Here is a 143,880-nt window from a genome sequence, read left to right as displayed (position 1 = left end):
CAGCTCTGCGTACTCCTCCGCGTCCTGAAGGACAAAGGTTCAGCCATGAGCAGCGCGTGAGACAGTCCAACAAATCAGAAGAGACAACTGCAGAGTCATCAGGCTCCTTCAGGTTGGATTCCAGAGGGCTGAAGGTGAAGGTCTGCTTCAATGTTTTAAAACAACATGTTTTGGTTCTTCCTCTTTTCTTTTGGAAACACTGCTGTAAAATCCTCTTTTTCGCTCCTCACACACACAGAAATGCAGCTGTGACAAATGAGAACCTGCAAACCTGCTCATAAAACACATTAATGCTGATCATATAGGACTGGGGTGATCCATCAGAGCCAGGAGGTGGCTTCAGACCGAGACATGCGTGGACACGTGTGGCTCCGCTTCTCCCAACTTTGGCTAATGTAGTCCCATCAGCAGTGTCATTTGTCTCACACACACACACATACACACACACACCAGACTGTTAATGGTCCATTCATCACATACTGGAGCAGAAGCTTCCAAACTCTGGGACCCGGCTGAGTGGGGGCAGGGAATGAGGGATCACAAGAGCAGCCATATCTGGACAATCTATTTGGCACTGCTGCCGTGCGCACGTGGATCATATCGGTTCACAGTCTGATAGCGTTGTCTTCTCTTGTCCTCACACATCTGTGTTTTTGGGTCCCTTCCATCCCAGATATGTTCAAATGTCCCAGAAGCACTGCTGTTGTCACCTGACCAGCCAATGTGCAGCTCCAGGTGCTCCAGAAAAACCAGGAGGCCAGATGTTCCACCTGTATCTGTCAGCCTCGTCACTGTCTCTGATGAGGTCGGTGACGGAGGTGCCTTCAACAAGCTTCTGCACTTGGGCTGAAGGGTCACCTGCAGGGGTTGGTTTAGAGAGGACAAGAGCGGGGGGGAGAGGACACAACCCTGGGGTGCACCCATGCTGAGTGTGGTGCTCCACAGCCTCACCTGCTGCCTCTGGTCACTAAGGAAGTCTGTAATCTGCTGGTGGAGGTGGGCACAGTGAGCTGGGTCAGCTTCTGATGGAGGATGTCTGGAGCAATGGTTCCAGGATCCAGGTGTATGGCCCGACAAAGTGGAGTTGCTGGAGCTGCAGCCCCATGTGGTGGAGGAGCAGGATGATGGCTCTACTATGCTGTAAAGATCTTGTTAGCCACGGTGTGAGCATTAGCATTAGCTGGAAGCATGTTAGCCTCATGGTTGGGTAAAGGAAGTAGAATAAAAGGGATAAAAATACAGCGGAAAGATCAGATTAGTCTTTGTACATGAAGTTAAATCTCCACAGAGCTCCGATCCAAGATGTGTGTGGGGGGTGTTGCTCATTAGAGGCCTGCTGTAGCAATCATGGAGGGGGGGGGGGCACAGCCAGGCGCATCCTGCTGTATCGTAACTGCTGAGCATGGCTGCAGCTCCAGATGGTAGCATCATTACCAAAGTCAGATGCAAGTAGCTGGTGTAGCCACATGGTGAAAACATAAGGCCAGAACAAAGGCTATGTTGTAGATGTGGGCAGAACATCCCCTGGAACATTAACTGGGTGATTATCCAACTTAGAACCAAGAGAGTCCAGGCTGCATATGTCAGTGGGACGTGTGTGGCTTATGTCAGGTACAGGAAACCATTATCCTACTAATCCTGAGAGGAGACTCTGGATGGAACACATGTTCCAGAACTCACTGTAGCACCAAACCTGGTCTCTTTGATCCACCTGCTTTTATAATGTCATGGAATTTAAATGAGGACATCAGAAAGCATTAAAACATGAATATTAGCCTGTTAGCAATCTGGCTATAAGGGAGCAGTTAGTTAATGTGACGTTTCCACATCTGCTGCTAAAACCCTTAAACAGACACAGATGAAAGAAGGCAACCATCACTGATACATGCTCACGCTAACACCAGAGCTAAAGGGAGCCTCACCGCCAGGATGGAGAGCAAGTCCTGGATGCTCAGCTCGGGCCTCAGCCGTTCCTTAAACATGCGGATGGTTTGATGCTTCAGGTAGTAATAGGAGGAGATGCGGCCGTACGTGAGAGGCTGGATGGTGCGGTCGTCCTGGAAGGGCAGCAGAAACCCACCTCTGTCAAACCTCAGACACCGGCAGGAGAAATGCTGCACAGCAACACACCTCTTTAATCTCTATGCAGTAGGAGCACTCCAGGTCACGCAGACTTCTCTCCACAAGGGTGGACAGATATTTGTTCATGGACTCGTGGCTGATGTCCTCCAGGCTGTAGTAACTACACAACAGTCACACAGAAATGTCAGCGACATCAGCAGAGCGACATCGTTTGCAACATGAGTGGATGGACTTGACACAACGTGCAGAAGAGGAGAAACATCCATGAGGAGCTATCCCCAGGCCAGGAACCCTGGAGTTACAGGAGCACCTCAGTAAAGGACACCCTGACAAGGTGTAGAAGGAAGCTGCAGACTCTTGCTGTGCTTTAATATCTGGCTTATTGTAATAAATTAACATCTACTAACTGTCAGCATAGGGCTAAGGTCCTGATGAGGTCAGAGGGCATCTGAACCAGCAGTTTAACACTTCCCATTCTAAACCAGAATTTGAGCAAAGCTAATTAGCGCTACACTGCCTTAGCACGTCTTGGGAGGGAAACAGAAGAAGAAGAAGAACCAAAGTCAGGGTGGCATCAGCAGGGGCCGTCTGTAGGTCACATGACCTGAGAACAGGTCCTCCATGGCAACAGTTAACCTCCCACAGGTCAAACTCAGGTAGCCGACGTTGTATCGACATCCGGGAAGGCTCAGAGGGGCCCTGACACTCAGAGGTCAGGACCACCAGGATCTGTGGTGCTGGGTAACAGCTGCCACCTGAGCCGCAGCAGAACACAATCAAAGACAACCTTCATGACTCGGCGCCGGCGTCTGAGCTCGAAGGAAAGCAGAAGTTCCATGAAAGCCTGTAGAAACAGACGTCACAAAGCCTCTAGCTCCCACTGAGGCGGGAAACAACCGCACAACTGCACACGCTGGTGGAGGGGACAGAAACTAGGACCTTTCTCTGAGAGGGCGTTGGCATGTAAATGAAGGGATGAACGAACGAACGAACGAATGAATGGCTCCGTCTGTGATGAATATCACATGTGTGTCAAGAGTCCTGTTCCTCGGCAGCAGGCTGCATAATTCACACAAACGAGGGCCACAAATCACCCACTTCTCATAACGGGTCAGAACTGATGAGGCCTTCAGCACCAAGCAGGAAATCATTCAGGAGCTGCTGGAGAACAACGACGGCAAGGTGGAGACGTTCATAGTTCATGTCTACCATTGCTGTCATGGCTGGACATGCTAACGGTGGGTTTATCTCACCCTGGGGAGTTGGAGTTAGGGGGGAGTGTTTGTCTGTGTGTGTGTTTTCTAACCTGGGGTTCATCACCAGTCTCCTGAAGAAGTAGGTCCAGGTGATGTAGTCCATTGCATCCTGTTTGGATGTGATGGTTCCTGATGAGATCTCTGCGTTCAGATGGTCTGACAGAACACTGAGGAGGCTGAGGACACACAGGAAGCTCCATCCTTTACTTCCTCTTTTCTAGCACCACATAAAACCTCTCTGTCCTTCATGAGCTGTGTTTGCTGATAGTAAGTTGATATCTCCCCTCCTCTCTCCCACCTCCCCTCCCCTCCCCTCTCCCACCTCCCCTCCCCTCCTCCCCTCCCTCCTCTCCCCTCCTCTCCTCTCCCCTCCTCTCCCCTCCCCTCCTCTCCCCTCCCCTCCCCTCCTCTCCTCTCCCCTCCCCTCCCCTCCTCTCCCCTCCCCTCCCCCCTCCCCTCCTCTCCCCTCCCCTCCCCTCCCCTCCCCTCCCCTCCTCTCCTCTCCTCTCCCATCATCATGTTATTGGGTTCTAATCCTAGGTGTCTTCACAGGTCCCTCAACATCCCCCCAGTGCAGGGACTCCTACCTGGACTCAACAGGGAATGGTTCATACAGGAACTTCTTATAGAAGTCCTTCTTGATGTCCTGGACAAGGATGACCGCTTTGCCCTGGTCATCAAACTGAGGTCGACCCGCTCGACCCATCATCTGCAGAACATCTATGTGGGCAGAGCAGACCATCATAGTCAGTCACCACAGTACAGTCCGAACATGGAGACTGAACTAGACTCTGGGCACCTGTGATGGGGTAGTCCACGTAGCGCCTGGATTTACCATCATAGTATTCTGTCCCTTTGACCACCACCAAGTGAGCTGGGAAGTTCACTCCCCAGGCCAGAGTGCTGGTAGCGATCAGAACCTGTGAAAGACCAGTCCCATAGTGCTTTCTGACAGATCCCAGATCTTTACATGCTCTACAGCCATACGACCTCTACATTCAGGTACCTGGATCTTACAGTTGATGAACAGCTCCTCCACCGTCTTCCTGTCCCGCTCATGCAGGCCAGCGTGGTGCATTCCGATCCCGAAGGCCAGCGTCAGCTTCAGGTTGGAATCTCTCACAGTGGAGATGACATCCTCGATCTAGAGACCCACCAAAACACACAGAGGCCTTTGTTTTGACACTCTGTGGCATGAAAAAACTCATCAACACTCAGTTTGGTCGTGCCACATTTGGATCAGTTCCTTCATATCAGAGGCAGAAAAACCTCAGGGAGAACCTGGTTGTGTGCGGGTGGATTCCTGTAGGTCATGCTCATGACTCTCAGAGAAGGCTCAGGCTTTCTTCTTCATTTTAGATCTTTCAAACTGTGCTCGTCTCTAACAAAGAGTAATCCACAACATAACACAGGACAACAGCGCCCTCTACTGGAGACAAATGAAGATGGCAGGTGGTTTCTGTGGGGCCTGGAATGTTTGTGCTTTAGTCTTTTCATCACATCATCAGGAGCTGTGTGTGTTCACACCTCATTAAGAAACTCTTGATAACAGAGCAGCAATATTCAAAGGTGAGTCCTCAGGAGGAGGCGGAGCCACAAACTCAATCATCTGAGCATCAACACCTGAGGAAGACAGGTGGTCCTCATACCTGTCTCTCATCATGATGCAGCCACTGCTTTGGGTTGTCCTCTGTGGCCAAATAAGCAATCAGGTCTAAGGCTGTCAGCCGAGTCTGTCGTCGTGACGACACAAAGATCAGCACGGGCTTGGCCGGTGAATGGCTGCGGATCGCTGCAGGTCAATCCACAGAAGGTTTACAAGCCACAGTTTCCAGAAAACAGAGTTGCGTGATCGATTCAGTTCTGACAGTGTCCACCCACCCTGAAAGGTTGGCTTGTTCATGCTGGCCATGCGGGGGCAGTAGTGTTGGCCGGGGAAACCATGGATATGGACCTCCAGCGGAACGGGACGAACAGAAGGGCGGAAATTAAACAGCCCCACCTGTTGCACAGAGAGAATCCTCAAGGTGAGCAGCTGAGACCAGGAAGACCACCAGGCCCTAAGCACAAAGGACGTGTCACCTGTTTGATTCCCAACCAGTCGGCAAGGTCTCGAGCGTTGGCCAGCGCCGTGGACAGCCCCACCACTCTGACGGCCTTGGAGGTGTGGGAGGAGATAAAGTTGGTCCTGGACACAATCACCTCCAGCACTGGACCTCTGTCCTCACCTGGAGACACCAGGAGCGTCCAAAGTTAGGCTTTGCTTCTTTCACCAGACGGCCAAAGCCCCGCCTCCAGCTGTCCTACCGAGGAGGTGGATTTCATCGATGATGAGGATGGACACCTTCTGGACGTAACTGCGGTTCTGCCAGCTCCTGCTCACTCCATCCCACTTCTCCGGAGTGGTGACGATGAGGTCCGCCTGTGCTATGGCTCTCATGTCTGGAGTCACGTCACCAGTCAGCTCCACCACCCTGCAGACAGACACACGGACAGACGAGGTGGAGACGCCGCTTCACCTGTTTTTTTGCTCCTACCGCCTGCTGCTCTCTTACTTTTTTCCTAGTTTCTCCTCCATTCGGATCTTCCAGTCCTCTATCCTCTCTCTGACCAGTGCCTTCAGGGGGGCGATATAAACCACCTGGACACACAGATAAACGTTCTCACCTGCTCTGCTTCCCGTGTACTACCAGTTTGCTCTAGTTGTCAGTGACAAACCTTGGAGGTGGGATATATGTTGAACACCCGGAACATAGCTATCTCAGCTGCAATGGTTTTACCGGAGCCAGTGGGGGCCCCCAGAAGGACGTTTGTGTCAGTGTGGTAGAGCGTATGGAAGATCTGGGTCTGGATGGGATTAAAGTGAGTGAACTTGTACAGGCTCTCAAACTCATGGTTGCCCAGGGCAGTCACCGGCAACGGCTGCAGGTCCAGCAGCTCTGACAGGAGAAGAGGAACAGAAGATGAAGTGAGTTGTTGCCCCCCCCAAGGCTTCAGAGCAGCAAGATGGAAACCAGAAAAAGTTTATTCAAAAGTCAATGGCTTGAACTGTTTTTCTCCGGGTGAGGATGAGTCCAGGTCATCAGTCCATCAGAGGACTGACTGAATCCCTCTGAGGGACACTGTCTGAACAATCGGATATTTACATGTATGAACTGAGGAACCTTGAGAACCCCCACACACAGACAGCAGAACAGCACGGAGACCCTACACAAAGACCCTGAAGAAGGAAATTGTATCTAAAAAGGTGTAGGTTGTGAGGGCGGAGCTGAAACCATGACAGCAGAGTGATGGATGCGGCCTCTGTGGTGCCTGTCTTCACCTGTGTGTGGTGGGTGTCTCTCAGGCAGGATCAGGTTCTGGAAGTTAATGATGCAGACGGCCTCAGCTCCGAGCCAGCGGTCCGACACCACCTTGATGTAGTACTGTGAAGGCAGCGGCTCAAAGATGGGGATGGTGAAGACGACGTTCTGAGGTTCTCCTGTCACCACCTGGTGGGGGAACAAACATCAATCATCATGTCTTCTCTGGAGAGCATCGCTCTGACCGAGGAGTCCTAAAAGTGACACCTGTTTCTTCTGCAGCAGGAAGTACTCTGAGTGATAGATGTGGTCATTGAGCGGATCCTCCACCCACAGCCACCAGGGCTCACCCACAGACCCGTGGACCTGGACAAGCAGGAAACAGAGTTCTCAAATGTGATCAGCAACACTTAAAAATGCCTGAAGTGGTGGAGGTGGTTTCAGCAGGTTGATCATCTTGAAATGTGTTAAATCAACTAAGAGCGAGCTCAAACATCAGCCGGTCTGACCAGGTTCTCTGGTTCTAACAGCCCTGTCTCTGTTACTATTGCAGGCAGGAGCAGAACTCTCCAGATGTTGGACCAGTGAGCAGTACTGGAGCGGACAGTGACCTTTACCTGGTCATTCCAGCGGAAGTCTGGGGTGATGACCAGGCGGACGCGGAGGACGGTGCGTGTGATGGGCTGGATGCTGGCCTCCATGGTGATGGCAGGAATCTGGTGGACGCACTGTTTGACTGTCAAGCCCACACTCACGTGGTGCAGCATGTGTCCTGGAGACGAGATGGAGGATTTTAGCTAACCTCAGTTACAAGTCTGTCTCACGGTCTCTTCAACTTTAATCGCCCCAATATTCATTTTACCAATCTCATCCTTCTTCATCTCCTTCAGTTTGTCCACGCTGAGCTTCCTCTCCTCCAGGCGGTTCAGAATCACATGACTCAGGCTGGAGAACTGACGAAGAGGGTGGGCAAAGGCCCACAGCCGCTTATCGATGACCTTACAGAGCGTGAGCAGCCTGTAGGTCATGGTCGGCCACCGTTTCCTCAGAGCGATCTCGAACAGAGCCCTGACGATCCGAGCAGCGTTCTGTGGAGGGGAAGAGAGCTTCCTAAACCATGTTCAGACCAAGGGAAAACAACCTTCCAGGCTACGCTGGACACATTATATTCAACCACACCTGTGCCACATAAGACAGGTCTGAGATCAGTGAGAAGCTGTCCACCTCCCCCCGGCTGATGTAGGTCTGCAGCAGGATGTTGATCTTCCCGTAACTGTTCTCCACGCCGCCGGCCGCAGGCAATTTACAGTGGCAGCACAGCAGCTGGTCCAGCTCATCCAGCTCTTCATCTCGAACCTGTGTGGAGGCACAAAGATGCAGCAAACACACACAGCAACATTTCATCATTTCCCCTACATCCTGCTGCGTGTGTTTGTGGATACCTTCAGCTGCTCAAACTCTTCTGCTTTGGACACGGTGCTGAGGATGTCGGCCTCTGTTTGCTGAGAGTTGAGGTTCTCGTTGAACGTCTTCACACCATGAGGATAAAAGAGGGACAATGTGATGAAAAAGCAGAGGATCAGTGGTAGAACTTGGCTTGGTTGGACTTCTACCTCGATGGTGTTGTATCTTATGTAGAAGTGGCTGGCGGTCCTGCCCAGGTCAGTGGAAGCAAAGTACCCTGTACGCTCCTCGAACCGAATCATCCGGGCCTTGTCCAGCTTCCTGCCTGACTCCACCGCCAACTCTTTCCTGTAAAGCTCCAGTGTGGGATCCATCTACAAAAACACAGGCTCATTTTTCAACAGCACGGTTGAATCTCGCTAACCTCAGAGAAAAATGGTAAGAAACGGTAGGTCGTGTTAGGTAGGCATATAAGGTATCTAAAACCTGTATCACTAACCTGATAAACCTTGTGGTTGATACCGTAGGCCAGAGGATTGGCTCTCATGCGGACATACAGGTAGGTGTAACTGAGCCACTTCACCGCTTCCTCCACATTGGTGACGGAGCCCAAAGCCACCTGGACCCAGAAGAGAGACGTCAATGTTTGGGCTGTGTCGCCGTCTAGTGGAGACCTCTGCTAACTGCAGGTACGACGTTCTTAACTCCTCGATCTTGTGAATGCAACATCCCTCTAAATAAACACTGATTAAACAATTAAGATCCTGACACAGTCCATGTTTCTATTTTCCACCGGACTCCAACACCAAAAGCAACGCAGTCCACATCGGCTGGATACGGACCTCAGCATTGAGGTTGTCAGGCAGGCTGCCCAGGAACTGGCTCTCAATAGGGTTCTGCTGGGTGAGCAGGGTCAGGTAGTGGCTCAGTTTGTCATGGGTGGTGATGATGGTCCCCTCGCCACACTTGTCAAACTGAGGACGTCCCGCACGTCCAAAAATCTGCATGACATCCAGGATGCCCAAATCCACCAGGGTGCCGCGCTTGGCATCGTAGATCTCAGTGCCCTGTGGCGACAACGAGGAACGTGTTATCAAACGTTCCCCACAGGGAACACTTTCAACTTGCAGACATGACAGAGCTTCTGCACAGGTCAGAGTGGACGATGAACCAACAACAACCCAGGAAAGGTTAAAGGTCACCAAAAACGCAGGAGGTTTGATGATCACCAACAGATTATACAGCAGTCCAGCCTGTACTGGGAAGATCTACTCTAATATATTGTTAGAATCAGGTGGGGGTGCAGCAGATCACTCAGCACCTTGATGATGACGGCGTGGGCCGGCAGGTTGACTCCCCAGGCCAGGGTCGCAGTGCAGATCAGCACCTTGATGTGACCTCTGGAGAACATGCTCTCCGTGAGGTTACGGTCAGAGCGCAGCATGCCAGCGTGATGGATACCAAAACCTTCTGGGAAGATCTCCTTCATCTGTTTGTTCCTGGAGCGCTGGAGCTGAGAGAAGAAAGACACGTCACCATTGGACAGAATTACGGCATCGGGACGCTTCTGAAAAAAGAAGCTGCAAGAGACAAAATTCAACTCAACGTCACGATGCAAATCAATGAGAAATCAGTGAAATCAGACCAACTATGAGATTTGGGAAACATTTGAGAGAATAAAGTAGTAAAACTCTCTGTGGAGCAGAGCTAAAGGAGGGTTGAGCAGAGAAAGATGAATGAAGGGAGCCTTCATCCAGGCAAACTGAGGGATGAGAAGGTTCCCATCGAGTAATCCATTGACCGTTACCCTTCCCCCTCATCTATTGAAGGCCTTGTGCTGCTGCCACGCCGGCACAGTTCCATCCTGCCGTGATCATAAAAATGATGTATAAAGAGCAGCCCTCAGTCAGACACGTGAGCAAACTGGAGCTGCTGGAGTCCTCGGGCCTGGTAATTGAAATGCTACTCTGAAGCTTTGCTTTGAGGTGTCCCAGTGTGTTACGACCTCGCTGCTAGCATCTAATTTAAGGTGAGTTAGTGGCGGTGCTGCTGAGCCCCAGCTGGATCTGACGTGGCACTGACCTGAGCTCCTGATCAGGTCCCATTAGGACCAGCTGCTGGTGCTTTAAAGCTCATCCCAGTCAGACACCCGCTGCCACCTTCACTTACTCTGTGTGCTTGTTGTGAGGATGGATGGACGGATGGAGCAGCAGCAACACAGGAGCCCACACGGTCCAGTCAAAATGGGGCCAACATGGCTTAAATATGGAGGGATGACTGGGGAGAAAACAGCCTGCCAGAACTATAAAGTCTCAGCATCAAAGTGAGCTGGGAGTCACATCTGTCATCCAGCAGGCCTGGACAGGCTGTTTCAGCTAGGGGGGCAAACATCTACCGTTCTCCTCTTTATCTCTCAATTCTGATTAAGCTCCACCTAAAATTAGATCCAATAAACAAGAGCACCTTTTCCTCCGTCAGCTAAAAGTCTGAAAAATACCCTAAAGAGCTGGTTGAAACTTAGAGGACATGACTTCATGTCAGGCAGCCATGTTAGTGATGCGTTGCCACTCCTCAGACTTGTGTTCCCACAGCCTGGTCCTACTGTGGACTCCTGGGAGGCTTTACATGCCCAAACATCAGTGCGCTCACACTGGTGCATCTTGTGGGTCTGGGTGACAGTAAAAATTCAAATCTGAAGCCCAAAGATCTCTCAGAGGCCCTGGTGTAAGAGAACATCTGCACCGTCCGTCATTCAGAGGCGCACTGCGGTAATACACTCAGACCACCACAAGGTGTCTCTGTTCCTCCACACTGCAGTCATGAATTTCCTTCTCTTTGTTGTAGAAACAGATCTAAAAACAGATGGGGGTGGGGTTGGGGGGAAGGGGGGTAGAGGCTCGACATAGCTGGAGGAAATGAAAGTCAAACATGCTGTTGAACACAAAAGTCTCCAGGGAGAACTTTGGCTTCCCAACATATCTGTGTGTAACCAGACTTTTGATTATCACACTCACATTTTACCTCCTGCATTTGTTTATCAGTGTGACCCAGAGGAGGAAGGAAAAGAATGTGGTTGACAATAGGTCTGGTTAAAGATAATGCTGGTACTGGTACCCTCATGGGGTCACCATCAGCCCACAGAGCCTGGGCTGACTCCTGCACGTGCTGACCAACACACCATCTGCTCTCCCGTCACCTGCAGCACTGCCCCCCCCCCCAGGTCTGTGTGTTGAGGAAGAGGAGGACGATCACCTGGTGAGATGATCTACAGATCTGCTGCATCAACGTGAAGACCACCAATGAGATGGTGGTCCACACAGGCACCCCCTCTGTCCCCTGAAAATCAGAGGAGCTGCTGGGTTTACCTGGGTGTAAACCAAATCTGACCCAGGACCCTTCCTGTCTGGCCTGGTCAGGAAGGCGCGCCAGGGCCTCCCGTCCCACAGGAAGCCGTGGTCCAGCAGAGTCCTGAAGAGCTTCACTGACTGTGTCTATCATACTGTGAGCCGCTGCTCCTCAAAGACAAACATCAGGTTGAGCTGATGCAGATTCTTCTGGAAACTCCTGACAAGACAACGGGAAAACCGTCGGACCAACCTGCCGAGTGGCTGTTGGAAGCAGAAAAGGTTTCCTACCAGAAAAGACAAGAAAGGTGTCTGCTGTTTGGTTCACCTGCAGGTTTTAATCACAACTGGGGATGAAGAGCTACCGCGAGTGGAGCGAAAGCATCACAGTATGAATCTTGATTGACAGCTGCTGAACCCCCCCTGGGATCAGGCCAATTAAATAACATTAGGAGAGAAAAATATCAGGGAATCGCTTTGGACTTTTAAAGCTGCTTAAATCGAGGATAAATTAGATGACTGACCTGGCAGCTGCTTTATTTCACTGCATATGCATATCAGAGATTAAAAAACACCTATAAATATTAATGTGGGGCAATTTCCAGAGCACAAACACAGGGTGCATTATCTGTGTGTGGGCTTGAGTGGAGTCAGCCTGCTGCTTTTCCTGAGAAAAACACTCCGATAGTCTGACCCACTGGATACAAGAGGATGCAGAAATCCGTGCTCCATTAGCTGGGAATGCTCTAAGAATTCACGTGCGGGGCTACTAAAGCAACATTTGCTGGGCTGCATCACTCCCAGGCCTCCAGTGGAATCTGTCGTCTTTATTCTGGTTTTAGAAAACATGAAAAGTGATCTGATTTGTATACATATCCTATTTAAATAGAAAGAAGATTAGAGGCACCATCAATCTTCGCTGAGCTCCAGGGGAGGAAGGAAAAGGTTACTAAATTTATCACTCTGCCTTCTGCTGCACATTTGAATATGAGATGGAGTCGGCTGACCGTCCTCGGAGGGGGAATAAAGCTGCGCCACACACACTATTAATTACACACACACACACACTCCTATTCTGCTCCACCAGTTTACAGTTGTGAGACGGTGAATGAAAATTCTCCTTTGTGCTGTCACATTTGTTCTCTTTTCGTGTGCCAGTATCAAAGTGATGAAGTCTGAAACTGGAATGTTTCTGCGTTTAACTTGAAGATCTATTTTCCTGCAACAGCCTCACAAAAGGTGGATGGAGAACATTTAATGTTGGAGGGGGATTACATCTCTGATGGAGATTATGGAGTCGGAATGTTTAAAGGACTCTGGCTTTGACGTTGTGTGAGACTCAGAATGCTAATCTGGCGCACCTTATCAGACACACACGCTTGGTGGATGCACACTGTTTTGCAGGGATATGCTGGACCTCAGGAGGGAGGTGTGTGCAGGAAACCACAGTCTAACCCATCAACACAGACACCAAATGAATGAGTCAAGAAGAAGGGTAAGAGACAACAACCAGCGCCGGCGTGCGTAACCACAAACACGGGGAGCACCTACCTGTTTGTCACACTGGCCGTAGTCTGGACCTTGTTCTGGCTGAAAGAAAGAGGTTTCTCCGCGGTTCTTGGCCATCTCGATCAGCCCCATGGCCGTCCTGACGGTGGCGTTCCGGGCATGGACGAACACCATCACCTGAGAGCAGACAGAAGCGTGACATCCTTCCGTCTGTGTGACCTGTGTGTGACTGTCGCCGTGCGTTTGTGTAACCTCTGAGCAGAAACACACTCTTGCAACAGGAATGCTGCACACGGACCAACAGCAACCAGCTGTGTGTGCTCCAAACACAGCGGGTCCAAAGAGATTGTTGCAGCAAATAGTATTTGTTGAAGGTGTTTTATCAGCACCGCTGAGCTGTGAGCAAGCCCCGACGGCAGCAACCGCCGCCTCAGCTTATTAAACGTCTTTCGTCAGGAGGGTGGCCACAAAAATAATAAATAATGAAACAACATTCATCTATCAGATCTCAGGACTCGTGTGAAATTAATATGTGTCACAACCACTTCCTGACGACTTAATACTGAGAGAAAAATGCTCTCCGGCGGTTGGCATCCTCAACCATCCAGACCATAATATGTTCCAGCCCTCAGGGATGAAAGATTGACAGCAGCTCCAGGGAGCCTGCTTGATGTGTAACTCCTCAAAGGCCAAAGAAGGAATCATTAAGAGATTCTCTGAGATACAGAATAAGAGACAAGGAGGAGGCAGGAAAACAGTGTGAGGCATCATGGTGGGGGGGCAGAGGGAGGGACAGACAGACAGACAGACAGACAGGCAGGCAGGCAGACAGACAGACAGACAGGCAGGCAGGCAGGCAGACAGACAGACAGGCAGACAGACAGAGAGAGAGAGGGCCTGGCTGCTATTAACCACTTCGAGGGTGAAAGGCAGAAACAAGGTCCAGACCCAGATCATCCATCCATCCACTATAAAGGATGGATAAACTGAAGGGGTAGCTGCCATCAGGTGAATGGTGAGGTCCACCCAGGACCCAGACCCAGTACCCAGTACCCAGTACCCAGTACCCAGTACCCAGGACCCAGGACCCAGACCCAGGACCAGGACCAGGACCAGGACCAGGACCAGGACCAAGACCATCCACAGGCCAAGAGCTCAATATAGCATTGATCGGATAAATGATGAGACACAGAAGTTTATGTCAGGTTTTTATCTGGAAACAGCCGGAATAATAGCTGTCATTTATCTACAACATCCCATAACCTGCTTCAACATGTTGGAACAACTCACAGGAGCTTCCACATCACCTGCAAATGTTCGATCGGGTGTGAGAGGAATCCAGTGATTGAGTCAAGGCTGACCACACCTGAAGAGCTAGCTATGTCGAGTTCTAACTAGTCTTTACTACTCAACAATTGCAACGGATCCTTTATTTGCACCCGTCTGTGCTCACTACACCTGAGCCCCTCTGACCTTTCACACCTCACATCTGATCCATCCAAACATGCAAACTAAACTTGGTTGTGTTAATGCCGTCGGCTTCCAGGAGCAGTAATTACGGGGTAATTACTGGGTATCTGTAAGAATGTCTGAGGGTGCGCCCTCCACTTAATGTCAAATATGACTGTTGATGAAGTCTTACCTGATGTCCTGCTTTGACCTGCTCCAGGACCTTGTTGTAACAGACTTCATCCATGTCATGGAGCTGCTGGATCTGACCAGGAGGCAACAAAAGACTTGATGTGAAATACTTTAACAAACACTGCTGCGTAAGCTCTGGCCTTTAACAATTCCTCATCAGGGCACCTGGATTCTGCCCCAGGTTCTGAGCAGATGAGTTCTGTTGCTAATCCAGAGCCACAGACTAGGAGGCACGTTAAGGGATGTTACCTTGTTGGTGGATTTGATGCCAACAAACGTCTGTCCGAGGGGCACCGGCCTGAAGCGACTGTCAAAGAAGAAAAGGCCGATGTAGGGGTTGACATGTAGGAAGCTGGCCACATCCAGATAGTTGGGGAGGGTGGCCGAGAGTCCCAGGATGCGGATCATACTCTGGGTGGACTCCACCTTAATAACAACACAGTCACATTAATACCAAACTATGTCTCGGTGCAGGCACACAAACTGAAAGTGGTTGTTGTGGGAACTCCGCGGCAGCAGGCGTTTACAGCCTTACGGGATGGTGGGGGGGTACTCATGGTAGACATGGTTAACAACTGTCAAGAAAACCCGCCCAAAGAGGAGACTCAGGAGGTGATTGGGAGCTCTGCAGCTTTACAGCACAACTGATCTTCCTCACATCATTAAAACCTGGAGAAAATTCAATATATATCACTTATCAACGTGGGGGAGAGGAGAGGAAATTGGTGGTGGGTGGGGGTGTGGAGGTGGTCTGCACTATCTGTGCCTCCTGCTGGCTGTGACAGAGAAGATTGGTAAGGCCTTTAATGTGATGCAGTACCTGTCAAACCATCCCATCGAGATAAGACCTAGCCAATCCCTGCTAGCGCACTCGGACTAAACAGTAGCTGCATAGCTGTGAACCTCCTGACTGCTCTGCTACAGCCTCACACAGCATCCAGGGTTCACATGCTTTATACACCTCTGTAGGTCCATGAACAAGAGGACAAGAACCACATTTGGGCTGACTTTGATCATTACGGCGACGCTGGCAGCTGAATTTGGAATGTTGTATCAGAAATAATTACTAAAAATTCAATAGCAGATCTGCATTTGAGATTTAAGTTCTGTTTTCCAGCTGAAGTCACGACGCTCCTGCTACATCTGAGACTGACCATGGTCCATGGCCTCACACAGGCACTCAACATCAAAACCTTTGCTGATTTGTGGTATGAACGTTTACTCTGTTATTTTCATGTAAATATCTGTTCCAGGACAGAAATGCCATGGTCACATATAGCCATAAAAAGCCTTACGTGGTTATGCAACAAGATGAAACGTAGCAACAGAGTGACATGGGCGGCATTTGTAATAAAGGTTACGCTGACGTTAACTAGACTGCAGCACATCGCAGGCAGCAGGACACCTGTGTAGGAAAGTGCAGTCTAAAGCCAAAGTCCACCAAGCAAATCCTCAGTGTCGTGGCTCAGCTAAGGAACATTAGCATAAAAAGGGGACAAGCATCATTTAGTTTACAGGGATATCCATATTAATGTGTTTGCAGACATGAGCAGGAGCTCTGAACATATCAGGAGCTGCTGCCTTAATTCCTCCTGCACAATCAATTATAGCAGTCTGTCAGGTGTGGCAATAATTGGACACAGAGGTGGGGGTGGGGGAGGGTCTTCAGAGTGGGAACGTCTACAGGTTCCTCAGAAACACAAGCGTGGCACTGCTGTGCCATTTACATGTATGGAGGCTATAATTAGTGCCAAAAAAGAGGAGAGGTGGAAGTGGAGCACAATACCGAGGAGTGAGAAAATCTGGCATTAATGAGGGAGTTCTGGCATTAATGCAAAAAATGTTCTATAAATAATTCACGTCCTTTTCCACTCACTCGGTGTCCATTCTGGAGAAGGTCTGTTCAGATTATAGAGGCAGTCGTGTTGGCAGCAGCATTATCCCACAGGTACCTGTGTGAACAGTTCCTGGCCACAGGACAGAAACACTGGTCCTGGGACCTCCACCAGCATCACCAACTCTCCATTAGAAATGCTTTAAATCTACCAGGATGACCTCAGTTCAGCCAGCTCAAATCTTCCACATCCCAAGCTTCCTCTGTCACTTCAGGTGTGCCTCAGGGCTCCGTTCTGTTCCCCCCACTAAACCCTCACCTATCCTGTGTCCCCCAGCTCAGGACACCGCAGACACAACCCTCCTCTCCATCATACTGTTTCTACTCTGGAACCTGCTGATCTCTTCTACCTTGTTGGCATTTTCTGAGGATTTCTTCAGCACATGCTCAAAGATGGTACCTTTATATTCATCAACAAGTTCAACAGGTGGATTGTAGTCGTGACAACACAAGCCATCTCTTTGGCTTTAGTGACATCGAGCACAAGTTAGCAGCTGTGGTACGAGACCACAAATCCCTGGAGGGTTGAGCCAAGGTGGCTGTGGAGGGCCTGACAACTATGTGGATCTGCAGTGGTCAGCAGAGGCTTTTGGGCACTAGCTGCCTCCACAGAGGGCTGATGATGGACAGTCACTGTAGTAATTATCAACACCTCTTTCCAAACTGAAACGGGCCCAATAGGTTCCTGCAAGTACGTTCCCTATCGTGACAGAGGTAAGAGCCACAGATCTAAAGTTAGTGGGTGGTGGTAATCTCTTGTTGACGATGGGCCTCACTGTGGTTTCAGCAGCTGGTTTCCAGCTGCTCAGCATAGCTATGTTGCCTGGCCCCAGGGACCTGCCTCTCTGGCCTTCTTCAGGCCTCTTAGCAGATCTCCTCTGTTGAAGGTGGAGTCGCCAGGTTTCCCTTTCAGTTTACAGGTGGTTAAGTGATGTCAGGCAGTGTGGACATTGACAGCAGCCATGTTTCTGAGGCCGTGCCAAGCTGAGCAGAGGTTCCCCTGGGTGCCTCGCACCAGGAACCCATCATCTTCTATATCTACATCCTCAGTGTTTTGATGGTGACTCTGTTGCTTTATTAAGCTGAAGCTTTGACAGCAGAAGTAGCTTCTAAAGACGCCTCATTCATTTCTACATCTCTAATGTAATTGTGTAATTAGCCTACACAGAGGTTAGCTTTAATTCAGGGTGTTCTAACAGAGCAAGTTGCTTATTTTAAAAGAACAAATTCTTTTCACATTTAAATTTCATGCACAGTGGATGATTCAACTGGATGGTTCCATGAGCAGCCATACGTGTCCATGCAACAACATGGTTTCTCCATCTTGCTCACATCATCAGGCCATGCTTTCCTTCTGCACGCTCTTCCCCTGCATCATTCTGATCTAACTTCGTCTTGGTTTCTTCTGTCTAAACTATCCAATCCCAAAACATAGTGGCTGTTAAGGACTTTGCTCAAAAACTCATTGTGCTTTAGAGAAAAGAACCCACTGCGGGTTTGAACTCAGCCAACTTGTTTGTAGAATTACACTAATCCAGTAAATGTAGATTGCTCCAGACAGAACCTCTTGTGTCCCAGAGAGGTGAAGGACTCACCTGTCTAAGGGTCCTGGCCACCAGGCTCTCCAGTACTGGTCCACGGTCTTCATGGAGGAGGTGAACCTCATCCAAAATGAGGAGACGCACAATCTGAGACAAAGCCACATCGCCAACACTCTTTCGTGTCACAACATCCCACTTTTCTGGGGTGGTTACCAGCATCTACAAATCACAAACGAGAAAAAACAAAATGCTCAAATAAAGTAACTTCTGGCCGTACAGCCAAACAATGATGCAGAGAAACATGTAAATGCTGTTGAAACACACTCTGCATGCTGGACACTTTACAACCCTCTGGATTGGGGCCTCTGCCTAGGTCACTTTTAGACAGACTCTTTGTGCTTCTCAGGTTTTCCATTAGTGGTACAACTACCTGGAGATGCTCACAACCATCTCCAGGATTGGCGTTTCTTGTTAGACTTTGGGCTCTAACTTTAAATGCTGCAGCCTTCCAGAGAACTTTGCTGTCCATCTCCATCCCTGTAGGACCACACTGGACCATCTTCTGATGCTACCTCCAGCAGGATGCTGCACCACGTCACAAAGCTCAGATCATCTCGAACTGGTTCCTGGACCATGACAATGAGCGGGCTGTCCTCCAGTGGCCTCCACAGTCACCAGATCTCAGTCCAGTAGAGCAACTTTGGGATGTGGTGGAAGAGGAGATTCTCATCACAGATGTGCAGCAGCTGAGTGATGTTCTCGTGTTAATATGGACCCAAATCTCTGAGGAATGTTTCCAACCCCTTGTTGAAAGCACGCCAGGCAGTTCTGAAGGCAAAAGAGGGTCCAACAGAGATGTGCTGAGAGCCCTGAGGAAGGCCAGAGGCAGCTCACTGGAACCAGTGAGTGCAATCAACAACTTCTTGTTTCAAAATGTCCTCTCGGGTCTGATAACACACTGGCAGGAAAAGCACAGACAGACACAGCTAGAGACCAGACACCACCGATGTTGAGGTGGTCCTCGAGTGAAATGGAAAGGAGACACGTCATGCCACGTCGTGTGGACACGACTGGAAAAGCACCATAAGACCAGCAGTCTTATGCAGGACATAAGGTCCAGATGGAGAACATGAGAAGGTGTTGAGCTCTTTCTCAACCTCCCTCCGTCATCCTGTCCCGCCTAAAATCTGCCACAATTGGTCTAGTTCCAACTGGTTTGACAGCACATAGGCCAGACCTCCACCAGTTTGCCCACAGGGCAAACAGATCCACTTGGGATGCCGTGGTCATAGTTCTCCATTTGGCCCGAAGGGGCCAGGAACATCAGGGAAGCTACATCGGGATGTTGTTCATTGGTTTCGGTTCCTCCTTTAAAACAATAGTCTTGGACATTCTGGTCTCCCACCACCCATCTGCACTTGGAAAAAGGACTTCCTGTCCAACTGGCCCCAGCATGTGAATCTTGGCCCCCGTTTTGCCTACACCTGGGTACTTGGAACCCTCTGTCTCTAGGGCTGAGCCCACTACTTAAGTCCCTCCACACAGCTCACCTGGGGCTGACCTCAAGGGGGAAATAAGACCACCTCCAGAGCTAGTGATGGTACACCACGTTGTGATGGCATGGTTCTCCAGCTGCATTACTGTGGGCAGGAAGAGCCTGAAGACAGCACGGATGATCATCAGCCGCCCTCCCTGCCTGGCATCCAGACCAAATAGACTGTTAAAACATGTGGATATATATTGCACACGTATGCACGCACACAGCAATGCTTTTGTAATCTTTACATATCCCGCAGCTGCTTTCATGCCTTGGGACTTGTTATTAGGTGGTATCCTTTGTGTTTTTACCATGTTTGTGGGTTAAGAAGCAGCTGTTAAATCCCATTAAACTGTGTATAATGACAACAAATGATTTTCATTCTTCTAATTCCCAATCTTTTGGATCAGGCTTTCATTAAAGCCAGCCTAAACCCTGGGTTTTAGCTTGCGTTGACTTGCTAGTCTTTAAGCACTTTGCTCATTCAGCTCTCACTCAGCCCTGACCAGTGTCACATGATGCTGCCTCAAGCTACCTGGTATTGCCTCCATATCAGTTCCACACGCATCAAACACTGGCACATGTAACCAAGACAACAACTAATTATGGGATCCATCCTCAGAAATTCTATTCAACAGTGTCATACCTGTATCAGCAATCATCAGACACCTTGTCTGTATTTTAAAGAAAAATAGCTCTAGAATGGATAATTAATATTGTGTGAGCTGTTTGTAAGCCTGTCTGTGGGTGTGCAAATTCTTATTGAACTCTTTGGGTACCAACAGTTCATTAAATCCTCCCTAGTTTGCATTTAAATCAATCTCCCAGCCATTAGTGGCAGGAGCGCTCACAGAAAATAAAGCCTGTGCATCTAATTGGTGCAACTGGTTTAGGGAAATGGAGGTTCTGGCAAAAAGAGCACCGACCAAAGAGCTGTACAGGAGAGAAGCACTGCCTCAGTGTACAGTCTCATCAGCAGGGCTGGCTTTGCTAGCTCTCTCTCTCTAATATACAAACACATAGCATCCATCAATCATCATCAACATCCATCCATCCGTCCATCCATCCCTCCACCCATCCTTTCATCCCTCCACCACCCATCATCCCTCCATCCACCCATCCATCCATCCTCCACCATCCCTCCTCCACCATCCATCCTTCCACCATCCATCCATCCCTCCACCCATCCATTCATCCCTCCACCCATCCATCCCTCCACCACCCTCATCCCTCCACCATCCATCCCTCCACCATCCATCCCTCCACCCATCCATTCATCCCTCCACCACCCATCCATCCCTCCACCACCCATCCCTCCACCACCCCATCCATCCCTCCACCCATCCATCCATCCATCCCTCCATCAGTAATGAACATGAACATTCAGGTGGACGACCAGTGTCCATACTGGGAGCCTTAATTCATTAGCTCTAACACAATGTTTCCATACTTGCAACAGGACCTTAAACTGTCCAGCTCGACCTTCAAGAACCCTATTTATATAACAATAAGAAAGCAGGCAGGGCCCGTGCTGGAGCAGACTGTCCTTCGACTACCGCCTACAGACAGGAGGTGAGAAGTCCCTCAAAGACATCAGTGTTGTTAGGGAGGGACTGTGCTAAAAGTGAGAGACATAAGCTCAAGGCCAAAACACAGAAAGCCAGAGTTTATTTAAAGAATGAAGAGGAGGACAGAATACATTATAGTTAAACATGTAGATAATGCAAGGAGCAAGCTAAAATAAGAACTTAGCTAGTTTTTTTGTTTGTTTTGTTTACGTGTGACATCACCTCTGTGCATTGAATAAGACTTCCTTTCTGGACCACGAGGTCTGCACCATCCCAGGATTCTACCCACTTGTTCAACAGCATTCACACAACAGTGTTACTCTAAATCTGTTTCTATGGTAAACCACCACAGCCATGAAGAGAGGAGGATGTGGGAGGACGGATCCATGTGAGAGAAAAATGGAATGGTGACATTGGAGAGAGACACAGAGGAGACGTCCATATATGCAGTAGGAACAGTTCATAATGAGCAAGGCCTGGAGAAACAGGCCTCAGTACAGCTGTTTTCATGTGTTCAAACTGTTTAATGTTACATTAGTACAGCACGGTGATGCGTCTGCTACATTAACTAAGCTTGATTAGCTGAGCTACGGTCTCTACTGTTGGTTAAATACAAGAAGGGTCACAATTGGGTCGAGAGGGGCACTTGGGATGGGTTAGTGGTGGTTGGTGATACAGGCAGCATGGTGTAGCACTCCTGGACTCTGTGTGAGCCAGCCTGGGCAGACGAACAGCTGGAGAAGGAACAGTGTCAGTCTCTCAGTACTCTGGGTGGTGGAGAGAAAGGGATGAGCTCTTCAGCATGAAGACCACAGAAAAGAGGCAGAGAGGCTTTTTGTGTCAGCCAAGAGTCCTTTAGTTCTTGTCGGAGGGATCTTCCTCCAGTCTACCAATCACCTGAGAGGTCTGTCTGCAGATTTCCACAGGTGTTCAGGTCAGGAGACTGTGAGGACCACAGTGAAACCTTCAGCAGGGGCTTCTTCAGGTGGTCCAAGGTTGTTGTTGGGGTGGGTTTAGGAAACACCAAGCATTAGTACGGTAGAAGCCACTCTCTTTCACCTTCAGCTTTTTTCAACATTTTGGCCTCATGTTTGCTACCAGAATAGTAAAAAAATACCAGAAGTTCATTGAATCCATTCTTCCCTGTGAGATGTTCCCATTGGCTGTAGCACAACTCCAAAGCCTGATGGATCCAGCCCATGATTACCATCTGGACAGATGTTCTGTGCCGTTTGTTCTTCAAACAGGCCTTTGCTCATTTGCCCATTGACGTCTCTTTTCAACCTCGTCTGTTCACTGGACTTGTTTCCAAAGTCCCTCAGACTCGTCCAGATGTCTCTCCCAAACGTTCTGCTGATGAGTTCTGTTGTCAGCATGCAGGAGATGTTTTCCTCTGATCGACTCTTCCATGAAGTTCATGTTTGTGCAGCTGTAGCTCAGCAGTCAACAGTGCAGGCACATCTCGAGTCTGACAGCCTTTCTGGAGGTCTTCTCCAGTCAAAAGAGGTTCTTGATTCTGTTTCCCTCTCATAGATTCCTGGTCTTCCACACCTTGACCTTCACACTTCCTCGTTCTGTTCATTTCTACATGACTAACATTGTGAAACTGAGACGTGGGGACCGGACAACACTGTATCTTTGGCTTCTCCTGCTTTGTGAGCATCAACTGTTTCATGTTCACAGTTATAGACAGCTGCTCAGGAAGCCACAGCTGCTGGTCGAGGAGTCGGGTATTAACTAAAGTGCACCGTATGCACGCGCATGTCTGACTCGTGCCTGCCACCCCACTGGTCTGATGAGTGTACTACAATATTTTGTATGTACGCGCAAGCTGGTTTTCAATACGTTGTCGGCTGTTTGGCAACTATATTGTTACGGGTTCAGAAAATGTTGTGGCGTAAACGGGCTCTTACAGAGTTAAATTCTGCAGGCTTCTTTGGGGTGGTTGGACAACCAAACACAAAACACAGGATGTGAATAGATGAATCGTAAATGTTCTTGTTGTAAAACATACGTAGCAACATAAAACGCAGGATTCTGTATCTTGGTGCAGTCAACAATGACAAGGACTCCAAGAAAAGTGCACTTAGTCCACTCAGGGGTGCTAGAGAGCATGCAAGCACACGTGCTGCAGAGGGGACGTGAGTGTGTGTGGGTGTTGTGTGGGTGTGAGTGTGTGTGTGCGGGTGTGTACCTGTGTGCGCTGGATCTCTCCTTTGGTGAGCTGCATGTCTCCAGTGAGTTCTTTCACAGTAATGCCCAGTGGCTCCAGACGCTTACTGAAGTAATTAGTCATCTCGGCCGCCAAGGCCTTTCATAGGAGCCACATAAACTATCTATTTGGGGGGTGGGGGGGTGGGAGAGGGGGGAGACAGGACAGTGGGGACAGGAGAGACAATGTAGTGATAAATGAGCAAACAGACTCTGGATCATTTGTTCCCTGGCAACCAGTGCAAATTACAATTTATTTAAGAATGCAACGCTGCATTTTAATGGTGATATATGAAAAGTGCGCACTGTTGTCGTGCCTACGACAGGGAAACCTTGAGATGAATTGTTTGTCTAGACATGTAGGTTACCTCCCCATTCTCTTGGATTTGAATTACAACTTGTATGAACCTTAAAGATATCTGGAAACTATGATTTCTCCTTATCTGAACGATTGATGCAAGAAAAAAAACCAGAACAGTTTTAATGGAGTAAAACATACTCATTAACAGTTTTCTGAGAAATAGGTGGTAATATTATTAAGAGTGTGAAGGTCGAGAAGATGTTGCCAGTTAATGGCACGTGTTAGGAAACACTAATAGATACAGTGTTGGGCGCCTTAAGATCAACCCTGAGCTGTGGAGCTCATCAGCTGATGTTGGTGGAGTCCTGTTCAGTTAACTGTATTGTGGTCGTGCTGTTTATGACACCATCGCTGTAGCCACCTTGAACTCGTCCTTCTTGATGACGCCACCGGGCTGCAGGTGCTGCCGTATTTCATGAAGGACGGTCAACATGGCGATGTTGGTCTGCCAGCACCGGTCGAGCCACAAAATGAGGAGGTTTTCCGTTGGTGTTGTAGGCCCGTCTCAAACACGATGGACGGATCCTGTTCAGGCGCTTCAAGCCCTTTGAACACCAGCTGTCCGATCTGCACAGAGGAGAGGAAGGAAATGCTTTTAGACAGATGATTTAAACCACTAAAAGCTCATGTTCCCACTGTGCAGTCATCATTAAATCCAGCGGTTCTCAGACACCAAAGATTGGGCACAAGCTCACAAATGTTATGGAAGGGTGTTTAAAGATCAAGATCTGAAGGTCCAGTGGCCCAGAGCTCCATATGAGGACATGTGAAGATGCTGCTGGGCCCATGGACTTGTGTTGTATTTCCATGGATACCGTCATCCAGGCTCAGAAGAAACACTAGCTCCAATATCTGTAAATGCTGATGTTCATGCTGATGTTTCTCTGTGGCATCTCCTGCACGTCTGTCCCTCCCACGGAGACGGACCCTCATCTGTGGATCAGGTCTCTTCTTTTTCTTTAAAAGGGCTTTTGAAGTTTTTTTCCTGACCCGGTTTGGAAGGTCCAAGGCCAGAGGGGGTCACAGCTGTGCAGCTTCTAAAGCTCTCTGAGGCAACAGTGTTTGGGATTTTTGGGCTCTTGAATAAATCTGAATTAAATTTAAACTAGACAGGGGTTTGTAACCTTCGAGCAGTTACAGATAACATACCCACCATCGGTTTACAGATTGTGTTTGGAATAACAACTGATCACATCCTAATTCCCCCAGCTGACCTTCAATGGCCATGGATTGATCCTGATAAAGGTCAGGGTGACCATCAAGTCTGTCCCAAAAGCTGTCCAACCTGACGCATCTGTAGATCATCTGAAGGCTGCTGGCAGGATGGACGACTGAGGAGCAATAGTGAGCCGCCCTGATACAAACATTCAGCCTGGGCCAGGAGACCTTCCTTCATTTCACCAACACCACCTGGAGCAATGATAAGGAACTACTGGGACAGGATTCAGTCCAAAGTCTGTTTTAGGAGTTGGGAAGTGACTTGGTGAGGAGGAGATGGTTAAGGAGGAGATGGTTGAGGAGGAGATTGTGAGGGGGAGGATGGTTTGAGGAGGAGATGGTTAAAGAGGAGACAGTTGTGGAGGAGACGATTAAAGAGGAGATGGTTGAGGAGGAGATTTTGAGGGGGAGATGGTTGAGGAGGAGATGGTTAAAGAGGAGACAGTTGTGGAGGAGACGATTAAAGAGGAGATGGTTGAGGAGGAGATTGTTGAGGGGGAGATGGTTGAGGAGGAGATGGTTAAAGAGGAGACAGTTGTGGCCTTGATGGAGAAGGCAGTTTGAGCCAAGAAGGATTTGACCGTCTGGTTGCAGATTTTAAACTCTTGTTCTCTGTTCAGAGCAGATGAGGATGAGTTGTTGGAGGAGGTGGGGGCAGGCAGGAATATTATTGATACTTTTTGTACTGAGAAATGTTTTGGTACTTAAACAGACAAACAGAGAAGAAGCGGTGCGGGTTCAGGCTGTTGGAATCATCATCGGTGGGACGAACAGAAACAACAGGCTGAAAGCAGCTCAGTTACAGCAGAGGAAAACAAATCAGGAGAAACAACAAAGTCTCACTGAAAAATCAGATCAATTCTGCAGCGTTTAGCAACTGGCTAACGATCACATTAGCAGTTTATTTTCCAATGGAAATGATAATAATATACTGTAGTTCATCACAGTTTGAAGACATCCCCCCCCAAAACCTAGCAACATTGTCTTCTAAGGACATTTTGTGATTTCTATTTCATTAAGCAGCTGAACGTTCTGTGATTTTCACAATAAAGTTGGAATGCTGGACAAAGGTGGAATTAGGATCATTTTATGGTATTTTTCTCATGTATTTGTCTATCCTGTCTGCACAAATGTGTGTGTGTATTTGTTCAAAGGCAAAGCAGGTGGCCCACTGAGCTGCTGAGTCTGGGAAAGGTACAGTTTGGAATGGTACGCCTTGATCTAGCTCCTGAGGTTGTGGGGAGGGCTCCAGCCCTCCCTGATCCTCGTACCTCAGCAGTCCAGACACGACTGAAGGAGACGTGCAACAGGGTGCGGATGTGTTCTGCTCAGTGGAACCAGCATTGTTCAGGCCGGAGTTTTAATCAAATAAACCGGGACTCTTCTCACAACACTTGGAATGTCCTTGTGGTCGTCTCACCTTTTTTTCGCTGTGTGCTCATCACGATAGGCTCACACACCGTGTGACCACGACTAGGACTGCCTCCTTTACTGTTTTCACGTTGCTCAGAAACGTTTCTGTTATCATGTTCCTGAAATCCAAACCAGTTTCACTTTTACGCTATTCTTGGTGTGGTTGTGTTGCTGGCCGATGCATATGTGCTCTGAGGCAAATAAACACACAAAAGGAGGCGCCATCCAGCCAAGTGAGGAGTTCCATCTGTCAGTGACCGAACAACAATAAGCAGGCCGACGCTCGGAAAGTGAGCCGTCGGCAACAATGAAGGAGGAGGTAAAACTCATGTGTGGTGGCTTTAGCTGTCAGTCAAAGTGCTCACTACCTGCCATCGCTATTGGCAACAGAGCGCGGCTGATGGCCTTCAATCTCACACTACCTGTGATAAGTAGAGAAACGGCTGCCATCAAGGACAGCTTGCACACGCTGACACCAAACACGCCAACCCGGGCTGCTGCACAGCTGCCTCGGTGCTGGGAGGGATGCTCTAATACCACAAACGCATGAAGACGCTCCCTTTCCTTCCTCTGATATATTCCTTCCTTCTTATTTTCTCCATCATTTGCCCCTCTCGCTGCCTCGTGCCTCAATCCCAGTAAGACTGGTCGAGGATGCCTTAAGCTTAGACAGCACTATTATTTATTCAAGGATTCATTAGAGGTATGTCATCACTTCCTCCTCTGCTGGTTTCGCTCCGACACTCACAGAAAGAAATAATTAAGAGTGCATGTCAGGCAACGGGCTGCCGTTGGGAAGCGTGCCTGGCAGCCCGGTACCGAGGCAGAGGTTATTACTGGCATCACCGTGCAACTTTAACAGAGTCCACAGAGCAGGCAGGGCCACTGGTGAGGGACTGGCAGCTCACCAGTATCAACCCAGTTGTTTCATTGTCACCAGTGCTGCGTTTCCACTGTGGGACCTGGGGTCCGAGCCTGTCGAGCAGGAACTGTTACATGAATAGGCTCCGCTAACGCCTCTGTTTGGACAGAGGATCAACACCACTGACGAGAAAGACGCCTTTTTTTAAAATAAGTAAGCTGGTACCCTAGTCCAGCAATGGGGTCCCAGATGTTTCTGAGCTGTGTGGGACGATGAAACCACAGGTCAGAGCGAAATGAGGTTCACCCGGCGCTCTCCGATGGGCTCGGAGGAACCAGGGGAACATAAAGGTGAGCTCCAGAAAAAGCCCAAAACACCACAGACAATCAGGAGGAAGTGGATCAAACAGGAAGCACTGCAGGTGCTTTAACCGCACCGATGCTATTTGCGCTACCGACCAGACAGCAACGGGAGGGAATCTCGCCTCGGCTCGGCTACAAAGTTCCTGGAGACCGGAAAGAAAGTGGGAGAGTTCTGTGACTTCCAGCATTTTTGTTCAACTCACAGTTGAACTTGCGTTTGAACAGAGTAAACATTCTTGTTTCCTGCATGCAGACGATGAGCTGACCTGTTAGCCACCAGCGCTAACTCCGCCCACTGCTTTCCCATCGTTAGCTTACGGAGAAAAATGTCAATTCTAGTTGCAACATTTGATAAATGCAACTAATTTTAGATTTAAAACATGCTTCATGTGTTGCAGTTTAATGATGTGTGTATTTGAGGATCCCTGATGCATATGGGCGAAAGCAGGGTGCACCCCCGGGTGAGTGGCCAGCTCATTGTAGGGCCCTATGTCAGCCATGTGGGTTCGGCTCCTTGCTCAAGGGTACCTCGGCATTGCCACGAGAGTTTCGGGCGGCCGCTGGTTATGAAGACCTGCCCCACGTGGAAGAGGTAGTGTGCTTCTCCCCATCTACTGGGTCCTTCTTCTGGCGAGTCTACTGGACATCTATACATGAATATTCATTTTTGTTTGATGGACCAGTGAGCCTCAGCCAGTTTTGTGAAGCGTCTCCACTCACGTCTGTGTCTCAGCGGGTCACCACAACAATCATCTGAGCGGCTGGTCCTGATTTTGATTTATCGACCTCTGTAAAGCCAGCGTGCCGCGCTGCTAAAACATGCTAATTCATGCTAATGTATGCCTGCCACACTATTCCCCTTGAGGGTAAAGCATACATGGAAAAAGAAATCTGCCATCATTTAATGATCTTGCTAATCTTCAGAGCATTCTTCATTTTCTTCTTTAAAACCTCACTGGCTTCATTCTTATGTTAATGTATGCAGGAAGATCTTTCAATCGCATCCCAGCTGTGCCTAACAAAGCTGGTGTGGTGGCTGCCACGCCACATCTGTGGGGGGAGCTCCTGCTTCACCGACAGTACGCAGCTGTTAATGAAGAAGACTTGGCTCAACCAATGAGGGACTTCTGCACCTGCGGGCGGAGGGTCAGTAGTGCTACATCTGGTTCTGCATCACAGCTGGTTCTGTGTGACCTCAGTCCACCAGAAGCTACATTCATGGAGATACTCGCTTGTCTCTGACAGTGGTCAGAGGTTCTCTTCTAATGTCTGTGACCCTGCACATGTCCCACCTGCATCTACACTCATCTCACTACTCAGGTGAAACACATCATCACAGCCAGGGATATATAGTGACTGGAGGATGATGGATGGATGATGGATGGATGGATGATGGATGGATGGATGGATGGATGGATGGATGGATGGGATGGGTGGATAATGGATAGATGGGTGGATGATGGATAGATGGATGGATGGATGGATGGATAGATGGGTGGATAGGTGGATGGGTGGATGGAGGGTGGATGGATGGATGGATAGATGGGTGGATAGGTGGATGGCTGGATGGATGGATGGGTGGATGGATGGGTGGATGAAGGGTGGGTTTATATGATGGAGGATAGATGGGTGGATGATGGATAGGATAGATGGGTGGATGGGATGGATAGATGGATGGATGGATGGCTGAGGGTGGATGGATGGATGGATGGATGGGTGGATGGATGGATGGATGGATGGATGGTTAGTGTTAAAGCACAGGCGCTGAGCACCGGAGCCCCCTGGGTGTGCGTCCATATGGGCTCTGGGGGTCGGGGTGGACAGGGCGAATGTGTCCTATAGTCCCACCCCGACCCTTCAGAACCAGAGGAGGTAAAGATCCAACGAGGATGAACGTGCTTAGCAGGGAGAAATCCGATGCACATATTGCGTGCGGTGCTGGAACGTGTACACGGATCACAGGACTCCACACCAGTTGAGGATCATCACCTCATCTTCAGCCAGAGCTGAGTCAGATGGGAACTGACACTGGGCTCATTAACGCAGCACATACACAGCTAAAGGCCATGTGGGCAAACTGGGAGGACTGGGAGGATCCCACCCAGTCCACAAACCGCTTAGGATACACTAATTGGACAGTCCCTGCTGTCCATGACTGTGGCTCCGTCAGCAGGTGGAAGGGTGAATTTGAAGTGGTCAACGTGCACGTTGTCTGAGACAGCCGTAGTTTCTCTGCTCCACCTCGGATTTCTGTGCTATTTGTGTTTCTTCGTCACAATATAAGCTGCTAAACTAATTTAATTCCCTCTGTGAATTGGTAATGAGAAGCTAAGAGATATAATTGTGTCATTTTCATGCCATCCTTTTAATTACTTTCTGGTTCCATTTCATTCCATTGTGAATTGACAGCCTGATCTAACTTTTAATTGGCAGTTTTTGCAACCAGCTTATCAGCCTGCACAGTCAGAATGACCTCGTCCATAAACACACTCTCACGCGCAGGCTGCAACATTCCAGCCAATCCACACGCTCCCAAGTTCAACCCGGCTGCACGGAGGAGTTTGTCACGGTGACATGCAGATGCAGCGAAACAGGAGGACTATTTCATTTCCCAACAGAGCAGCAACAGCAGGAAGAAAGAGGGGGTGGGGGGGAGATAGCAGAGACTGAGGTAATCCATCACTTCATCCATAAGCACCTGCTGAAGGGCCACAGAGAGCCTCGTGAGCCCGAAAAGCCTCATCAAAACATTTCCTGTGGTCAACTTTATAGCGGTACTGATAAAGTTTAGAGCAAATGTGTTGTCCTCTTCCCCCGGCATGGTGCAGCACCACACCATGTCCACACTCTGCCTCCCCCAATGAAAATGAAAATACTGTGGTGGAGCCAGACCCTCAGGGGGCACCTTTCATCCAAATGACATTCCTGAGCTTCTCCACGTGTCCTTGTGGTCTTGATGTGGAGCACATCACTCGGTTTCACCTACCAAAGCTCGTCAGCACCTCCCACAAGTGTAGGAGGAGTTTTTCCTCTGCTCATCAGCTGAATTAATTGGATGACTTCAAAAACAACAACCCTGAAGTGGACCAGCTCTTCTAATGTCATTCCAGGATATTAGCTGAATGTGTCTGATTCACAACACACTGGAACATATTTATCCCAGTGAATTAGGGAGGCCTGTTACAACACAAGACGCTGATGCTCATTCATTAGTTAAAACGCACCATGATAAATTCCCCATGTTTGATGTTTCACACAGCTATTAAAGGCGCAGCCAGGCTCTCACAGCCCTCTCTGCCATTACAGGCTTTCAATAAATGACAATCGCCACTCAGCATAAGCGGGAGGGGTAGTGGAGAGACCGTCCAGGCTGCCTTTTTAATAGCACGTTAGACTTATTTATGCTTCGTGAACAAGCACTTTAAATGGAATGGGCCACTTTCTTTCCCAAGTTACACAGGATTATAATAGGTTAATGAAGACTCGCTGCATGATTGAGACGCACTGACACCCCTCAGCAGAAGGGTTTACCTATATGTCATAATACCGTGTACCCCATATGTACACGGGGATTCATGAAGGCTACCAATCACACAAACGAAGCTAACCATTCATTCAGGTATTTTGAAGAATGTTCCTTACTTAAGATGTCAAATCAAGCACAAAGCCAGCAGAGAAAGTCTTAGGGGGCTGCAACTCACATGGGTGAGAGGACTTAGTGGAGATTGCTTAAGGAACGGTGTGATAATGAGCCCTTAAAACAATGTAAAAATCAAACCCAAGAAGAAGAGAACCAGAGCAGATGCAATTAACCCATCAAGTTTTCAGGCCTTACAACACACACGGCAGAGGGATTATCATGATGTTCATTAGCATGAGTGACAGGAAGGTTAAGTGGGGGGAGCAGTTACAGTGGTCCCCTGAAGTGTGACTAAAAGTGTCTGAGGTTGGCGGCTCTGTTGCACCATCAACAAAAGGCCACACTCGCAGAGGAGGCGACCTCCACTAATACAATAAAGATGAATTGCAAACGTGTTGGCAGACAGGCTGGGACGAGAGAAGCGAGAGAGAGACTGTGTGTGTGTGAGAGTGTGTGTGTGCGAATGTGCTATTCCTCATCCTCCTGCCAAACGATTCCCTACAGCATGGAGGAAGCTCTGGTGCCTCCAGCCGGGCCCAGGGGAGGCTTGCTAGAGCTGCCAGAGGCCAGAGCAGACATCAGTCTGAGTGCGACGGCGTCAGTCAAGGTGTCGGACAGACTGACGGGTCATTGTGTCAGCTGACAGCAGGCGGAGAGCTACAGCACCTCCATTAAGAAGGAGCATCACTCACAGGCCATTATAGCTGCAGGCCTCTTTTCAGGGAGGACAGCAGGGACAACTCCAACATGGACCTGCTGCTCAACGGACACGGAGGCAAATCCACCAGCTTCACAATGTCTGACGGTCGACATGGCAACCCGCAGCTTTGAGAGAATGTTGTGCCCTTATGCTGTTTAGGAATCTGGACTAAAACCTTTGTCTGGGCGTCTCAATGTGTGACACGTGCAGATCTTAGATGTCTACGGACGTCATTTATTCCGATTAACATTAGTGGAAACGCAACATTTTGTAGTTGTCTTGCTGATGTTTAGAAGCCTATAAAGCAAAAGATGATGTTACTGTTAACGTTCCGTTGCCGTCCCAACATCCCAAAGCTGTAATCTGGTTGAGACACAGGGGTGTGAGTGCAGCACAGACAGAGAAGGAGTTCCCACCTCGTCTAGTTCCGAGATGTAGACGGGATTTTTCTTCAAAGCCAACGGGCATGGGCTGACTGGGCGGGATCTCCACCTCCTCACACAGTTTAGTGTTCTCTCTGCGGATTCCCTCGGGCAGCAGCATCTGAATGTCACACACACACACACACACACACACACACAGACGCCTCAGCAGTGAACTCCCGGCACACCGGTGGACCATGTTCCACACCACAGAACACAGCCTCTTTTCCCAGTGACTTAAACAGTGCTGATGACCTTCTATTAGAACCTCAACTTTACTACCAGCCTTAATCTGCAGAGTTATTTGAGTTAATGAGAACACTTGTAGACAGGCTACTCACTCGGGCTCCTCCGACAATGCAGCCATCTTCCTCGCCTCAGCATAGCTGTCATAAACGTTGGGATAGCAAGGACGTTGGTACCCCCCGTCTCTGGTCAGGATGGGTCGCGCCGTGCAGTCAGCAGGGCCTGCTCGCTGTGCCAGGACAAGAGTCAACAGTCAAAGGTGAAGACGATCCAGGAAGACAGAAAAACACAGTATGTAAGGGATTCCACTCCGATTCTTTCCCCTCTGAATTTGGCCATCCTCGTCTTCATCACTTCTTTTCCATGTAAATTACAGGTAGAGAAAACGCCTCCGCACAGGGAAGGAGGTGCTGTGCTAGTGAGGGCTTCGTTTTTAATTTGGGAAAGGTCTCAACAGGCTGTCATGAAAATGCAAAAGCTTGTCTTTTCAGGGCAGGGTGAGATGGCCAGACAGACGAGTGAGGAAGAAGAGATGAAGGGAAAGTTTGGGAGAACAACATACCGCAGGGCTCTCATCTCTCTGGGGTCAAAGGCCATGACGGGCCTCTGAGGAGTCGCTTTCTTCTGCTCCTTTTCCTTTTCTTCCTCTCTTTCTTCTCCTCTCGGCGGTACATCTTCATCATCTGCTTCTCCTGCTCCGACTGGATGGTCACCTGGCATCCATAGGTGGGCATGGCGACTTCGCCACTTGCTTTCCAAAGATCTGGAAAAGCAAGTCTTAAAATAAATAAGAGGCATGAGCACTGAAGAAAACCTTCAACGCTGCCTATTATTCAGGTGAAATGGTCCTCCCGGGTGTAACTTTGCAATGGCGTGGATGGAGTGTGAATGCCCCCCCGCCCCCGCTGTGCTCCCTGCCTGACGCAGAAGCTTTAGCTGCTTTTATAGAATAAATAGACACACAGCGGAAGGGCGCCATATCTGGAGGACTTTTAAGCTTCTTTTCAGCCTTATCGTGGCACGCTTCTGAACCCTGCACCTCCAAAATGGAGAGATGGCTGTACTATAATACCTCCAAAGGTAAACAAGCCTTTGCAGCAACCGCAACTAAAAATGAATTAGAAATGTGATGACTAAATGAATTCATATTCGTAGTTTCGTCACACTTCCTGTCGGCTCCAAGCAGGTCTCTACATTAATCACGCTAATCTCCGTCAGGTCCTGGAGACAACGGCGTGAGTTCCCACGTCTCCCCCATCTGTCTTTACTCTCCTTTCATCACCTTCATCTTCAGGATGCCTGGTCACGACTCGGCGCTGTGCAGCGGCTATAATTGTTGTTGCGTAATCCAATGATGGTGGAGGACGCAGCCCCGGGGGCCGCTGAAGTCGAGCGGCAAAGTGGATTATATGAGCCGGTCCAAGTGACTGGAGTCCATTTGTGGAGACGGCGTCCTCTGCTTGCTCCCCCAGCCTGGATGTAAAGGATATATGCTGACTGCTGTGTTTCAGGGGATACAGGGGCTGCTGGTGGACCTGTGGCTCAGAATTTGGCCCAGAGTTTAGCACATGTGCCAATCATCTGGCCGTGCTGCAGCCTTACATGGACCATGTAACCCATCCGACTAGCTTCCAGTAAAGCTGTAAAGAGCTTCGGGTGAGCCTCTGGTCTGCTTGGAGTCTTCTGTAGTGATAGAATGAGAGCGTGTTTGTGACCCAGACCAGGGTGTCCAGCATTTGACTGGTTGCTGCTGATGGTTCCAGGATAGTGTGGCGAAGCAGGGGTTAACGCTCCCCTCGGCAGGCTCCCCATTCGAGGCACAACAGCTCAATAAAAAGCAGAATGGCTCTTGAAAACAGATGAGATCTGATGATTGCTCCACGGCTCGGGTTGATTGACTGAATGATTTCTTCTTTATCTGGTCTGGCGGCTCTACGTGCTGCAAAGCCTCCCTCTGTTCCAAGCTGCTCTCCTCTTCCTGTCACTCCTGCCCTCCCATTACCTCTCACCCTTTAACTCTCTCTTCCCCGTGCCCGATTCCTCCGTCTAAGTGGTTCCACATCCCCTGTTTTTTCCTTTGAGGATGGAGCTGTGGGGCCTGACGGTGATTGCCTGATTCTTATTTCCATCAGTGGCCGCTGCCACCATTATCATGTGAAGAGCATCTTCAAGACGGACTGTTATTCCCCACAGTCCTTTCAAGGTTTTCATGTGTGAGAGTGCAAGTGCAGCCTTTACATCAACAGGAAGCCTTTTCCTTTCTGGACGCGTGGCAGAAGATTTCCCTGACATGGGTCAGGCTGACGCAGTCCCGCCTGTTTCCTATATGAGACAGCTTCAGTTCACCGGCTCATCCTGGCTAAACTCCAGCACTGACCGATTCGTGTTCATGTCGTTTCAGACAGCCTCAGAAAGTGGTGAAATGCAGTTTTCTGCTATCCAATTCATTCACCTACTCAGCCTAAGCAAAGGATTTAAAGATACGGTCCCATAAAAGTCCTGATCTGATCCCTCACATCCTGTGATCAGTGCTAGCGATGCCGGCTGGCAGAAAGTGTTTGGCAGCCCAACAATGGACACCAGCGTGTTGTTAAATTTGTGACAGAACTATTGTCCACGGGCCACGTGCACCACATTGTGCGTTTTATAGCCTCGCCCTAAAGAGGCTGGTGGAGGGAGCAGCAGCAGCTTCTGCCAGATGAGCAGCAGCGTCGCCTTCCTGTAATGACTGAAGTTATTCTGCCACGTGGTCGTACACGTTTAGAAATCAGTTAAACGGATGAGGCACCATTTCAGGACACGACCCAACACCAGGCCCCAGCCTCAGAGACCATCAGAGGAGGTGAAGGACGGAGTTGACGCCGTGTTTTTAACCTGATCTGGATCCCTCTGCTTCTGATCTCTCTTTATCACTTTCACAACTTGAAGGTAAAACGCCACCCAGATCCGAGCAAGATGGTAGCAGACTCATGGGTGAGAGCAGCGGGTGTCCAAAATCCCGAGCGTTCACTCTTCCTGAAGTGGACGACAGCTAAAATCTAATGTATTTGGCAGTTAAGGTGAGGTTTTTGATCAGTGCACCTGCCTCTTTGGTTCTGCTCCCCAGTTTTAATACTCTACAGGAGTAACTAATAGCAGCGCCCCTGAATCCCACTGAGGAACTTCATAAGAGTGTCTGTGGACTTTGAGCTCAACAGATTTGTGGGAACAACAGCAGCACATTTCTGCCCTATAACTATGTAAATGTGAGAGCATTTCTCATGACTGGGTTAATAAACATGGCTTCATTTAACTGTTTAAAGTGACTTGTGGATTAAAGTCTTGGTAGACTTTTAAACCTCTAAATGAATGAACAGAACTCTTCATCAGGTCACAGGATGACCCAGTCACCACTTTTAAGATCTAAATTCAGGGAATCTAAAGTTGAAAATACCCTGAAGGATTGTGACTTGAAATAAGTGCTGGGATTATGGTGACAAAGCAAGAAATCTCTGGTCTAATCTGCAGCTGCTTTGATGTCTACCTTACACACGGATCACAGAGCTCTGGCAGAGCAACATTATCCATCCTTATCGCTCCGCCGCCATTTCCAACGGCAGCACGCTCACCCTCTCTGGATTAACGGCAGAACCTAATGAACCTTAGGACAAAGGAAATGGGGTCGAGACACAGGATTGGCTTATGATGGAGCTGGGGGATTCCCTAACAAAGACAAGCAGGTAGAGCTCAGCCAGCAAAGCCCTGCAACACTCACACAACTTCATCTCACAGTAACTCGGCCAACCTCTGAGCGGCAGGACGGCTGACAGGTCGAGAGAACCAGCACAGAGCAGAAGAAGCCGCTCGTTTTCACCTCCATTCAACAGCATCGTACAGTTTTACTCAACAGAGGGGGCAGAAATAAATGGCCCTCTTTCTGGGGCGCCTTCACAGATTTAATCAATAATACACTGGTCTTTACAGGGAGGCTGCGGTTTTAGCTAGAACAAACAGTTTTAGATTCTGTAAATCATGCTGTCAAACTGCCGAGAAAACTAGTTTGATTGGAATAGATGCGATATAAATAAAGCTGAACTGAATTGGTCATTGCAACCTGTCAGCGGGCTCGACGATGACGCAACTGACGTGAGTCAGGTGACTTCCTCTGTGTCCCTACAGTCTGTTGTCACTAAACTGGATTTTAGAAAAGCTCTTCCAAAGTTAAGCTAAGCAAGCTAAACAGACTTGAAGTAAGTTCAATTCCGAATCAAGTGAAAGAACGGTGAAGGGAGGGATGAAGTCTGACCCTGCTGTGTAACTGCTCCTGTCTGGTGGGACGTTGGCGAGCGAGCTGACCACCTCCAGCCTCTTCTGAAGGAGAGTTGAGATCATCTCCAAACCTTCTGGACCCAGCAGCTCAAACAGCTGGAAGGAGACAGAGAAAGTCAGAATAACAGGGAGGTGTGGCCCAACGTGAAGACAGGTGCTACGGCCCAGTCACAACACCTGCCGATTACAGCGGTCCTAATGGAGAAGGCGCCGCAGCCCTCGGCCACCTGCCACTCAGCAAACGACAGGAGAACAAGGACAAACCTCGTCCACAGGAGCAGCCGTGCACCCTGCACGTGCAAGGTGCCAGCATAGTTGGAAAACAGAGCTCAGAGCCAAGAGGGATGAAGACATGAACCTTTACACGTCACCAAATCCAGCATTCCACACAAACTAAATCCATAAACGGTATCGGGCATTTGCTCACTCAAGTACAACTTAGCAGAATGTCAGCAGGCACAGTTCAGAGAGTTAAATAATATGTGTGGAGCTCCAAAGTGAGGAGCCTGTAATCTGAACGCAGGCAGAGCTGAGGGAGGTCTGCAGGTGCACAGCACCAGCCTGGCACACGGGCCGCTCCGGGGGCAAACACGTCAGCGAGAGGGCCGGCTTCCAAATGTCAACTACGTGATGCTGCCCATAGGGCCGCTGAAGCGGAGCTACTGTTATTATCTGAGAGGGTTTAAGAGTGAGAGGAGTCCCATCAAAGACCATCCTGCTCCGCTCATTAAAACAAACAGAACTGCGACAATTTGTTGAGCTGCGCTGAGCTGCAGTCAAAGCTCTAATCAATCCCAGCTCGCTCGGGCTCAGAAGGTGGCTGGGGATGAATGTGATGCCAGTGAAAGTGGCCACACGGGGGCTCGAGATCACATCAGCCTTCTGTCAGCATGTTCTCCTGCACTGAGAGAAGATCTTCTGACAGTTCTGTTTCTCTCTCCACCAATGACTGTCAATTACATTTTCTGCTGATTTATGGCCGTGGGTCCAACACAAGAATCCCTGAAGTGTGTCCAGGGTTGGAGATTACAACTCTTGTGGTTTTTTTAAACCGTCCCTCATAGGTGTCAGCCTCAGAGGGCTACCACATTAGCTTTCCAATCCTGTGGACAGGTGGAGTTGGTAATATCTCCAAAAGGTCACTGGCGGGTTGAGCGGTGGACAAAGCTAAAGGCCAACTTGGCCAAACAGTCATGACAAGATAAACCCGAGAGGCCTCCTGATGAAGGTCAAGGTCCTAGCAGATCCATAATAGAGAGTGGGTTTCCCTTGTGAGACAAACCTCGTTCTGCAGCTCATCGTCGCTCCTCTGGGAGGCCAACATTTCAAACAGGGAGGTGTACAGCTCCTCTGGGCTGGATGAGATCATGTTGCCTCCGTTCAGATACTTCTCTACCTCACTGTGAAGGAGGTTTTCATCCCCAGAGGTCAAAGATCTCCCCGAGGGAAACATCCCTTCCTTCTCCGGCTCCTTTCGCCCGCTCTGCTGGATGTTGAGAAAGTTCATGAAGTCCAAACCATCTTTCTCATCGTGGACTCCTGAGGAGTTCAGGTCTTCCAGAGGGTCCAGAGTATAGCACTCGTAGGAGAAAGCAATGTTACGACCAAAAGTGGAGCCTCGTTGAGTGGTGCGACGGGAGCTCTGGATAAAGTCCTCCACGTGAGCGTCTCCAAGCGAAACCACCAGCCGAGCCACAGAGGAGCAGGAGGTTTCAGCCCCCAGACGACGGAAACGGCCCAAACATATGTTTGATGGCGCGGGTCTCCTCTGTGCCCACGTGCTCTTTATTGTAGAAGATCTCAAAAAGGAAGACTGGCGGCACTTTCGACGGCCTCCTGACCGTGTTCAGATCCCACTGAAAAAGAAGATAAAAACACACAGCAAACAGCTTGTTATCCAACCCTTCAGGCGTGGAACACACCGAGCTAAAGCAGTCAGAGCCAGGGAGGCGTCCTTCTGGCTGTATCGTGGCATCCTGCAGCTTCTCAGCCTTCATACAACATCTTTAGCTCAATGCTCTGTTCCTGCTGCATGCACGTGTCATTGTCACAGAGGCAAGCACCAATTCTGCGAGGATCTTTCATCAGTGCAGGTATGTTTCTACCCTGTGACACACTTCTGGAAGGGAACAATCCCTTAATTAATGCCTTCCTTTTTAATCAGACTGTCAGAAGTTCCAGCTGCACCAGTCTGAGCTAGCATGACTAAAGCCAGCACAGGGAGCGTGTGGCAGCAGTCTTTACAGCTGCTGCTCCTCTGGGCTGGAGCAGAAACGTTAGCTGGCCCGTCGTCTTTGCTCAGTGGCAGTAAACGTAGATGTGGTGGTGCTCACAAACGTTTTTCAGCTTGGTGGCGAGCGCACGCTAACAATGCGCACTTCACATGTGGACACCGACATCTTTGGTCCATCCCTACGGGGACACAGTTGAGACACTGTCCCTCAATTTCTGAGAAACTACACTAAGTGTTGACACAAAAAGCACCGGGAAGAATGGGCCAATTAGAAAAGAGATGGACATGTTCAAATCACAGCAGAATGGCTGTTTTGGCCTTTTCAAAGTGGCGTTTTATTTTTTGGATGGTCACTCAAATGAAGAGTCGGAACCCTCCAGAAAAATCAGCATTGATACAACCAGAGAACAACGTCATCACAGGTTGTTGAGAAATATAAGAGCTCACACAACACACACACACACACACACCACACGGTACAGGACATGATTTAAAAAAAAAACGCTACATTTCTAAGAGATCAAAGTCATTTTTTAGCTATTCTGGCTTTGGAGCCACATTTCAACCCTGGCTGGAAGATGAAAACAGATGATAAAAGCCATTTATCTTTATCGGTTTTTAACACAAATGCATGAAAATCGGTGCAGGGAAGTGTCGGTGGATTTCAGGTAGAGGAAATAATTACCAATTTGTTGGCTGCCAAAAGCAGACTCTCAGCTCCTGATTGGCAGCCTGCAGCTTAGCTTTGTCCCGATTCTGGGTGCAGAAATGGACAATCTTCTGCCACGTCAAGCCCTCTTTGGCAAACAGCTCCGTCTCTTCTGCCGTTTCATCTAAACAGGAGGACAAATGTGCTCTTAATTCAACAACAACACCCATTACTCAGCTCCCTTCTGCAGGCTGGGCAGCAGCTTTTCCTTGTAATTCAGAGATGGTAAACAAAAAGTGCTTCTCTGTGAGGACCAGCAGCAAAACTGTGACTTTCTGTGTGATCGTTTAGAAAAGCAGAGTCACCTGTAAAGAAGGAAGTACGTGGCCAGAGTTAGCATCGCTACAACTTTAACACAGACCAAGAAGTTACTAACAACAAGCTCTTCTCTTCTGTCTGGACTGTCAGGAGGTGATGCAGCCATCAATCTGTGCCAGTGTACGTATCCTGACACTGTCTGATGCTAGATTATGGCACAACTTGGACAGGAGGGCAATGATCCAGTGTGGACAGTAATGATCAGTGCAGTAGCAGTCATGACAGATGTGTTTCTGTTCCTACACCACAGATCCACACTGGCAGGAGGGCAGCCTAATTTTTGGACATGCTAACTACTGACGGGCTGGGTTGTGCTGGAGCCTGAGCGACCTGGAGGACTGGCAGGACGCAGACATCAGGGCTGTCCTCACCTTCAGGTCAAAGCGCTGCTCAGCTACATCGTCCCTCCTGCTGACAACAGAGAAGGAGCGCAGCGCTCCGGTCAGACGTGGAGGGGGACATGGCTGCTTACTGGTTCCACTGGTCTCACAGATGTCCCTTTCTGAAACAGAGGACAGCATGTTTAATAGAGAAGCGTGACTTTAATTGAGGTGACTTTTATTGCGTTGACTGCAGAGAAACGCTCAATTTCGTGTTTCACCGTGTGTTTAATCTTCTAATGGTGGGAAATTGATTTCATATTTATCAGTAATAACATGTCCTCCTGTCACCGGTGAATATTACTAGCTAATAACGAAGTCACTACACTTGAGAACAAACTGCGCTGTCTCGCTTTCAACTTCAGTGGAAATGAAAGTTCACAGTGCAGAAAAAAGCCGGCATATTCTGAGATACAGATTAAACGGCAATGGAAGATCATGAAAGACCTTTTGTCACAGGTTAGAATTGTGTAAACTATGTCGCTATTGTACATGTAAAGTAGGAAAATGTTGTAAAAGTGTGCGACAACAGCTGAGCAAGTCACTGACGCCAGTTAGCTAATGTTAGCTTAGCCTGGATGGCGCTTTCTCAGCTGCGGTTAGCGTCAAGACTCGGATAGAACAAAAGATGCCTTAAAACACATTCGACGTTCAGTGAAAACGTTAACGTTTAAAAATCATACCTTCCAGAGTGGACTACAAAACAAGCTGTCAGACACGTCTCTACCGGCAGCCATCAACCGGAAGTACGGGTGAGCGATGAACTGTGGGTATTGTAGTTTTTAAGAATGTGTTTCAGATATCCCGCAATAAAATGCATTATACAACGATTTATTCTGTCGGGGGAAAGTAACGTTCCTGCAAATGTGATAAAAGGAGAGAAATAAATAGGTAAAAGCCTCAAAAACCAACATATTTGATTCTATCTGTTTCTATGTTGTGAATCATCCAAAGGTGTGTTCTGCATTTCTAGCTCACAGAAATGTTCCAGATAAAACCTGCTTACATTAATATGCATTCTGTTTCAGGAATTTATATCAAGTAGACTTGGGGGAGGCTCTAGATCAAGTAATCAGGTAAAACTCAGAAACTCTGCTCAATCTTTTACAGCCAAATATCCAGCAAAAACAGACTTGGACATGAATTGTGTGAAATACCTCCAGATCTTTGACCATTATACTGTGATCAAAGTCACAACTGTCACAATGCAGAGGCGATTATTGCATTCAATGATTGATAGGGAGATTTGTGATTGTTGTTTTTGACTGAGTGGCAATAATAGCCTGGACTTCAACCTTTCACGATATTTCCTGTTTCTCGCTGGAAATAATTCTCTTTCTCTCTCTCATGTCCTTGACTTCATAATTCCCCTTCCACATTCTCACCTTAAATGGTCGAAAATAGCATTGTAGTATAAAAATAGTTTGTCTGATGAGTTCTGTCATCACGTCTGACACGCGCAGCACGAGATGACTCCATCTTGTTTACCTTTACTGCTGATCTCACTGGAAGCTGCTTCCAGTTTCAGCCTCTCGCTTCTGTTCTTCCTTTGATAGCATGTTTTTTTTTAAATTTTCAGGCAGCTCAGAATAACAAGGTGTTTTTGGCCACATGCAGGATGGAGTTAAAAGCCATCCTGCCTCCAACGCTCAACCCATCAAGCCCGTCCTGATTCATTCCTCACCTGCTTTCACAACCTGTCTGACCTGCTCACACGTGCTTTGCTTTGTTCGGGGGGGCTCTGGCCTCCTGGCTGACACACACCCTGAGGGACACACACACACACACACACACCATGTATGCATGAGTGGTGTCCATGGAACACTAGCGAGGCCATCAGAGAGATGAGAAATGAGTGAGACAATGATTTGCTCTAATTGCAACGCTCTCTCTCCTGCACACACACACACACACACACACACACACACACACACACACACACACACACACACACACACACACCCTGGGACCAGACTAAAAGGCAGATCTTGTAAAACACGATGCATCAGTTTGAGTTTTATTCATGTGAGTTTCTCATGTTTGACTTGTCATGTCTGATATCCAGCAGAGGAACGTTCCAGCTCAGTTTCCATGCCTGACTTTTCCGCCGGCAAAGACAAAACAACATGAATCAAACTGCGAAGAGCTGTGCTCTGTCTGTGAGCCGCAACAGATTAAAAACAGCCATTGTTGCTGCCTGTTTTCTGGTCTCGTCCTCCAGAACGTGGTCTGGGTTCTGCTCTCGCATCTCTGCGTTAGTGATCACAGTCGTTTAACTCGTGGTTCCGAGGTTTAGAAACATCTTCTTGGTGCGTGAACTCGTGCTCTTCCTGCCTCCTGAGTGTTTCAGACAGCCATGTGGACAGCAGTTACAGTAGTGGCAGCCAGGATTTCTCTGTCTTCTGCGGCTGCGACACATTTCTGGTAGGATCTCATGATTAACCCTGATTCATATCCATTTCTTCCTAAAGAAGCCCTCAAAGATGAAGCAAAGCCTTGTAAAAACATGTTTGAAAACAGAAAGACTGCAGCGGATGCTCCGCTCCTTCCTTCTGTATCCTATTTACATCTCCTTTGAATCCACTTCTATTGTGAACTAGATCGACCCTGGAATGACCTTGATCTCTCCTCGAGTCCACAGCTGATGTACATAATCTTTTATCTGTACATAAATCTGTTTCTGTAGACCCTGAGTGCTGTTTCACATAATACTGCAGCATCAAATACACACAGTCCATATTAAAATATTTATTCATAGACAAAAGCAAATACACGCATGAATAGGCTAAGTGAAGCTAATGTTGTCTATTGATATTAACTATGTAAAGTCATGCACAAATAATTTAGGCTAATTGGAGCTGATTAATGCTAACAGAAACAATAACGACTCCTGAATTTGTAACCTTTTGTTTCCCAGATGAGCCTGTAATAAAGTATAAAAAATTAAAAAGCATATACTTTGAGATGAAGGGAGCAAACTACTGCTAACAGTAGCTAAGCAAAGCTAACGAGAGCCCAGCAGTCAAAGGTTTTGTGAATGTAGCTCAGTCTTTGTTGGCAGTGCCAACATGTGTAGCACAGATGTTCCAGAACATGTTTGTGATGATGGCTATTTAAACCAGCAACACCACTGAAGCTTTGCACACAGCTGCGCTGGACGAGGATGGAGAGGATCAGGAATGGGTCAACATGTTAGCTGTCCCTGAGGGGGACATGTCCAGAGGAGAAGAAGACAAAAGCACTGGTTCATGAAGTGAGGCAGCGAATGCTAGTGCTAGCTTGTTAAACACTCGTGATCGCTCGCAAACGTGCAAACGTGCACAGGGCAGAAAATGTGCTAAAGTTGCTGCTAGTGTGCAGCAGATGGGCCCGAGTTTTTAGACTGGTGGGTTGTTAAGATGTATGTGACACTGGTGCACCATGGGAGAAGCTTCCCCACTGAGCTGCCTTCAGAAGTGAATAATTAGGGTCGAGTTTTGCCTTCAGGGAGAAGCTGGAAGAAGCATCAAGGAAACACATTAGCAGGGCGTCGAGGAGCGCACCACAAAAACTAATTGGAGGGAAATTCTCAGGAACTGTTTCACTTTGTTCAACTGGAAAATAAAATTTATGACAACTCAGATAAATAAATAGATTTTCTAAATAACAATAAGTTGTCTAAAGTGACTCTGGGGGAGTAAAAGTAAAACACTCAGGATTTTTTCATTTTTCTAAATTCACAGATTAGACAGACGGACGGTGAGTGGGCGCCAACAGCCGTGAAGGCCTGTTTTTAGGTGGCTGAAGTCCTGATCGCTCCTGGGCTCACCTGGTTCAGTTCCTATGAGGTGAAGCCTCTGAGCTCTTCCCGTCACACACAACAGGCAAACGTCCAACACATTGTTCTTTTTCCAACTCTCTGGTGGAGGTCAGCTGGAGTTAGCTTGTAGCTTAGCACTGGTCCAACCTGGTGCCGCCTTGGGGACATTGGTCAAGGGACATGCTGCTTTGTTTTTGAGACAATCAATAAGACATTGAAATAAAATCATGGTTCAACTACAGTCCATGATGGCTGCACTGAAAGTCTAACATGACCGTGATGATTTATAGGCACAACCGCCTGAAGCTAATCTAGCATGAGAGGCTCAAAGGGAGGCAAAGTGAGCAGGCTGACGTGTGCAGGGACACCACTCCTTTGACAGGAGCTCAGCTCAGCTCTACTCACCTGGAGGCCAGAACTCATGACCAGGACCAGGATGCCGGCGGGATCCACAACATCGTAAAACAGGAGTTTTACAGAAGTAGTGAAGATTCCTCCCTGTGCTTTGGGAAACAATCTTGGAATGTTTTACAAGTTGATTATACAAAAGCAGGTTCAATGAAGCCTTAAGGTAAAGACCTCCCGCTCTTCACACCAAGGTCTGGACAACCAGCGGTGGACAATTCCTCCATCTTTAAATCTGGACCACGCACTAGCTTCCATCTGCTGTGGGCGTCAGCTCCTAAAGAGCCACTCTGGGGTGATAAATGTCAAAGGGTGGGGGTAAAATCTAGGTTACAGTTGTGTTTGCTACACAAAGCTGAGGGAGGTGGGAGGTGGTGGGTCAATGCAACAGAGGTGGAGGGGTCAAGGTCACACTGGCATTAAACAGAAGCCGCCCGCTGCTGCTGTCACCTTCTGAAGCAGGCTTTTGGAGAGACGGAGGGGGACACCAGCTGGAGGTCTGCTTTTCCTCAGGAATGTGCTAGCTGTTAGTTGCCGTACGTCTGAGGCACTCGTGGATCCGGAGGAGGAATGAGAGGAAGGTAACCATTAGGAAGTCCTCCGTGTGCCTGCAGGTTGGTCACTTCAGTAGTCCGATCCTCATTTTGGGGACTTCCTGGCTGCCAGGAGAAGGTGAAGAGGGTGAGGAGGTTCTGTAGCACCTGACCGATGTTTAGAAAATGTTCTGAAGCCGTGAGAACAGCTACAGGAACCACCACGCTCTGCCCATGGACACCGCATCTGTGACCTTTTAGCTCCCTTGAAATTCACTGCTTGTGATGACCAGCACATGGAGGCACCAGCACCCTGGTGCATGCTGGGTAGTGTTTGAAGTAGGTCTGCACAACGATGTGCTGAAGTATGGAGAGTAGCTCACCCCGAGGATCTGTGTCAACCTTTAGATTGATGTAAACACTCAAAAAAGCTTGAAGGCTGAAAAAGGCTGGACTCAGGTAAATCCAGGATTACTGATGGACCGCAGCTCTGTGGAGGACGTGTGACACTTCTGGAGGGTGAAGGACACGACTGTTGTTGCCAGAGCAAAGGAAGAGTGGATTCCACCCAAGGTTGGGTCAAAGTCACAGAGTCTCAAAGGATCAACTCCAAGCAAACACACAAGAAAACCCAACAGGGGGTAGAGACGCCAGAGGACACGTGAAAAGACCTGTTCATTCCAGTTAGAGGACAGAACACTTCTCTGATGAGCATCAGTTTGATTTCAGATGGTTGCTCCCAAAAAACATGGAACAGCGGGCGCCAACGTCATCTTCCAGCTGACCTTTTCCTGCCTCTCCTCTAATTTCCCACCTCTGCTCAGCATAATTAGGGCAGGATAGACGGCTGCTTGATCAGCGTTGGTATTTAGAAAGCTAACATGGACATTGCCTCCGCCTCATTAAGACCGAGCTGCTTTCACCCTTCAGCACAGCACTGCTCGTCTGAGAGGACGGGAGATGCCCCTCGCTACCCTGCCCCACCTCGCCGTGGTCCAGAACGGTGACGGACAGAAATGCCTGAGTTTTTTCTGTCCTCCCGTCCAGCCCTTCTGCCCTGTCCTCCTGTCCTTTCCTGTCCTCCTGCCTTGTCCTCCCGTCCTGTCCTGTCCTTCTGCCATGTCCTCCTCTCCTGTCCTGCCCTGCTCTCCTGTACAGACCTCATGCCTTGTCCTTTCCTTTCCTTTCCTTTCCTTTCCTTTCCTTTCCTTTCCTTTCCTTTCCTTTCCTTTCCTTTCCTTTCCTTTCCTTTCCTGTCCTGTCCTGTCCTGTCCTGTCCTGTCCTGTCCTGTCCTGTCCTGTCCTGCCCTGGTCCTCCGGTCTCCTGTCCAGACCTCATGCCTTGTCCTTTCCTTTCCTTTCCTTTTCCTTTCCTTTTTCCTTTCCTTCCTTTCCTTTCCTTTCCTCCTTTCCTTTCCTTTCCTTTCCTTTCCTGTCCTGTCCTGTCCTGTCCTGTCCTGTCCTGTCCTGTCCTGTGCCTGTCCTGTCCTGTACTCTGCTGTACGTCCTGTCCTGTCCTGGGGCTGGCCTGGTCCTGTACTGCCCTGTCCGACTGTCCTGTCCTGTACTGTCCTTTTTTTTGATTCCTGCCTGTCTCCTGTCCAGCCTTCCTGTCTGTCCTTTCCTTTCCTTCCTTTCCTTTCCTTTCCTTCCTTTCCTTTCCTTCCTTTCCTTTCCTGTCCTTTCTGTCCTGTCCTGTCCTGTCCTGTCCTGTCCTGTCCTGTCCTGTCCTGTCCTGTAACTATGGTGGGATATTGTGTTCTGGGACAGGAATTTGGATTTCATCCTCGGTCCACAGACAGCTGACATCTGCCTAGTGTCCAAGGTAAAGAGCAAATCTCAGAGCTACCTGGGAGGCTGCGATCACATGACGGGCAGAGAAATACCCGTGACATCGAGATGCCCTCCAGAGAGGAAAGACTGCGCTGATTGTGTGGTCACTGAGTATTTTATGTCCTCACTGAAGGGCGATATAAAGCCAGCATTTGGAGAGATCTGACGCTGCTGCAAGCACCACGGAGTCTTCCTCCTGATGTCAGAACAGTTTGGGACAACGCTTCAGGGACACGGGGAGGAGATCTTTGTTTTATTGGGACACACAGCAGGATCCTCGCTCAGGGATTTTTTTTCAAACCTTGAAATTAAACATTTCACAAGTGTCGGACTCCTGCACTAGGCCCCTCCCCCTTCAGCTCACACCACGTTCTTCTTCGGTACAAGCTTTTTTCTTTGGAGCCTCCGAGACCCTGGTCCTCAGCAGTGCCTGAGGAGAGCAGGTAGCCTGAGGAGATACTGCCCCCAGCAGGGAGTGCAAGTATCTCAGAATCTTGTTCACAGTGAGGGAAGCATGGATCAGGAGGCTGACAGCTAGATCGGGACACCGTCTGAGGAGGGTCTGTTGTGTTGAACGGAGCCGGAAGCCTTGGTAGAGTCTCTGAGCTTGTTCTCAGAGGAGGAGCTGAGGAGCTCTAACGGGAGAAGAGCTCAGAATAGAGCCGCTACTCCCCCTCTAGTTGAGAGGAGCCGCTTGAGATGGTTTGGAGGACAGGCCCACTGCTTCCTGGGAAGATCTGGTGGGCGTGTCCTTCTGAGAGGAGACCCAGCATTAGGACAAACTGGATAGATTATGGCTCGTTGGAGATAAACAACTGGACAACTGGTTCAACGCTTGGTTAAACTGCTTCAAAATAAATCCTCTTAAATTGTGTCGCGAATGCCACCAGAGCTTCAGCGCCCCCTGAAGGTCCTGGTTAAAGTCCTGTGGTAATTCCTCCCTCAGCGCAGAGAAAAACAAACAATGACTTTACAGAAGAGACACAATTGCTTCTGGACTGATGGGTGGAACGTATGAGTGGGATTAGCAGCTAAAAATGAACATGATGAGGATGAGGATGATGAGGACGATGATATGAGCACTTGTGGGCAATCCAGTATCTGAACCTCTGTCTGGTTGACTTCCACAGAATTTTACGGAATTTGCGAAGCATCAGCAAAGAGGAGAACTCAGCTCCACTTATGGCCCTGCTCACCACGCTAACACCCAGCTTCATTTTGGCAAGTGGAAACGACTTTAAACAACAGTGGTTGGCAGGTAGACTTTCGACTAGTGTGGCCCCTCCAGCTGTGAGAGCTTTTATAGCAATTATAACGGTCCTCTGACAGCACCCAGAAGGATTCGGCACGCAGCCGAATATATTAAAAATGACCCTTTTAAGTCTGACACTCCATAGCTTTTACATGTCAGAGTGTCAGGCAGAGAAATGGTGCTGCCATGTGGGTGAAGCCCAGATGGGCAGAAAACAGGAAACAAGAGCTCTTGACTGGAATTTAGTCTGAACACACACAAGCCAGCGTGGACACAACACAGCAACATGTCTGATGGCATGAGGAGGGGGGTGGGGGTGGGGGTGAGCGTGTGTGTAGGGGGTGGGGGTGGGGGTGTGTGTGTAGGGGGTGGGGGTGGGAGTGTGTGTGCGTGTGTGTGCGTGTGTAGGGTTGGGGGTGTGTGTGTGTGTGTGAGTATGTGCGGAAGTGGGAGTGTGTGTGTGCTTGTGTAGGGTTGGGGGTGTGTGCGTGTGTGTGAGTATGTGCGGAAGTGGGTGTGTGTGTGTATGTATGTGAGAGAGAGAGTGTGTGTGTGTGTATATCAGTGTATTAGTGTATGTGTGCACATGTGTGTGTGTGTATGTATCATTGTGTGTGTTTGTGTGTGTGTACCAGTGTGTGTAAGACTGTGTACCAGTGTCTGTACCAGAGTGTGTAACACACAGGTGCTGTGAGCCCGTGAGGACGTCCACAGGAACCTTGTGTGTCTCTATAACAGCAGAAAGTCTGAGACGATGACAGAGTCCAGATGTTTCAGATCGTTCAGTCCTGCTTATCCTGTACTTTTCGCGTGCATGAGATTTGGATTCTCGTGCACGTGAAGTGACTTCCCCCATTTTCTACTTCTAAACTATTAAATAAAAGCCTTCATATTCAGGATCATGTTTCCATGGAAGCAGGTCGGAATGATAAAGGGGCTGGCTGCTTTGATCTTCTGACTGCCCGCTAAAGATCAAAGAAGGGGCGCCGCTCCTGTCTGCTTTGATTGTTCCTTCAATAATAAACGCTGCCTAAAGTCAGAGATGGAAACGTCCCCAGAGGGTAAACAGAAATAAAGCCTGTGAATGCGCCTGTGGTTCCGCCGGTTGCTGACAGCTCTTCATGGTCCAGCTTCGTCCTCTCTGGTCTCTGCAGGAGTGGCGGCAGCACAGAACCGTCATTGACTATTTATTTGTAGCCTCACAATCCAAGTGTTGATGGTGCAGATGCGGGGGGCAGGAGGGGAGTGGGTCGATCAAAGCTGCCTTTCATTTCAGCTCCAGATCAGCCCTCCATCACCGGGGGGAGCAGCTCCTCCTCCTGCTCTGACTGTGCTGCCTGTTTCAGACGGAACATGTCCAGGAGAAGGTTCCACCCGTGGAGCCTCCATTAACATGGCGCAATGACAGGCACCTTAAAGTTCTGACAGCTCCAGACTCCTGACCAGTGGCTGGTGCTAAATGATGCTGCACACCTTCCAACACCTGTCCAACAACCATCCAACAGCTGACAGAATCACCTGTGCACTGACACAAAATGGCGGCACGACAGTGACAGGAAGTGGCCGTATCAGACTTTATATGAGGCACCTTGTGATTCAGCCAAATCTGATTTAGAAAGGAGTTTTCATTTGGTTTGAAGGATAATTGTTTTGTGTTTGTTCCTTGATTTGGTTTTAGATGTTCCACCAAACACGCTTCAAATCCAGTCACGAGCACATACGCACTGTTGGACCTTCTGCTCCTCCATTGTAGCTGCTTCTGAAGGGTGGAAGATGGACGGTGCTACCCCCCCTTCCCCCGTCCACACACACACACACACGCACACACACGCACTGTTGTGTAGCAGTGCGTCCGACAGGCGGCGCGTCTGCCTCACGGCCGGAGCGCGGAGCGGCGCGACCAGACGCGGATGCAGCAGAGAGACGCGCGTGTGCTGAGAAACAAACCAAGTTGTTTGCGCGGCTGTGTCGAGTCCCGCCGGTTCCGGCTCCACCAGGGTAAGACGGATCCACCAAACACGCGCATCTCTGGTTCCTTTTCTTTCCACAAACGCGTCTCGGCATCGTCGCCTCCTCAAACCGAAGTTCATCACTTTCCTGCCTGAAATCCGCTTTTAAAGGTGCGTCTCCGAAACCGCGCGCGCGCTCTCTCACGCGCGCGTCACAGCTTCGTCAGAGCTCGGACTGACCTCCAGCGTCTTTGGGCGACCTCGATCCGCGGATCACGTCTGTGGACGGAGCCTCCGCGGACACCCGTCGCGCACTGAAATGGATCAGCCGATCGGCTTTGAATCAACTTTTCTACCTGAACGCGTGAATCGTTTTCACGCGCACAGAGGATCGATTCTCCTAAATCCATGTGGAGGACACCCAAAGTAATCCACACATGTTTCGATGCGGGTCGTTACGCGCGGCTGTCATTGAGCTGCGGGATCGTGTGCGTGACCCGTTCGTGGATGTGACCTGAGAGTTGAACACTTTGAGGATTTAACCAGGTTCGCAGTGACGTGAAGAAGCAGCTTGAACCAGAGTAACAAAGGTTCCGTCCAAAGAGTAGAGCTAAAAACGAGCTGAGAGGCAGTTCTGAGGGCAGGCAGACCAGTGTTTGGGGCTTTATGGGATCAGCTCTCCTGAGATCCCACAACCCATCAGTCTATTCAATTAATATTCTTAGACCATGAAGGACATTTCAAAATATTTGAAGTTTTTATTTTCAGAAGCTGATGCGTGATCGGATCCAAGCGCTTCAGAGTCAGGAAAAAGTCCAAAATGTTAATAAAAGTCCTAATTTCGCGGTGGAGCAGGGTGCTGAGGGAGAGGCCATCCATCATGCGGAGGCTCCTCTGACAGCTTCTGCTCACCGAGAACCTCACATGAGTGACTCCCATCAGATCAACGCGCCGCATTCACAGATTGGCTTTTACGCGGCCGCTGATCCGCGCCGCGGACGCGTCAGAGGGCGAAGTGTGTGTGTGTGTGTGTGTGTGTGTGTGTGTGTGTGTCTGTGTGGAACGGGGGTAACGGCGGGGGCGAGCGTGGTGGTTACCGGGGGAGTGAGGGGGGATCAGGGGAACAGCTCTGTGAAACATGTCCGCGTCGCTCTGAGCTCTCTGCCTTGTGCACGACGTCAGCCTGGTGAGTGGCGGTGCGGCAGGAGGAGCTCGGGCGCGCATGCACACGCACGCACACACACACACACACACACACACACACAAACAAACAGGCGCGCGCGGACAGGCTGGACCTCTCATGGATCTCCTCTCGTGTCTCAGCAGATGGATCCGCGTCCTGCCTAACATGGACGCGCGGCCAGCTCCGCCACCTCCTCCTCCTCCTCCATCATCTTGCTCAGCTGTGTCGGGGAGCAGCTTCAGCTTGGCGCAGTGAGCTCCTGGACTCTCACACACTCGCCGCTCTGCGCTCTTCTGGTTGCTGCGGGGATACATGGATGTGTGGAGGAACAGCTGATGATGACGCCGCAGCCGCTCTTCGCCGCTCGCAGACAGAACTGAGATTTGGGGCAATCGTGGGGTTGTGGGTCGAGAGGCTGCTGATCGTCCTGGAGCAGCATGGAGATCACCTGGAAGACCGGAGTCCTCTCCAGGATCCTGCTGCTGCTCTCACACTTGGCGGGAGTCTGTCTCAGCATGCCGCACGTGCTCAGATTCGGTGAGCCTCCTTTCATTGATCTGCTTCTCACGTGCGAGTCAAACTTTGACCGTGTGTGTGTGCGCGTGCTCGTGTAGCTTTTCCCTTCACGCGTGCAGGGGAAAATTAGGGCTGATCAGACTTGCTGGGCGAGCCCAAACCTGTTGCTCTTTAGTAAATCTGAGTGTGCCTGCGTGCGCGCGTGTGAGTGTGCACGCGTGTCATTGTCCGCACGTGCTATGCTATACATGCTACATGATATGCTATGAAGCTAAACAAGCAGATGAAATGGCTGCTGTGTTCCTGAAGTGGAGATTATCCTTTGAGGAATATTTGATTTGACCAGGACGGAAAATTTTGTGCCCCATTTTGAACTTTTCCTGAAGCTGCACGAGAGCAGGAGAAATTCCAAAACTGGGATTTATTTCATCCAAATCTGGCGTCAGGTCGTCCTCGCCACTTTAACTTTTGACTTAGAAATATTCAAAATAACATTATTGGATGGCTGTGGTCACACACTCAGGTCTCAGCAAAAATTCTCTCTCTCTCTCTCTCTCTCTCTCTCTCTCTCTCTCTCTCTCTCTCTCTCTCTCTCTCTCTCTCTCTCTCACACACACACACACACACACACACACACACACACACACATTATAACAGGTTTATCTGCTGCTGACGTCAAAGGTCTAAATCAGCCAATCATGAGATTTAACACAAGTTTACAATAATTGCTAGAAATTGCAGTCTTGCTGGTAGTCTTGCTTTAAGTGTTTTGTTCGTTAGCATTATTTTATGCATCATTTTTAGCGTCAGATATTTGGGACCATTGGACAATGGGAGCAGGTGAATGGACTGGTTGTACTGGGGTAGACATGTCAGACAGGTCTCGTCCTCTGGCAGTCCCACATGGGTTGCTGGTTTGATTCTGGGCATCTGCGTCCAGTGTGTGAAAGTGTTCCTGGTCGCGAACCTTCTGGCTCGAGTGTCCACACAGGTTGGTCTGGACGGATGGGTCCTGCTTCGTCTCCATTTTGTTGTCGTGTGAATAGTTGAAATCCTGAACCGCTCGGCCATTTCAGAAAAATTCAGGAGCGCGTGCATGTGTGTGTGTGTGTGTGTGTTTATGGGGCTGTGGAATGTATGTAGAAGATTGTTCATCAGATCATTGACGATCGATCAGTGACAAATGGAGGGGGCGGAGCTTTGCTCAGCGCTAGGCGGCGTCCTCTGTAACCACACTAACTGAACGTTGCTGCCTTGTTTAAGGTGAAGCCGGAGCGATGAGCCGCAGGGACACGTGACCTCAGAGTCGACTCAAATATCCTGCAGTTTTCCCGAGCAGAGCCGCAGACAGGTGAGGTCAGGAAATTGGATTAGTTGCGTAAGGATGGAGCCACATTCAGGGTCACTTCGCCGGGACGCCACCGAATATATTTGCTGCCGTCACCACATGAGGACAGACGAGGAGTTGAGGAATGACAGAAAGCCCATAGAGAGTATAGAAGATTTAATAGAAAATTTCTCCTCAGAGCGGTGGAGTCACGGACACCCGGGAGGTTCCTCACCTCCAAAAGAAGCAATTTGAAGCTGCATTTGTGAGTGAATAAGCGTGGAGGCGAAGCCGAGCCAGGGTCCCCGTGATGGAGGGAGGGGGAGGCTGGAGGTCAAGGATGGGTTCAGAGGATCCGCGCAGCCTCGACTGGCACTCAGAGACCAGTGAGGAGGCAGGGCTGACCCAGGAGGTGGAAGGAGAACATCCCAACATGGCCGCGGTCTGCTGGGTGTGTGTGCGCAGTCACATGACGACAGGACGGCTTCCTCAGCAAGGTTTAGGAATCTGAAAATATTGATTTTAGTCTTGAAGTGTGGGGCTCCTGCTGTAGACACGGGCTGCAGGGTGGATCAGTGAGGGGTTCTCCTGCCAGAACCAATAAAGCTCCAGCTGTCTGAGGCTGCCGACGACAGACGGTGCCGCACAGAGACTGATGGGAAAAAAAGTGTTTTTCCACTCGAGTGGAGACAAAGAGGCAGAAGAGGGAGAGGGGAAGCAGCACGTCTCCACCCAACAGCCTCGGCTCCAGACCCAGATCCTGGCCCTAGGCCATCAGATCCAGCGTCATGGTAGGATCAGCACCCCACACAGAACTGGACCAGCATCAGAATCCTGACCTCTGACCTTCTGCTGACAGTAGGCAGTCAAACAGGGGTCCTTCAGAGGTGCAGTGTGTGAGTATGAGTGTGTGTGTGTGTGTGTGTGTGTGTGTGTGTGCACCTTTTGTGCACCCATCCTTTGATATAATATAATATCAATGATCCTACTTTATGGAAGTTTGTTGTTCATGTTGTCATTAATTTGACGGTGTCTATCTGTTGTCTCTGTAATGACCTCTGTAATAACCTCTGTTATAACCTCTGTATTAACGTCTGTAATAACGTCTGTAATATCGTCTGTGTGACTGGTGGTAATTACACCAGCTGAATTAGTAACACTGAGCACCGTCGCTGGGGTTGTGACGGAGTGTTTCAGATGCAGCCAGGCGAGGCTGCTTCACGCTCACGGGTGCTAACGAAAGCAGGGAGCGGGTGAAACAGGTAGCAGCTTCTGACTCGGAGCAGGCGCCATCGTTACTGGCACAAACGATCAAAGAAACCTGCAGCAAAGGCTGAGGGGGGTTTGATGCTGGCCCTTGTGATGGGTCTGCTGGCGTTCAGGAAGAGCTCCAGCACGACTCCGTTACGCAGGTTTAATGGAGGCGGCTGTGAAACGATGCTTCACCCTCTGAGATGAGGGCTGATGGAGGTTATGGCGGCGCCAGAGCGGGGATGGGCGCCTGCTGGACGTGTGTTCGAGGACCTTTCCTTTTGTTCTTGAAGGTGAGGAAGAACAGACATAACCAGGAGACTCTCACCCCTCAAACTGGACCGCAGCATAACGATGTAGATTAGGGACTTTAACCCTAAAAACGCCGTCGTAATAAAAAACGGAATGTGGAAATTGTCCACATGTGAAACCATTATTCCATTTTGACGACTTTAGGGATGTTTCCACTGCTGGAAGCTCCTCTGAAGCGCTATTTATGGGAACCTTTACAGGACTTAACCAAGTCCCTGCTCCTGGGTCGGTTCTTAGATCAGCCGGGCCTAGCACAAGAGTAGCGTTAGCCTAGCAGACACCACTCCTCCTCCGGGTCTAGAGAGTCCACCACCATGGACAGGAAGGCAGAGATGCTGCAGCCACCTCATCCACCTCCTTCCACACTCTCCTCCTTCTAAGCTCTGGTCCGCCCATGTTCTCCTTCCACGGCCCACACTGACACACAGTGACTGTGGTCTCATCACACGCCTGAGGGCTCGTCCACAGTGGAGACACGAGCAGCAGGTGTCAAGGGTCAAGTTCAGGGTCGATGAAGGTGGGAAAGAGAAAAAGCTCATTTCCAGGCTGATATTGTGAGGTTCCAGAGATGTTCACGATGGAGCAGTGATTCAACAGCAGATCATCACAGCAGCCGTTCAGACATTAGCGAACTTCAGAAAAGATCGTAGACGCTCGTTACCAGACAGATTTCTGTTGAAAGAGAAACGTCGGTGAGTCACATGACACCTGTGACCCAATCATATCCACTGAATTGGCAGCAGTGGCGTTGAGGTGTGAACCCGTCTCAGTGTTGGTCTCTGGGATATTTAGATGCTGCAGAGGAAGCAACAGAGCTTAAATGGGATGGGTCACATGACCCAGGGCGGCGGTGTGGCCGCGCTGCGTCAGCATCGCTACTTGTAGTAAATTTAGACCACATGTTTGAAAAATCAGTGTTTCTGTGCTGCTCGTCTGTAAGAACTCATGATAGAAGCTCATTCGGACCTGTGTCACCTCGGGTCAGGTCCTGTGATGTCCTCAGGGGTATTCAGCAGACCAGAGGTCGTCTAAGAAACAGGAACTAATCCTGCGCTCTGATCGTGTCTCCAGGAGAGTTTCTCTCCGCTTGCATCCATTCTATCCTCTTTGATGAACTTTCATATCTGGGATCGAACTGAAGGGAGATCTGCTTTGATCCTCCCACTGCAGCAGGAGCGCTGGGATCGGAGCAGTGAGCAGAGCCTTTCATTCAGAAATCTGGCATTTTCTATGGGTGCAGGAGTAGCAGGTCAAAGGTCAGGACAGGTGTTGACCTTTGACCAGCATGTTGGCTGAGTGCAGGATGATGAGGCCCCGACAGCGTCTATCATCCAACCGGCTGAAGGAAAGGAGCAAACAGCTCGGCTCACACGTGCTGTCCACCTCAGTGTTCCACCTCTGACCATCTCAGCCTGGCCTCTGGGTGCTACTCTTTGTGGTTCCGTATGTCCACCCTGTTGGACCCACATGGAACCGCCTCAGTCATATCCTTGTCGCCTGCTGTGCCAGGTGAGTTTAGGCCGCTGGTGTTGGTGGAGAGGTCCTCATCTTCATGATTCAGAGGGGGGAGCTTGTGTCTCCAGCCAGCAGATGAAGCCAAGTGGAGCAGTTTCGCAGAACGGCGTCGTTGCCTGTGTCAGCCTTCATTGAGGGAACTCGAGCGTGTGATGCGTCAGTGAGTCTTTATGCTCGGGGCAGCAGAGCGCATGTTCTCGCATGGCAGCGCTTCCCCATCACTTGTTCTTTCTCTGACGATTCCCAAGGAAATGTTGGAACTTCACCCTTACAGAAGCAGGGGAAGAGGCCAGACGTTGTTGCTTCGCTCCTGTTAACTGAAGACCCTCCAGTCTTTGTTGGGAACTTTAACTGGAAACGTGACCAGCATTAGCTTCTGTCCGGCTGACCAAGGATACATTTTCAACACAATGAACGTGAACAAACTCGTGTGTAAAATTGCTTCTCGGAAAATGCTGCTGTTAACAGAGAAGCCAGCAGACCCAGTGTTCCCGACAGTGTTCCTCAGATCGCAGATCTGTGTTCTTCTGTGGGACCTACTGGCTGAAATGACGCCATTAGCTTCAGCACAGCCTGTGTGAAGGAAGCAGCTTTTACAAGCAGCACTTTGCTGCCAAATATGTGTGAAACAGCATTAAATATCCACGTCTCACTCACAGCTGCCAGTTCAAAGAAGGTCCCACCAGGTCAGGCTGAACCAACCTGTAAAATCCATCATTTGACAGCTTTGCTGAGCAGAAGCTGGTGAGCGTGTGTGTTTTGTGGTGCACTAGCTTTACATGCTGTCGCCCTCCCGGCTGGGGGACGCCTGATGTGTCCCGTGTGAAGACAGCTAATATGAAGGGTTATTTTAAGACATGTTGGTGCCGTCAGCTGCTGCTGAGCTGGAGGTCAGGATCTGTCCTGGAACACATGAGGACACTGGTCTGATCATGTCCCTCTGACTGGAAGAGCTTAATGACTTGGAGGACGTTATCTCAATGGTGGCCTGTCTCATCCCATCTGCTCTAAGAAGTCCTTAAAATATCCCAGGAAGAGCTGGAAGGTCTCCTGGAATCCACAGCAGCTACAGCAGAGCAACCTTCTGACAGGATGTTCCAGATGTCTCCATTTTTCCTCCTGCTCCAGAGTTGCCTCAGAGACCAGAGCTACATGCTAACGCCGGGGATCGACTGTGGCAGCGAAGACTCTCAGTGATGAGAGTCAATAACTCATTTGGACGGGTTTATGAATTAAAACGATCTTGCTGAGGGGAAGGTAGATTCCAGCCCGCCGAAGAAACGGAATAATAATCCAGCAGGAAAATCGATGGACAGAATGGAAGCGCCAACTGGGAGCGAAACCCAGCAACAACCCATTTATACAGCGATCTGTCAGTGGCAGCCAGTTTCTGCTGATATGCCATAAATTCCAATTCCCTGACATTAATGTTAAAATTAATTTTCAATTGACCGGTGGATGAAAACGGAGATTATAAATGTCAATAATGTAGCTTTAAGACCTCATTCCCAGATAAAGCATCATCTGCAGTGTGTGTGCGTGGGTGTGTATGTGTGTGTGTGTGTATGTGTGTGCGTGTGTATGTGTGTGTGTGCGTGTGTGTGTGTGTGTGGGTGTGTATGTGTGTGTGTGTGTGTATGTGTGTGGGTGTGTATGTGTGTGTGTGTGGGTGGGTGTGTGCACATCCAATCTGAAACCATCAGGTGGTGACCCTCAGATGGATGTTAAATCATCTGCTTCGTGGTGAAAACATCAGAAAAAGTACAGATTATTGGAGGTTCTCATTCGTCCAGCTGTGAGTCCTCCGTTGAGGACGGGGTAGAAGAGGAAGACGTCTTTCAGAGGGAGCCGAGGCTCCTGGTCCAAAGTGGGGAATCCTCTGAAATAGGAGCTAAAGGTTCTTCTAGGTTCCACATCATCATCATCATCCTCATCATCATCCTCCTCCTCCTCCTCCTCCTCCTCCTCCTCCTCCTCCTCCTCCTCCTCCTCCTCCTCCTCCTCATCATCATCATCATCAGCAGCAGCAGCAGCATCATCACCAACACTGAGTTGAACCTGGTGTTCTGGTGGTTGGTAAGAGACTGTGTTTGAATCCTTGAAACCAGCTGAGAGCGAGAAAAAAGCTGAACTGTTGTTTTTCACAAGTCCATCACTGAGAGTCTCTGAGCACCCTGAGCTGTCCAGCAGATGATCCACAGGTGCTGCTCTGAATGCTTCTAGCATGGTCAATCATCAGCACAGCCTTGATGCTTTCAGGAGTGAATGTTCCAAACCTGCAGAGAAAAAGAGCATCAACCGCTTCAGGTGGAGAGAAGATGAGAACATCTGCAGAAAAACAAAGAACCACCAGAAGGGAGCAATAAATAAAGGATGTCTTCTTTAAATTAAATATAGAGGCTAAATGATGGAGGCAGGAGGGAGCTGAAGGTCTGATGTTTCCTCCTCTAGCTACAGCTTCACAAAATTAGAGCACTTGGTCTTGTGACCACTGTGGGAGGAAATGGACACTTCTCTTCAATCTTCATGTTTCATCTCTCAGATTTGTCAGATCGAGCTGCAGCAGCAACAGCTGGACAGAATTCATATGAATTCTGAATGGGAGCTTTCACACAGGACTTGATATTTGCTTTTAGCTTTAGCATCCATACGATTGTAGCTCCTCATCGTGTTGGCTGGTGCGGAGCATCAGGTTGTAGCTGTTCTGTGCTGCGCCATTAGCAGAAGTGTGTTAGCAGCGCTAGCCCCCCACCAGCAGCACTCCAACATAATGGACAGTTTCTGATGAACTCTAAATATAAATGGTCGTAATTGACGACTGACAGACTGGGAGGGCTGTTGAACAGTAAAGTGGATCTAAAAGGAAAAGATGTAATTTAACAAGCAGAGGGTCGCAGTAGTTTTCCCTGTGAAGGCTACAATTAGCCTAATTGAAAAAGGTGGACACGGATTGGAACTGGCAGCCTAATTAATGGACTCTACAGGCTTCCATACAAAACTCTGTTTAGTGTGATATTACACACACCAGCAGCTCCACACTTTCAGATTCAGCCATTCATCATTTGTGTGTTTTCAAGGAAAACGACAAAGACGTATGTTTAATTAATGGGAAGTTTCACTGGTGAAAACAAACTTCAAGCAAAAACCAACATGACAACCAATTAGCTCCTTTGATGAATGCAAGAAATTTCAAAATACTCTACACACTCCTGTTCAAATGGAACCTTTGTGATTGTTTCAACAGTCTCCTTCTCTGATGATGAGCTCATTGTGGTGGAAACACACTCCTCTCTCAGATGCCGTCTGTCCCTTGTCCGGAACCATCAGTACTGGTGGTACCGGAGCAGGTACTGGAACAGACTAGTGAGTATGAGTGACACCAGTGAGGAGACATTTGAGACCAGTGAGGAGACATTTGGAACCTCTACTCCATGAAAGCATCAACCTAAACTCCTTCCAGCTTCAGTCGGACACATCAGGCTAAACAGTTTTGAAAGCTCCTTAACCCAAAAACTGAGCCAGTACACACTCCTCTTCACTTTGGTTCTGTCCTCCACAAGTTTCTAGGTGTCCTCTTTCAGCGCTCTTGTGCTGACCGTGTCCTCGTCTCAGTCTTCAACCACTCCGACTGAGTAGCATCTACACAGGTGACAGGCAGAAGATCCAGGGGGCGCATTATTAACACTCCTGCCATGAGAAGCTGTGGCTGATGGTCATCTCCTCAGGGGTCCTTAAAGCAGGTCTGAGTCCTCCTGGGGTCTCCTCATAGTCTTCAGCTGATCCTGTGAAAGTCTTCAGACTTCTGTCTCAGATCTGACCTTAGAACAACCTTCAGTACAGTCACAATAAAAGTGGGCGGGGCTTTTAAAGCACTGCTTTACCACTCAGGTCATCACACCTCTGGGCAGGTGAACCAGCTGTGGAGTTCCTCAAGGCTCCGTTCTTGGGTGTTTTGAGAACGTTAATATTTATGTAAGAGGTTATTTGAAGAAAACATCTGCTGGGTTCTGCACGGGTCTGATTGCAGTGCCTTGATCAGAGGAGGTGACCTACTGTCCACCTCTGCAGGACATTCTGTCTATTAGTGGTGCTCAGTAACAGACGTTTCATACATCATCCACGCTTGGTTTCATCTCTGTTCCTTATTTAGCTGAGAAGAGAGCAGCTCAAATATCTCTGTCTTGTGATGCTTCCCCTTCCTGATGTTGTGTTTGTGGACTGGAAGCTCTGCTGTCTGTCCTCCTCCCCCTGCGTCCGTCTTCCTGCTGTTAGCTGAACCCCTGGAGGGCAGCCAGCTAAAAAAGGAAACGCCATTCTGGCCCTCAGCTCTTTTCTCCTTTAATAGGCCCGGTGTTCCTGGGAGTTCACCTTGATGTCACGTATCAGTGACAGGCTCAGGCCGGCCTCCTGCACCCCCCCCCCCCCCCGCAGTAGAAGAGGAGGGAGTCAACCGAGGCTTTGACCTTCCTGCTGAGGAGGCAGCAGCGTTTGACTCCAGTAGCTGGAGGAGCTCCCAAACACACGCAGGAAGGTCCCTCAGAAGGGATGAACGTTCCTTCCTGCTCTGGCTTTCTCTGTATGGTGACATTTTCACAGGAAATGGAGCTCCGGACTCTTCATTCTTCTCAGGTTTCTCCTTCAAAGACATCAAAGCTAGTGTGGAGGTGTGCAGTGTTCTCATGTCCTTAGAGACTGGTCTGTCTGGTCACAGCTAGTTAAAACCAGTATGAGAATCATCACCATCATCATCCTCATCACCATCATCATCACCATCATCATCACCACCATCACTACCATCATCACATCATCATCATATCATCTCATCATCGTCATCATCACATCATCATCATCATCATCATCACTACCATCATCTCATCATCATCATCATCATCATCATTGGCAGTTTCTGGTGTCACACACACACACTCAGGCACACAAACACACACATATACAGGTACACACACTCTCAGGCACACACACACATATACAGGTACACACACTCTCAGACACACACACACATATACAGGTACACACACTCTCAGGCACACACACACATATACAGGTACACACACACACTCTCAGGCACACACACACATATGCAGGTACACACACACACTCTCAGGCACACACATAGACACACACCCCTCCTGCTGTGCAGACAAACCCTGGCCTGAATCGATGGTGGACACCTGAGGGCAAATCAAATGACTTCTGCCTGATTCGGGGCAACAGGAAGCAGCAGGAGGAAACATAAAAGTGTTTCCAGGGTCAGCAGCTGTCTGGAGGTGCATTCTTTGTCCCTCTGGAAGGACAGAAGCTCCAGCTTGTGAGACCTGACCAGGCTACTGGAAGGTCTGTCGCTGCCACGTTACTCCTACGTGGTTATTACACACCCTTCTCCTCGCCTTCACCACGGCCCTTCGTTCCTGCGGGGCCCTGAGCTGAAAGGTTTAAAGGAAGTGAAGCTGTGAGCAGCTCGGCTCACCTCCTTACGTGCTGCTGGAACCATGAGGGGGGTTTAGAGGCCTCAGCCTAACCTTCACCAGCCACCCTGAAGGACACCTTCACATCTGCACAGGTCAATAACGTCAGTATGAGAGGGAAATGGAAGCTAAATGAATGAGGAAAAACCAGCTCTGTCACAGTCTTTGTTGGTTACCAGGGTAACAGGTGATGAGTCACCTTCCTGGGCGGCCGCTTTCTGAACATTTCAGACCTGAACACCTTGACAAGTCTACACGGAAGAGACGGCTGTTGTTATGACTGCAGGCAGCCAGGGTCCTGACGGCAGGACGAGGACGCCAACGCTTTCATTCAGGCGGCTCCTTCACCTCTGTCCAAATGCCTCAGCTGCCTGTCTGCGTATCTGTCTGTCTGTCTGTCTGTCTGTCTGTCTGTCTGTCTGTCTGTCTGTCTGTCTGTCTGTGTGTGTGTGTGTGTGTGTGTGTGTCTGTCTGTCTGTCTGTCTGTCTGTCTGCGTATCTGTCTGTCTGTCTGTCTGTCTGTCTGTCTGCGTATCTGTCTGTCTGTCTGTGTGTGTGTGTGTGTGTGTCTGTCTGTCTGTCTGTCTGTCTGTCTGTCTGTCTGCGTATCTGTCTGTCTGTCTGTCTGTCTGCGTATCTGTCTGTCTGTCTGTCTGTCTGCGTATCTGTCTGTCTGTCTGTGTGTGTGTGTGTCTGTCTGTCTGCGTGTCTGTCTGTCTGTCTGCGTATCTGTCTGTCAGTCTGTCAGCGTATCTGTCTGTCTGCCTGCGTATCTGTCTGTCTGCCTGCGTATCTGTCTGTCTGCTTATCTGTCTGTCTGTCTGTCTGTCTGTCTGTCTGTCTGCGTGTGTGTCTGTCTGTTTGCCTGTCGGTTAAGCCATCCATCTTCCATCCACCTTTATATTTATATATATAAATATACACACACCCTTTTTGTGTGGAGAAAAAGGGATAAAAATGTGGGTTGAAGCTGAGAAGAGAGAAGAAAAGGGGATTTGGCTAAAGGGCACAAAGCGCTTCCTCATCTTGGCACAATGACGTGAGGAGTCTGTTTTGTCCATATGTTGCTGCTGGAGGCCTCAGATTCAGCAGGAAGTCTTATTAGCATAGCACTGGCCGCAAGACATTTGCCTCGCACTTGTTTAAAGGTAATGAAGAATCATCTGAGAGAGTGAACACTGCGATCAGGCTGCCATCTGTTAGCTGCTAACGCTGATACCCCAAGCTGTCCCTTCATATGTGAGCTCTTGTTTAGTTAAAAATAAGAAATAAACCTATTATCTGTCTTAAAAGGGACTCGTTCACTTAGTGGTTTTAGCCTATGAGTGTGTGTGTGTCTGTGTGTGTGTTTTCATTTCCTCTGACTTACTATTTGATTCAGCTGGTGTGAAATCGGATTCTCTCCACTCAGACCAAAGCTGCACTTATTAAACATTAAACATCATCCTCAGGTTTCTCTCACTGGAAGTTGCTGCTGTCATCATAAAAAGGTTTTAATGATCAGTTTCAGCATCAAACCAGCTGTTATGGACGCTGAAGATCTGGACAACAATCTGCATTCAATTGTGCCTCCATCTTTTGTGTGACGCAGCAGTGGCTTTGATCTTTGCTTTGCTCTTCTGGCTGTACTGTGATCTTCAACCTTAGAGCTAATCTGAAGGTCTTTGCGTGCATCTGCTGGACCTTCCTCAGATTTGATTTTGTGCTGTCCTGGGAGGAGTTTCAGTTGGGACCAAAAGGGGTTTCGTCCAGCTGGACACCTGTCCTGGCTTAGGAAAGTGACATAAAAGAGTTCAGTTCTCCTCTTCCTTTAAAAGATAGTTGCTTTCTTCACAGAGGTTAAAACATCCACGGAGGCTTCCACTTCCTGCAACCCTGATGTTGCTCCACAGCTCTGAGCATCACCTACTTAAATACCACATTTCACATGAACAGCAACAGTTGGCGTCAGCGCTGCTCTGATAATCAACGCAACATTAATTTTCTCCTCCAGTGAACAAACTCCCGTCTGTCGGGAGTCACGGAGCGGATGACCTGTCAGGTCGAAACCATGACGGTCAAATAGTTTCAATCATTCCATCCTTTTGTCTTTTTCATATTTTATTTTGAAAAGCCATCGGTTTCCTTCAGAAAGGGTTCCTAGACTGAGAGCCCAACCAGGCTGCCGGTAGAGGCTGTGGTTGCTATAGAGACGGGAGGTAAACTTCATGAATTTTGGAGCTGTTTCTTTTCATCTTTGTTGGACCATTAGAGAAGATCCAATTAGAGCTGCTGCAGATGTGAGAAATGAGCAGAAAAACACAATCGATACAACAGTGAGTCCACCAGCTGCCCCGTCCATGCTGGGCTCTCTTTAACACACACACACACACACACACACACACCCTCACAAGGTGGTGCGAGGCCAGTGAGGTGGGGAATATTGACGTCGGCCATATTGATCGAGCACCTGTGGAGTTTGTCTTCCCGTGTCCTGCCAGTCTTTGACTCGTCCAGCAGACTTTAAAGAGCGTCCAGTCTTTGGAAGCACACCAGATGTGAGGAAAAGGCCATTAAAGAGCTGAAGGCTGAGTGAGGCTGCATCTACGCGCCGACACAGATGTAACCAACGAGGTGGTTAACGAAGAGCAGGAAGAGAGATGGAAGAGCTCCGATCAGCAGAGCACAAGTCAGTGAACACGCAGAAATGTGCACATATAGCAACAATATGGGACGTCCAGTTAGGACCGAAGTCTGGAGCCACCATCTAGGTCTGCTCACAACCCCACCAGGAGGTTGGGGATTGGAGAACCTTGGAGTAACATGTTCACAGGAGCAGGAGGTGCTGAGGAGGTGGGCAGCAGAGTTCTGGATATACTGACCTTTACTGAGGGCTTTGAAGAGGAACATGGACAATGCTGTGACGATGCGATGGTGGTGATGTGGTTGATGTGCTGTTAAGAACTTCAGGACTGCAGATTTGAGGTGATGGGACAGGCTGGAGGTCTCCACAGCAAGGCTAAAGTTGTGTCGTAGTTGAGCTGCCTTCATAGTGGTCATAGTGGAGCTGGTTACTGGTTACTGGATTTTCCATTTTCGACATAACAGTAGGATGTAGAGGATGAGGAGGAGGAGGCTAGACCCTGAACCCCGGGGGACACCAGGCACCAGGGGAATGTTGAAAGTGAGCCCAGCAGTTCTGCACATGTGAGCTGCAACCCTGTCAACAAGTATCTCTTTTCTTCTGATCAACCTCAGTTCTTCAGATTCCAATGCTGTATTAGAGCCATTTAAGGAGCGGTTGGGTTGGAAGTTGGCCATTACTTTGATTGAAAGCCTCTGTGATCTTCTTCAGAGACTTATGACAGGACAAGTGGGAGTGTTTCACAAAATGTCTTCTTAAGGATGCAAACCTACCGGTAGTTTGTGTGAGGGCTGGACGCTTGTAAATGTGTGAAACCTCACATAACAAGACGGTTCTGCTTTAAGTGACACTTGTTCAGCTGAATCACCTGTTTCCACAGCTCTGCTCCTCTGGAGCTGAGAATGTTCTGGTCCAGGACATCAGAACATCAGGCGACTGCTCACAATTCACTGAATCCACTGAGTCCTGGGTCACCAGAGTTAGCATTTACATGAGGAATCACCATAAATAACTCAAATATGCAACTTTGCTCCAGGTTTGTGTGAATTCACTCTTTGTAATTCACCAAGGCCTCGCAGTAGAGGTGAAGCTCCAGCAGCAGCTTCAATTTGGATATTAAACATGAAAACTAAGGTGCAAAAACAACGAGGACACGCTGATAAATGTCTGGACGGTTGAGCTTCCTGCCGTCCATCCTGGGTTCTGCCTACTGGGAAACACCTGACTGATGTTGCTGCATCACCCGAGTCGGTGACACGTCTGAGTAAGTGTGGAATGCTAAAAGGTTTGTGAGCCGTCTGTCTTCTCCTGCTCTATTAATGTGGATAAAAAAGCAGGAGCTGCTGACTGGCTGCTCTGAAATACCCGCGGGAGTAATCAATCAGGTTTACTCCTCCGACAAAAGGCAAACTGTGACTCGAATGACGTTCAATAAAACGGAGCTCCAAAAGACGTGGACGGCAATAATGAGACACGTGTGAGGAAATAACAACAAGTGCTCTTACTGGCTGCCTTCGGCTCAGCTTCACCTGCCGTTCTTCTCTCAGGACCCGTCAGGGGTGGATCTCATTTGCCTGGGCAATAGTTAAAGCATCAATTCTACTTCCTTTTCAGGAGCTGACAGCCGATGGGGTATGCGTGTCCGCGCGGCGGGGAAAAGCCGTCAGAGTGATCGTTACCGGGCTGACGGATCTCTCTGAGATGCCAACTCATTGTGTGAGGACAGAGTTGAGTGAAAGGAGTTAATAGAAGAGCATGTTCACAGGCTCAATTAGAGCTCAGACCTCATTAACCTGCAGCCTGTGAGACACAGGAGGCGGGTCTGGAGGAGGGTCCTCACAAGGACAAGCATTACGTGCCAGAATAAGCCCCCTCTGTCCCCCTCCATCCTCTCTGTCCCCTCCGTCCTCCTCCGTCCCCATCTGTCCCCCTCCCTCCTCTCCAGTCCCCTCTGTCCCCCTCTGACCCTTGTGTCCCCCTGCATCCTCTCTGTCTCCTCCGTCCCCCTCATCCTCTCTGTCCCCCTACATCCTCTCTATCCCCTCTGTTTCCATCTGTCCCCCTCCATCCTCTCCAGTCCCCTCCACCCCCCTCTGTCCTCTCCAGTCCCCTCCATCCCCATCTGTCCCCCTCTGTCCTCTTCAGTCCCCTCCATCCCCCTCTGTCCTCTCCTGTCCCCCTCCGTCCTCTCTGTCCCCCTCCATCCTCTCCAGTCCCCTCCACCCCCCTCTGTCCTCTCCAGTCCCCTCCATCCCCATCTGTCCCCCTCTGTCCTCTTCAGTCCCCTCCATCCCCCTCTGTCCTCTCCTGTCCCCCTCCGTCCTCTCTGTCCCCCTCTGTCCTCTCCAGTCCCCTACATCCTCTCTATCCCCTCTGTTTCCATCTGTCCCCCTCCATCCTCTCCAGTCCCCTCCACCCCCCTCTGTCCTCTCCAGTCCCCTCCATCCCCATCTGTCCCCCTCTGTCCTCTTCAGTCCCCTCCATCCCCCTCTGTCCTCTCCTGTCCCTCTCCATCCTCTCCAGTCCCCTCTGTCCCCTCCGTCCCCCCCCTGTCCCCCTCTGTCTGGCTCACCACTCTACCATGTCCATTCCATACCACAGGAGCACAATATACATGCTTCTATAAATATTTATCACTGCTGCCCCCTAAGCGGACTTTGATGGCATCGGATGGATCCGCCTGTGGGGCAAACCCCCCCGATACACTTGGTGTGCAGCTCAGCACCGGAAATATGGAGGCCAGCAGAGCCTCGTCAAGCTATGCTAGCACAAAAGAACACGAACCTTCCTTTAAAAAGTAACTTTAACAGCTGCGTCAAATGGGTCTAAGCTGGGGCCCAACTCAGCAGCTGCGATGTCTTTGGAATTGTTTTAAATGTGAAAGAAGCCTGATGTTTATGTGTTGGGCTCAAAATAGCAACGTAGCTGAGTGGAAAACCACACAGCATTGTGGGCTCAGTGGTCATCTGAAGGTGGATTTGTGCTGCCCTGTGTTCTGGCATATGTTAATGACATAGGAGCTGTCATTAACGACCACAAGCTTTCACAACGTGTCTTCAGCAAAATGACCCCAGTGGGGCATCTGCTGTGCTGTTCCACCGCTAGTATCCAGTAGGAACAATGCACTGCGAGATCACCTGCCCTTCCGAGCCGTTTTGGTTTCGTCTGGCCGGTGACCAGAAATGATGAGACTGTTGAGATCTGGCTAAAGCCTCCAGGTACCTGCTCCACAGTGGTGGAATAAAGCTGTAACAAGGAACAGCTGGATGTCTTTAATGCCCCTCGGCACTGAAACAGCTGCTTCCCTTTTATTAACTTTAATGGAGGTCTATTTGAAGTGCAGCACTACACCTGTGTACCAGCAAACTCTGATCGATATCAGCAAGACAATTTATTTGGTATCGCAATTGAAACGGGATCACGACAACCTCTAATTAATCTGATGTATGTCCATCTGTCCTGTGGCATGTACAGAGCTCCGTCTGTCCAATTGTCCCTCTTTCCATTGACACCAGTTCACTCAAACCCATCCAGTGGAGTGCTCCTTTTCTGCCTGGCCACGCCAATTATGCCCCGCCCCATAGGCCCCGCCCCTCTATGCTCTGCTTCTTCTTCTTGTTCCCACACAGAAGTAAAAGTAACTTCCTGTGCAGATTGAAGTCCATAATGTCCGTTAGTCAGATCTGCCAACACAGCCAATCTATATCTCCATACCCCCCCCCCCCCCCCCCCCCTCCTGCCCCCGCCGCCACCTGGCTGCAGCATCCCCAGAGGGGCAACCATTATTTGTAGTGCTACTTTGGTTATTCCTCTGGTTCCTGCCACTGCTGAACAGGGAATAAAAAGTGGAATTGGTAATAAAATGCTTGAGCCTGTAATTACCTCCTGTAGCTGGTGTTGATGGTGCTGCCTCCCTGCACCCCCCCCCCCCCCCCCCCCCAGGGTTTAGACCAGGAAGCAGCAAAGCAATGAAGTGGTGCTTTTATAGGTAAACAAAGCAGAAAGAGTTGGAAATATTCATCACATGCAAATGTTTCCTTCACACACGTCTGACTGGGATTCATTTGGCTTCCTGATGTCTCACGGTGCAGATTGTTGCCACGGCCGACGGTTGTTTGTGCCGTGCTGGCTGTTGCCGGTGGCCTGATGGATCCTGCTAATCCTGTTTCTCAACCAGGAAACAAAAGTGTTTCCAGAAAAGCGTGGAGTTTCAGGAGGGGGCTCGTTCTGAAGGGTTCTGCTGGGTCTCACAGATTTGCGGGGGAGAAAATCACTTAGGTGAGGATGTTGACTTGATAGGAAGTCTTAAAGATAATCACCGTGGTAACCCCCCTCCCTCCGCCACAGGGTCTCTGCTCTCCTGAAAGCTCTTCTGTCAGTTGTCGTCCGCTGCTGTGTTTGGAACCCCTGTCCTACAGACGGACGCGTCTGTCTGTCTGTCTGTCTGTCTGTCTGTCTGTCTGTCTGTCTGTCTGTCTGTCTGTCTGTCTGTCCTGATTGGCACCCGCGACCAGGATCATTACTGCATCATTCGTTATTCCGTGTTTCTTAAAATACAGACGCATCTCTGAGCAGCAGACGGTGACGGTGTCGGTGTTGGTGACGGTGCTAGCAGCTAGTGCTAGCAGCCCTGCCATGTTAGCTGATACGACGTTTGCTACCTTACTCTTTGCTCAACCACAGAGAAAACCTGGAGCTCTATAGTAGATGACAATTGATTGTTGTTGCTCTTCTGGTGTCTATGCCCCCCCCCCCCATTACGCTACCTGTGGATATTCACACCACATTCTTCTCACACGTAACCGCTTCAGGTGTCTCCATCTCACACTGAAAGTGAGAACTATTCCCACCATTTTCCCACCTCCGGCAATATATCATCTGTGCCCCGCGAGGTGTTTCCACAGCTTTATACCAGCCTTTTGTGAAAGGTATGTGCTCACCACTAATGTGTTAATTACACCATTACACTGTAAAAACACTGTTGGTTCCTGCACGTGTACGTGCGTGTGCCTAATCCCTGACAGTTGGACCACATCAGGAGTGGGTGGTTAAAAGAGCTGCTAAACTGAGCCGATTGGGAATTAGAAGCCATCACGAGTGAAAATCAGTCCTGAATTTTTTGTCCTCACTTTTGCTGCAACAGTCGATATTTTAGGTGATTCGGGTATAAGAGACAAACCTCTGACTGTGCTCAAATATTTGCACGGCCTCCTTTACCTTCTGTCCAGATCAGTCCGTTTGTCCACCTTTCAACGAGCATCAACATCTCCAACATCTCACTGAAAACCGCTGATAGCCACCATGTCTAAGGTCCCGTTAGCATGCAAACACTCTCATGACTTAAACCAAAAACAGCTTGGTCCTTTCTTATTTATTTCACCCGTGGTTTGTAACTGCTCTGGTGGTCTGGTTCACATCCCATCATGACCCTTTGATGACAGATTGGATGAGGAACTATGATTTTAATGAAAGTGGTTGAGGTGGAACCTGAGAGAGAAGCTCAGTCATTCAGTCATCAATCATCAGGCTGCTCAAACAGCCAGAGCAGAGCTGCTGGGAGGGAGCTTCACCAGGACTCTGAAGAACCAGCCTGCCCCATCGTCTGTCAGATAAACCCAGTCAACTTTCAGGGGTTCACTTTTCTTCTGCTTAGCAGCCGGTGAGTTGTGGAAGCCTCACACCCGACTGAGTTTGGGACATCTAGTGGGAGAACTGGGGCCGTCTGGGAGGTGCAGAAACAGACCAGAACTAAAGCCGCCGAGCCACGCCCACAAAGACTTGGAACCCACCTCCGGATATTTGAGTAGCGGCGCAGTCACATGACTGAGTAGCTGTCTAGCAAGGGAACTAGGCAGGGATCCAAGTAGAGGTCCTGACTGGGAACTAGGCAGGGATCCAAGTAGAGGTCCTGACTGGGAACTAGGCAGGGATCCAAGTAGAGGTCCTGATTGGGAACTAGGTAGGGATCCAAGTAGAGGTCCTGATTGGGAACTAGGTAGGGATCCAAGTAGAGGTCCTGACTGGGAACTAGGTAGGGCTCCAAGTAGAGGTCTAGATAGGGAACTAGGTAGGGATCTAAGTAGAGGTCTGGGTAGGGAATTAGTATTATAAGTAAAGGTCTAGATAGGGAACTAGGTAGGGATCCAAGTAGGGGTCTAGATAGAGAACTAGGTAGGGATCCAAGTAGAGGTCTAGATAGGGAACTAGATAGGGATCCAAGTAGAGGTCAAGATAGAGAACTAGGTTGGGATCCAAGTAGAGGTCTAGATAAGGAGGTAGGTAGGGATCTAAGTAGAGGTCTAAGGAGAGACACTGGTAACCCAGTTAACCGGCTTCGTATCAGCAGGCTCATCTGTGTGTCACGCTGTCCTGTAGACCTGGACCTTCTTTTGGTCTTGAAGTAATCTTTGAAAGTCCTCGGCAGGTTTATCTTGGACACAAACAGATTGGTTTCCATAAGCTCCTCAGTATTGAAGCTTTCACACACCAACACACAAAACAGCCTGAGGTTTCCTTCTTCGTTGTGCTAAATGTGATGTTTTCGGTGTGTTGCTATGCTCAGTTAGCACATGGAAACAAACTGGAATTTATTCAGTACGTTCACATGGACTGGGGGATCCTGCTTAATGAAGTCCTTGTTTAGGAGATAAATATCAGTACAACACAAATCACACGTATTCTGACATCTGTCAGAGTGAGTCCACTGTGGCTTCTTGTGCGTCTGGCACAAGTTTCAGCTCACACTAATTTGAGTTATTTATAGCAACCGAAGGCAGCGACAATGTACGGGCAGCCTGTTCACCGCTAACATGGGCTGTCATCTTGCTGCCTTTTCTTTTCCATCAAAACATCGAATCATGTTAAACTCTTTATAGAAAGAAAATGAAATATGACTCGTCATTTAGCTGATAAGCCACTGTGCAGATCCTCACGAATGGACAGGACAAGGCATAAAGCTGCCACTGGACCAGTTTGATTTTGGAGTTCCAGTTTACTTATAACTGGGACGCTGGCGACACCCACATGGACCAAGACAAGAACAGGACATTCACTTTTTGTACTCAAGTCAGTGTGAACGCCCAGATTCCTGTGAAATGGTGGTTTCAGTCAGCATTGGAGGGCATCATCCCCACCTGCTGTTAAAGAGAGCAGTCGATGACACTTTTGCTAACACTGATTGGCCCTAGCAACGGCCCAAGACCCAGAACAGGTTGACTCTAGGGCTGAGGACCTTGGTTCAGCAGAGGTCCTGCCGGAGTTTCTTATGGGGCATTTTTGCAGTTTAATGTGATTACAGCCAGTTCAACAGTTTAAACAACAGCACAAATATGTTAGAAGGTCTCCAGCATGTGGATGAGGGGGACTAACGTTCTCATTATGTCAAGGTTAAAGCTCCTGTTCTTCTAGTCCAGATCCAAAGTGGTCCAGAGCCCAGAGCAGCCCCTCAGCTGGAGCAAGTTTGAGGTTGTGTAATGAGGACGTGATGGACCAGCAGCAGCTCTTAGCTGTTTGGATCTTTAACTCAAAACAAAAGATGAGCTCCACATTTACCTGCTCATGTGTAAAGAAGGAAATATTTATGTTTGGGTGATGTAGGAGACAGTAGAGGACTCACGTTCTTCACCAAAAGCCCATAGGTAGGCAGACAAATCCAGGACAGGACACTGGGAATCAGGTCCAAATTCCAAACTGATATGAGACACCTGAGCTTAATCAGGCTTCAGACAGAGACGGAGAGGACAGGACAAGATCTTAACGTAGTGCAACGCCATCAGTGGACCTGACCACATGACCTCCTCACATGTCTGAGCCAATGGTGGGCGGAGCCTCTGTTGATCAGGCCACTGGACCTTTGGGGACGGACCTGGAGGACTGGGGGAAGGTGTGTTACTGCTATCATTGGCCTTGTCTCAAAGGCTTCATGGTATCTACGAGCTGTTTGTGTTGCCTCTGCTGTTTAGGAGGCGCTGATGAAGGAAGGAGCCGCTCTTCCCTCGCACTGTGTCTACATGACACACATCCTCTTTTTACTTTACATTAATATTTCATCACATTTTTATGTTTCCAAATGAGCCACTTTGTTGTTGGCGGGTGAGGAGGGTGAGATAAAAGAGGGTGATGCTTCCATGGCTGTAAGCATGGAGCCATCCGGAGGTGCAGAGATGAAAAGAGATGAGGAGAGAGGTAACACATCTCTCCATCTGAGGGGGAATTCTCCCTTCAAGGGTCTCATCAGGATCTCTCCAAATGAAACCATTATCTCGACATTTGTGCCGCAGGCGCTCACTCGCTCGCTCGCTCGCTCGCTCTTTCTCTGCTGCGCTGAACTTCTCCTCTTTGGAGATGTGAGGAGAAGATGAAAGATGGAAGGTGACAGTGGTGGGGAGGGGGTGGGTGAAAGGGGAGGAGTGCCAGAGACGGAGGAGCTGTTGGCGTTCACGGTAACGGCTAATTCACACAGAAGAAGCAGAGATTTAGCTAGCTTGTCATAACAGATGCCTGAGTGCACCCGGAGGGAGCTGTTCTCCACCTGCTCTGCTTCACTCTGAAATGTCTCCTCCAGTGCAGTCCACCCTAATGGACACACACCCACCCACGCACACACAGACACGCACACACACACACACATACTCACGCACACAAACACACTCACACACACACACACACACAACAGAGGGAAGTGAATGAGATGGCGAGAGGATGAAACAAATGTGGGTAATTTGAATCCACGTGGTCTCCGAGGAGCCGTAACGCTGCAGCGGTAACGACGTCGCCGTGTTTAACGTTGTTGGGTAATCTCAATAAACATTATTGTTCGAAACAACGGTAAAATCAACATCAAAGCAAAGGCTCTGCAGCATGAATGGTCTTATATAATGAGAACGAAATAAGCTCATTTAAAGAAACTTGAGATTTAAAGTCTAAATCCAGAATTTGGTCAATAAAGTTTGATAGGTTTGTGAGCTTTGTGGTGAGCTGGCGTGATGCTGTGATGTCCTCACAGAACCTTCACTACAGCTGAACAACACAAACACCCTGAAAGAACAGAGCTGCTGGAGAAAGTTAGTGGGGCTGCGAAAACCAGGTGACTGGCCGTGACTGAACGCTCTGCTCCGGACCGGCGTCTGGGCTCAATGAGGGGACAACGTGGGTAGACATGGGGACATGAAGGACACAGGCTTCACCAAAGAATCAGGTTTAGCTGGAGCCGAGCTCTCCTGTAGGTCTGCAGCAGAAACATCTGCAGGAGATCTGCAGGTCTGGAGCAGGAACCTCTGTAGGTCTGGAGTAGGAACTTCTGCAGGTTCTGGAGCAGGAACCTCTGAAGGACTACAGCAGGAACCTCTGTAGGTCTGGAGTAGGAACGTCTGCAGGTCTGGAGCAGGAACCTCTGTAGGTCTGGAGCAGGAACTTCTGTAGGTCTGGAGTAGGAACTTCTGCAGGTCTGGAGCAGGAACCTCTGTAGGTCTGGAGTAGGAACTTCTGCAGGTCTGGAGCAAGAACTTCTGTAGGTCTGGAGTAGGAACTTCTGCAGGTCTGGAGCAGGAACTTCTGTAGGTCTGGAGTAGGAACTTCTGCAGGTCTGGAGCAGGAACCTCTGTAGGTCTGGAGTAGGAACTTCTGCGGGTCTGGAGCAGGAACCTCTGTAGGTCTGGAGTAGGAACTTCTGCAGGTCTGGAACAGGAACCTCTGTAGGACTACAGCAGGTACAGTTGCAGCTCCAGTGTTCTTTGTCACTAGTCAAATCTCATCTTTTTGCTGGGTTGGATCAGGCTGGAGAGAGATCACCTAAATGAGTGATTGTTTGATTGAGTCTGTCAAAGCTTCAGAAGCTCCAGCACAGCCTTTGGAGAACCTTTGGAGACAATAGTCCATCAGCAGTTCCAATTTTCTTTTATTTCCAGTAACTGTGGACGGTGTTGTGTTCGTCTCCAGGCCGGCTGGAGGAAGTCCTCCTGCTGACCGCTGTTCATCATAAATAAGTCTTGGCTTCATTTTAGAACATCCAGGCTGATAGTCTGAATGATTTAATCCTGGTCCAAGTTCATGGTCATGTGACCCAGAGAGCCTCCGGCAACTACAGGAAGCAGCTTCAGCCACCTTTAGCAAACTATCGTCACCGTTACTTTAGTATCCTTTGATCAGCCTTTGATCATCTGAATCTCAGTGGTGTTTCTTTATCTACTGACAATGATAAGAGAACAAAGACTGTTTGGAACCAACTGTGTGTGTGTGTGTGTGTGTGTGTGTGTGCCTGTGTGTGTTGCCTTGCCCAGCAGCTTTAGTTTAACTGCCCTGGTGTGGAGGGGAAGATGAGAGGGCTGGATGGACACGAGGGGAGGAGGTGAGCTTCTGCAGTGACCTGAGGACCCTCCTGTCAGAGGATTAATGATCCAGTATTGATCCCATTACAGCCGGCTGAGGGCTGCAGCGGAGCTGCGTGGCAGCGGACGCCTTCATTAGCGCCATTGCTGGGCAGAAAGAAAGTTGCTTCTACTTTCATGCCTTGGCTGCGGCTGATCCTTTAAACGGACCGGGATTCCATCACAATGACGGACTCGGGGGAGGGGGAGTAAACGGGCTCAGGAGCGGCGTGACCTCGACCCCTCGTCTGCCTCATTTTTCCCCTTTTACTCCCGATGATATCGCACACTTGGCCGAGCAAAAGAAAATCAATATTCCCCCTCCAAGTTCACAGGCGGAGCTGCTCATTAAAGAGCGGAGGAAACGGCGGCGCTGAGCGCATCGGCTCTGCCCGCCGGAGTTAAGCTGCGGGGATTGTTATCATTGTTAAGCAAATAGATCCACGCGGGGGGAGAGATAGGAATAATCAGATTTACCGGCTGCATGTCTGCACACCGGTGAAAGCTTCCCCTCGGAGCGGCGGATGCCACCTCAGCACGCCGTTGATCCGCAGGAGGCTGCCAGAGCAAAGCCTCCCTCAGACCTGCTGCTCCCATGGATCTGGCCGTCTGTTTCTCCTCTCGCCCCCCTGTTTCCTTCAACCTTTAAAGTTGTTGGCAGGATGAAGAGCAGCGGATCGTCACGTGTGTCAGGACGAGGAGCTCTGACTCACATCAGCTCCGCCCTGTGCTAGCGGCTCTTTTTAGCCGCCGCCGCCGCCGCCGCCGCCGCCGAGCCAGCCTGTTTGCTGCCTCATTGACATTTGCAGATGGGAGCCGTTCACAAAGGCGGTGACGGAGGAGGAAGGCTGACATTCTCTGCCTCTGCTGGTGCTCCACAATGGCTGAGGAGCACTGACATTTATGAAAGGCTGAAGTGAGAACTCCTGAGGTTTCCCGTGATGGGCGGGTGGAACCTCCAAAACTCACCTGTGTCGCAGCGATCCAGACTCCAGAGAGCAGCAGAATGAAACACTGGCGGGTGAGAATGGGAAACAAAGAGTGTGAAGAGGGTGAGAGCGAGTGAGAGCGAGGAGGAACTGTCAGAATCCTCCAGCGGGCGAAGGCCTCTCTTCTTTGTGAAGCTTCCTTCTCCCACAAGAGCAGGCAGCCTTCTGCTGTTGATCCTGCATGAAAAAGGTACAAAATGTTCTGCACAAACAGACCCATGAATGATAATTCAGCAGAGCCTGCGGAGCGTTTCCTCACAGTCCCAGAGACAGAGGAAGAGCCTTCAATAACCAACATTTCTGCTCAATTTCAAACACTTAACAAAAAGAAACTGGCTGCTACAGAAAAACCAGAGGCTCCTGTGGGAAAAGCACCCAGATCCAAGCTCCGCAGCAGGATGGAGAAAGTCTGGAGGAACGTCAGAGCCAGAGCAGCTCAGAGCTGTTCTCACCAGGCTCCTATCAAAGGAAGTGGATGAAGGATCTGGTTGCAGGTCTGGGCTGAGGCTCGATGGTGAGGACCAGTGGCTCCAAATGTTCTCCGTGAACTCTCTGCAGAACGAGGCCACAACGAGAGCTGCCTAATCAATAACGAAGCATCTATTTGCCTCTAATAAGTTGATCTGAAGTGTTGGTCAGATCCCCCCCCCCCCCCCCACCCCCCCCCCCACCCCCCCACCCCCCCCCCCCCCCCCCCCCCCCCCCCCCCCCCCCCCCCCCTCCCACCCCCCCCCCCCCCCCCCGGCGGCGGCTGTGGTGCAGATGCAGCCGTGGCCATAAATCATCTTGCACACAACAGACAGGAGGCTTCCGCAGGATCTACGATTCATGTCTAGGAGGGAGAAAAATTGAGATGGCTGATGATTGTCGGCCGTCTGGGAGCCGCCGGCCCCCAAAGGACCAGGGGCTTGGTTCCGTGGTCGCTTCGACCCTTCGGGACGACGCCCTCCGGACTGTTTCCTTCCCCCTTCTGAAGGGTTGATGGAGATCGAGGAGGAGGGTCTCTGGTCTAACTGGGACATTGAACGGATTTTAAATGGTCGCGTTATGGTTCAGTTACCCCCACCACGGTCATGAATTCCTGTTGGTAACCTAGCAAGTCCACGTGTCCAGGTTGGTGTTTGTGGCTTCGCCGTCGTTTCCATGGCGACCCATCCATCACAGTTCACTGATGCTTGTGGAGTGATTATTTCCATCTCAGCCTTAATAAAAAAAATACAGGCGCATATGAGAGAAAAGAAGCTGCAATATGTGTAAATAAGACGTGATGATTTCCATCTGTCTGCTCATCTGTGTGGATGGAGGCAGCTCACGGCTTCACGTGGTCCGTCTGGACGTGCGTCTGCGCGTCCATCAAGGACTGATCAGGCTACAGGTGAATGACGGTGGAGTCCTGCTGCCTTCAGAGCCTCTGACATCACCAAGGAGGCGCGTTCCTTCTGCTGAACTCCTGAACCCTTTGGATCTCTCACCACGTGCTCACAAAGGTTCCAATCAGAAGAACTTTCTTGTGTCCAGAACTTTATTCCCACCGGCGTCTCCGGATTCATAACGTACTTTATTTTGAAACGAAACCCGTTTTTATTTCTGTTTGCGTGTTCCGGAGCGTGCTGGGTCCTCGTTATTTCCTAGCTGATAGCTTCAGATGCTATCTCTGTTAGCTCTTCAGATTCTTCAGCGCCGTCCAGATCCGTCTCCTTTGACTGGAACAGATTCTCAGCAGGAAAATCCACAACTTCTCATGTGTGAACGGAGCCGCTCGGAACGTTCAGCTTTCCAATTATAGTACATCCCCTTTAACTGATGCTTATTAATTCCCTCAAACTCATTATGGGATGCAAAACAGGAGTCTCCCCGTGTGGTGCATGCTAATGTCGGCAGTGCTGCTGTCAGAGCTGCTTCTGTGTGCACATTTGCTTCAAACGTCACCGCTCAGACAAATAAATGTCCATGAAAAGGCGAGTTTCAGCGGCTGTGAGGCAGCATTGATCAGAATCTGTGGTAATCGCTTGTGACAGGAGGGAGCCGCAGTACTTGTGTGTGTGGATTACATTGTGCTCTTGAAGAGGGTCCTACAGTGGAGTAAATAAAGCTGGTGTGACTGACACTGAGCCGCCGGGGCCGGGCCACAGAGCTCACCCAAACAAAACACTTCAATCTCTAACCGTTGCTCTTCGCGGCTCCCCGAGGGCTCCATTGATTGATTCTCCGGCCAATCAGGGAACATTGATCTCAGAAGCCCCTCGCCCTCCCCCCCCTCCCCGGCCCCTCCGGCCCTCGCTGCGTCCATTCATCTGCTGGCTGTCAGAAGTGTTCAGAGCAGAGCCGAGAGGAGCGCTGAGCCCTCAGAAAAGGCTCCGCAGCTCCTCCACCTACAGGAGGCTTTCAGCTACAGCAGCCTCAGGTGCACGGCAGAGACTGGCGTTACGGACCCGTCCTGTTTACGCTTGACAGTCAGATGGTTACGCTGTCCTGCGCAGCGGTGAAGCTAGCAGCATTAGCATCTGAGGACCTGTTCTGGTCGGACAGGTTTACGTTGTCAGTTCAACTCATCTCATGTGATGAGAAGAACAAGCGAGACAGAAACTTGAGTTTACTCCTGCCTTTAAGTACATGTAAATTTAGTGTGTGTGTGTGTGTGTGTGTGTGTCCGTGTGTGTTCATCTGTCACTTGGTGTAGCCTGTAGTGAGGCTGGGACACTAGAACCCCACCACACTGATCCCAGCAGCAGATGGACAAAATGGGGGGTGTCAACCATCTCCAGGACAACCAAGACTTCCGTCCCCCAGATAAATGGCCAAAGACCTCTGATCAGCACCAGGTGACCAGACTGTCCCTGAACACCTGATGGATTGTTGTTGAAGGTGTAGACCTAAAAGCAGCCTGTTCTCCTGGGGTCTGACCACAGTCCCATGAGTTCAGGTTCCTCATGGGGTGAGCAGCAACACTGAGTAGGCCAGCAGCTCCGCCCTCAACAGGAAGTCTCCACATCCTCAGAGGAACTTCATGTCCTGCTGGAAGAAGGGCGATAAGACTGGTAACAGACTGGTCGAGCTGCTGTCCTCTGGTGGACGGTACCACAGCAGACTCAGGACCAGTTTCATGCCCCACACCATCGAACTGTTGAAGTCTGAGCCCAAACACCGTCGAGCAGTCACCTCTGACCAGGCACATTCCTCTGACCGTTTGCTAGCTTCTGCTCCGTCTTGACCTTCTTAAGTTGGAGTTGAGACGTGAGAACTTCATCATGGGTGATGCTGCTGTCAGTAAAAACCTCTTGAATCCTGAAAACTGGACACATGCTAACCGTACAGCTAAGTGAGCTAACAGCAGCTAATATCTTTCAAGTGAAAACATTTGGTGGTTGCTGTGGAAACGGATAAAGAGTGCTCTGTTTTTGTTGTTCCTGCTGGAGGCTTCTAACAGTGGATCCACCTGTGTTTGTCTTTGACAGGTGGGATATTTGAGTCCATCGAGAGCGGCCCGTCCGGCGCCGAAGAACTAGCCTTTAAATTTGCTTTAAACACAATCAACAGGAACAGAACCCTGCTGCCCAACACCACGCTCACCTACGACATCCAGAGGATAAACATCTACGACAGCTTCGAGGCCTCCAGGAAAGGTATTTGTGTGTTTCACCTGCGGGGCTGACGGCAGGATCAGCCTGTGCTGCCGTCCGTCTGGCTTCAGGTGTAAATATGAATATAAATATATACATATGTGTTGCTACTGCGGCGCTGCTTTGCATTGTAAATGTCTCCTGTTGCGACGCTCGCAGGCTGCTGCAGCCTTGATTGTGACAATTATAATCAGGCGAGGGAGGAATAGCTGAGCGCTCCAAATGTAAACAGAAAGAATTGATTTGCTTCAGGTAGCGACTCAGCTGCAGTAATTCAAAGAGCCATTTGGCCCCCGGAGACACCCAATAAAAGCACAATAATCTATCACTTGTGTGTGTGTGTGTGTCAGGCCGCCACTCCAACCTCTTATCAATTATGGATCGGTGATTAGGCCAACTAGCTCTCAGCTAAAGTACAGCCGCGCTAACAGCGTCGCTGGTTTTACCTCCGTCAGATAAAGCTGGTGAAAGAGACAATACTTGTAGGACAGCTAATGGCTAAACTAAAGGGAAGCTAAGCACTATCAAGTATTCATCAAATCAGCAGCAGTGCTGTCGTCGTGGAGACCAGTGTGACGGGAGGGCAGCAGGGTCAGAACATTATTCAGCTGTTTAACATCTTTAGCTCAACCGAATAAACCACAACAGTGCCACCAGGTCACATGACAGCGGAGGGGCTAACGACTTGCTAATCAGATTTACAGTGCTGATGTCTGTGGTCATGAGGTCAGACGCGAAGGTGTCTGCATGGTCACGTCAGAACCATCATCCTGGCGCTCTGGGGGCACCCCGTGATAACCCAGCCTGTGTTCCTTCTCCAGCTTGTGACCAGCTCTCTCTGGGGGTGGCGGCCATCTTTGGGCCGTCTCACAGCTCCTCGGCCAACGCGGTTCAGTCCATCTGCAACGCCCTGGGGGTGCCGCACATCCAGACCAAGTGGAAGCACCAGGTGGCGGACAACAGGGACATCTTCTACGTCAACCTTTACCCAGACTTCTCCTCTCTGAGCCGGGCCATTCTGGACCTGGTGCACTTTTTCAAGTGGAAGACGGTGACGGTGGTTTACGACGACAGCACCGGTGAGACGGCGACGCCCTTTTCTGATGTTTGATCGCAGCTTTGAAATCAGAATCACAGCCAGGAGCAAACCTCCGTGAGAATCAAAAGGATTTTTTTCCTCCTTTCAACCAACTCAAATTATTTTGACTTTTTTTAAAATAAAAAGACAACAAATAAATCTTTCAGTGAGCAGATAAACAGGGCTGATCAGAGGCTTTGTGGTTTGTTGTGCTTGACAACCTTGGTGCTGGAGTCCAGGTCAGCGGGCGACAGCTCAGCCAGCAGGCTGGGAACAGGCGCCATATGAGCGGGGTGATGGTTGCCAGCCCGCAGATGGGCCCCGAGGCTCCCCAGAGCTCCCAGCCTCACACACACACTGGGAATACTTTGTTAGTATTCAGGCCAGATGAAGCCAGTGCTTCACACAGTTATGCTAATTGTGTGTGTTCATTTTCAAATGAGGCAAATTAGCAACACAACAGCCAAACAGCGGCGTAAAAACGCCGCCTGGGCTGGTTTGTTGGACACGGTTACGGTTGCTGTGTCGTCTTTATCATCGTTCATGTGCTGGAGGCACAAACTCAGCTAATGTGCACGATAGATATCACAGGAGCCTCCACCAACACAAGCAAAGCTCCCTGTAGGCTGGAACGCTCATGACCACGCCGCCGTCTGTCCTCTTCACTCTTTCTTCATCATTTCATTACTGTGTCTAAGGAAAGAGGAGGCGCCATTATTAAAAGCAGGGACAGAACCTTGTTCCCAGGTGCACGTGTGAGCGGACTCTCCGCCCCAGAGATCAGCGAGCAGCTGTGGGACAAATTGATCGCCATGATTTCATCACCTCTGTTAATCCGCTTGTGGAGACGTCGTTGCTGGTTCACGACGGGGTTAATAGTTGCTTGATTTTCTGTCCTGTGATGGGAAATGAGATCGTTGCTTGAGCAGCCATCGGCGTCACCTTTCCTGCTGTCGCAATTTACACAGGTGACCTGATACTGAGGACAGATAAAAGAGTCAATGAGGGCGAAGACAGAACCTGACTGGACTAGGAATCACGTGAGCCGCAGTGCCCAGGAGGCAGAATGAGGCTTTATCCTGCAGCCGCTCAGGGTCCAGACCAGATGATGGAAAAATAACCCTAACCTTCTAACGCTAACCTTCTAACCCTAACCATCTAACCCTAACCATCTAACGCTAACCATCTAACCCTAACCTTCTAATGCTAACCCCTAACCCTAACCATCTAACCCTAACCATTTAACGCTAACCCTAACCCCTAACCATCTAACCCTAACCATCTAACGCTAACCCTAACCCCCAACCCTAACCTTCTAACGCTAACCCTCTAACCCTAACCATCTAACCCTAACCATCTAACGCTAACCCTAACCCCCAACCCTAACCTTCTAACACTAACGCTAACCCTAACCCCCAACCCTAACCCCCAACCCTAACCCCTAACCCTAACTATCTAACCCTAACCCCTAACCCTAACTATCTAACCCTAACCCCTAACCCTAACCCCTAACCCTAACTATCTAACCCTAACCCCTTACCCTAACCTGTAACCCTGGCTAGCCTGAGTGGTGGCTGTTTTGCTACTCTGAACAGTTTAATTTGCAGATGTTAAATCCATTTATGAATTTCAGGAATTCCTTTACTCCCAAAGAACACCTTTCCACCATTTACACATTCCAAACCACAGCTGACAGTGCTGTGAGGCTCGTCCTGGTTGGAGGAGCTATGCTAACAGGACTAGCAGCAGCAGTGTTATATGTACGTGTCAGTCGTTCTTTACTGCAGCCATAAAGTCTGAAGTCAACAGGAGTCGCTGCACAGCTAACAGGCTAAATAACAACAGCTGGTTTTACAGTCGCGCTTCCTCAGCGGAGCAGCAAATAAATTAGCCTTTGATTTAATGAGTTTAAGCAACTTTTTATTATTTTTATATTATAAGATTTATTTAGTTTTATTTTTCAGTGTTGTTTAGAGATCTACTTAAAATATTTTCTAGCTTCAGAACTGAGATGAAATCAAACCGTTGATGAGAAGAATCGCTGCCATGGTTTAAAAAATCAGGATGCTTATTAAATGGAAACGAACGAACGATATTCCCGAACGAGTGAGGAATTATGAGAAATAAGAAAAGATGAAAAGAACCAAAGAACCACCGTCCAGTTTTTACTGGCTACCTTATGCAGAGGTGCAGACCAGCCTCAGGAGCACGTCCCTTCCAAACCTCTGACCCGTTCTGAATGAATCTGCCCGAAACACGTTCACACAGCAACCGTCAACTGCTCTTTTCACCCACAATGCAACGCTGCATGTGTAGGGCCAATAAGAGCCAAGCAGCAGGATGTGCTGAGCCCCTTCACAAAGAGGTTTATCAGCTGGGCCGGGAGAGCCTCAGACAGCCCAGAACATGGATCCTGGAGCAGGTGTCCACATCAGCAGCAGCAGCAGAGTCCTGATGGTGCACGGCGGCCAGGTGCAGCCACGTGTTTGAAGAGCGAGTGCAGCAGTCCGACACGTCTGCCTGCTTTTATGGATGTTAGCTAACTAACCGTGAAGCGCAGAGCGGCGCCGCTGCACAGGAAGCTGTTTTTCTGCGATGTCAGCTCAGGTGGCATCAGGCGCTGGCGAGAGTCACAGCTCTCACACGTGCACACGCATGCTGGTCACAACAGGCACGGCCACTCATCTGGAAGCAGGTTTGCTTTTAGAGGGTTTGATTCATTTAGACCTTTAGAAGGAACCTGGATTCTTGGTCCATACATGAAGAAACCAGTCCAGCTGAACCACCAAAGCTTTGAGGAACACGGGAGAACTGGACAGTTAGCTTAGCTACAGTGGAAACTGATAAAGGCATTTAGGACCCCCTGAAGACCCAGTTTCTGGCTGATTCTGGATCAGTGTGGACAGTATTGAAATTGGAATGAGGCTAAAGCTAAAGCTGGGTAGCATCACTGACTTCAGAAGAATATTAATGGCCAAAAGTGGAACCATGTGGAGACGGGGGGCAGAGAAGTTTGCACGTGTAGGACCACCGAGGAACTGGTGGAGGCTGATTCTGTGGACTCAGCCAGGAATCAGTGACGGAGCCTTGTTGTACTTCCTTGCAGGTCTGATTCGGCTGCAGGAGCTGATTAAGGCGCCGTCCCGGTACAACATCCGCTTGAAGATCCGGCAGCTTCCCCTGGAGTCAAAGGACGCCAAGCCGCTGCTGAAGGAGATGAAGCGAGGGAAGGAGTTCCACATCATCTTTGACTGCAGCCACGAAATGGCTGCTGGGATACTGAAGCAGGTGCGTGCACGTCTCCTGTATTCACGAGCACGGCTGTGATGGACACCTCCAGAGGTGGGCAGCACTGAGTCGAGGAGAAGGAGGAGTACTAACAAGACCTGTAGCTTGTAATAATGTGTTTTAACTGTAACAACATGTTAATAGCTGGTAATAGCATGTTATTAACAGATAACAACATGTTAATAGCTGTAATAGCATGTTATTAACAGGTAACAACATGTTAATAGCTGTCAACACAGGGAGAAACCATGGTTGACTGAGCTGAACTGAGGCACTTTTGAAACAGGAAGTCAGAACTGTTACAAAATGTGTGTAATTGTTCAACTACACAGAACAAATCTTGCTCAGTTTAGTGAAACAACAATGAAACATTTAAAAAGTTGAAGTTCTGTCTGCGTTTGACCCTCTGGTGCATGAAGGCGCCTTTATTTTGACGAAAGCAGCTTTTGTTCTGTTAACGGTCCAGTTTTTTTTTTACGTTTTAAGTTAAAGCTCAATTTTTAAAATCCCAAATCTGGTGTTCAGGAACCTTGAAAGGTCCAACAGAATTAAGAAGCCTGAATCTTTCTTGTACTCGCAGGATTTATAAATGATCAAAGAACATTTTCAGTGAAGTGCTGTTCTCCAACGATTGGTCGGAAGCTGCAGGACTGCGTCATTATTAATGTTCTGCTCCTGAAGGACTGATGTTCTCATCACACCACAGCTGGAGGACCTCCCTCATGGAGACCTTTAGCAGAGCAAACCCTAACCACAGGTAGCACGCTACACAGCTAAGTCTCAGAGCTAACCAACAGTCTGACCACAGTTTAAGGCTTGGTCTTTGGTTTAAGGACCAACACCGGTTGACCTGCTGACCAGGGGAGACGTAAGGTCGGAGAAGGTTAAGACCACGACGTTTCAAAACAAATGCCAGAATATAAAAATCAATACAAAGATGAACAGGAGGTCAGTGAGGTGATCCTAAAAGCGTGCTAAATAAATGCGCTCTCGTTGTTTGGGTCCAGTTGCAGCAGCATTTTGGACCAGCTGCACTCAGGAGTCTGGGTCAGGCCAACATAGGGACCTCAGGTGGACATCAACAGGAGCCCAGCAGTTGGCTGTACAGGAGGTCTGCAGGAGCTGTACAGGCTGTAGACGTTTGATGGTGATTGATGCCCAAAACTGCTGCCATGGCAACAGTGCCTTGATGTCAGCAGTGTGCTCTTATGGTGAAGAGGTTTATGTTAGGACCGATGATCCCATGGCAACAGAAAAAATGCCAAGTTGCGTCAACATGTAAACAAACAGTCCACAAGAGACTGTTAGACACACACACACAAACACACACACACACACACACACACACACCATGTGCCAACTCTAACCTTTTGTTATTTTTACCTGAGTAGTTTTTGGGAAAGAGTAGTTTTAACATCATCAGCTGTGATCCTTCAGAATGTTCTGTCTCTCTGTCTCTCCCTCTGTCTCTCTATCTCTGTCCCTCTGTGTCCCCTGGTGTTTGGACAGCTGTCTGCATTCATGTCTAAGTGTGCTGGTGTCTCCTGCAGGCTCTGGCCATGGGGATGATGACTGAGTATTACCACTACATCTTCACCACGCTGGTAAGTGGCGGGCGAGGAGCCGTCTCACTGTCACGTCCAACCTCAACACACGAACATCATTCCATCATTCCTGCTGTGATCCACAATGGATGGATGGATGGATGGATGGATGGTGGGTGGATGGATGGATGGATGGATGGATGGATGGATGAATGGATGGGTGGGTGGATGGATGATGGATGGATGGATGGCCTCACCCTACAGATGCAGGGTTAGAGAACAGCACTGTGATGTCACCATGTTCCTGCCAGCTCTTCCTCCCTCATCTGCTCCATCAACACCAACATTGTTCCCTCCTCCACCAGAGCAGAGTGGTGACCTTCGACTCTGAAGATCACAGTCACCAAACTAACAGTTAGCTTTCACCATTAGCATCAAGAGCTAATCACTCATTATCACGCTAAAGTTGCCCTCACACGTTTACGGGACCTGGAATCTAAATCCACTAAATCCAACGACGGTGTTTATCGGCTGCCCTAAAAGTCCTTCTCTCCACTTCTTAATTACAATTCCTCCTTTTTCCAGGATCTGTTTGCACTTGACGTGGAACCTTACCGATACAGCGGAGTGAACATGACGGGCTTCAGGATCCTCAACACAGAGAACAGCCAGGTGGCCTCGATTATCGAGAAGTGGTCCATGGAGAGACTCCAGGCTCCACCCAAACCTGACTCTGGTCTACTGGACGGCTTCATGACCGTGAGTCCTCCAGTCAATGAGTGAATGAATCTGCAGCATGAATCAAAGCCCTGGTACTCCAGGAATGGCCTCCAGGGGGCGCACTTCATAAAGAACCTCATTTATCACTTATTCAGACTTGAAAAATGTGACAGCCGCAAAAATCCCCCCCAAAAGGTTTGTCACACCAGACACCACTTTCACACATCTGACAAGAGGTTTCCCTGAATCTGTTCCCCCATGGAGCCAGGAGCAGAGCGGCTGGTGCTCATATATATATATCACATATTGAAGGTGTTTCATTGGTGCTTTGTGACACCTCCTGCATGTGGAAATCAGAATGTGGGCCATAACTGGCTGCTGAGGTTGAATTTTTGCTGGATTCTGTGTCTGACTGTCAGCGAGCGTCCTCGGGGAGGATCCAGGAGCGTGTGAGGCGCGTGCCTGCGGTCAGAGTCGCTGTGATCTGACGCTTGTGTGATCGCAGCGCTCAGTCTGTAATAAATGCTCCTCCGCGCTGCTTTCATAGCGCTCTTAACCAGGAATCCTGCCAAAAAGCCAGACCACCAGAGACCAGACATGGGCAGCCAAATAAAGCGGAGCCAACGAGTGGAGAACAGAGCAGGCGGAAGAGAGCCTCGTATTCCCTGGACGCCTGTTGAGATGTTCAACGTCAGGTGGTTTGGTCGGATTCCAACATGTTTCCACGTGTTCCTGCTGATTGAGAGCAGCGGCTCCGTGTTTCCCAGCAGGAACACGGCCGGGTGTGCCGAGTCCAGCTCCGGCCCCGGGGACCGCCTTACTCGCCACGACCTCCGTTTGTCCCATTTGTGGCTCAATCAATATTATTTCCCGCTTGAGACCACTAATGGACTGAGCGTTAGCCTCGTACTGCTCCCCAACCACAGCTCCCAGCATGCCCAGCAGGCACCGGGATGTCTTACGTCATTAATGAGGGAGCTGGCGGAGCTGTTTAATTGGCTCGGAGCCTCAGCAGGTGAGCCGAAGCGGCTGGTCGTTATTTCGGACCCGGCGACAGCTGAAGATTTATGTGTGCGCGGCGGTGACCCGACTCATCGCTGAATTAATGCTCCGAGAGTTAGAAGGTGGGAATTGACTCATTAGACAAATGGCAATCAGTCAGCGGCTAATGCATATTGATGTGGGGAAAGGTTCCGTAAAAGTCTGATTAATGCTTTCATTTGTGGACCATATTTATGCTCTTGTGTGCGGAACAAGGGAGCCGCCGATGCGCCCCAACATATGGCCCCGATGAGGACAGATGATGCTCGACGGAGGATGGAGGTCTACATGGGGCCACCTCGGCTCCCTTTGTTCCAGGGTCACCCAGCCCAGAACTGCAGGTGTCAGTCCTGATGGCCCCCGAGCTGGGCTGTGAGCTGATGCTCCAGAACCACGTCATCACCCAAAAGCCACTGCTCCGTCAGTGACGGTGACTCTGAGCTGACGTGCAACAGCACGTGCAGTGCAAGTAGAGCAGAATCGACCGGCTGCCCCCTTAGGGAGCCCTGGACCGTCTGTTCAGAGCTGCCCCGGCAACACTGAGCCCCTTCTTCCAGTTCTGGAGAGATCAGATTATTCTAGCGAACAGGTAAACCAGACAACAGCCCTGATCTGATTATTGGTAATCGGATTAACACACTTTGATCCTCCCAATACTGCCATGTCAGCGTGAACCCGTTCATCTGGATAATTGTTTGCTAAATTGACTAAAGATTATTCTGAGCCTGTGTTACAAAATGCAGGAAAGGAAGTGACATCATCACCAGGTGAGGCCAAAGGTCGTACAGGTGGCTTTAGCCTCACCGATGAGGAGTAGCCCCGGTTTCTGAGCAAACCAGAGGACCAGGACACCTGCTGGTTTGTTGACACGAGGAGGACATGAGGAGAAGAGATGGCAACATGAACATGTTTTGGTATTGATTCAATTTCATTGGTATCAGGTGCTGATCCGTGATGATGACTCAGGTCCCGATGGGCCCTAAAGGGTGCTGACGAGTCCTTTTGGGCCCTGATAGGCCCTGATAGGTCCAGATGAGTCCTGTTGGGTCCTGATGGGTCCTTTTTGGGTTCTGATGGGTCCTTTCAGGCCCGGATGGGCCCTGATAGGTCCTGTTGAGTCCTGATCGGTCCTGTTGGGTCCTTTTAAGCCCTTTGGGTCCTGACAGGTCCTGATGGGTTCTGATGGGCCCTGATGGGTCAGTTACTCCTGAGCACAGATCAAACCCAGGTAAAAACCTCCAGCACCACGCTTCCTGTCCTCAATTAATGCAGCGCTGCAGAATCCCTGCGTGAGTCGGGACTTTACATGCCCGACAAGGCTGACCTTAGCCGCTCCGTGCGCTCATTAGCATAATGTCTGTCCATGCTAATTGCTTTAGCTGCTGTCTGATTCATTGTGCACGGTGCCAAATTGAAATGCAGCATTAAAACAGGCAGGCGCTACTGTATGTTCCTCATCTATCTGCTTGTCATTAAAACCTGAAACAGAGACATTAATTGTACTTCTGACCCCCGAAGTCTTCAAGTTCATCTGTTATTTGGAGCTCCTGAAGCAGGCCTGAGTGGCCACAACATTTCTGTTTCCAGGAATGTCTGAGCACATTTAAGTCTGAAGCTTGTTGCTTGAATCTGATCCAAACAGGAAAATGTCCCCCAGCGGGATCCAACATGTTCTGTTAATGAGATTACCAGATGGACTTTTGGTGGACATCCGAATGTTATTTTATTCCTGATACATCAGATCCAAACTCTTCCAACTGTCCTCCTAAATCAGAAATAACCAGGAGAGCTGGTTTGCTGGTGTGTGAGACCGTGTGTGTGCTGGTCTCACCTGGCCAGACCGGCCTTCAGAATGGGGGCTGGAGACCCTGAGGTGGGTCGGGGTGAGTGAGGGCCGACCTTGGGCAGAGGCTGCTGGCCCTGTCAGCATACAGCTGCGCTTCAGAGGAAGTGACCTCACTCAGCTCTTTGATAATCCGATCACGCTCGACTTTCTTTGCCTTGTGTTGCATTGTGGGATATGTAGGACAGGTTTGTTGCAGCTTCTTCCAGCTGAGTGTCTTTATTCCTCTTCTTCTCTGTTTACATCAATGTGACTCCGCCCCTCCACCACTTCCTCAAAGTATGCAATGACAGACCATAATAAGCTGCCCTCACCTGACTTACTGCCAGGTCTACAACCCATGGTGCAATGCTCCTGGGTGTTCACCTGTCCTGCTGATTCTGAGCTGCTGTGGGAGCCGGCCTGGTCCAGACCCGACGGGGTCTTGGGCGCTCCGAGCTTCCATTGGTTCTCTCTTCATTATCTCTTTGCTGGAAAAGCTCATCAGATTCACTTGAGTGTTACAACCATTAGTCTTGCCGCCCGTGTGTCTTAGTCACGGGACAGCGGATTCTGCTGCTGAAGCAATATGGCGCGGTTCCGCTGCCAGTAACGTCTGCAGTCCAGTCCGGGCCCGACCATTAGCGCCTGAAGGAGTGAAAGTCTTTTTAATTAGGAGAGCTCTGCTGTAAGACTCATTTGCATTGTTTCCAGCATGAAGAAACGTTCCATCTGCATTTTCCTCCCTGCAGAAACTCGCAGGTCCGACACGTTAACGGCGGCTGCTGCCCCCCATCCTGGAGGAGTTGCAGGGTTCAGCAGCGCCGGATGCATTGTGGATTCTGCTCCACATCAGGAGATTAGATGCTTTGAAGCTTGTTCACCATGTTTAGTACGCTGAGTGGAGGCAGAAGAATTGGGGGGGTTCAGATGTTTGATGTATGGAAGCGTCCACCAGCCTACACAGCAGGGATGTCGAACATCCTGGGTTCTGCTCGGGAGAAGAGAAGACCCGGCTGGATTGTGGAGGACTGGTTCTGCTTCAGAGCTACTGCAGAGCTACTGAAAGAAGTTAAAACTCCTAAAATGAAACGGGGATGTTTTTACCTTTGTGTTATTATTTCTCTTTGTGACAAACCAAACTGAGCTGAAAGTGCACTTACAGGCTAATTAATGTTGAGCCTCTTCCTAATCCCGATTAGCCTCGGACGTGTGTGTAGACGGTTGTTGATCAGAAACCAGACGGGGGTCGTAGCCTGATGCTCTTCAGGGCACCACCAGCACTGAGGCAGGCCGCGGTGCGTCACCGGGGGAGGGGGGATCCAGCAGTGAGGATGAGTCAGACCCCGTCTGAAGATATTCACACGCTTTAGATTAAATGAAGCTCAAAGCTGAGGCCCTGGGGCTGCTGCCGTCGTTCCTCAAAGTGGGCGAGCGCTCTGCTGGCATGCTGCTTTTTTAGGATGAGGATTATCAAAGGCTTTCTTCACACCTTCACTGAGGGCCTTTCGGCAAAAAAAAGAAGTGGTTGTGGTTTACGGACTCTTCCGGACCTTCGATCTCCTGGAGACACATTTACGGGTCACTCAGGGTTGAGCTCCTCTCTGTGCAGTCGGATTAAAAACGACTTGCTCAGCATCTCAGATGTGTGGAGGACCGTCACACTGGGCAGCCGCGCCATAGCCAAGCACGCCTCCCCGCTAATGTCTGGATCATTTGGCTCGTGCGAGTGCCTCCCGCCCCTGCACCGGACAGTTGGAAGAGCTGCGCCTCAGCAGGTGCAGGTGGTCACACGTGTGCACGGGCACAGATATGTGTGCTTCTTTCCTTGTCTGCTACGGTCGTCTTCCACCTATAAAGGCTTTAACTCACACTCCAAATGATTTGGCTTCTTTCATGTCAAAGTTAAATTAGATGTATTGTTATTATTCTGATTCTTGCTTGTAAAGCTTCTCATGGGCCAGCTCGCCGTCCACATGCTCCCGTAAGTGGACTCAGCTGGGCCATGTGGGGTGGTGGTCCGGCTACGTCCATTCTAGACCAGCTCTGGCCCCACTCAGCTGGTCTCCACTTCACCAACTGTGACTCTGCTCTCATCAACTAGCTGGGCTGAGCTCGCTCAAACTCTTCAAAGGGGAATAGTCATGCAAACTTTGACACTCCATCTCAGCTCCATCCATGAGCACATGCGCAGTCAGTAACCGTCAGATTTCCCGTCTCCTGACTGACTTTATACCTTGAATGCAGCATGCAAGGCTGATTCACAGCCTGGTCCCTCCAAACCCAAACCTGCAACTGTTTGGTTTTTTTATGTATAACCAAAGGTCGAGCTGTTCCGGATCTGTTGCTTGTTGGGAGACGTCACATCAATTTTCCCTTCTGTGGTTAGTGTTGAAAGAGGTGTAAATCATACCTGCTGTTGATGTTGCATGTTGGGGTTCAAAACGACAGCAAACACACCAGCGCTAGAAACAGAAGAGCCCCTTGGATTGGGTTCAAGGTGGGAACTGAGATATTAGAGTCAGATTAGAGATTAGAGTCAGATCTGAGATTAGAGTCAGATTAGAGATTAGAGTCAGATCTGAGATTAGAGTCAGATTAGAGTCATATTGGAGATTATGGTCAGATCTGAGATAACAGTCAGATTAGAGATTGGAGTCAGATTAGAGACAGATTGGAGATTATGGTCAAATCTGAGATAACGGTCAGATCTGAGATAACAGTCAGATCTAAGATTAGAGTCAGAGGGGCAAAAGCCAATCAGGTGTTGATTGATGTGCTGAGAATAACTTCAGACATTGTCAGCTGCCCCACCAACAACCGCCTTGATGTGTTTTTAATTGGGCAGATTTGGGTTGTGCAGAAATATTGTGATCACAGAAATGAAATCTCCTCTGGGAACGATTCTGTTTAAAATGAACACAGCAATAGAGACACTAATGATAATATACTAGACTGGAATAGTCATTAATCAGGGTAGTGTAATTACACCAGTACAAGCTGAATTTATTTAAAGGCTGTAAAGAAATTGTCAGTGCATTTGTTGGGGACTATTTTCAGTAGTGGATTAATCCATATTTGCTCCTGTAATTGGGGCAGAGCAGAGATAAATGTGCAGTTGAGTGGCATTAGGCTGTATTACAGCGAGTCCCTCAGAAAGAGGAAGTGGGATAACTTCCCCAGGAAAACAGGACATTTGGATGCTGTCAAGAGGGCGCACGCGGTCGTCTGTTTAAATGATGGAGACACACGCTGGACTTTGGTCTTTTTATTTAAACCTCATAAAGAAGCCAGAGAGCAGAAGATCAATAAAAAAAAGAATGAACATGTTTCTGTACAGCCAACTTCCAACTAGCGCCCATCAAGCTAACTGATAGCAGTGCAAACAGAAGATTAACCAAGCGATTGTTTTCTGTTTTTAGAAGTGAGACAGGAAATGAGTTGCGGAGACGTGGCTGACTCACATTGGTTTATAGAGTGGCTGATTCCGAGGCTCCGGCAGAGGCGGATAAATGTTAAACTGAAGGACTGAAGGGCTGTTGAGATTAGCATCAGCGTCACATCAAAATATCTTGAAAGTCTTCTTTATGTTGCTGCTTCAGGAAGCGAGTCCATCCTTCACCACTGGAGGCGCTGTTGAACTCTGCAGGAACCTTTTTGACACGGTCCCTGATGTCCGTTCATGTGGTCCCTAACAGAGAGGAGGGATGTCGCAACAACAGGAAGGATGAAAAGACCAGGATGCACAAAAGAGGTTGGAGTAAAGTGGCAGAGGACCGAGAGAAAGCGGGAAATGAAAAAGAAGCATTAAATCTGTGTGTGAAAACAGATGATTTCCCATTTAACACTCCATTGAGTTCCCTGTTATCCTCAGTCCTGTCCGCCACCGTGGAGGCGCCGCAGCTCCCCTGCTTTCACAATAACAACCCTCAAATCATCCAGCCACACACACACACACACACACACAAACACACACATACTCCTAAATGTCTCCACCACAGAGGTTCCTGCCAGGTTATTAGGCAGGCTGCAGGGTGCTGGGTGGGGGTGGGTGAGTCCCAGCAACAACACTCGACCACCCACGCTTCTCTGAAGAGCTCCAGGAATGGACCATGATGGAGTCAGCTGGAGATCCTGTCAACATATGTGGCGACATATGATTGCCCAGTTGCTCCAGCTCACACTGGTACATTCTGCTCGAAGAAAATTTAGCGTGATGAATTCAGTTCCACTGATGAGTCAGATGATAATGATTATGATGGTGATGATGATGGTGATGCAATGGTGATGATTGGTATTCCAGACATCTCATCAACTACCAGGGAAACGAGTCTTGGTTTGATGCTGTAGGACCAGTAATTCTATAAGACATGTGGCGGCCAGGCTGTCCGGTGTCCCGGTTGTCCGGCTCCCTTTACCTCCACTACCTCATGACAATGGTTGTTGGTGTGAGGCCAGGTCTCCAGAGACAACATCCACTTGGAATGAAGAGCCTGAAAGGATCTGGAAGGAGGCTACTCGCATCACTAAAGACTCTGAGTGGCTTTAACATGAAGGATGATTATCAGCTGTAATCTTCAGTAATCAGTGGCTGAGGAAACAAGGCGACCCCGGAGAACGCTAACTCTGCTAATGCAGCCTGTCTTGTCACTTGTCTGTGGTAGAGTTCAGCTAGCAGGGGTGTCCAGACCAGCCTCTCCTCAGATTACCCCTCCAGCGCCTCTGTGAGAACACCAAAGCCCCCTATAACTAGCTTCACTAGTCCACAAAGGTCTAAAGGTCACTGCTGAGGAAGCTCTGCCACCAAGCTCAAGCCCACCCATGGAAAAGGAAGTCCGAAAGTGTTCTAAAGAAGGCAAAAGTCAGGTTTTTGTTCACCAACAGTCTTGATATGAAACTACTGGTAACAGAGTTGAGTTTCCTGTGAAATGAAAACCTCTCAGGGTAGATGGCAAAGGGATGGCCCAGCAAGCCCTGAATCAGCCTGGAGGTCTGCCTGTTGAGAGGGATGTCCTCATTAGCACTGTCTCTCTGGAAGAACGCCATTTCACCTGTCATATGTCCCAGTCGCTTCGCTCTCTTAAATACCAAGTTATTGTAGAGGCGAGTCTGAGAGCCCAAAAGAGTCCAGCAGCTGGGAACCTGCCCAAGTGTTCCCCTGCAAGCATTTGTTCTCAATGAGGGGTTGTAGGGCTTTGTGGCTTGCTCAAGGGCCTCCGTAGTCCAGTCTTGTGTGTCCGAAATCCACCTGTAAATTCAAGATCTTTAATGGAGGCTCATATGTAAATTCTGTCATGGTCGGGAAGCATGTGGACTGTTCATACCCCTACAGCTTGTGTGGCGACACGCCACCTTTTTTATCGATCCCAGCAGCGCACTGCCAAGATCAGGAGATCCACGAGATTGACGGTAGATCTCAGGCTAGGTTCAGCGTTAGCATTAGCCTAGCTGTGTGGGACAGTGATTCATGACGGTCCACATTAGACACTGACGCTGCCTTTTAGACACGCGGCAGCTCAGTTACTGGGCAACTTTCCTCTGGGACCACTGGGAATGAGAAATGATCCCAGCTTGTTAAACCTGCAATTTCATTTCACTCATATTATTACTCATGATCCTATTGAGCCCTCGGCTAATCGTTTCCAGTCCTCTTGTGCCTCCCTCAGTCAGTCCTGCAGGAAGAAAGAGTTCCACCAGCTCAACCTTCTGCACCTTCCCAGGTCTGGCTGGTGGGGCCACACGGTCCCCCCGGAGGAGAGGGGCATGCTGGTCCTTGTTTAACAGAACAGGCTTCAGGTGCTCTTCAGCTGCTTTATTGCCCTTGAGAACCATAAATGCCCGGAGATGGAATCGAGCAATAAATGGTGGTATTAGTGGAGGAGTTAATAAAAACCCCTTCTCGCTGTCGCTCCTTCCTGATCACATGGAAACCAGCTGGTGACCAGCCTTCTAGAGACAGAAATGAACCACAAGAGTGTTGCTAATGTTCTTCGTGGATATAAAGCGTTTGGGTTTGGTGATTCTTTGCGTTTTCATCACAAAAATCCATCTGAGGAATATTTTTTCAGTTCTCCTGTTATTCCTGTTGTCAAAGAAATCAAAGGGTTTTGTGGAATAACCTTTAGGGAACAACGTGGTCGATAAACAAAGATTGACAAAATGCTGTAAAGAGATCAAAATGAAGCAGAAAAAGCTGCATCAAATATTGAAGACAACCACGTAGAAGGTCAGAGACAAGACGCACAAAGGCTGTGCTGGTTCCTGAGCGAGTCAGACTGATGCGTCCTCCATTATTGATGGATATGTTGTCTTTGATGAGATCTGAGGGATGAGGAGATCATCTGCAGGGGATCTCAGGGGACTTTGTATCCGAAGCACTCACCAATGCTGGACGTGGTGTGGATGCTTTGATTGTTGGCTGGGCGGGGCTTCCGTGGTCATGTGTGAGGAAGGCCACGCCCTCTCAGCTACACCACTGCATCTTTTTCCTTTGGGATACAAAGATGAGATAAAAGACAGACACCCCACTCTGCGGTTGTTCTGGCTTCCTCTTTTTTTGTTCCTCTTGGCTGCTTCGGCTGGTCGTCGTTCACCTCCCGCATCAGTGGTAAAATCACTATTAACGCGTGACCGTGTTGGCCACGCCCACTCCCCAGTTCTGACCAACCACACACTAGTTTCCAGACAGCAGGTAAGCTAATGAGCTGCGCTGGGATGAAGCGTGGAGGAGAAACTGCTGCTGTAATAATCACTGCTGGTTTAACAGATGGTCACAGTGAAAGTAGTGCACATGAAATCATAAAAGTATTAAAGAGATGACAAGAAAGAAATATGCAAACACTATCAAAAATCCTTAGAAGATCCATATTGGGCTCTTGTAACGTCGTCACCCACTGGTTAACACAAAACGATGCGTCCCACACTTGAGACTTCCTTGTTGTCGATCTGAGGGAGAACACAGTTTCAGGACGGTCAGTCCAGGTCAGGTCCAGGCTGGATTAGCACCTTTAGCACAAGTGGGCGGAGCCATGTCTCTGGTATCCTTATCAGTCACATCTGTATCTAGTTCCCACCAACAGTAGCTCCAACAAGACGTCCTCTGTGTGGCTCTAGGGACAGGTGACCTTGTCCTTCCCAAGGGTCCGTCCCAACGTACACATCTGGACTTCTGTCCATCAGCACATTTGTCCCCGTGACCCGCTCCAGTTTCTTCAGCATCACGTGCTCCGTGGGTAGCGTGCTGCTCTCCTGCCGGCGATCATTCAGCCGAGCTCTAATTAAAAGGCTCTTTAATTAGACGTGGTGAAAGTGGATCTGGCTTTGATGGAACGCTGAAAAGCTCCCGCTGATGAAATGCAACTCTGACATTGAAGGACGCTTGTCCTCAGCGTCACCCACCGATCCGCCTTCTCCGTAAATCAGCCGGCGAGGGCAGATGCCCAACACCCTCGCACTCACGTGCACCCTGCAGCACGCGCCTGCTTTAACGTGCACATGCAACCTTGACAGCACACCCACGGGCCACCTCATTCACGCCGAAACTCACGCAGAAGACAAAGGGGCGTGCTGGGAATTCTCCAGCGTGGTAGCATGTGTAAGTATTAGCATTCATGAGTCCTCAGTGGCGTTTTTCATTCAAAATGCTAATAAACTAGCGCGTACGCTCACACAAGTGATCTGACCCAGATGAGTGGAACACAACACTCCACATGCCGACACAAAATTAATAGAGCAGCATTTCCCCAACACGCTCCCACGGCGCGTCTTTGGCGCTCCTCCTCCAGAGATCTCTTAGCGCAGGATTAGCTTTTCTAATTTGTGAAATTTGCATCATTGTTCTTATTTAATCAGACATTGTTTCAAACCGTCAGCCACAAAGAACAGTGTGTGTGTGTGTGTGTGTGTGTGTGTGTGTGTGTGTGTGTGTGTGTGTGTGTGTGTGTGTGTGTGAAGCAAGTCTTCAGCTAACAGGACGCTAACAGTCTATAGCTGCAGCCTTACTGGCTGCTGACTTTACTGGCCTGTTAGTTCCCCTCTCATGCTTCTTTATCTCCCCTATAAATCTTGTTGACCACTTCTCCCAGTTCAGGAACTGCAAAGTCAACAAAAATAAACAAAAACACGAAGAAGTTACCCTCTCTGTCCCAGTATAACCAGTCATCTACCCTCTCTGTCCCAGTATAACCAGTCATCTACCCTCTCTGTCCCAGTATAACCAGTCCTCTACCCTCTCTGTCCCAGTATAACCAGTCATCTACCCTCTCTGTCCCAGTATAACCAGTCATCTACCCTCTCTGTCCCAGTATAACCAGTCCTCTACCCTCTCTGTCCCAGTATAACCAATCATCTACCCTCTCTGTCCCAGTATAACCAGTCATCTACCCTCTCTGTCCCAGTATAACCAGTCATCTACCCTCTCTGTCCCAGTATAACCAGTCCTCTACCCTCTCTGTCCCAGTATAACCAATCATCTACCCTCTCTGTCCCAGTATAACCAGTCATCTACCCTCTCTCTCCCAGTATAACCAGTCATTTACCCTCTCTGTCCCAGTATAACCAGTCATCTACCCTCTCTGTCCCAGTATAACCAGTCATTGAACCGCTCTGTCCCTGTAAAACCAGTCATTCCCAGTACAACTTTTCTGTCCCAGTAATTAGTCCTTTCAAGTTCTCTGTCTTAGTATAAGTAATACTTCATCTTTCCCAGTTTAACCAGTCATCTTTCTGTAAAACCAATCATTTGTCCAAGCATCGTGGACAATAGGAGTGGACCAGTATCAGATACCAGTGTTCCTGAAGGTCCCAGGTTGCTGGTTGTGGATGAGTTTTTCACCGTCCACAATGAGTTACAAAACCTGTCAACTTAGTTGAGGTCAAAGGTCAGAGAGCTCAAAGGTCAGATGGGTCAAAGGTCTGAGGGAGCAAAGGTCAGAGCTGAAAGTTATGCAACATTTCTGGACAGTTAAATTCTGTTCATCCTGGAATATTGAGTCACTTATTTAGACTCAAACTGCTGACAAAGAGGAGAAGAATTCCACGAGTTTGATGCTTGAACACCAGAAGTATAAAAGGCCCTTTTGTCTGTGGCTATTTGAGGGTGGAGGTTAGCTCGTTGCTAACGCAGCAGCGGCCTGGCTGTGCTGGCTGTGCTCCTGAGCTGCTGCCTTTGTTTCCTGACTCCATCCCAGTATCCCAGTACAACGCTCAGAGGCCGGCGGCGCCGCGTTAATGGCTTGTAGCGACACGCTCGCTGTCATCGCTATCACTCTCATTGGCAGCTTCAGGACTCATTTCCTGGCATCATTTAGGGGCATGTTCGCTGATGGGATGTGGAGAGACGCATATTGTCATTACAAAGGAAAGCCAGCCGCAGTAATGATTTGGTTTTACACACTCAATTTCCTCTGCTATTGAGCTACGCTATTGTCACACTGTTCTACGGCGTAAACGCTGAGGAGCCGTCGTTGCCGTCCGGGTTTCTTTATTCTGCTTCCTCCTCCTCCTCCTCCTCCTCCTCTTCCTCCTCATCAGCGCAGCTTTTTATCTCTTGGACCCAAAAATTGTTTCCAGCAGCTTTTAATAACCCGGCGGTCACTGGAGCCAAATGTTGAAGTGCAAAGTGGTTCCTGTGGGATATCTTCTGCGAGGGGTTGCAGCCAGCGTGGACAGTGGGGTGATTTACTATCTCGTCCTGCTCGCTCTCTTCCCAAAGGTTTTAAGTTGGTTCTGATAGAACAACTTTGGCTGCTGACAACTGTCAAAGGGCAATATCTACACTATGCTACGCCGTGCTTTACTGCGCTATGCTAGGAGCATTTTCCCACTGGAACTGCCTGGAGCTGCTAAAACTGAAATCTTCTGCAGTAAATAATAGCTGTGATGTTCCGATGGTCAAGGTCAGAGGTCAGCTGCAGTGTTGCTCAGCTAACTGAAACTACACAATTACAGGTTGTCCACTAGCGGCCGCAGCCACGGTGCTTTCGGCTGAGTCAGATCACATGGTCACGTGTCCTCATTCTCCATCTTGAGCCGAAGGTTCTCATCAGACCCCGAGGGCGATCCAGTCCCACGAGGCACTGAACCATCAGCGCTACCCTGTAGGGTTCCACCACGACTTTATTCACAGAACGTGAAACCTGCGTCGGCAGAAACCAAGCCGTCCAATCAGGACGCAGCGTTCAGCACCATTAGTGTGGAGGCTCCTGGAGGAGGTGGCCTCACACCCTCCAGGGCAGTCGGACTGTTGCGCTCTGCTGCCTTTACTCGTTGCCGCCCCTGCAGGAGCTTTGATTCACCTGTGGAAATTGAGGGGTTGGATTCGGCTTTGGGGACATCGGGGACAGAAGACATGTCACCCAGTCCCATGGTCACCTGCAGGAGGAGCCCGGGTCGCTCTCAGATAACAGCGGCGCCAGCAGCTAGCACGCTTCTGTCTGTCTGTAATATATATTAGCTGCTCGCAGAGTTGCAAATTATCAGCTGCTTAATTATCATTAAAGAACAATTCTGTTTGGGTGGGATCGTTACTTGTTGCCTAGCAACCAGTTGAATGAAACATGTTTTTTGAAGTGGTTTTGTGATTTCGTTGCGTCGCGTTTTTAACTGGTGAACGAAGATGAACTGCTGCCGCTTTAAGACGAAGGCTCCAGACACCAGCAGCAATCAGAATCTCTGCTGAGGGATGGAAGGTTCCGCCCCAACGCCCGAGAGCTGATGGACGGGTCAGGAGGTTCTGATGACCTCTGAGGGGTTCCTGTCCAATGATGCATGACCATGCATGAGAGGCTCCAGCAGCTCAAACAAGGCAGCGTAGCACGCCTGCCTGCCTGCCTGTCTGTCTGTCTGTCTGTCTGTCTGTCTGTCTGTCTGTCTGTCTGTCTGTCTGTCTGTCTGTCTTCCTTTAGCCTGGCGCTCTGATCCACAACAGCCATTTGCAGAACGCTTCGCCCATGTGATCAAAGACGCTTCCCTCTTGTCTGTCTGATGACGGTGGCGATGAATCCCGCACGAGTGCACGTTTGTGTGTGTGTGCGCGCGTGTGTGTGAGTGTGTGTGTTTGTGTGTGTGTGTGTGTGTGATTAAGATGTGCCCTCACCAGCCAACTCAGTCTGGCTGCCCTTTCCTTTCCATCAGGGGTTACACACACACACGCACACACACGCGCACACACACACACACACGCGCACACACACACACACACGCACACACACACACACACACACACACACACACACACTCACCCTGAGGGGCCCAGGCATAACATCACATTATAGAAGAGCCCAAACAGAGGTGCCAGGCTGGCCTGAACTAACAGATAATCCCATCAGCCTGCAGCGGCCTGCGGTCCTAATCTGCCTCATCCTCCTGCTCTAATGGAGCTAATGGAGGAAGAAGTGAGACGTTCTTCTCTTCTCGCCTCACATGGTGACTGTCGTCGGCTCACGCCTCTGTTGCTCTCTGCCGGTGTTTACTTGAACATGGTGTCTTCCATCCATTTGGAGTCATTGATGTATCAGAGAGGAAGGTGAGATGAAAGGAGCCATGGTGGACGTAGACCAGGAACAACTGTTGGCAGGACTGGTCCCTCTGTCCTCATGTTGCATTCATCAGAAGGCTCATCAGAAGTGCTGCGTTGCTTTAGATGGACTGACACGTGCACTCACACATGCACAGAAGGAACAGTCCCTTTTGGTGAGCTCAAGGAGCTTCCAGGTGTCCATGATGTCAGAGGTTGAGGAGAAGCTTCGGCAGCCCTGCAGCAGGCTTTCTGGTACCGCGGTGGCTGATTTAAGCTGAGCTCAGCTCTTGGGTGGGTGACTTGTGACCATGAGATGAGTTTGTGTTGTGTTAAGCTCCGCCCCCTCACAGTAGCGCTTAGCTGAGTGTCAGGACTTCTGGTCCACAAAAGCACAAAGAAGCTCATTTTTAATCCCCTGGCGCTGCTCTGAGAGGGTTGAGGTGGCCACAGATCACAGTGGACGCCTGTGGGTAGTCAGTGAAGGAGTAAAGCTCCCCCACCTCTTCTGACTGTCCCTGCTTGTTCCCGAGTGTGCCCTCCTCTCCCAGGCTGTTTATGTTTCAATCAAAGGAGCCAAAGCGGCGTGACGGCGGCTTTACGCCTGACCAGCACACGTCTGCCTTCAGCCTCGCCGCTTCCCACTTCTGCCCTCCTTCCTCCCGATATCACTCCACCCACTGGTGTCCTCAGGAGCCAGGACGTCTAAATTAGACGGAGACGGTTGTGCTGAGCAACTTCAGCCTCACCGCTGATGGAAACCACCAAGAACCTGCAGAACTGCTCCACCCAGAGCGCCCAGCCTCCAGCCTGGACCAGAACGGTCAAACCTTTCCCTTTGATGACGTCATCTCAAAATGGCGTGACGTGTCGTGGCGTGTTGTCTTTCTTTCGTCGGATCCGGCGGTTCTATTCTTTAAAATAAACCTCAGCAGACGTGAGAGGTTTTTCTGCCTCAGCTCTGTTTCTCCAAAGAGTAGGACGCACGCCGGTGTCAGGAAGCGATAACCCCGGCTAGCCCCGGTCTGCCAGAAAGCTATTTCTTGCCACTTTGTTTCCATGGTGATTTTGATGAGCTGGTTGGTGGGGAGTGGATGGTTTGGGGAGGGAGATTTGCAGCTGCCAAGTCAGAGCGGGGAATTTAACAATTCATAAAAGTGTTGAAATCAATCTGAGCTCAGGAGATTTAATAAATCTCTGAGAGAGAGAGAGACCTTTAGAGAGAGAGAGAGAATGACAGAGAGAGAGACATAGAGAGACAGTGAGAGAGGGGCCAGCTCGGAGGTAGAGCAGTGCTCGTCGTCAGGGGTAACGCTCACGCAGGCTGACACAGGGGAAAAGCAGTTTTAGAGTGTTTAGCCTTAATTTCATTCAGCAGTGACATAATTGATTTTAATGAGATGTTTATGGAGTGAAGTGTCGGCATTTTGGAATCATTTGTGATCCTGCCTGACGGGGACTCGTGAGGCTCGCACCAGGGAGCTGCAGCCACAGCTCCTCCAGCACTTATCTCAGCGTGCACGGCTCAGTGCATGTGGCTGCTCCTTTTTAATTAACACCATATTTAATTCAAAGAACGCTTTAACTTTCATGCCACATTTTCACTTTTGTCGCTTTAGCCTTTAAGGCTGCGACCGACTGCTGTGGCTGACTGACAGGCCGAGCTGGTGTGAAGACGTTGCCTCCAGCGTCCCAGTCCCTCCTGTCCTCTGTCCTCTGTCCTCTCATCACGCAGCATCACAGGCAGACCAATAATCAGCCGTAAAAGCAGAGTGTTGTCAGCTTTGAGCCTGTTCAGGTGATGGGGTCCTACCACTGGTCCCTGTGGTGCCTTACAGGCTGTTGCATGACTGATGCTGGACGGACACTTTAAGCTTCCATCTGGGACCTTTTCAACCACCTTATAGGAGCAGGAAACGGTTTCAGCGTCCATCTTTACTGGTACGATGAGATAATAAAGGTCTTAAACCTTAAACTTCTGTTAAGTCACTCATTAAATAGTCTCATTAGTTCTATTTCACCTGTGGAGAACCAGCAATAAATGATTTATTTTGTTTTTCTCCTGACAACAAAGGCTGACATCATTCGTTTATCTCGGTCTTCATATATTTGTGAGGACCGACAACATCTAAACAAGGAAAACAAGTGGGGGGATTGTAGCGTTACCTTGAGAAATAATGATGTTTGAAGCAAAATGATCAAGCAATATTCTATTTGAATATCTGGACTCTGAAAACATCACACACACACACACACACACACACACACACACACACACACACACACACACACACACACACACACACACACACACACACACACACACACACACACAGCTGTCTTTTACAGCCTAACCGGTATCTTTAAAGCTCCAGTTTCAATCAAGGCTGAAGGGAGGAAAACGGGAGGTCTGGGATTGTTTTTCCCTCCAGGACTCTTCCACAAACACCTCAGCGCAGCGTTTTCCTGCAACAACGCCGAAGTTATTTTGATTGCTTTTCAATCAAGCGCGAGGAACACTAATTAGATTCTTTAAGAGCAGCAGAATAATTCTCTTCTTCATGGAGCGTGGATGACTGGCACCTCTCTGATAGCTGCTGCGACACTCAGCAGCTTCTATTAAGGAGCTCAGCGCGCGCGTGCGCGTGCGTGTGTGTGTGTGTGAGTGTGTTTGTGTGTGTGTGTATGTGATCCAGTTTACACCCAGTCAGATGATTCCTTCAGTGAGGTGCTTAAACAGGTTCCTCTGCCAGGGGAACCTCTGTGAGGAGCTTCCAGCTTCTCCTCCATTTCCTGCAGTGCTGCGAGCGTCTTCTACACACGTGCGTTTGTGTTTTCGGACCGTCGCGGTGACACTGCTGTGACTGTTTCTCCTGCTTGGCGTTGAATATGCGACGGCCTCTGTTTCACACCTCCGCTGAAACTGTCTGTGCGCCCTCATTTACTCTCTTCTAGGTTTGTTCTCACGCTCTGAACAGGTTCTTCCTCCCATCCCACATGTGCACCTGGATGAGCCTGCACTCCTTTTTACCTTCTGCCTCAGCAATGTTCTCCTCTCCTCCTCTCACAGACGGACGCCGCTCTGATGTACGATGCCGTGCACGTGGTGGCCGTGGCTGTGCAGCAGTCTCAGCAGATCACCGTCAGCTCGTTACAGTGCAACCGTCACAAACCCTGGCGCTTCGGGAACCGCTTCATGGCCCTCATCAAAGAGGTGGGTGCGTTCCTGCAGACAGAAGGTAAATGAGGCCGAGGAGCCGAGCGGGAGCGGAGAACCTGTGCAGACGTGTGTTTTAGATCTGTGCAGACGGTCGCTAACACGCTGAAAAGCAGCTGAGAATCCTCTCATATTCTCATCGCAGCAGGGCAGCAGCACAGAGCTCCACAATGTGGACTTTAATGATCAAAAATGACGATTGAGAAGAAAATGTGCTTCCTTTGATGTGATTATTGTATCAGTATCAGACTCCACGTGGCTCAGTGTTATTAGACAGATTTAAGACCAACGACCCACCTCAGAGTCCACCTGGATGCTGAGAGCTGCGTTTGTTTAGTGCTGATGCGCCAGGAGATGATGCTGAGCTCGGCTGCTGGTTGGCCGAAGGAGCTGGTGGACCTCACTTCCTGTTTACAGCTGCGCAGATGGAATCTTGTGTGTTAGAGCAACAGCTTTGCAGCCGTTTGCTGCTCCTCGGGACAAAAGGAGCCTCTCTGCTGCTGCGAGCTCTCCCATCACACTCCTACATATCTGTACAGATGGGTAATTGCCCCCCCGCTGGTACAAATGCAGCATCTGAGTGTGTGACAGGAAACTGGAGCTGTGTGTGTAGAACAGAGAGGAACGTGTGTGTGTGTTCACAGAGCCTGTCTGTTTTCAGGCCCACTGGGATGGCCTGACTGGGAGAATCACTTTCAACCGGACCAATGGCCTCAGGACGGACTTTGACCTTGATGTGATCAGTCTGAGGGAGGAGGGGCTTGAGAAGGTGCGTGTCTTTGTGTGTCGTGTGTGTGTGTGTGTGTGTGTGTGTGTGGAGAGAACGTCAGGACGTGCTCGGTCGGCCATTTCACGAGAGGAAAAGTGGCGCTTTGTGTCGCTGAATTTGTGAGGACTCTAATAAAGCCTGTTTGTTTTGTTGCGTCTGATCTTTTTTCCAGCCTTTGTGCTGGTTCCAGCTGTTCCACTGCTCCTAGATGCAGGAGTTGATTTTTGATGATCAATTCACACCCACCACCAATGCTATGTGAATACAGATTTTAGATCTGAACAGACAAAACATTTAGTATAGTCACAGGTTTTTTGCTGAGGGAAGCTGAGACGTGATTGGATGATTTTTTTTTGGATCTTTTGACCTTCATCCTGCCCCAAACTTTATAAGGTCGTCCTGGAACTATTGCAGAGCATTTTTTTAAATCTTTTTTCTCCACTTTGAGAAATGAAAAGCTCTTCCTATGCCGATCTTCTAACTGTCAACTCAACTGGTGAATGCAACGTCTTTACCATAACCCCCTCCAAAAACAAACTGGACTCCCTCCGAACCCCTGGCTACGCCTGGAAATTCTGTCCATAAAAATGATTCACAGAAGCGATGACAAAGGGCAGCCCTGCTGAAGTCCAATATGCAACAGAAGTAGGTCTGATTTACTGCTGGCAAAACATCCTTGCTACTATGTTTGTCCTCATGGTGGGTAGATGCACCACCTTTGGGCTAGCCCGCCACGTAGGACCTGGTTCCCGTGGGAGACCCGACCAGGGGCATAGCAGCACTGGACAACTTAGGACCAACATTAGACTCTGGGATTTATGTTAGATTACTGAATAATATCCGGTCCACTCAGACAATTAGTAATTAAACAATGATCTTCTTTGTCCTGGCCAACAGTCCAAACAGAAGCCCATCAAACATCAAACAAAAGTCTATAAAAATGGGCATTAAGAGGAGATTTGAAAGAATCCACTGTATTGAGGCTATCCTGAATTCCAGAGGACATGGAGGACGTCGTCCAGCTCAGACTGTGACGTGACTGTTTACAAGCTGGTTCAAAGTCACCCGAGCTGGATGAAACTAGGCTGAAGGTGAGAGGAGGTGTGTGAGTCCAATATTACATGGAAGGGAGTTTCAGGGGCCCAATGGGATGAAGGAGGTGAAAATTGCACGTTTCTGTTTTTTTAATTGATGAGCAGAAAGAAAGATAACGAGCTGTTATAACATCAGTTATAACGGCTGACATCCTCTCTGGGTTAGTTGCAGCAGCGTGGCTCACAGTGCCTCAGTGAAAGAAAATCTGTGTGTCGTCAGCAAAACAGCAAAAAATCTTTGCTAGCTGGAAGAAAATAAAGCAGGACCCAAAAATGGATCCCTGCGGAACACCACCAGTAATGTGGGCTAAGGTTTATAGACCATTTGTTCTCTGATGCCCTAAAACCAGACTGACGCTCAGTTTCCCACAGGAAGACTCGCGAGGGATGATAAAAACTCTGGGAAGAGCTCCAAAGATGTTTCAGCACATGAGGCTCATGATTACTCAGCTAATGTTGCTCCTACATCACTCCACCACCCAAATGATGCTGAGGTGTTTCTATCCTGTTTAGATTTGATATTGAAGGCAAGGAAGCAATAATTCCACTGAGACAGGAAGGAACAGTTTGACAGGAAGAGGTGGGGGTGGGGGGTGGGGGCCATGCTAACTCATTTTGATGATTTGGAGCTACAGATTTAGATTGAGGTGGAGCTAAATGTAGCTGCCATGCAGCGCTGTGAGGAGCTCGCTCTCTCGTACAGGAAGTGAAGGTTTCCAGGCTTCGCTATCGCTGCATCCATCAGTATCAGTGCTTCACATCTTCAGCTCAAAACACCATCTCCCTGGTCTTCCACAGCCAATTTAACATTCATGAGCTTATCAGCAGGAGGAGAAGCTGCTAACACCACTGCTACATATAATCCCTTCAAACGCGACTGCAAACACTTCACACTGCAGCGTCCACTCCCGCGATTGCCTCCCGGCGGCGCCTGACCTTTGCTCCGAGCTGCTGTGTGCGGCTGCACCTCCATGAATAATTGACTCGATTAATAAAAACCCCTTTAGAAGCCCTCCAGGCTCATAAAGTCTGAATTAAAGAGTTGATTTGCAATTACAAAACCTTGGACACATCTTCAGAGGAGCTCCGGCTGAGGCCTGGCTGCCTGGAGTGTTTGTGACTCCTTCAAGTGATGCTCAGGTCTTTGAGCTTCCAGGGTTGGTTGGGAGGGGGGGGGGCGTGTTGACTGGCTCCTTCCACTTTGTTTTTCCATCAACACCTTTCAGCCTCCTTCACGGTCGGCCACCCCCACCTCTGAAACACCACGGGACCAGTCCAGACTGGGGTCCCTGTGGGTAAACCTCCCCTAACAGCAGTTTTTGATGGACCAGTTGCACCGTGGCAGCGGCTCTGCACACCAGGCAGCAAGGAGACAACCGGACGTCCTCAGTGAACGCTGTCAAATATCAGAAACCCCCAAGTCTTCTAACCAGAACCTGATAGCAGCTGAAGAAATACAAACGACTTAGACAGCGCCACCCTCAGGAGCTACCTGTCATTTATAATTAGCTTAGGTTAAACGCTGATCACAACTTTTACTGAGTAATACAGTTTTCGTTTTTATGTTCCTTGAGTTGTTCTTCCAGTCTGGTTTTTTTATCGACCCGTTAAAGAGACAGGAAACAGTCCCTCTTTCTCTTATCCGTAAACGACTCCTAAGTTAAACCCAGCTAGCTTTTGTGTTCTCCTGCAGTCATAAAGAAAACCTTAAAGATTGTATTTATGTTGTGCAGATTGGTACCTGGGACCCTCTGAGTGGCCTGAACATGACGGACAACCAGAAGGGGAAGACGACCAACGTCTCAGATTCTTTATCCAACCGCTCTCTGATCATCTCCACCATACTGGTACGCTTTCACACCCATCTCAGGGGTCTTTCCAGCCAGACCAGCTCATAAAGGTGCTGTAGGTAGGTCAGTTATAGAAGACAGGAAGTGCTGTCGGAGACTGCTCCGACCTTGGTGTTGGAACCCTGCATGCTAGCTAGTTCTAAGGGCTTCACTCTCCAGCTGTCGTCTCTTTTCCGGCTCAGATGGGAAAATTGGATGATTGATTATCCAGTATTGGGTCATTCTTTGTGGCTCTGCCTCCTGCAACCATTATTGAGCCGTTATCCAGCATTCCTCCTCCAAGGTCCACCAAAACAGCATCAACAGTACAAGAAGAGACACGGCAAAACTCCTGTCTGTCTGTCTTTCAGGGTTGTTTTTGTCTCTTCCAGAACGACTATTACTAGCATGATGTACATGTTTCCCGTAGCCCTGGAAAATTGAGCAATGTTCATCAGGTAGCCTCTGCTACCCTCTGCAAGTGCCAGCGAGCCTCTGCTAGCTTCAGCTAGTCCCAGCTCCTTATTTTTCCTAACCCTAAACCACAGTTTTGTGTGTTGCACAAGAAAAAGGTTTTGATTAGCATTATTCAGATGTGATTTTTATAGTTTTATATTTATATTCATATTCTATTTTTAATTCATTCTATTTTATTTCTTATTTTCTTATATTTTATTATCTTTAATAGGTTTGATGGGGTGAAATGGTGGTGGGAAATTTTGTAGATGCTGTGGATCTTTGGAGATGCTAATTTCCCTGGTGGACACCCCCTAAAGGGATCAATAAAGTTCTCTTGAATCTTGAATCTTGAATCTTGAATCTTGACGTTGCTGATGGATGGATGGACTTTCTGTCTTGAAGCTGAGAGACACGATCCTGTTTTTGAGCAGCAACATATAAAAATAGAAGAGAACGGCAGTGTAAATTGTGGGTTGTCATTTATGCACGGTGGGCCTCTTTTCCTTCCGTGCACGCTGTGATGTGATTGGATTGCTGTTATTAGCAGCGACTCCGCTGCTGTAATTGCCATATCAGGACCGAGTCATGGGGAGATGCGTGACGGCTGTGAGCAGCGAGCAAAAGGAGGCAGGACTGACAATAATTGGCTTTGTTACATTTGATTGATGCATACTTTCATCCAGCTTCTCATCATTTTCTCTGGAATTATGTACTGTAAAACATGGTGTAATTAGTGTTGAGATCCAGGCCTATCAACAGTTTATCTACTGGGGAAATCACTCCTGTAATGTTGCCGTGGAAATGCAGTACCTTCAGGCTAACGGCTAAAGCTTCAGCTAATACACTGTGAAATGTCTCAGGTTTTACCAGCAGACAGCGAAAAGCTATGCTAAGCTAAACTGAGATATGTTAAACTGAGATGATCTAGGATTAGCTAAGATACAACACGATACGATACGATACAATGTGATACAAAACGATACGGTGCAAAGCGATACGATACGATATGGTGTGATGCGATGCGATATGATATGATACGATGCAATGCGATACAATGTGATACAATGTGATACAATGTGATATAATGCGATGCGATGTGATACAATGCGATACGATGCGCTGTGATGCGATACAATGTGATACGATGTGATACAATGTGATATAATGCGATGCGATGTGATACAATGCGATACGATGCGATACAATGCGATACAATGCGATACAATGCGATACAATGCGATACAATGCGATACGATGTTCTGCGATGTGATACAATGCGATACAATGTGATGCAATGCGATACAATGTGATGCAATGCGATACGATGTGACACAATGCGATACGATGCGATGCGTTGCGATGTGATACAATGCGACATGATGTGATACAATGCGATACGATGCGATACAATGCGATATGATACAATGCGATACGATGCAATGCACTACGATGCACTGCGATGTGATACAATGTGATATGATGTGATACAATGCGAAACGATGTGATGCAATGCGATACGATGTGATGCAATGCGACACGATGTGATACAATGCGATACGATGCGATGCGTTGCAATGTGATACAATGCGATATGATGTGATACAATGCGATACGATGTGATACAATACGATACAATGCGATATGATACAATGTGATACGATGCAATGCACTACGATGCACTGCGATGTGATACAATGTGATACAATGTGATACAATGCGATGCGCTGCGATGTGATACAATGTGATACGATGCCATACGATGCGATACAATACGATACAATGTGATACGATGCAATGCACTACGATGCGCTGCGATGTGATATGATGTGATACAATGCGATACGATGTGATACAATGCGATACAATTCGATACGATGCGATACAATGTGATACGATGCGATACAATGCGATATGATGTGATATGATACAATGCGATACGATGTGATGCAATGCGATACGATGTGATACAATTCGATACGATGCGATACAATGCGATATGATACAATGCGATATGATACAATGCGATACGATGCGCTGCGATGTGATGCAATGCGATGCGATGTGATACAATGCGATACGATGCGATACGATGCGATACAATGCGATGCGATACGATAAGATGTGATGCGATTCGATGTGATACGATGTGATACGATGTGATACAATGTGATACGATGTGATACAAGGCGATACGATGCGCTGCGATGTGATACAATGCGATACGACGCAATACGATGCGATACAATGCGATATGATGCAATGCGATACGATAAGATGTGATGCGATTCGATGCGATAAGGTCCGAACATGTGGATTCAGGCCACAGGTGAGGTGAAACAAACACTCGCTGCACCTTCAGACACACACAGAGTAACACACAGGGGGGGTAAACAAATGCAGACATAAAGCAGCGATGTGAAATGGTGACGTATCTGTGCTTCTGGGACGGTTCGTTCTTGCTGGTGTTGTTCTCTGATTGTCTTTTATTGGATTGGTTACTTGTTGTTCAGCCCTCTGGTTGTTTTCAATGAATCACTGAAGTGGACTCAATAGATCCTCAGTCAGCAGGTCAGAGCTCAGCTCCACAGAGTTTCTGAGACTATTAGCTGTAAAAGTTACTTTGTGTTATGGTTCTGTTTCCTGTTGGAAACGCTCTAAAGCAGAGTCACGTTGAGTCCTGAACAGTAGCTCTGTTAAACCTCATGCAGGTGATACGATGGTGCCACAGCGAGAGGCTGCAGGTCTTCTGGTTCTGAACACAATCAATACGCCCAGAATAAATGTTTAGCGCAGCTCAACTGCTTCTGCCTGCGGATCATTAAACTGAACCAGCGAACCCTGAACTCCCAAAAATCACCTGTGGAAAACGTTACATGAGTCCGTTCACACAGAGCCAGATGAAACTGACTGGTCTATAAACGTGGGTGTTTATTCTGAGTGAAGCCTGAACTTATTGATTATTATTACTGACATAAAGAGACAGACAGACAGACAGGGTCCACCTGTCCCGTCCTCCTGGAGGCGTGATCAGAGCCTTAATCAGGGTCCAGGGGCCGGCTGATGGACACATCCAGCGACGCTTCAGAGCTGTTCCAGCAGATTGTTGTGGCTTGTGTGTGAGTCCTCGACCTGGTGTCCTCAGGACCTGGAGGTGCCCTGTGGACCTGGAGGTGTCCTCAGGACCTGGAGGTGTCCTGTGGACCTGGAGGTGTCCTCAGGACCTGGAGGTATCCTCAGGACCTGGAGGTGCCCTGTGGACCTGGAGGTGTCCTCAGGACCTGGAGGTGTCCTCAGGACCTGGAGAACGTTTACAGGCACCACAGGACGAACGCTGCTCTGCCGAGCAAATGTTTCAGATTCTGATTCAGATTCAGGTCCTTTAATGTCCCACACGGGGACATTTACAGTGCAACAACAGCAAGAGCACGCAGAGAAAAATAAGATAAAATCGAAGAGAATAGGATTTGGAATATACAAAGAGGATGTATATTTACAATAATCCAGGTAAATGGATACTCGCCCCCTGTATACCTGTACATAGTAGAGAGGGTGAATACAATATACATCCCAGAATATATAATATTCAGATTGTGCTAGCGGGCGTCATGTTTATTGTGCTGAAGGAGCTGCCCAGTGCTGCCAGGGTGTCCTGTAGGAGGTGGGACGTGTTGTTCAACATGGCTGACAGCTTAGCTATCATCCTCCCGTTTCCCACCACCTCCACCGAGTCCAGGGGACATCCCCTGATAATTCCAGGCTTTCACGGTTGGTGGGAGGTCAGAGGTCAGACGCTGTTACTCTCAGGACACATCAGACAGCAGAGTAATGATTAGTGTGTTATGACACGTGTTACGACATGTGTTACGACAGTGGTTTAGCTTAATTACATAGTGAATGCTACGCTCTGCAGGTACTGACAGTGCGGACGAGTGACGCCGCCTGTCTGTCACAGTCACCACTGGAGCGGTGTTTGGGTTTCCATGGTGACAGCGGTAGCGAGACAGCTGTGCTCACCTGGATGCGGCAGCGGTTGTGTTGAGAGCAGTAACTCCCACGGCGGAGGCGTTGGTGACACAGCTGTCTGGACTCACAGCCTCATTTTCATTATCTTCCAGGAAAACACTCATCTGCCATTAGTTTCTCACACCGTAAAAACAGCGTAGCTCTTCTCAGACGGAACTTTCCAGATCTTTCAAATCCTCTTCTCTCACATGAGATCGGAGGTCTGACAATATCTCAGCCTTTATTCTTTATCCTACAGTTAAAGCTACTGAAGTGGCTCTAACCGGTGGGTGTGGGGGGGTCTGACTGGGTTCTGGTGTAGGTTCATTAAAGTCGTGGCTACATTTGACCATGCTCAGATGCTCCGCCTCTTTTCCTCCCATGTCCATATTCTCTGCATGGTCGGATTGTGTCAACAGGGAAATGAAGGTGTGGAGGTGTGGGGGCAGGCTGAGGCAGACAGGGAGTGTGTGGGCAGGCCTGGAGGAGGACAGAGGAGGAGGGCCTGGCAGTGGCACTAAAGAAGACATTAGCTAGGCTGTTAGCCCGAACACGGCTCGTGCTCGTGTCCGTCTGTCAGTGTCTCTTATCTTATTGACACAACGCGCTGGCTCCTGTTAGCCGGGTCTGGGCCCAGATCCAGCCTGCTGAGCCTGAGAGCAGCGCGCAGTCAGTGATACGGAGGATTATCTCTTATTACGGTCACAGCTCACTCCGCGCCCACCCTGCTGGCACGGTGGGAGCAGCAGAGAGTGCACGCACAAATAACATTTTGGTCTCCACAAGCGTATCGCTCACATGAGACGGCCTTATCGGGAAGCTAAAAGATGCCGTGAGACTCAGACTTCCTCCTCTGTCGCCCCGGCAGGAGGAACCGTACGTCATGTTCAAGAAATCTGACAAGCCGCTGTACGGCAACGAGCGCTTTGAGGGCTACTGCATGGACCTGCTGAAGGAACTGGCCAGCATCCTGGGCTTCACGTACGAGGTCCACCTGGTTGAAGACGGGAAGTATGGATACCAGGATGAGACCACGGGCCAGTGGAATGGAATGGTCAAGGAGCTGATGGACCACGTGAGTCCTTGAACCGAGTGAATGTGTCATGCTTTCAAACCTGGAGCTTCTCCAGATACCAAAACAATGTTTAAGATCTTCTGAAGCTCAGTTTAGCGCCCACTTGAACAAAGATGCTAATGTAGCTGGATGCTCCTCTTTGGACTGTCCTTTGGCTCAGGGGTCTCGGGTGTGGACCAAGTATTAAACATGCCTCAGGGGTTTAGTGAGATGATCGTTAGCATGTCTGAAGCTGTGGAGTGAACGCCTCCTGGTGGCGGCAGGTGCTGTGAAGGTGCCGTCGTGTCCAGAGATGACGGATACACCCATGCAGAGATTCCAGCAGAGCGAGGAGCGAATGATAAATGCAACCTCCCTGATACCCAACCGATGTTTGAGAAATGAGCCATTTGACCTTGTTGTGAATGTTTAGCATTAATAGTCACAAAGCACCCTGAGATTTATTAACTGCCACCAGCTACACGAGCATCAGCTCCAGATAGGCTCACCTGAATTTACTGGCTGGGCCTTAAACACCTCCTGAATCTAAAATAAGTGCTTCTGGAAGGAACGTTCTCAGGTTCATTTGGGGGATTGAAGGTACCAGCACGTTCATCTCGCTGTTCCTGCTCTTTAACCTGAGGGTCAAACCTCTTTTTCTCTTGTCTGTTGACAGAGAGCTGACTTGGCGGTGGCTCCTCTCGCCATCACCTACGTCCGGGAGAAGGTTATCGACTTCTCCAAGCCCTTCATGACGCTGGGTATAAGTATACTGTACCGCAAGCCCAACGGGACCAACCCTGGGGTCTTCTCCTTCCTCAACCCCCTCTCGCCTGATATCTGGATGTATATTCTGCTGGCTTACTTGGGTGTCAGTTGTGTGCTGTTTGTCATAGCCAGGTAACATGTCACCTCCAGAGGTCACAGCTTCACACGGTCAGTCACATGTCTAGCTCAGGTTTTCCCATCAGGCTAATTACAGGCTAATTACAGGCTAATTACAGGAGGGCGCTCTCTAGCACTGATGTGTGTTCTGCTACCGGGTGTCAGTGAACATGTTTGGAGAACACAAAGATCAGAACATCTGCACTTTGGAGAAGAGTTTTCTGCTTGCAGGGATGTATTTTCCTCCCCAGGTTGTCAGATTCCGACACTTTAGTGCCCTCAGCTCTGCGAACGGGGGTGTGCACGTGTTTGTCTCTCCATAGTTCCTTTCACACATTCACTGTAATCCGGAGTTAATCAGGATTAAATCCAAGAACAGGATTTAATCCTGCTGGCTGCCATTTACAGACGGAGCTGGGAGTGTGACTCCAGCAGGAGACCCTCCAGAGCAGCAGCAGAACACCAGCGGTGTTCATCACCCGGGGGAAACCCCAGCTGGACATTTGCAGGAACCGGAGGAGAGGTTCATGTGTGAACGGAGCTAATGTGGGACCGGGATTAACGTCTACTGAGAATAGGGCTCAGTATGATCACCAGAAATGTGTAGAGCAGTGAGATCAAGTCTTTCATGACCTGAGAGCAGCTCAGAACCGGCCGAGGTCGAGGTCGGTCCAGCTCGTCTCCTGCAGACCACAGGAGAGGACCAGCTGGGTCTGGACCAGAGGACCAGCTGGGTCTGGACCAGAGGACCAGCTGGGTCTGGACCAGAGGACCAGAGACGGTCCAGACCCAGCACAGACGTGTGTCTGACTGTCCTCTTGTTTGGGTGTGTGTTTGTGACTATATGTGGGATGTCTGTAGCTCGACACCCCCCCCCCCCCCCCCCCCGCCCTCTTAGTGTTCATGCTGTCTTCTTTTCTCTTCTCTTGTTTTCTTCACGCTGAGGAACAGTCTGGTTCTACTAGATCTTTCTGTCTCCAACACCAGATCCTTCTCATAATCCTGATCAGCACGCTTTATTCCGCATGTCTGGGGGGAACAGGTGCATTGTGGGATTGTTTTGAAGGGTAATCCACTCCACCGGGTTTGAGGACCAAAATAGGCCCAGTTCTGCTCCGGCTGGTTCTGCGTTCTGAAGCGTGCTGAAGAAAGACAAAAGAAAGAAAAGCCCAGGTTAACTCTAAAACTCTCAGCACACCTGACAGTTTCAGCGTTAACGGCGCCGTCTGATGTTCCTGGCGTTATGATCACACAAGAGAATAAAAGCGACAACTGTCATCTAAGTTGGCTCAGAATATGCAGCTGACGCGTTCAGCTCACGCGTGTCTAGGTAAGTGTGTCGGTTCCCCTTCGCTCTGTCCCTTCCTTCCTTCTGTCCTGCTGCACAGGTGCATGCTGGGTACACCTGCATGCTTAGCCAGCCTCACGCACCCTTCACACATGCTGCTTGGTCAACGTCTGATGTTTGTGCCTCTGTTAGTCACGTTAATACTCGGGTCAGCGTAAATACAGCTGCTTCTGACCACCTGTGCTCCACCTCCATCATCGCTGAGCTAATTTTCTGAACATAACTAACAATCAGCGACGGGGTCTGTCTGTTTAGGTTTCAGTGTCATCACAAATATTCTTTTTTAGAATCACAAAGGATCAGAGAGACACTCCAGTAGAGACAGGAAACACATCTCATTTGTGTTTGGCTAGCAAAGAAATCATTGTATTTCACTGATAATTAGCATTTCATGGCTAGCATTGGCGTTTAAAAACAAAAAGGAAACCAAACTTGATGTGTGGACGTGCAGCGTTGTCCAGGATGACAGCGCCGTCCTCTGTGTCGGGCTCTCCCGGCAGCGACTCCCCCCCTCCCGCTCCCGTTTGCTAGCGTGATCCTGATAACGTCACTCATCTGTGGTTTGGGTTTGGCTTGCTTTGCCACGGCTGGAGGAGACCCTCGCTGGTGTCACGTCGTAAGATGTCCCAGAACAAGGTCGCAGTTCAGATGAACCCAATTTAGCAGAGCAAACTGACAAGCTAGCAAATCTGCAGCAAATTGAGTGAACAGGCTGATTGATTTCAGGTCACACGTCCTCCAGCTGGGCTGCTCCCCATCAGGAGCTACAGCGCTAACCATGATAGCACAGAAAAGCCCATCAGGACGCTGTGACCCAATACTCTTCCATAGCTTCATATAGTAGAAAGCGCGACCACAGGATCAACCCCCCACACAGAGCAGGAGCAGCCCCTCCGTGCAGACGCTGGGTCTCCTTTTCTTGACTTCCAGCTCAGGGAACAGAAGCGTGCTGAGCATCACAATTTGATTAGCCGAACCCTGGTGTCGCTTAAACAGCTTGAGTCAAGATAAGACGGCAGCTCCCCCCTCGACTTCAGCACAAACCCAAATCAGGTCAGGATGCTTAATTGTAGCCCAATCAACCTTTACTAATGTACTGTCACTTTTATTTAATATGAATAAATGAGAAATCACTCTGCTGGAGAGTGAGGAGGAGTGCCAGGGCCGTCGTGGGCATGATGGGAATGAACCGTTTGATCTGCTGAATATTAATGCTCCTTCAAGATTACCAGGATTATTACTTCTTTTCTGGGCTAACAATAGAGCTATTTTCAGACGCCGCTGATTAAATGACAGAGGGAACTGCCTTTGACATGAACACGCCTCCACCACGACTCATTTTCACAGCACGACTGCTGAGACCTGGAACCATGTGTGTGTTTGGGTTCAGAGCTCAGGTTTAGCTTTTTTTGTGAAGCCTAGAGGACACGCTCACTCTCTGAGGTCATGGGATGTGAAGGGATGACCTAATGACTGAATGTGGTGCAGTGTTAGGACCTACGCCTGTCCGGAGCACCTTTTCTCTGACCTTTTCCCTGGCTAACCCTTCCTGTCTCTCCTTGTCTCCACAGGTGGGACGGTGACTCTGGTCTGTTGTTGTCTTTGTGCCTCTGTGGTCAACATAAATCGACTGTATGTGTGTTTTCTGTTAACTGTCGCAGGTTTAGTCCCTACGAGTGGTATAACCCCCACCCTTGCAACCCTGACTCGGATGTAGTGGAAAACAATTTCACCCTGCTAAATAGTTTCTGGTTCGGAGTTGGAGCTCTCATGCAGCAAGGTAGACGCCTCTGCCTGCCCCTCCCCCCACCCTCCTTTCTGAGCCATTCCACTGTTTTGCTGGGGGTCAGACATGACCTTTGACCGGGCCCTTGGCCATGCATGGGGGCCTCTGTGCATGAAGCTGTAGTTTCAATAATTTCAAGACGACGGCAGCTCTGTGCCCTTGCATGTTCTTTGGCCCCTCCCACTCTACGCCATTATCTGGTTAACATGCACGTGTCCGTGGAAGCGGTGCGGTATTAACAACAACTCGAGCATGACGTCTGGTCTGAACGGTGCAAGTCGGGGGAACTCATTGTTTCCGTCCTCGGACTGGAATATTTCCAGTTTCAGCTGGTTTCAGTGGCTGCTTCACCACAGTTGGAACTGGTGAAAGAGGCTTTTTAGACTAACCGGCACTAAATGCGCAGTGAGCATGTACTCCTCATTTAATCACTCGTCTGACCAATACATTTGTTACCAGGCAACAACCTTTGACCCTTTCAGCTCTAGCTAGGCCGACGTAGAGAGAACGTGCCGCCTGAGGTGCACTCACACCCGCAGGGGTCCCCCCCTCCCCTGCCGGTGGGGGGCCCGATCCCACCGACAGCTTTGTCCCATGTGGACAGGACAGCAACAAAGACGGTGCTGCTAGTGTCGAAGGGTTGCAGGCGCAGGGTTCACAGGACAGATGAAGAAGATCTTTCAGACTAGACTCATTCACAGCTGCCAGAGGCCCCCTTGCCTGGTGCCTGCTCCCACCCCCCCAGGAAAACTGTGGGATGTGCCTTTTGGTCATGACGTTACCTTGGGTACATGACAGTCAGCCCCAACCAGGCTCTCGTTCCTTTACTGGTCTCTGAAGTGGAGCAAAGTTTAGATGTTCCACTTTAGAACCCAGTGATGGCTCCACTACACCACTAACAAAAGAGAGAGTGTGTGTCTGTGTGTAACTGTGTGTGAGTCTCTGGTGTGTGTGAATGTGTGAGCATCAGGATAGAGTGGATGCCTGAGGGCCCAAACATGGTTGATGTCCACATCCCTTTTTTGTTAGCTGATCAAATCTATTCTCAACCTAATTTTGAGCTGAGCTTCGGAGGAAGGGGGCCCGAGACCTGAGGTCGGCCTGAAATCCAGTTTGTACATAAGAGATATGACACCAAGAATTTTTTGGGTTGCTAATGGCAACTCATGTCTGCCTGGTTACAACCTGGGCAGGTGGAGTTTTTTCCCCATTGCTGCGATACAGAAGGTCCACTGGACAACTGGTCCACGCTGAGGAAGCTAGTAAACTAGTAGTCGAAAGTGAAAACATTTCTGCTTCCAGGCACAGTATTAGTTAATTCAGCAGCTATACCAGTTAGCTACCAATGCTAATGCTTCTGAGGTCACAACAGAATGTTCAGCTAGTCCGTCTCGATGTCAAAACATAGGATAGACGTGGCCTCATCCAGGCTCGAGGCTCCTCGCTTGTGTCAGTGTGGAATCTAGAGGCCAGACATGGCCGGGGTGGTACCCCTGTCCTGCAGAGTCCTGTTCCAGGCCTCACCACTTCCTCTGCTCCTCTCGTCCAGGATCTGAGCTCATGCCCAAAGCCCTCTCCACCAGAATTGTAGGAGGAATCTGGTGGTTTTTCACCCTCATCATCATCTCCTCCTACACGGCGAACTTGGCAGCCTTCCTGACCGTGGAGAGGATGGAGTCGCCCATCGACTCTGCCGACGACCTGGCCAAGCAGACCAAGATAGAGTACGGTGTGGTGGAAGACGGCTCCACCATGACCTTCTTCAAGGTTGGTGGCAAACAAATGTTGATCAGGATCATTTAGCTTTTAGCTGTTCCACAGAGTCCCAGTCCAATGGATCGGGCCAGTACTGGTATCCAGTTATCTCCCAAACCCTCAGCAGCTGCAGCAGATGATGCAAAACAGGCCACAAAGGTGACAAAATTAACGGTTTCTGATGGAATAGAGATGACAGAAGGTGACCTCTGACCTTCTGTAGTGGTACCAATGGTCAAACCCATCTCTGTAGCAACGTCTTCTTTGTATTCTTGAGGTTAGCAATTTGTTACGCTCTTCAAAAGTGATTGTTCAACACATGTATGTTGGTCCTGTGACATCACACCTCTGTGGTTGGGAGGATCAGTCCACATGACCCCTGTTGAGGACTTTGCTTCAGGATGATTAGCCAGATTAATGGCTGCCAGAAAGCATCTTCAGGCTTTAAGCTAACTTTGAAATCCGATCCAGCCCAAACTGATCCAGTCACACCAGCAGATGGTCAGAAACAACCAGACCTCAGAGCCTGCTCCAGGTCCAGAACCACCTAATTCCAAACTTTGAAGACTTCCAGCAGAACTCTTCCCTGTTTATTGGAGCTTTCTGACTGTCATTGCTACTCAAACTGCTTCCGGACTGTCGTTTTGTTCCTGTTTTCAACTGTCATCACACGCCGGCTCTTTGTCTGTCGACTGAGCTCAAAATGTAACAACTATGAAGGAAGACGTGTGTCCGTTAGTCAGATTAATTAATCCTTCATTCATTCCATCGGTTCCTTCATCACACACCCTCCTGTAGAATCTCCTGCTAACCTAAGAAGAACAGCCATGAGTGTGTGTGTGTGTGTGTGTGTGTGTGTGCGTGTGTGCGTGTGTGTGTGTGTGTGTGTGTGTGAGAGAGAGACAGGCCGGTTGGTTGACTCACTTGAACAGTTGCATCAGACTTCAGCTCCACTGATGATGGGGTCTGAAACCATCATCAGTGGTGACTAATTATGGAAGCGTGAAAGAGAGCTGAAGCATCAGAGTCCCTCCTGCCAGGAAGGTCCTCATGCTGCAGGAGAACCACTGATTACTGAAACACACACACACACACACATACCGGCATTGTTTGCTCTTTGGCTACTACACCCTCTTATGGAGTGTGAGGTGTGTGTCCCTGTGTATAATGGGAGCCGCCATACGCGACCGCATGTCTGCAGGCGACACCAGACCAAACATGTGATTAGCAAGGATAAACAGTGTAGCCACACGCCTGGAGATCCACAGCTGGGAACAGCTGCAGGTCTGGACTGTGGAGGCAAGCTGTCAGGCTGATCTTTTCTGCTGTGTTCCTGTGTTCATGCTCATTGTTCAAAGAACATCTTTGTGGAACGTGGTGGGGGAACGTGGTGGGGGAACGTGGTGGGAGAACGTGGTGGGGGAACCCTCCGTGTTGTTTATGCAACGTGCAATTCCAGCCATTTCCCACCGCGGTCTGCATTTGCTTGATAAAAAATATGGGTTCCTGTCCCGGTTCAGGGTCAGAACGTTCGCGGTGGAGAAGTCAGGAAAAGTCAAGTGAAATCTGAACGTATGAAAGCAGATGTAAGTTTAACAAACATTCCAGTGGTACTGACCCTTCCCCTGGGAAAAAAAAGACAATTGCAGCAAAGTAAATCATGTTAAAACCAGAAAATAACACTGTGAACAATGTTAATAACATGAAATAAGACAGTAAATAATGTTAATAATAGAAAATAACAAGCAAATAATGTTAATAACAGAAAATAACACTGTGAACAATGTTAATAACATGAAATAAGACAGTAAATAATGTTAATAATAGAAAATAACAAGCAAATAACGTTAATAACAGAAAATAACAAGTAAATAATGTTAATAAGAGAAAATAACACAGTAAACTATGTTAATAACATGAGATAAGACAGCGAATCATATTCATAACAGGAAATAACATTAATAACATGGTAAATAAGCTTTGTTCACAAAGAAGTGGTATAACATGTTGAAGCATAGATGTGTTCTGTAAACGTCAATGTCAGGCGTGAAGCTTGAGGACAAAAGATGCACAAAAGAAGCCGAACATGACGAACTAACACAGAGACGAGCTGAAACGATGGCACATTGTAGTATGAAGGTGGACCACGGGGAAGGGGACTTGGGGGGAGGCTGAGCAGGAGCAGACGAGGTGGGTTCCTGCTCTTGACCTTCATCCCCACCAGTGTTGACGCGCTGGCTGAGAGGACAGGCGGATCTGACCCACAGAGACCAGCAGCTCTCCGCTCTTCCTCCATCCTTCTGCTGAATCCCATCAGGATCTGGGACGATGCAGGTGGTTATCTGCTCGCCGTGCATTCACAGCACCGCCGCGCCTTATCAGGCAGTCTGGAGCCGGTACGCTCAATCGGCTGATTTGTCAAGGGTGACTCCGAAAGATTCTGATAGGCACTCTGCAAATCAGCCAGCTGATCTAAAATATCGACCCGACCACGAAAAGTCATTACACACAATAATGGCGGGCAGGACCTTCAAGATGTGACTTAATTAGGTTTCAAATGGCTTCAACTCTGCTTCCCCGGAGAGGCGGCGCACCGCGATGTTCCGCCGCCATCGCAGGTGTGAATATAAAGCAGGCTGCTGCTCCGCTGCCGACACTTAGCATGCGCGGCGGCTACAGCCGGCGTGGCCGCGGCTGAAGCAGCAGAAGGTGAGGAGAAGCCAGCTCCAGCAGAAACCGCTGGAACGGGGACACTTGCTGGAAGTGATTAGTCATAAGTCCTGGTCCAACACATCTGCTGCGACCGTCTCAGCATCTGTTTCTTTCCCCAGGAAAACCAAGATTTCCACGTACGACAAGATGTGGGAGTTCATGAGCAGCCGGAGACACACGGTGATGGTGAAGAACGTGGAGGAAGGCATCCAGCGCGTCCTCCACCTCGGACTATGCCTTCTCATGGAGTCCACCACCATCGAGTTTGTCACTCAGCGGAACTGCAACCTCACCCAGATCGGAGGCCTGATCGACTCCAAAGCCTACGGCGTGGGAACCCCCATGGGTACGTACGCTAATGAAGACGTGAGACAAGAGCGGCAGGTGAGTGTGGGAGGAACGCTGCCGGAACTGACCCGAGGCCCGGAACCACCGGCGACCACGGCAGCCAGTGTTGATTCAGCTCTGACTAATTAGATCACATTGATAATGGTTAAAGTTTAATGCAAAGGTAACGAATCGGTTTACGTCTATTTCCTCAGTTTCCTCGGACATTTAAAGCCGAGAGACTGAGGCCAGAACAGGTCAGAGCAGGAGGGATGAGCGGGGCCGCGAGTCACCTGACCCAGCGTGTGTGGAGGTGCTACATTTGATTATAGGCTCAGTGGGAGATTGTCATAATTCCTGTTAGCAGCACAGCGAGAACAAACCCCCCAGAGCTGGACCACGATGACCTCCACACACAAGGGCACCTTTAATCACATTATCCACCAGACGAGATTCCGGCTCCTGGCTGGCACGGCAGCAGGCTGGTCTAGAAATGGCAGCCGTCCGTAATGGAAGCAAGCTGGTCCAGTAATGGAAGCAAGCTGGTCAGTTAATGGAAGCAAGCTGGTCCAGTCACGGCAGCAGGCTGGGCCAGTAATGGAAGCAAGCTGGTCCAGTAATGGAAGCTGGTCCCAGTAAGTAACGGGATGGTCCAGTAACGGCAGCTGGTCCAGTAATGGGCAGCGCTGGTCCAGTAACGGGCTGGTCCAGTAACGGCAGCTGGTCCCAGTAATTAGCAGCAGGCTGGTCCAGTAACGGGCTGGTCCAGTAACGGGCTGGTCCCGTACCGGCAGCTGGTCTTAGTAACGGGTGGTCCAGTAACGCGCAGCTGGTCCAGTAATGGAAGCTGGTCCGAGTAACGGGCTGGTCCAGTAACGGCAGTGTGTCCAGTAATTGCAGCAGGCTGGTCCAGTAACGGGCTGGTCCAGTAACGGCAGCTGGTCCAGTAATTGCGCAGGCTGGTCCTACAGTAACGGGCTGGTCCAGTAACCGGCAGCCAGATGGTCCAGTAATTGCAGCAGGCTGGTCCAGTAACGGGCTGGTCCAGTAACGGGCTGGTCAGTAACGGCAGCTGGTCCAGTAACGGCATCTGGTCCTAGTAACGGGCTGGTCCAGTAACGGCAGCTGGTCCAGTCAATGGCAGCTGGTCTCAAGTAATGGCAGGCTGGTCCAGTAACGGCTCGTTCCAGTAAGGGCAGCTGGTCCAGTAATGGCAGCTGGTCCAGTAACAGGCTGGTCCAGTAACCGGGCTGGTCCAGTAATGGCAGCTGGTCCAGTAACGGCAGCTGGTCCAGTAGCTGAGTTTGGTCCAATAATGGCAGTGTGCCTTGGTCCAGTAACGGCAGGTGGTCGAGTAATGGCAGCCGGCTGGTCCAGTAATGGCAGGTGGTCCAGTAACGGCAGGTGGTCCAGTAACGGCAGCAGCCTGGTCCAGTAACGGCAGCTGGTCCAGAGTAATGGCAGGTGGTCCAGTAACGGCAGCAGCCTGGTCCAGTAACGGCAGGTGGTCCAGTAACGGCAGCTGGTCCAGCAATGGGCATCTGGTCCAGCAATGGCAGCTGGTCCAGTAACGGCAGCAAGCCTGGTCCAGTAACGGCAGCTGGTCCAGTAATGGCAGCTGGTCCGTCCAGTAATGGCAGCTGGTCCAGTAACGGCAGCAGCTGGTCCAGTAACGGCAGCTGGTCCAGTAATGGCAGCTGGTCCAGTAACAGCAGCTGGTCCAGTTAACGGCAGCAGCCTGGTCCAGTAACGGCAGGTGGTCCAGTAATGGCAGCTGGTCCAGTATGGCAGCTGGTCCAGTAACGGCAGGTGGTCCAGTCATGGCAGCTGGTCCAGTAAGGCAGCTGGTCCAGTAACGGCAGCTGGTCCAGTAATGGCAGCTGGCTCAACTGGAGCTTCTCACCAGCCAAACTTCTCCAGGATGCTAAAAAGGTCCTAAAACACCTGAATGAGGGTCCAGGGTGCCCAGAACAGACTGGATATGTTGTTAACACCCTCTGGTGTGATCAGGAAGCCGCCCTCTGGGGAGGGGGGGGCGCTGCCAAGGTCATTTTCTGCTGTTTGTGTGCACGTGGACAAGCACACGCTAATGTGACTGACTGTGGCGGTGAGGGAAAACAGCAGAGGTGGGCTGTATTTGCTCTGGGTGATTGCATTTCCTAACTGATGTGCTCGTCCTGAAGGTGTGTGTGTTGTGTGTGTGTGTGTGTGTGTGTGTGAGCCTGCTTTTATGTCTGCATGCATGCTGTCTATTGACTACAGCATTAAAATGGACATTTCATATATTTTACTAGCGTATGCATCTGAATTCTCTGTGGCGTGTGTGCATGTGTGTGTGTGCATGTGTGTGTGCATGTGTGTGTGTGCGGGGAGGAGGAATAAAGGTAAAGTCGTTTTTCAACCTCCCAGCCGGCGCGCCTCACAGCGTTGTAGGTGCTAACGACAGCCGCGGCGTTAGCAATCATGGCTCCCCGGCGGCTCGTTCACGTGCCGTCAGCAGAACAAGGTATTTAACATTGCTAATCCTCCCCTTTACTACCCTTTTGCCGTCTGGCAGCCGGTATTCCCGGTGTATCCCAGGCAGCGCAGCCATTAACATGGATCTCATTGAGTAGCAGCAGAGAAGGTGTCGGCCTGCATTAGTGCTGGGGCCCCTGACGGCCCCCCGACGGCCCCCCGACGGCCCCTCGCTGCAGTAATGGACGGACTCGCTTCACCTCCCAGCTGTTAGTCATCGTTAATGGTGTGTTAACGACACCGAGCCTCCAGCGACACGTTCAGCTAATTCTTGGGGGCAACATTTGATGATATGGAGGCTCCACAAGCCCTCGGTGGACCCCCCAATTAGGCTGATCCCAACCCCCCCCAACCCCACACACACACACACACCACACACACACACACACCACACACCACACTCTTCATGTCAGATGATTTAGTTATTTCAATGAATGGAGAGATGATGGGATGGAGGGTGATGATGGGATGGAGGGGGTGATGATGTGGGATGGATGGATGATGGAGGGAGGATGGATGATGATGGGATGGAGGGGGGCTGATGGGATGGAGGGGTGATGATGGGATGGAGGGGTGATGATGGGAGGATGGATGGATGATGGGATGGAGGGGGGTGATGATGGATGGATGGAGGATGATGATGGGAATGGATGGATGGATGATGATGGGATGGATGGATGATGGAGGCATGGAGGGGGTGATGATGGGATGGAGGGGTGATGATGGGATGGAGGATGATGGAGGCATGGAGGGGTGATGATGGGATGGAGGGGTGATGATGGGATGGAGGGGTGTGGTGGGGATGGATGGTGATGATGGGATGGAGGGGTGATGATGGATGGATGGGTGATGATGGGGATGGAGGGGTGATGGAGGGATGGATGGATGATGATGGGATGGATGGGTGATGATGGGATGGAGGGTGATGGAGGGATGGATGGGTGATGATGGATGGAGGGGTGATGGGAGGGATGGATGGATGATGATGGGATGGAGGGGTGGCTGGAGGAGGGATGGATGGATGATGATGGGATGGAGGGGTGATGATGGGATGGATGGGTGATGATGGGATGGAGGGGTGATGGAGGGATGGATGGATGATGATGGGATGGAGGGGTGATGGAGGGATGGATGGATGATGATGGGATGGAGGGAGGTGATGATGGGATGGATGGGTGATGATGGGATGGAGGGGGTTGATGATGGGATGGAGGGGGTGATGAGGTGATGGAGGATGATGATGGGATGGAGGGGTGGTGATGATGGGAGGATGGGTGATGATGGGATGGAGGGGTGGTTGATGATGGGATGGAGGGGTGTGATGATGGGATGTGAATGGGTGATGATGGATGGAGGGGTGATAACCCTAACCCTCTTGCTAGCTCAGCAGGCTAGCATAGCAGCTAAGATGCTAGCCTGAGATGACCCCGATGGTTCCTGCTGGCTGTCTTCATCAGGACATGAAGACGTCCACTCCGAACGTCCAATGTTTCCCGCTGGAGTGACACACCTGAGTGACACTTCCTGTCACACCCGTGTCACGTGCCCGCGACCACTTTGAGCAGAGCAACTTTCTAGGCTATTAAAGAGCGGGGCAGATGTTCTGGGAGCGCTGTAGCCGGAGCGCTAACTGCTCCGGAGGGAATGTATTTTCTGGAATTCTTGCTGCCGTCTGTAATTACAAGCGTTTTGATCATTTCTTCCTTCATTTGTGTGACAAAAACAAACGTGTGTTTGTTATAGATGGCCGGTCTAAAAATAGCGTTTCAGCACATCACTCCGTGTGTGTGTGTGTCGGGGGTGTGTGTGTGTGTGTGGGGGGGGGGGGGGGGTCTCTGATCTGACAGATTACATTCTGCACAGGCGTCTTTTGGACGCCTGTCAGGTGACTCTCGACTCCCGTCTGAATCAGAAGATTAAGAGGCTCTTTTCTCAGCTCCTCTCAGGAGTCCGATGAAGACAACGGAGCCTTCTTCACCCCCCCCCCCCCCCCCCCCCCCGCAGTCATCGTCCACGTCTGACTGACGTCTCCTCCCTGGTTGTGGACGCAGCGCTACCTTCACACACCACCAGCCGCTGTCTTCACACGTCTCAACCCTCCTGGACACATTAGGACCGGTTCAGGTCCTGGCTGGGCCAGGAACCAACAACCGTAGCAACAGCCACAACATGGCGAGATCTTTCACGTCTAGAAACGTTCACACCTGTGTAGTGACAGCATTCTTAGCCACAGGTGACCCCAGCTCAGGGTCTCCTGCGTGAGCTGCTGGTTCTGTTGCCACACCTGGTGTGAGCGTTAGCTGTGAATCCTCAGCGCTAGCTAAGCGAGTTCTCCTTCCTGTTCCGTGTAACCACGGTTCTTCAGGTGTCTTCTGAAGAGATGGCGGCTCTACGCTGGTTGTTTCCATCTGAGCTTCACCATGTGTTTGTGCCTGTGGCAGCAGCAACGGGGGAAACGGTGGACATTAGCGGCAATATTGTGTGGAACAAAGTGAAAACAACGCTAAGTGATGATTATGGGACTGAAATGAATATTGGAGAAGCAAACGTTCTGCTCACATAAACACATTTTAAGAAATAGAAGAGCTAAACTATGACACTGAACCTGAGTAATTAAATCATATTCCCAAACACTGTTGGCAAATAGTCATTAGCATCGTTTAACAGCTTAACACTTTCACATAATCTTAACAGTAAACACTTTAGAAAGATGAAAACAGGGCTGCAAAACTAACGAACGCGGATAATACGACAGTTATTATCCAGGCAAACATGTTTGTTCAGATTTTACACCTGACCTCATTTTTTACTCCTCATAAAGCTATGGTGATGATAGCTTAGCTGTTTAACGTAGCACTAAACAATTTAAAGACAGCTACACCGCAGCTACGCTGCAGTTACAAACAGCTACATGTCAGAGGAACTACAGCTACGCTACAATATAGGTTCACTACAGAGCTACACCATTGCTACAGGTAGGTAGACCACAGCTTCTGTATAGCCATGCTACAGCTATGCTACAGTTATACTACAGCTATGCTACAGTTATACTACAGCTACGCTACAGTTATACTACAGCTACGCTACAGTTATACTACAGCTACACTACAGTTATACTACAGCTATGCTACAGTTATACTACAGCTATGCTACAGTTAAACTACAGCTATGCTACAGCTCCATGACAGGTGCACAACATCTATGCTACAGGTGGAGTGCAGCTACAGCTACATTACACTGCACAACTACAGCTGCAGGACAGACACACTGCAGATATATTATAGCTATGCTACAGCAGGAATAGGCCTGTTATTACCCATGTTATTGTACATGAACATATAAAGAAGGCGTGCAGTCATGTCGGTGTGGCAGCTGCCTTTGACAGATGTTCAGACTGGGAGCCTTGCCGAAGGGCACCTCGGCACCTGTCCTGCTATTGGCCCCGTTTCCATATTTTCGTCAAATACTATCAAATGGTTCCACCAGGGGGGGGGCAACACTGCTGTGAGAAGGGGGCGGAGCCCCAGATACGGCTGAGCTGACCTGCTCCTCTTTGGTCCTCCAGGCTTCCGTACCGAGACAAGATCACCATCGCATCCTGCAGCTGCAGGAGGAAGGGAAGCTGCACATGATGAAGGAGAAGTGGTGGAGAGGAAACGGCTTGTCCGGAGGAGGAGAGCAAGGAGGCCAGCGCGCTGGGCGTCCAGAAACATCGGCGGCATCTTCATCGTCCTGGCGGCCGACTTGTCCTCTCCGTGTTTGTGGCCGTGGGAGAGTTCCTGTACAAGTCCAAGCAGAGCGCTCAGCTGGAGAAGGTATGGACCCTCTGATCTTATCACAACAACAGGCCAATTGCTAGCGGTGGCGGCAGTGTTGTGATGCTAATGTTAGCGTGCTCTCTGACATGCAGCAACATAAGGGTTGGTTTCTGTGCATTTATTCACTCAGGCCCAATGGCGACAACAAGATAAGAACGTGAGGGACTCTGCTGTCACCATGGAGACGAGCTAGACTTTAACCAGCAACTCAAATGACCTGCAGAAACGCGTCTGTGTAGCCTAGACGTTGTTCTGAGGATGGAAAAACTAGAAAACCGTTGGTCCAGGTTCAAACACACGTGCACAAACACACACGCCTGCTGTCCAGGTCCAGCCTCAGGTCCAGGTCCAGGTCTGAGCTCAAGGTTCTGGCCAGCAAACGCAGCAGCCTGTGAGTCGCCTGTACACACAGACAGGACACCAGCGAGACGATGGACACACCAGAATTCACACCAGCATACTGTCCTGAACAATCTGGGCAGACAGACAGGCAGGCAGGCAGGCAGGCAGACAGACAGACAGGCAGGCAGGAAGACAGACAGACAGGCAGACAGGCAGGCAGGAAGACAGACGGACAGGCAGACAGGCAGGCAGGAAGGAAGACAGACAGAAAGACAGACAGACAGGCAGGCAGGCAGACAGACAGACAGGCAGACAGACAGACAGGAAGACAGACAGACAGACAGAGAGGACAGACAGACAGGCAGGGAGGCAGGCAGGCAGACAGACAGGCAGACGGACGGACGGACAGACAGGCAGACAGACATGCAGACAGACAGACAGACAGACGAACAGACAGGCAGGCAGACAGACAGGCAGGCAGGAAGACAGGCAGGCAGACAGACAGACAGACAGACAGACAGACAGACAGGTTCCCCTTCCTGTACTCAGGTGAAACACAAACTATCATCATCATCAGTAATAACGTGAATCGTTCGGATCCATTTTGGTTTCTTTTCATTTGTAATCTTCCGTCCATGAATAAAGATCGCCTGTTGTCTGTCTGACTGGAACCAGCACAGGTGACTGGTCAGGAGTCAGGAGTGTCCCTCTGATCCTCCGTATCAACTCGCCTCTTTCTCATTTATTACTGTGAAGTTAAATACAAACACTTGTTATAAATGTTGCACCTTTGTTCAGTAACTGAATATAAAACAGATCCACCTCCAGATTTAATCAGCCTGAGAAACAGGTGACTCTCTAAAGGTGAATGAACGATAGCCTTAGATTATGCTGTCAAAAAACCTCAACGATGACCAATAATAAGTGTGTGTGCAGGTGTGTCGCTCAGTGGAGAACCTGCGATAATAACAGGGTTAATAACAGTTGTTATAGACGCTCCTGGGGAATTGAACCAGCAAACCATCTGCTGTCAACGCCTGCCAAAGGGCAGGTTGTCCTATTTGTCTTAAAGCAGCTCTTTGATCTCCGTCCTGGTGAAGCGCCTGTGTCTGCCAGGGTGTTAGCGACAGTCGTTGTGCGTTTGTGTTGCGTCTGATTGATGCAGTCTGCTGAAACTACTGCCGATGAAACAGGTGCTGAGACAGCATGTTTTTCTGAGCCAGTGTGTGTCACCTGAGCCAGTGTGTCACCTGAGTCAGTGTGCTCAACCTGAGCCAGTGTTGTCACCTGAGTCAGTGTGTCACCTGAGCCAGTGCGTCACCTGTTTCACCACGCTGGTTCCCCCTGTCAGGTTCCTCCCCAGGTCTGCCTGGCATACAGACGCTTTCACCTGTTAACTGCACAGACGAAACACACGCCATTTGACTGCACACCATCAGGAGCTAATGTGTGTTCACTCTGTCACTGCGTATCCATGGCAACCCTCAGATGACAGACATTATAATGTCATCTGCCCTTCCTTAATCGTTTGACCAATGTGGTCCACCTGAACTCTAAAACACAGTTTCACTGGCATGCGTGAGCGTTAGCGACAGTGCTATCTAGCATCTGTTTGCTGTGGTTCACCTCTGAAAACGTTTGAACCTGACCTCAACGTGTTTCATGTTTCCAGATGTGCTAAAGCTGAATACAGGTGTGACAAAACATCTGCAGCTGTTTTCAGCCTAAAGGTCCCTCAGACGGACCAGTTAGAACACCGGTACGTCACCATGGCTGCACATCCTGCTGCCGCTCCGTTAGCTGCCACTAGCTCGCCTGCTAGCTTTAGCGCGATTGGATTCTGAATAAAGTCTCGAACACGTTTCAAATACGACAGCGTCAAATTCTTCGTTCCAACCCTGCTTTAATCATCCCAGACCAGGAAAACTGGAAAAGTTGTGGAAGCTAAAAGATGTTTCCTCTAGACGTCAGTGTTGCACACAGGTGAGCAGCATGGCGGCTGAAGATCTGAGCAGATCTGAGCCGGAGTCACCGGTGACGGAGCTCCCGGTGAAGCCAGATTCCCTTTGTTAGGCTCCTTTCAGTCACCATGTGTTGTGGGATTTAGGAATTCTTGGTTCATCTGAAGGATGTCAGCAGCATGAAACTGCTCCTCTGTCACATTTCCATGATCACCATGATGATTCTTCCTTCCTTCCTTCCTTCCTTCCTTCCTTCCTTCCTTCCTTCCTTCTTCCTTCTAGCTTCTCCTCCGTTTCCTCTTCCCTCTACTCCTCCTCCCGCTCCTCCTTCTCCTCCTGCTCTTTCCTCTCTTCCTGGCTGCTGCTGCAGAGTAACCAGACTCGGGGTGCAGGGACCACCAGCTGTTTGTGAGGAGCCCATCTCATCAATGCCCCCCCAACACACACACACACACACACACACACACACACACACACACGCATGCTTATGGATGTGCAACAACACCCATGTGGTGAGGGGGAGCCTGGTGGATGCAGATTTACTCCATCCATTCCTTATTTGAAGAACTGAGGAGGACAGGGTGTAGAGTTCTGCCTCCTCCTGCCCAGGTCACTCTGGGTGTCCTCACTTCCTGAGGATCACAGACAGCTCTGTCCACATCTGCATCCACCTATCCATCATTTCCACCTCGTCCAGGTCATGGGAGAAGCAGTTTTTCGAGAAGGTCCACAGCACCATCTAAGCTCCTCTAAGAGAACACCAAAGGAGATATGGTCCCTGCAGGGGGTCCTGGGTCTCCCTCAGAGTCTCCTTGCTGCTTGACATGCCTGAACCGCCTCAGCTGGCTCGGTCAACTTGGAGAAGATCTAGCCAATCTCTTTATTTTGGCCCCTCTCATAACCTCTAGGCTGAGCAGCTCTCTTGATCCTTTCTTTGGGTCACAGCAAAGGCCAGTGAGACATGGGCCAGCCTGGTTCCACTGCAGAAGCTATACCCTCTCACCTGACCATGTTGTGTTCTGTCACCATGCCACCTGTCCACCTCTACTTCTGCCACTTTCCCATCCCTCCATCTTGTCTTTGATTTCCCCCTCCGATGAACCAGAGAACCAGCTACTGAAACTCCTCCTTCTGTCAGGTGGGACCCTCTCCAGCCTCAGACTTGGAGGAGCTGATCTTCATCTGCTTCACACTGACCTACCTGAGCTGAAGGTGGAGGCCTGACAGCCTCAAGTAGGAAGTGGGCAGGAAGCTGTCCAATTGTGATACAGTCCCTCAGACCACTGGAGGACCAGATCAAAGAAAGTCTTGAAGTCCTCCCCAGCAACACCTACACTCCATCACTGTGATGCCCAGACAGACAGCATGAATTCACAGGCATGACCTTGGCATGTCCTTACCAATGGTGTATGCTCAGACCTGCTTCTCTCAAGGTGATCAGTGTTTTCCCATCAAGGAACTCCCAGTTTATATCACAGTTCAGAAAGAGGTGCCCAACGAACAAACACCAGCCTCAAATAATTCATTTACACTGTTGGTATCATAATTGAGCTATACTTCTATGTGTGTATTATGCGGTACTGGGACACAGGCGACGCAGTCTGAGCTTGGACGCCTAGACTTCTCTCTCCTCTGACACTTTCCCAAGCTCTTCTGGGATGGTGTCCGCCGGTCAGCCGAGTGACATAGTCACTTCAGGATGGCCAGGGTCTTCCCCGGGGTTTTCTCCGATGGGACACCTGGAACACCTCCCAAGAGAGGCGCCAGGGGGCATCCAATACAGATAGATGATAGATATAATAGATGCCCAAGCCACCTCAGCAGCTCTACTCTGAGCTTCAGCCAGGAGTCCCTCACCCTATCTCCAAAGGAGTACCCCACCACCCTGGAGAGGAAAGCCATTTTAGTCCACTTGTATCCAATAACGTGTTCTTTCAGTCATCAGTGGAAAGAGGTCTCACATACTGCTGTGGGGGGCAATGTGGACAATGCTCCTGCTCCTGTCATGCAAGGACTGTACAACGTTTAGCCGAGGGCCTCCAACCCCTGAAGCACTTCCGACATGATGCTACGAGGAACACAGTTCCTGAGTTCTGTTCTCTGTGCACAAATCACATATGGACTGGTTGGGCAAATTCCCACAACACCTCAAGCACCTGTGAAGGGTATGGAGCTGGTCCAGTATTCCATCACCAGTTGGGGCACCTGCCAGCACCCCTTCCTGGGCCTCTGAAAAAGTCCTTTTACCCCAGTGAGGTAACATTCCATATCCCCACGGCCAGAGTCACTCTCCAAAGATTGGGTAGTCCAGCCCCATGGGGTGCACACAAATCAGATAGCACTAGCCCCTTTTGAACTCTCACATGGATTGTGACCCTACGGGAAAATAGCCTACATGCTTGACCCAAGGCCTGGCTCCAGGGTGGGTAAACTGCCTCACGTTATTATTGATCTGGGGCTTTGGAACCTCTCTTACTCTACTGCTTTCCCTAGTACCTGTTTGGGAGACCCTACCAGAGGCATTGAACCCCCAGCAACATAACCCCAGGGATCCATCAGGTCCGCAAACCCCTCCACGCCATTAAGATGGCGGTTCATGGAGCGAAAGCTGCATATGGACAGCAATAATATGGAGATTATGGAGATTCTCCATTAAACTTATGGTACAGAACCAAACAGTATGAAAGGAAAAGTCCCTAAACAGATTAAGAGAACGATTACACAGAGAGAGAACAATAAAGAAAGCGAGAAGGGTTTTACGTTCATGTAAAAAAAAAGAAAAAAAAGCCACACAGTAATTCGTCATGGTCGAGATTTCATATTTTTCTAATATAAAACACTCATAAAGTGTCAGATCACGGAACATTTCATATGTTAGTTCCAGAGTTTGGACTATCCGTCTACGCTGTGTGGGCAGAGCTCCGTTACTAAACTGATTTGTAGAATTTGCAGAGCCGCGACGGAGGCAAAAAGGTGAAATAGCTTCAGAGTCTACGGCTACGTTCCTGTAACTGCTGCGCCCTTTTAAATCAACTTCCTGTCTGTTACACTCACGTCCTGTCACCTTTCCCTCAATGACCTGGTCAGTGCTGGAGTGGTAACAACTGGGGCTTCGTTTAGCTGTAGCTAGCCGGGGTAGCTAGCGTTCCCTTCGGTGGTTTCTGTGCTGAGCTCTGGTTCAGGACCATCTGTGCACAAAAGTTTGGATTCTGTTGAGATTTTAACAGCCAGGCTAATAGTTTCTGCCAACCTGTCAACACGTCTGCTGTCTTAGGAAAAGGCGGAGCGTTGAAATCTTACATAAATGATGGGAATGACGGCACCGCCGACTCGCTCGCTAATCTAACCCAGAAATGCATTCATCCATAATTCACCTCTGATTTCACGAGCCCGTCAACACATTCTTACGTAGAGAAGTTGCACCCTGTTTTTAGCCATTAGCACAGAAACGTGGTGGACAGAAGCTCCCACAGGAAACAAACCACACTGTGAGGACCAACTCTTGCTCTCTGAAGGCTGCAGAACTTCCATATCTGACGAACCACGGCTGCGCTGAGCTCTCTCAGCCTTGAGGTGCTCTGAAGGCTGCTGGGAGCAGCTGCACTCACAGTCAGACACAAACCTGCAGGCGTACTGGAGGTCCAGCAGCACAGGAACCTGGTGGTGACCACAACAATGTGCAAACCTTCTGAACTTGAATGTTCCTGCTGGTTTGGACCACGGCTGATGATCCTGTGTGTCCATGTTTTCTAGTTTCTTCTCCAGTGAACTTCAGTCACCTGCAGAACGTTTTAAGTTCTTGCCTATTGAAGATTCTAGCATGTTGTTGTTGATGGGCACAGATGCTTCTCACGCTGCCTGTGAGCCGCACACTTTGCTGTCTTGGCCGTGTGTCCACTGGACATTTGTGGTGACAAATGGTCAAACATCGTCAGGTGACACCGCTGAACTCAAAAATACACTGTGCTTAAATGGAGACACTGAAGTGCTCAGAAGGTTATTTCAGAAATGAAAAGGTGGCACACAGGTGGATCACAGATAGCTGGGACACATTCCAGCACCTGCACCTCCACCTCCACCTGCACCTCCACCTGCACCTCCACCTGCACCTCCACCTCCACCTACCTTCACCTTCACCTCCACTTCCCTTCCACTTCCACTTCCACTTCCACTTCCACTTCCACTTCCACTTCCACCTTCACTCACCTCACCTCCCTCCACCTCCACCTCCACCTCCACCTCCACTTCCACCTCCACCTCCACCTCCACCTCCACCTTCACTTCACCTCCACCTCCACCTCCACCTCCACCTCCACCTCCACCTGCACCTCCACCTCCACCTCCACCTGCACCTCCACCTCCCAGCAGCCATTTCTGCAGGTTGAGTCCGTCACTCATCACTTGTTTGTGTCTGTCAGCCTTTTCCCACGTGGATGATGAGGCCTGTGTAAATAATGTGGACTGGTCCCACTGTTCCCCATTTGCCTCCTAGCGTAGCCTGGAGAGAAGGGCCCCTCCCTCTGAGAAACCCCACAGCGGCGTGCAGCTGCAGCTGATGCTTGAGCCTCATAAAATCTCTGTAATCCTGTGACCCCATAGCAGCCACCATCCATTCAGCACGCCACCAGCAGGCAGCCGTGATGACAATGGCTCCCCTGACAGGCAGCAAAGTGGGCCCAGCGCTCCCAGAAGCCCTGAGGCTGCTGCTATAAAACAAAGCAAAGCAAAGCAAACGAGAGGAAGTTGCTCGGCTGGTTCCTTTCACAGCCAGACCGACATTTGTCGACAGCCTCACCTCGATACAGCTGCAGGTGGGAGTTGAACTCCATGAATCTCCACCGTTCATTCCAGTCCCGGCTCACGATGGCCGACGACATTAATCCAGTCAGAAAAGAGGGCGTGGCCTTTGAAATGGTCGGAAAAGTCGGGTTGTGAGAAACCCATCCTGATCCGGATTGTGGGCCGCAACCTTCAGAGGTGCGGTGTGATGGAGGCTGGAGGAGGCTTTAGGAGCTCAGATGTTGAGACCATGATCCAAAAACCATCGGGGCAACATTCACCTTGCCTCATGAGTGAAGGAGGATTTATTTATTTATTTATGTACTTTAGAAAACACACTTGTTTTGTCTGAAGGATCTTAACCTGAATGGAGGAAGGACAAGATGAGTCCAGTCAATACGAAGGTGCCATCTCCATCTGGGGGGGAGGGGGGGTCATGGGCATAGACCACTGCGAGCGCCACTGGAGTTCAGTCTGGGAGGTTGTTTAAAGCATCAAACCTCTGTGGAAGAAACATCTGGAAGGTGCATGAGCAGCAGCAGCACCTTGAATAAACGTGAAGGTTTCCTCCAGATGTTCCTCCAGCTGCAGAACACGTTTAGCTTAGATTCGCTTCGAGTTCTGCAGCAGAGCGAGCGCAGAAAAGAACACCTCACATTGCTGACGTCGTCCACGTCCTGTCACGTAAACGCTGGTAACTGGTGTCCAGATGCTCAGTAGCGGGCTAACTGGTGAGAACCTGCAGAGTGACCTAAAGACACTCTTCTGGATCAGGATAAACCTGATCCATCCGGTCGTTCCTCCATCACATCTCACTAGGCTTTGAGACGTGAGCTGACCCAGCTAGCTAAAACTGGTCTCCAGTCTCATGGACTGGACTGGTGAATGGAACCTCACGCTTGTTGCTTGGGGTGTTGCAGGTGCAATGTGTCTGTTGCTCCACGTTCAGCAGGAAGAAACCACCAATCACCTAGCAACCACTAGCACAAGGGTCACATGACATCCGTAGCTCCTCTTGGCTTCATGTTGTTCCCAGACGACTGTAGTTTTAAATGTTGTTATTCTGCCGTCCGTCGTAGATGCAGCTGAAACATACTCGTGCTATGCTAACTAGGCTCGGCTACTTTTGCAGATCTGTATAACTTATGAGTGACTTCCTCCGACTGAAGATGTGATGGTGACATCGAAGCGTTGCCGGAAGGGCCTAAAATAAATGTTGGAGCAAAAGACCTCAAAGTGGATCGGTGGACAGAGGCTGGACGTGCACAGCAGCTGTGAGGACGCGTGTGTTTTTCTGATCGCAGCTGCTCCGTCCTGCTGGACGCGTAGCATGCAGCGTAGCATGAACACGCGTCACCGCTAAGTTAGTCAAAACCCCATCGTAGGAAGCGCTGCGGACGCCACGCCGACCCAGACTGGAGCTGCTGTTGCCGGGCGGGTGTTCGGGGGCCTGGAACCCATTCTGTCTTCTTCTCTCCACAGAGGTCCTTCTGCAGTGCCGTGGTGGACGAGCTGAGAGTCTCCCTCAAGTGCCAACGGCGGCTCAAACACAAGCCGCCGCCCCCTGCCCTGGTGAAAACGGAGGAGGTCATCAACATGCACACCTTCAACGACCGTCCGACTGCCCGGCAAAGAGACTATGCCTAAAGTGGGAGTCGCCGCCACACTACCACCCTCTGTCCTGCAGCGAGGGGTGCGGAGCGAGTCATGGGTGGAGATAAGGGTGGGGGCAAATGGTAGGAGGGTCACCGTGGGGGGTTGCAATGATTGGGTGGGGTCAACAAAAGGAGGAGGGCTATAGATGACATGTCAATCTCCTTTACATCCGAATATAAAAGAGTCCAACAGTATATCCTGTGGAAATAACCCGACCTGGCGGACATTTCAGCGAGTGACCTCATTATTGGCGCCACCTTTGGGGATGGTGGGCCAGCATGACAGGTTCCGGAATTTCCAATCCCAGGATTCAAGAGGGAACAAACAGGCCCCCCCCCCCGTCCCCCGCCCCCCGTTGACTCTGTCGCGGCTGAGCGTCGTCCCAGAGACACTGTGGAAGATCTTTACGTCTTTGGAACAATTGAGGGGGCTGAACCGAAGCCCCCGAGGGCGGCGGGGAGCTCGGTCGCACTTAAATGTATAGAAGAGGCTTCGCTTCAACGTATATAAACTGATCCAACGTGAGACTAGCTCTACTGTATCTCAACCTCACCCTCAGGCAATAAGTGAGGCCATGTCTTTGTGTTGGCAGTATTAACACTTTTAGTCTACCTACCTGTGGGGGGGTGGGGTGGGGGGGGTGCTGCTACTGGGGGAACGGGGTTCAACGCATATGTCACATGACCTGGAGTGGTGGGGTCGTGCCGCTGCCGCCACCACTTCACACACAAAACTATTTATTTCAAGTATTTATTGTCTTATTTATGACACGTGTTATTTATACCATGACGACTGCAGCTCCGGGTCACACGCCTTCCCAGCGTTTGCTCCACGTTTTCCCCTCTTTCCGATGATCCGACTTTGCTTTTTCCTTCGGCAAACTTTCACCGGGAAAATGACGTTTCTACGACGCAGTGTTTTTGTACGAACAGAATCCAAACTTTTGTAATGATTTTTAAAGACACAAAGAGCATCAGGAGGAGCATCATCGGGGGAGGGGCTGCCACTCCACCACACACACACACGCGCGCGCGGCGCGCACACACACATGAAAACACACTTGCACACCCCACACACACTCGCACTCTCACACAAGCACGCATGCACACATACACACCCACACACAGAAGGAAACACACTCCCACTGTATCCTAAACAAAGATTCGTTAGCACAGTTAGCACATTCTGGTTTAGGTCCATAAGAAATGTTATGTTTTGGCAAATACGTAAGAAAGAAAACTATTTTTATCATGTAAAGCAGCTCATATTTACAAGAAAGCTATTTTTACTTCACCTGCCGTCCCACTGATCGGAGCCACGTAGAGACGAGGGACGAGCGCTGCCGATGCTCATGATTCCCGGCTGGCTGAGAGACTCCAGCAATCGCGTGTAAATGGTTGGAACAGATGTATTTAAAGAAAATGAACATTTAACTAATTTTTCAACTTGTGGTGATGAAAACAAAATGACGTGCACACAGTTCTACCCTTTGAATGTGATGCACAAGTTTCAAGAAAATAAAGGATACTCACAAACCCTCTGCCTCTGTTTCAGTGTTTGCTAACAGTTGTGACGGCTCGTGTGCTCATCCAGAATAGTCACCTTTAACCATCACAGCTGTGGTCCAGGTCAGCATGTGCCGGTGCGCTCCTGTTTAGATGAGAACCTGATTGTTCTCCTCATTCCCTGAGTTTTGCAGAGCTAAGTTGTCGCGCTAGGCCCGATGGTGCCTCATCCGTCCTCCGAAGATGCTGGCAACAGCGGCGGGAGATCTGTCTCCGACAAACACAAGACATGGGCTGCTTGTAGGTTTGGCCTAACCAGTGCAAAAACTGCCAGTTAGCATTGGGGAGCAGCATAAGGCCTCATCCAGGCCGGAGAGGTCCAGTGGTCAGTTCAGTCGGTGACCGGAGGTGCTGCAGCGGCGACTCTGTTTTGGTTTCCCACTCAGTTTCGGTCTGCATCTTCGTTCATTGCGGGCTCATTTAGCTTCTGTAATCCTCTTGATCTTCAATTAATGCCGGGCGGACCTTTTGAAAAGAAACAATCTTCTGGTTCTCTGTGTCGCAGTTTTTGGACATGAACAAGCAGACAGGTGCCTTCTGAGCGGAAAGGGCCTCTTTCCCGCTCCTCCTCCTCGTCACCGAGGCTCCGAAGGAGAGGCTGGAAAAATCCTGGCAACACATTTCTCGCTTTGTTGTGAGGGCAGACTTAACCTTCTGATGCCTGATGCTCACATAATCCTCACATTAAAAACCTCCAGTCATCACAGGAAGGTTTGTCTCTGCCAACGGCCCTCAAACAGGAACACCATCTTTAGCTACAGCATCCATCACCTCTTGGCAGTGGTATTAGCCCCGTTGGCAGGTGTTAGTAAGTCGTTAGCAGTATTATTAATCCGTTAGCATTGTTATTAACCAGTTAGCCGCATTATTAACCCATTAGCAGTATCATTAACCCATTAGCATTAGCAGTATTTAGCAGTATTTTTAACCCCTCAGCAGATTATTAACCCGTTAGCAACATTATTAACCCTTTAACTCCTATTTTTAATAGTCCTGATTGACATATTTAGAGCTTCCTGTTAACTGGGCTCACCACTGGAGCTCTGCACTTCGAAACCACCCCAGTCAGCCCTCCTCAAGGTCACTGCCTGACCAGTCCTTGACCTCTACAGGTGATATGAGTTACAGTGAGTCAGCAAATTGGCAGCCCAATCAGATTAGAGCAGCCATCTTCCCTGCCCTGACCCCTGTGTTGGTCCAGATCTGTGGAGAGGAGCCGCGGTTGGAGCAGCATTAATCAGGTTTGTGTCTAAAGAGGATCTGATTGTGCTGACCTCTGGGTTCAGCCTTAACTTCAGGTGTGTCCGGCAGGCACAGCGACCCTGGAATTAAAGCTGCACAACAGACTATTTGTCCTGCCCACAGCAGAACGCTGCCCTCCGTGGGGGAGCTAGCAGGCTGCAGCAAGGAGACAAATGCTAACATTACAGTCCTTTTCCAAATAGAAAACCTTCTATTTGGCATTTCATTGCTATTAAACTGTGAATTCGCGAGATGAGAAGTGCAATGCTAATGCTAACTTTAACGTCCATACAAGAAAACTGACTTCCGCTTCACACTTTTCCGACTGGAATCAGCCAACGAGGGACGAGAAACGTGATGCAGAAAAAGGAAACCAAAGCTGTACGTGTGAAATCGGGGGTGAGAAACACTGGATCGTGGAACAAAAACAGCACTTCAGATCCAGGAACTGTTGTTGATGTGACATTTCCACAGCACCATAAAGGTGCTGGGCTTGTAATTTTGTTGGTAGATTATTGGAGCCGTAACACGGAGCTGAATGATTTATCCCCCCTCTTGATCCACAACACCGGAGATTACAGCCACGATCCCAAATTCCACTAAGGAACAACCACACAGACCTGAGGAAACCATGATCACATTACATGGATCCAGAACCAAAGGAGCAAGACAGATTACAGGATCTGGACTGGGAGCCGCGCCGCCGCAGAAGGTGCTATCATGCTAACACCTTCTAAATACAAACGTCAGTCTGGACCCAGGTTTGAGGGTTGGACCTACTCTAAATTCTTCATACTGAAGCTGAAATAGCAACATGGCCTCCAGGAAGTGTGTTGTTGCTATGGTGATGCATTCATCCACCCCTTTTGATTACAGATGAACAAAAAAAGTTGTTAAAAAAACCAACATTTCATTATTATACTGTATTTGATTCTGGTGTTTTGGACTCTGGCTGAGACCAGCAACAGATCCAGTTAGCTCAGAAAAGGCTAATGCTAACAGTCCCAATTATACTGAAGGGAAACAGGCGGGAACCCAGAACGTTTGAGGAGAAACCTCGAAGCAGACGTGTAAGGGAGAGGCTAACCCACAATGCATTGCAGCAGATTCCTGAGAGCTCTGGCTCGTTGTTGCGGGTGTGAAATTGTGTGTTTTTGGGTCCCGCCGGGCTGGACCGTCCGGAGGGTTCTGGCAAGCTTCCCTGCAGGACAAACACCTCCAGAAGATCCTGTTGGACAACAAACAACGGCAGCTTTCCATTGTTTGTCTATTAGCCACCAGCGCAGCTACAAGCAAACCCTACTAAAACATGAAATCCATGTAAATCTCCTGCCTCATAATCCGTTACCGTAGCAAAAAGCTGAGTCCTCCGCCGGCTTATGAAAACATGGCAAAGCCATCAAGGCGCCGCATCTCTAATCCTTCCCCAGGAAGCAGCCCGCAGAAACAGGCAGCAAGGAAGTCAACGGCTCCAGGAAGTGTTCAGCCCTGGCTGCAAATCCGAGCCGGTTCCCCCCTCCAACTTGGGACCGGCTGCAGTGATTCCGAGCCTGGAGCAACGGCAGCAACGTGACTGCCTGTGTTGCGTTTCACCCACAGGTGAACTCACAAACAGCCTGAACAACAGCAACACAGGGTGACGCTCCAGCTCCTTAGGAACAGTTCTGATGGAAACTCAGAACATTCTGACCCCAAAGAGCCAAAGAACCAGGGAGAGATGTTTGAGAAGAACAAGGCTGGTTTCTTTAGGAGAGAACAGACGGCTGTGTTCCGCCTGTTGCCTTTAAGAGCCGAGCCAGTCAGTAAATGGCCGACTGGCTGGTGTCCTGATCCGAGTGAACATGTGCAAGAAGCGACAGGCAGCAGAACTCTGGTGCTGAATTATGGATCCAGCCTGGATTATTGATGAGGCTCCAGCAGGAGCTCTGATCAGCAGCTTCTCTCTGCTGCACCGCGAACATCTCGGAGTTGGAGCCGTGTGATGATGTCAGCGAAGCCTGGAGGCCCTCGCCAAACCACCATCAGCATCTGGGCTGGCACTCAGACTGAAGGTCTGGCTGCTGCTCCTCGAACCGTCAGGCTGAGCTGATCTTGAGATGGTTTTTATTGATCCACCATCTTCTTGATGACAAAGTTTTGGGAGCGAGATCAGGTGATCCCACAGGCAGAATCCTTCTGGAGGAGATGGTCCTGTGTGTTTAACGGGATCGGTTTAGAGCTGCAGCCTGGTAGATGAGCGATAGAGGAGGCTCATCTTCACTTCCATAATAAACTGTAATCTGGGGCCACAACGAGGCGTTTGAGCTAAATTGGCTTCAGGCTTTAGTGGCTCTTCTCTCTAATCCATCTACAATCAGCAGCACGGAGCTGCATCACAACGAGTGACGGGTCAAGCTGGACCAGTTCCATGAGCATCAGGACAAAACAGCGCGACTTCTTCCCCCCAATGCTGCTGCTGATTCGGTCCCAAACCCTCCACCAGTCCCAACTGGTCCTGAACCCAGTCAAATCACGTTTCTCTGCTTCAGTCTGCGTCTTTTTCCTACATAGTTGGGAAGCTGTGAACTCATTGAAGGGTCCTGGGGGGTCATGTAAGGAAGGTCGGAAGGAAGCAGCGAGTCCACCGAGGAGATTAAAGGCTGAAGAGCTCAGTAGTGGTGATGGAAACATCATCAAAGAAATGATGGAAGTGTAGGTGGAGGGACAGGGAGCCTGAGGGGAGACAAGAGCCCCCGGTCCTTCTGGGGTGATCCAGCTCCTAGTCAGACCTACAATCAGAGGTAGGTAGAAGTGTAGCATGACCCACCATCACAGCCGTTAATCTGAACCCACCCCCCTCATCCATCATGAGGGTTACTGCTCCTCTAGGTTCTCCGTGGTGTGGTTCTGGAGAACCTGGGTGCAGGACTATTGTTTCAGGCTGTCCTCCACCTTATGGACAGGAATACTGTTTCCTCCCCAGTAGCTGGAGCAGATATATTCTGATTCTGTCAAAAACATCAGAGCTAAATGTAGCTAAATGTATATGAAATTCCAGGCTGAGTCAGCTCTCCGTTCATTTAAGAGCATTTTAATATGTACACTACGATGCGCATGTTGAGAACTTTTAAAGCAGTTAACAGAAGATGATGTCTCCCGTCTCCAGCCTGTCCTCCTGCTCCTCAACCTAATCAGGACCTTCTTCCTGTTCTCCTGGGCTCAAGAAACCATGACACTTCCTGTTTACAGGAAAGTGCCGCCTTTCTTCTATGTTCTTCACCCCATGAGGGGGTCAGTGGTTGCCTCGTTAGGGACTTTCCTGTTTTGAATAAAGCAGAATGGAACAGTGTTGCTTCGTCCTCCACCTTCTATCTGCTCCAGAAGAAAAAAGCTTTAATATTCAGGCCGTCTTCCTGTTATCAGCCCTGAGCTCTGAGCTCTGGCAGGTATCCCCTGTTATCGTTGTTGAGAAGGAAATTATGGCTATATCATGTGGTCCAGAAGCTGTGTCGACCCCCCCCCCCCCTTCTTTATTATACAGGCTGGAATCTCACACTACGACTCCAGCATATTAAAGCTGCTCCAGTTTCTCAAAGTCGAGTGGAGATGACCACGTCCACACGGGTTCTGCTGCAATAGGACCCACATAGGACCCACACAGATCCAGTATGGTACCAACATGGGATCAATTCAGGACCAGCACAGAACCCACACAGATCCAGTATGGGTACCAACATGGGATCAATTCAGGACCAGCACAGGGACCAACATAGATCCAACATGGGATGAGAACGTGGACCCACACAGATGCGGTATGGTATCAACATGGGACCAACTCAGGACCAACACAGGACCCACACAGATCCGGTATGGTATCAACATGGGACCAACTCAGGACCCACACAGATCAGTATGGTACCAACATTGGATCAATTCAGGACCAGCACAGAACCAACATGGATCCAACATGGGAGAGAACGTGGACCCACACAGATGCAGTATGGTATCAACATGGGACCCAAACTCAGGACCAACTCAGGACCAATACGGGACCAACATGGGAGAGAACGGGGACCAACTCAGGACCAACAACAGGTCCAACATAGGATAGAATGGGGACCAAACTCAGGACCAACACGGGTCCAACATGGGATAGAACGGGGACCAACTCAGGACCAACACGGGTCCAACATGGGAGAGAACGGGGACCAACTCAGGACTACTACTGTCATTCTTGTTTTACTTTTCATCAACAGACATTTCTGCTGCTGTTGAGGTGCAGCGGGTTCTGTTCAGGGTTTGGACTCTGGAGAAGAAGTAACGAGTTGCAGGAGGCGTCAGTCGGTCACAGATGCTCGCAC

At 49.6% G+C, this 143,880-nt stretch overlaps 2 protein-coding genes and 2 long non-coding RNA genes across 4 annotated transcripts in view; 1 reads left to right on the top strand and 3 right to left on the bottom strand.

Annotated features, from left to right (window-relative positions):
• Nucleotides 1-24,877, bottom strand: part of ascc3 (activating signal cointegrator 1 complex subunit 3) — a 28,985-nt gene extending 4,108 nt beyond the window's left edge. The window contains 31 exon segments of the mRNA XM_029838520.1: nt 1-24; nt 1,923-2,057; nt 2,131-2,242; nt 3,389-3,514; nt 3,926-4,058; nt 4,138-4,258; nt 4,345-4,482; nt 4,988-5,130; nt 5,220-5,340; nt 5,421-5,566; nt 5,646-5,812; nt 5,894-5,979; nt 6,057-6,277; nt 6,661-6,829; nt 6,908-7,006; nt 7,258-7,412; nt 7,503-7,728; nt 7,820-7,996; nt 8,083-8,169; nt 8,254-8,418; nt 8,544-8,663; nt 8,887-9,111; nt 9,366-9,557; nt 12,940-13,074; nt 14,540-14,611; nt 14,788-14,964; nt 18,028-18,192; nt 23,273-23,392; nt 23,394-23,414; nt 24,012-24,154; nt 24,865-24,877. The exon segment at nt 1-24 is cut by the window's left edge and continues 201 nt beyond it. Of these exon segments, the coding sequence (XP_029694380.1) occupies nt 1-24; nt 1,923-2,057; nt 2,131-2,242; nt 3,389-3,514; nt 3,926-4,058; nt 4,138-4,258; nt 4,345-4,482; nt 4,988-5,130; nt 5,220-5,340; nt 5,421-5,566; nt 5,646-5,812; nt 5,894-5,979; nt 6,057-6,277; nt 6,661-6,829; nt 6,908-7,006; nt 7,258-7,412; nt 7,503-7,728; nt 7,820-7,996; nt 8,083-8,169; nt 8,254-8,418; nt 8,544-8,663; nt 8,887-9,111; nt 9,366-9,557; nt 12,940-13,074; nt 14,540-14,611; nt 14,788-14,964; nt 18,028-18,192; nt 23,273-23,392; nt 23,394-23,414; nt 24,012-24,154; nt 24,865-24,877 (4,134 nt within the window).
• A 7,079-nt stretch (nt 24,878-31,956) lies between these two features.
• On the bottom strand, nt 31,957-33,274 carry LOC115250416 (uncharacterized). Its single transcript, XR_003888965.1, has 4 exons — nt 33,076-33,274; nt 32,609-32,742; nt 32,262-32,388; nt 31,957-32,142 (listed from the first exon to the last, which is right to left on the bottom strand). It is a non-coding gene; the product is annotated as an uncharacterized lncRNA (long non-coding RNA).
• A 3,525-nt stretch (nt 33,275-36,799) lies between these two features.
• On the bottom strand, nt 36,800-41,229 carry LOC115250415 (uncharacterized). Its single transcript, XR_003888964.1, has 5 exons — nt 41,145-41,229; nt 40,453-40,583; nt 39,740-39,887; nt 38,104-38,677; nt 36,800-36,917 (listed from the first exon to the last, which is right to left on the bottom strand). It is a non-coding gene; the product is annotated as an uncharacterized lncRNA (long non-coding RNA).
• A 9,042-nt stretch (nt 41,230-50,271) lies between these two features.
• LOC101071348 (glutamate receptor ionotropic, kainate 2) lies at nt 50,272-138,839 on the top strand. Its single transcript, XM_029838511.1, is given in 23 exon segments — nt 50,272-50,403; nt 51,559-51,952; nt 79,251-79,418; nt 80,237-80,494; nt 83,600-83,781; nt 85,332-85,385; nt 85,911-86,084; nt 103,494-103,637; nt 104,302-104,409; nt 107,237-107,350; nt 112,662-112,868; nt 113,524-113,747; nt 116,742-116,860; nt 118,416-118,650; nt 121,453-121,683; nt 127,743-127,768; nt 127,771-127,838; nt 127,840-127,884; nt 127,886-127,916; nt 127,919-127,992; nt 136,560-136,694; nt 136,696-136,725; nt 138,804-138,839. Coding segments are annotated over 22 exon segments (2,763 nt in total). The 5' UTR covers nt 50,272-50,403; nt 51,559-51,852.
• Nucleotides 138,840-143,880: the final 5,041 nt, after the last annotated feature.

This window comes from Takifugu rubripes, chromosome 7 (genome assembly GCF_901000725.2).
Source record: "Takifugu rubripes chromosome 7, fTakRub1.2, whole genome shotgun sequence".
NCBI classification, from domain to species: domain Eukaryota; kingdom Metazoa; phylum Chordata; class Actinopteri; order Tetraodontiformes; family Tetraodontidae; genus Takifugu; species Takifugu rubripes.
This window is presented reverse-complemented; position numbering and strand designations above follow the sequence as displayed.